This window comes from Ochotona curzoniae, unplaced genomic scaffold (genome assembly GCF_017591425.1).
Source record: "Ochotona curzoniae isolate NIBS_2020 unplaced genomic scaffold, NIBS_Ocur_1.0 scaffold_4505, whole genome shotgun sequence".
NCBI classification, from domain to species: Eukaryota; Metazoa; Chordata; class Mammalia; order Lagomorpha; family Ochotonidae; genus Ochotona; species Ochotona curzoniae.
The window spans coordinates 23,105,323-23,239,540 of record NW_024467118.1 but is presented as its reverse complement, the minus strand read 5'-3'; the positions used below and the strand labels follow the sequence as shown (position 1 = coordinate 23,239,540).

At 45.0% G+C, this 134,218-nt stretch overlaps 4 protein-coding genes and 1 long non-coding RNA gene across 14 annotated transcripts; 3 read left to right on the top strand and 2 right to left on the bottom strand.

Annotated features, from left to right (window-relative positions):
- Nucleotides 1-17,717: 17,717 nt before the first annotated feature.
- On the bottom strand, nt 17,718-74,490 carry FAM114A1 (family with sequence similarity 114 member A1). Of its 3 annotated transcripts, XM_040966470.1 has the most exons (14): nt 74,429-74,490; nt 66,214-66,569; nt 54,237-54,324; nt 47,913-48,026; nt 47,686-47,792; nt 44,215-44,349; nt 42,659-42,811; nt 38,446-38,569; nt 31,842-31,933; nt 26,847-27,005; nt 25,874-26,013; nt 23,690-23,762; nt 20,345-20,398; nt 17,718-18,384 (listed from the first exon to the last, which is right to left on the bottom strand). In XM_040966470.1, the coding sequence occupies exons 2-14, from the start codon at nt 66,559-66,561 to the stop codon at nt 18,289-18,291; spliced, it is 1,683 nt and encodes a 560-aa protein (XP_040822404.1). In that variant the 5' UTR covers nt 66,562-66,569; nt 74,429-74,490; the 3' UTR covers nt 17,718-18,288. The 3 variants fall into 3 exon arrangements, with proteins under 3 accessions (XP_040822404.1, XP_040822405.1, XP_040822406.1); XM_040966471.1 differs by lacking the exons at nt 20,345-20,398; nt 74,429-74,490 and having other exon boundaries at nt 66,214-66,637; XM_040966472.1 differs by lacking the exons at nt 47,913-48,026; nt 54,237-54,324; nt 66,214-66,569; nt 74,429-74,490 and adding an exon at nt 45,545-45,573 and having other exon boundaries at nt 44,215-44,343; nt 47,747-47,786.
- Nucleotides 74,491-79,582: 5,092 nt separating this feature from the next.
- On the top strand, nt 79,583-101,234 carry TLR6 (toll like receptor 6). 2 transcript variants are annotated; one of them, XR_005882245.1, is made up of 4 exons: nt 79,583-79,689; nt 89,025-91,723; nt 97,590-97,711; nt 100,120-101,234. XR_005882245.1 is itself a non-coding variant. In XM_040966272.1 (2 exons), the coding sequence occupies exon 2, from the start codon at nt 89,089-89,091 to the stop codon at nt 91,480-91,482; it is 2,394 nt and encodes a 797-aa protein (XP_040822206.1). In that variant the 5' UTR covers nt 79,583-79,689; nt 89,025-89,088; the 3' UTR covers nt 91,483-93,003. The 2 variants fall into 2 exon arrangements, 1 of the variants encoding a protein (XP_040822206.1); XM_040966272.1 differs by lacking the exons at nt 97,590-97,711; nt 100,120-101,234 and having other exon boundaries at nt 89,025-93,003.
- Nucleotides 79,612-115,447, top strand: TLR1 (toll like receptor 1). 6 transcript variants are annotated; one of them, XM_040966275.1, is made up of 2 exons: nt 79,612-79,689; nt 112,271-115,447. In XM_040966275.1, the coding sequence occupies exon 2, from the start codon at nt 112,332-112,334 to the stop codon at nt 114,705-114,707; it is 2,376 nt and encodes a 791-aa protein (XP_040822209.1). In that variant the 5' UTR covers nt 79,612-79,689; nt 112,271-112,331; the 3' UTR covers nt 114,708-115,447. The 6 variants fall into 6 exon arrangements, with proteins under 6 accessions (XP_040822209.1, XP_040822208.1, XP_040822211.1 ...); XM_040966274.1 differs by lacking the exon at nt 79,612-79,689 and adding an exon at nt 97,636-97,711; XM_040966277.1 differs by lacking the exon at nt 79,612-79,689 and adding an exon at nt 105,512-106,489.
- LOC121146711 lies at nt 79,684-85,167 on the bottom strand. 2 transcript variants are annotated; one of them, XR_005882247.1, is made up of 3 exons: nt 85,060-85,167; nt 84,676-84,922; nt 79,684-79,802 (listed from the first exon to the last, which is right to left on the bottom strand). It is a non-coding gene; the product is annotated as an uncharacterized LOC121146711 (long non-coding RNA). The 2 variants fall into 2 exon arrangements; XR_005882246.1 differs by lacking the exon at nt 79,684-79,802 and adding an exon at nt 81,426-81,451.
- Nucleotides 115,448-121,438: 5,991 nt separating the features above from the next.
- On the top strand, nt 121,439-129,797 carry TLR10 (toll like receptor 10). The gene is made up of 2 exons (XM_040966067.1): nt 121,439-121,715; nt 126,791-129,797. Exon 2 carries the CDS (start codon nt 126,840-126,842, stop codon nt 129,267-129,269), a length of 2,430 nt encoding a protein of 809 aa, XP_040822001.1. The 5' UTR covers nt 121,439-121,715; nt 126,791-126,839; the 3' UTR covers nt 129,270-129,797.
- Nucleotides 129,798-134,218: the final 4,421 nt, after the last annotated feature.

Genomic DNA, 134,218 nt, shown 5'->3' with positions numbered 1-134,218 from the left:
CTTGGGGACCCTGGGAAGAATCTGAGCAAGCAGGACTTGCTTGGTTTTCCCGTCTTTACCATGACAACATACCCTTCTTGCCTAATCGCATTTCTCCTTTCTTTCTCCCACCTGCCACAAACACCCAGGCTTGCTTGTTCAGGTCTCCATTTCCTTAGTGAGGCGTAGACTATGTAAATAAGGGAGTATGCAATTCTCTGGCAAATCTTGCTGTGGGGGCTTCAGCCATGAATTTAGAAGAGTTGCAGAGTGAGCAGGCATGCAGTGCCACCTGAAGATGTTGCCTGGGGCTCTCTCATCCACTCCTGGAGTGCCTGGTTTTGAGTCCTGGCTTTGCTTTCGATTTCTGCTTCCTGCTGCTACTCATCCTGGGAAGCAGCAGGTAATTAATGCTTCAGGTACGGGTCCTAGCCGCCCATGCGGGAGACCCAGGTTGAGTTCTGAGCTCCCAGATTTGGGGGGTGAAACAGTGCACGGAAGACCCTCTCTCTCTCTTTGTCAAATAAGATGAAAAGAAAGAAAGGAAGGAAGGAAGGAAGGAAGGAAGGAAGAAAGAAAGAAAAGAAGGAAAGACATTCTTCCTTCCCCACATGACAAAATTGATAGAAATGGAGGAACAAATGCTCCAGTACACAGGATTTTCTTTCTCCATTTTTTTTTCTTTCTGGATCAGAGACTGAAATTTTAATTGCAAAATGCAGGGGACTGAGGATTTGGCAAATAGAATTCTAACAGTGTCACTTTTTCTTATCTGGGTATCCCTAATGAATAGCTGAGTCAGGTTGAGGTCTTAGGATTTTAGCAGTTTAGGGTTTACACTCTATGAAGTATGGATATTATACAATCTCTGGGAAGCCAAATTATTGTTTTCCTACACATCACCTACTGTATTCTGACAAATGACTTGGAAACCAATGGGAACTTGACTTACAATAAGCATAAATTAAGCTGCAAGGTCTGGTAAGTTGTGACAGCTTTCAGGAAGCTAATTTCACTTATTTGTTGAAACAATAGAGTTTGACAGACACTGTGAAGCACATGAAGAGGTAAGATGGCCCCCTCTGCTCATACGGCAGGATATATGTTGCGCTTGCTAAAATACTGGATGCCATAGGCCAAGAGAAGTGTCATTCACAGGATGCGCACTTCCTGCTGAGAATCCCTAAACCAATGGAATCATTTCTAATTGGGGTGGGGGTGGGGACCAGGCAAGATTCTGGAGACAACAGCTTTTGGGCAGGGTCTTGATGGAAATTTCTTTGATCTCTCAGAATCATCAAACCTCTCACACATGTTTTCTCCACCTCATGGCCTTATCCCTGCGTGACTTCATGGTTGTTAATCAATGACTGGCTCCCATCTCTACCCTGGCACCTGCAGGAGAGTAGGAATGTGCCTTGCTGTGCTCTCCATGGTAACTTAATGTTTGGTTCACAGAAGGTTTTTTGTTTTTGTTTTTTTTTTTTAAGATTTTTGTTGGAAAGGCAGATTTGCAGAGAGAAGGAGATACAGACAGAAAGATCGCATTGCTGGTTCACTCCCCAAATGGCCACAATGGTCAAAGCTGACACGATCCAAAGCCGGGAGTCAGGAGTCTCCTCTAGGTCTCCCATGCAGGTGCAAGGTCCCAAGGCTTTGGGCTGTCCTCGACTGCTTTCCCAGGTCACAAGCAGGGAGCTGGATGGAAAGTAGAGCACCCGGGACATGAACCAGCGCCTATATGGGATCCTGGCACATGCAAGGCGAGGATTTTAGCCACTGAGCCATCATGCTGGGCCTCATAGCAGATTCTTCTTGAACGAAGAACTAGTTACTGAATCTGTACCTCACACCAGGCACTTGTCCCATGTGTTCTCCTCACAATAATTCTATGACACAGGTGTCACCCTCCATGGGAAATCAGAACCCAAGAGAAACTCATTAGGTTGCCTAAGACCTCAGGACTAACATAGCTCACTAAAAAAGGTTCATAGAAATATCTAATTAAAATGCAGGTTGGACCCAGCTTAATTGGCTAATCCTTCCCCTTAAAGTGTCAGCATCCAATATGGGTGCCAGTCCATGTCCTGAGAACAGGGCGCCCGATGGGCACGCCCAAGAGCATGGCACATGGAAGGCGTGCCCGAGAGCAGGGCACGTGGAGGACACACCCGAGAGCAGGGCACACCGAGGGCTCACAGAGGGCATGCCAGAGAGCAGGGTCACAGAGGGCACACCCGAGAACAGGGCACAAGGAGGGCACACCTGAGAGCAGGGCACATGGAGGGCACGCCCAAGAACAGGGCACACAAAGGGCACGCCCAAGAGCAGGGCACAAGAAGGGCACACCCAAGAACAGGGCACAGAGAGGGCACGCCTGAGAGCAGGGCACACAGAGGGCACACCCAAGAACAGGGCACATGGAGGGCACACCCGAGAGCAGGGCACAAGGAGGACATGCCTGAAAGCAGGGCACACGGAGGGCTCACAGAGGGCACGCCAGAGAGCAGGGTTCACAGAGGACACGCCCGAGAACAGGGCACAAGGAGGGCACACCCAAGAACAGGGCACAAGGAGGGCACGCCCAAGAGTAGGACACAAGGAGGGCATGCCAGAGAGCAGGGTCATGGAGGGCACGCCTGAGAGCAGGGACCATCAAGGCTCTGTTTGGGGAGTGTGAGGCAGCTGCGTGACTGATGACCTTATGTAGAGGTTGGAGGGGAATTGTTGAGGTGGCCGCAGGCTTTGCACTGCTCCTGTAACCAGGCAACCCCACCACTGTGTTTGCAGTGAAGAGATGTGCAGCATTGAAGTCCTTTCTTTCATGACCCCTTCTGTTGGCCTTTTAGGGAATGCTCCATTACCTGTTGAACAACATCTTGGTGGACTGTAAACTAACCTTTCTTGCCTACCACACAGGTGGCAGCAAGGTGAGAAGGGCTAGACCAGTTCTACTCTCCCTCCAACTCTGGTGCACGAAGGTGGAAGGAAGCCAAAGGGAGTTGATTCACTCTAGTAGTGGAGTGGATTTGATTCTGTTTATATCTTCTCTCCCACCCGGCTCTAGAAGCCCCCAGCCCTCCCCAAGCATCCGGGTCTGAGCCAGGTTCTCCAGCTTTTCCTTTGATTGTGTGACTCGCCCTTTCCTCCTCAGGGATCTTTCTGCAGAAAGTTCCTTTCTTACCTAGGTTTTTAGTAGTTTCTGCTGCCTGCTGATGCAGTACTTCTGTTTTATCTTTTGAAGCCATGTGATGTCTGAGCTGTAAGAACTCTTATGAACTATCCCGTTCAACTCAGAGGTCAAGGGTGGCATCCAGTAACATCCCAGGGTTCATGAGCCACAGAACTCAGAGGAAAGACAGGCTGTCACTCCCTGGGGTACTGCAGGCTGCTTTTCTTTCTTTCTTTTTTTTCTCTTTCAATCCTTTTTTAGTGTAAGAGCACAGCCTTTCATTTTCTGAAGGTGGAGCCACAATATTTACTAGAGGGAAGGGACTTAAAAATACTCATTTCTCATGACCCCAAAACCGACAATCTGCTTTGGTGTCACTGAAATATTTGCTGTCAGAGATAGACCTTCCGGGAACGGGGCCTCTGGCACAAGACGCCTCCATTCTTACCCTTATATGGAGCCTTGCTACTTTCCAGCTTTCTGTAAATATTTACTCTCTCCCACGAAATTCATGATGGCAAAGGAAGTGGTTTGTTTTAGGGAGACATCCGGGCTAGAGTTCTGATAGTGATTTCTTTTTTACAATGTCCAAGTGCGCCCTGCTAGGTGGGAGCTCCCAGGCCAGGCCCTGTCTCTATATACCACAGAAAGACAACTGTTGACTTGATGGTCCGTGTGCCCAGCTCTCTGAAGACTTCATTCATTCATTTCCTCTTCCCCAGCCTAAGAGGTCATTATTTGTAATCATGACCTCCTGTTAGAGAAATGAAGGCAATGACAGACTACAGGAACCGGCTGAGGGCCACGCAGCCTTGCAGGGCCTGAGCTGAGTCCAGCAGTGTGTTCACTCTGCTTATAGACAACGCCCTGTCACAAGCTGCCATGCACAACAAACGCTTTGGTCGCTGACTGTGTCACAAGCCATCCCAAAGAACTTCAATTAGGTGATCGGGAGAAGAACTACACAGAATAAGGCCTTTTGCTCTGCATGCTCATAAACAGGACCAAACAAGGGTTAACTTAGTTCGTAAAAAATTGTTTTAACACATCTCAAGATGTCCAGTGGTGAGAAACATAAATTACAATGCAAAGCCACAGAATGACGACAAGACTAGCTTACAGACAAGCCCCGTTTCCTCTCACTGAGTTCCAAACACATTTTTTTCTGCCTGAAATACGCCCAGAGAGGCAGGATGTCTATTTGTTTGCCCTCTCCTTTTTGCAAGCAGCAACACTAAGTTTTCTGAGTTAATTTCTTGTGAGGAAGCTGCCCTATAACAAAACAACACAACAGTGCTCAGCAATTGCATTCTATACCAGGATTGAGTTCCTCATCTCAGGGTGAGAAAGTCAGTAGGAAAGTGGCCATTACAAAAGGTTTACACTATTGCAGCTAACCCAATGCTGGACTCACACCAACACAGTTCTTCGTGGGGACTTTTTTTTACATGGACTGAGAGAGGAGATCTCTTTCAACACTACCTTTTAGAGCCTGAAAGTTTATCAGAGTTAGAAAACACAGACTGTATTCCAGAGACTCTCCTGCTGGGATGTAACAGAATGAGTGGTAAGAGAGGGTTACCCGGACCCGGCGGCATGGCCTAATGGCTAAAATCCTCACCTTGAATGCGCCGGGATCCCATATGGGCGCCGGTTCTAATCCCAGCAGCTCTACTTCCCATCCAGCTCCCTGCTTGTGGCCTGGAAAAGCAGTTGAGGAGGACAGCCCAAAGCTTTGGGACCCTGCACCCGCGTGGAGGACCTGGAAGAAGTTCTTGGATCCTGGCTTCAGATCGGCATAGCATCGGCCGTTGCGCTCACTTGGGGAGTGAATCATCGGACGGAAGATCTTCCTCTCTGTCTCTCCTGTTCTCTGTATATCTGACTTTTCAATAAATAAATCTTTAAAAAAAAAAAAAGAGAGAGAGAGAGGGTTACCCGTCCCTGGTTGACATCCCAACCAGGGGATGTGCCTGACGAGTGCCATGAGTTTTTCTTTCTGTCCTGATCTACGCTGACATGTTAGAGCAACTGTGTGGAGCACCCCCTCCCTCCCAGCACCCAGATGTAGTTCATTAGCAGTTTTTCCAGTGAAATGCAATTGAAGTTCATTACAGATGAATGTGATAGATGGGTTTGCTACTGATTGCTAGCATATTGCTGCTGTGCAGGTCTTTTATTGATTCATCCTTTGGCAGTATGACTCCCACCATATGCCAGGCTTGTTCTGATACCAGACAAAGCAACCCAGATGATCACAGTGTGGTCTGCAGAAGGGGTGGCCAGGGCTGAACTCATCAATGGACTAGCTGTGTCTATCTCTGAAACTCAACACTAAATTAGTCTCCTGACTTAGAAATTACCCAATTGTGTCCATCGAATGAATGGAGGGAACTCGGGGGAACCTAAAACAGGGCAGAAGATAGAGGTGAGGAAGACTTTCCAGAGGAGGAGACATAGTGTGAGAAGCATGAAATGTGATGTAAGTTGGTTAGAGTGAAAGGAATAGATGCAAAGGTGTTTGGGCAGTGATGACTAGAAAAGGGGGCCCTCAGTCAAGGTCTGCATGTTCTTCACACGTAGGCTTTCTGACAGAGCACAAGAATATATTCTTTGCAAATATAATAACTATGTTCTTCTCCATTCCAAAGTCACTGCAGTAATTAATGGTGAGGAGAATCAAGACAGCAGAATAGGGTAAGGACACGTTTAAACAAATGGAGAAATATTAGCCAGTGTGAAGCAGGGAGGGCACATTCCAGGAAACATGAGAGGACAGATGACAGCACAGGGGTACCTGGAGACTGATAGACATGGGAGAGCAGCAGACACAATGATATTGTGTTGCAGTGACCCATGCCCTAGGGCATTCAATAAGCAGCGATCTGAACTGCATTGGCAGCCTGGAATTCTACCAGCAACAAAGTGGGAAGGAGTGTTCACCAGCTCAGGAGGTGAACTCAGACAAAGAGCTGCCCATCCTGCTAGTCTATTTTATTTGAACAGGAACAGAGACGGAGTGGCAGATCCCAGATAGGGTGGTGTAGGAACATAGTGGATTTCACAACCCAGTCCACCTCTTAGAGCCAAATTAGGCACCATTTTGTTTAAGGAGGCAAGGGTTATGGACAGTACTGAGCTGGGAGTGAACTAATTTCTGGCTGCAACTATGTAGCATCCTATAGATTCCACCCAAGATAGGTCCAGGTAGTCCTCAGACCTGAGAGCTAGATTAAGAACTCTAGTAGTGGCACATCAGGTGCCATTTTATACAGTGTGGCACAAAGGCTTTAAAACTGCAGAGATAACAGTAAGTTGCACATGCCCTGAGCTTGGCGAGAATTCACTGAGCTCAGTGCATTGCACTAGTCCCACAGGGAAAATAATGCCAACTTTGGCATTGTACAGGTCAAAATAGGTCCATGGGGACTCAGACCTAATGGCCAACGGGTTCCAGCAAGATCAGTACCACCAACAACCTAGCTATAAAGGACACCAGGTGTCTCCCTAATCCTGGGACTTGCTCCAACTGGAAGTGGGAGAAAGGTTGTAGAAACAACAGTGCAGCCTCAGCATAGAATCATATGAGGTGGAGACTGGTGAGTTAGGAGCTGTAGCTTCAGAGACCATGGTGGAAGTCTAACATAAGAACCCAGACCTGGAACTCACTGGAGAGAGTGGCACAAGTGACTGCAAACAAAGAGCCACGTACCCACTGTAATAAGTAAAATCAAACTGTAGACCTGTGGGTGACAGAGCTTAGAAACCTGCCCCAAGGAGAATCTGCTAACCAGAAGTATAATGACCAAGAGCAAAACAGGAGACAAAGGCACAATGAATATTACTGAAGACTCCCCTGCAAAGGAGCAAAAGCCTTTGCCAACCTCAGAGTTAACTGAGGAAAACATCTAGAAAATGGGGGATACAGAATTCAAAACACTTGTTATAAAGCTTCTTTATATTTTTATCAACAATGAGACGCATATAATACCTCTCACAGGAAACTCTACAGGCCAGAAAAGAATGGAGTGACATATTCCAGATTCTAAAAGCAAAAAATTGTCGGCCCAGGATAATGTACCCAGCAAAGCTTTCCTTTGTCTTTGAAAATGAAATAAAATTCTTTTGCAGTAAAAATTAAAAGAATAAAAAGAATATGCCTCTTCTAAATCTGCCCTACAAATAATAAAGATGTTCTTTTGACAAAGAATAGCACCCACTAAAACCAAAGGCAAATATAAAAAACATCCCAGTAAAATAACGACAGAAGACTAAATCAATGAACAACCCATTGCTAAACAGGATCAAATTACCACTTTTTAATTTTAACCCTGAATGTACATGGCTTAAATCCACCAATCAAATGTCATAGATTAATAGACTGGATTAAAAAAACAAACCCATCTATTTGTTACCTACAGGAGGCATATCTCACCAACAAACACCAGCAGAAATTGTATCTCACGGACTTTGATTTTTTTTTTTCAAAATACTTTCTTTTCCATTAAATTCTTCACTGACTCTTAGATTATACAATAGCATCATTTTCTATTTATTTACGCATTTTTTTTAATTGGAAAGGCGGATATACAGAGAGGAGAGACAGAGAGGAAGATCTTCCGTCTGATGGTTCACTCCCTACGCAGCCACAACGGCTGGAGCTGAGCCAATCTGAAGCCAGGAGACTCCTCCGGGTTTCCCACGTGGGTGCAGGGTCCCAAAGTCTTGGGCTGTCCTTAACTGCATTCCCAGCCACAGGCAGGGAGCTGGATGGGAAGCAGAGCCGCTGGGATTAGAACTGGCACCCATATGGGATCCTGGTGTGTACAAAGCTAGGACCTTAACCACTACACTATTGTGCCGGGCCCTGACATCATTTTCTTAAAGAAGGCTCTTGATTTTCTTTTTCATTTCTTTAGCAGCACATTAGTCATTCAGTAACATGTTATTTAACTTCATGACATTTAAAATTTTTTTTCTTTCTTTTATTAATTTTTTTTGTGGCTTTTCATTTAAGGGATGTATAGTAGCTGTGTAATGAAGACTATCATATCCAGATGTGAGGATACAATGCAGTATGCATCTTTTTTTCCAGATCAAAGATAGACTCCCAATGAAACTGTTAACTATAACTGACAATAGGATGCTGGACTCTGCCATTATTCATGCCCACAATGATGGACATATGACTGTGTATGAAGAACTATATTATTGTAATAATATAGGGGAACTCAGTGAGCAGAGAGGAGACTTGGGGAGGGAGTAAGGGAAATCCCAGGGGCTATGAAACTATCATAAAATGATAATAATAATTTTAAAAAGAAGTAAAAAAAAAAGTAATTAATAGAGGGGTGAGACTTTGTTAAGATTTGAGTGTCAGAATTTGGCAGGGGAAAATGGACAACACTGTGCTCTTTTGCAATATATTCTATACAGCGTAATTTGAGCACGTGACTGCTTAACTAATAAAGATGAAGCAGGCAGGCCTTAACTGCTAATGCACAGCTGAAAGACAAATTAAGACACCACACTTGTGGAGAACACAGAAAAGCCATATTCAGTCTGAGAACACATGAGAAGCAGCTGTGAATCTGAGCTCCAGAATCAGAGATCCCAGGCTCAGCCTGGGCCCAAGCTCTCCCTGAAATCCACCTTCTTTAGAGCTCCTCCAGTGCATACTAGGAAGCTCAAGGGTTTTGAAAGTCCTTAGAGTTAAGGAAAAACAGGTTTGTTAATGGTTAAGCAAATATACCTTCCAGAAAATGCCTTCCTGTTTTCTTATTTTTCCTAAATACCCATTCTTCCATCATCAAGGTAAAACTATGGAGATGCTAGAGGGCATAGTGAATTGTATTTACTCTTCTGGGGTAGAGGATGATTTAAAGACTTCAGCCCAAGACAAATGCCAAGAAAGCACAATTTCATTTGTGCCAGTGATGCTATCACAATCTCAGGAACGTGCTTGTCTATGGCATCTATTCTGTTGACTCTTCCAATCCAATGGTCCCTCATGGGCTCTGATCAAACTGCCATCCCATGGCCTACGGAGGTGAGAGGGAACAAGTGCAACAGATAACCTGCAAGGGTTTCTGAGGGCTTTAGACTTAAGTCTTGTGGAAGAAATTGAGGTAGATGCCTGGAAAGGAAAGGCAGGAACCAGAGTCGAAGAGGCTTTGTTTGCTAGCACCTTCTCCTCCTAAATACTGGGGTGAGCCCAGAAGGGTTTTTGTTTTTATTTATTTGAAAGGCAGGTGGGGGAAAATGGCCACAGAGAGTATCTCTTAACTATTTGCTTACTCCTGAACGCCGGCAACTGCTGGGTTGTTCCAGGATGAAGTCAGGAAGCAGAACTTCATCTGTCTCCCTCACGTGGATAGCAGAGGCTGAAGTACTTGCACCATCCCCTGCTACCTCCCAGGATGTACATAAACAGGAAGCTGGATTGGAAGCGGAGGAGCCTGGACACTTTGCTAGGAGATGCAGGTAACCCACAACTTTGCCACATCTGCACACCAGGAAGGCTTTGGTAAAGGGAGTAACCAGAATTGCACTCTCAGAGAGCCTATGCTGACACTACCATCAGAGAAAGATTAAAGGGGAAATGACACCTGCTCCGAGACAAGGTGGGGGGTCAACAACTCTGGTTCGATGAAAGTAGTCAAAATGGAATAAGTACACAGGGAAGACATTCAAAACAGGAGGAATCGATACCCTTGGGGGAATGAGCAGGTGTTGCTGAGGTTGAAGGGAAGCACGCACTAGGCTAGGGGACAGCTGGATTTCTGAAGGCAGTGGGAACACTAAGCATCCATTAAGAACACAGGAGGAAGGGGAACAGTGATGAACTCAAACTGCACCTGTGTCAACTAAGTGAAGTGCAACACCAAATGCTGACACACAGAGAAGCTGGAAGTTGACACTAAAGCTGAATTCAGGAGTGACATCTGGGCTCCAAGCAGCAACCCGGATACTCGCAGCATATGGGTAAGTGAAGAAGTCAAAAAATATATCCAATAGTGGATGTATTCAGACTGATAGATGATTTTGGATGAAAAAAGTGGAAAGTGAATGTGGGCATGTGCACCATGGTTGTAATAAATGTCTGTGCATTGACTGGATGGATATATGGATGGAGAAGTGATTAAATGAATGATGAGCAGAGGTTCATGAAAATCAATAGATGTTCCCTCTTATTTTATCTTGTGGTTTGTGTCAGTTTCAGCTCCAGAATGGAGAAAAAAAATCTGATAGCTTTGGAAAAAACAAAAAGGCAACATTTGGATGCAACACACAGTGGACATTATGCCTGCTTTTAAAAATCAATGAGCCTTTCATGTTCCCAGACTCCTCATTTCAGACCCTTTGACGTAGAGTATTCCCATTTGGTATTGATGCCCCAGTAATGACTGGCCAACTGCTGCCTTAGCAGTGAACCCAGATGGAGAAGCCTGGCTGAGCAGCAGGCTGGCCATGGTTAAGCAAGCCAACTTGCTATTTTGCATATGACTTCTCTGCAGTAAGGCTGAGTCTTTACTCTGCGTTTATTGCCAGAAACCATGTGATTGTAAAAGTAAGACTGGCACATGGAATCCAGGCTTTGGCTTGTAACTCCTGTATCTTTCCTAAAAGGCCATATGGTGGTCCCAGGGGGCTGCCTAGTAAACCAAGCCCCCTGAGCCATCTATCACAGCTTTGACGAGGCAGTAAAACAGCCCAGGCTAGAAACATGTCTTGCTGTTATGGATGGATGCATTCACTCTGTTAGGGAAGGGCAGAGCTGATCCGTCACAAAATCATCAAAGAAAATGCCTTCAAAGGCACAGGGTGGCACCAAATGGCCAGAATGCTTGAACAACTCGCTACAGTCACCCAATGACTTGGGTCATGCCAAGTAAATTGCAAATCTATTCTGTAGTTTAGGAAGGTCATTAGGATTCAAGTTCATTATCTCTAGAGACTTCTCTCGGCGAAATGAAGCCGCAAGAGCAGAGCAGAGACCTTGATTCACTCAAGCCCGACCCTTTCTGTCTACAGTTTCACTGTAAATTTGGAGAGGGAGGGACAGGAATTGCAGATGCAGGCATTTAAATCCCCTCATGTGCTACATTTGTCAAGACGAGCAGATTGCAAACTGCCTCTTGCAAATATGATATGCATCTGGGCATCAAGTTAATAACTCCAAATCAAAGACCCATTCATTTGCATGGTGTTTCCTTCCAGAAATTTCTAAAATGGCTTCTGCAGTCACTGTGCAGCCTAGAGCTGTCCAGGTTTAGCAGGAAGACGAGATGATGAGAAAGACTACTGGGTGTGGGTTAATCTGAGAAGATGCAGGGAAGATCTGTAGAGTCCTCAACGTTCTCATGACAACTGGGAGGAATGTGGATGCCACATTCAAGCTATTTGGACATTCTCACTGGCACTTTAGATTCTTCTTAGGAGAAAGAATCTGTTTCTGTTTTTAGGAAGGGCCCTCTCTGACTTCCTTGATCAGGAACAATTTCTTTTGCTTTTTATTTTGATTTTTTACAAGTGGAAGTTATGTAGGTTATCCATGAACATTTTCACTATAAAAATTTGAAATACTGAGTCTGGTGCAATGGTCTAGTGGCTAAATCCTCATCTTGCATGCCCGGGATCCCATATGGGTGCTGGTTCCTCTCCCAACTGTTCCACTTTCCATCCAGCTCCCTGCTTGTGGCCTGGGAAAGCATTAGAGGATGGTCCAAAGCCTTGGGACCCTGTACCCACTGAGAAACCTGGAAGAAGCTTCTCACTCCTGGCTCCTGGCTTTGGTTTAGCTTAGCTCCAACCATTGTGGCCATTTGGGGAGTAAACCAGGAGATGGAAGATCTCTGTCTCTCCTCTCTGTCAATTTGGCTTTCCAATAAAAACAGGTAAGTCTGTTTTTAAAAAGGATTTATTCACTTTTATCGGAAAGCCAGATTGACAGAGAGGAGAGACAAATGAAGTCAGCCACTGATTTAATCCCCAAGTGGCTGCAACAAGAGCTGAGCTGATCCAAAGCAAGGAGCCAGGAGCTTCTTCTGGGTCTCCCACACAGGTGCAGGGTCCCAAGGCTTTGGGCTATCCTTGACTGCTTCCCCAGGCCACAAACAGAGAGCTGAAAGGGTAATGGAGCAGCTGGGTTACGAATTGACACCCACATGGGATCCTAATGCATGTAATGCAAACATTTTAGCCACTAGGTGCTGGGCCCAAAGTGGATATATTTTTAAAAATAAATAAATTCCGTTCATATGAATGGGGAAAAATGTGTTCACGTACTTCTAAGCCATCAAGTCACATGTATGAAACACCACCAAAACCCATAAAATAGGCCCAGATCCTTTCACAGCTACCACTTCATGCCTTGAGCAGACATTTCCCCAACACGGCTTACCCTGTAACATGGCTACTTCCAGTGTCTCACACTGCATTTACAAACTGTACACTTAAGACTTGGATGTGTTTCTTTCTTTGACTACCAGTCCTTGTGTGCCTCCCAGGTGCCAACCACTGCTCTGGGTGCTAACAATATGATAATAAACACAACCCAGAAATCCCTGTTGTCAAGAAACTCGCACCCCAGGGCAAGATGGTGATATACAAAGAATGATATGTCAGAGAAAGAGAGAGAGATAAAGGCAGGGAGAAAAACAGCTGACAAAGTAAGAAAGGAGCAGGAGGGAGGGAGGAGGGGGCAGGGGCATGTGAAGGCAAGCAGCCCTGACTGAGACCCTGTGGAACCAAGTGTTTTTTTGTCTGGCAGAGAAATGGGCCTGTGCACCCAGGAGGTTTCTTATGTGAGAGAGAACTAGGTGTGCAGGCTCCACAAACTCTCCGGCAGTCAAGGTGCAGGAAGCCCTTGGATAGGCAGATTCATGGAGCAAAGCCCCAGGGATTAGACAAAGAAAAGAATTCAGGTCCAGGTTAATGAGGCATCTTGTCCATCTAGCATTCTGTGGCACTGGGGTTGAGCTCCTGGTGCCTCTAAATAGGAGTTGTATAATCACTGGTCAATGTTTGCTCTTATTCCTCATCTGTACAACAGGTTCAATAACAAGAGTAAGATAGCTCACAAAGTTGGGATGGCAGATTAAAGGAGAGATAAGTGCTTGTACGAGGTGTTTGAGGCATACAAAATCAATCTGCATGTTGTCATTGTCACACCGCCATCATTGTTTCCTGGATGTTAACTGGGGTCAGCACCAAGTTCAGGGTCAACCAGCATGAGTCAGTGTGGCCTCTCTGGGAACTTGGGACTGCACCCTGGGTTTCGGGCCACCCAGACTGCTCTGCTGTCTTCCAGGCAGGGTGGGCAGAGGGAGCACAGGGCACAGGATCCTCAGCAACACTGGTGATTGGCAGATACGCCTTCTCGGCATGAGAGCCTGGAAGTTCAGAGGACATGGAGACGTTTTGGTGACAACAAAGATACTTGTGAGACAGGATGTGGTGCTGCTGATGGCGAGCTACTTGATGTAGATGTTTGTAAGATGCCAGAGGCCTGTGGTGAAAACAGCTGAGGGGCCAAAACACCTCGCCTGTCTCCTTGTGTGGCTCTTTGTTCCTGAGGTCTCGCTGCTAGGGAAGCAGCCCAAACTGATAACACGGCTCTCAGCCACAGATCAACCTGGCTGCTTCAAGAGAGCCACCTGTAGAAATGTGAGCACTCAGCTGCCGCTCAAAAGGCCATGTTGGGAGGCGCTGCATCAAAGTTCAAAAATGCTGGCAAGTGAAACTGGTCTGGGTTTGAATCTGGGCTGCTTCCTCACTGTGTCACTCTGGACCAGCTACCCCAAGTTCTCACCTGTGCAGGAGAGACTGTTTCTACCTCATCTGGTGGCTCTGGAGATTTAATGAGATAATGCTTATAAAACTCTCAGCCCCAGATCCAGCATGGGGTGAATGCATACCAAGGACTAGGAATGTAGGCTTTGGGGTGGATGGTTTTCTGATGGATAGGGAAAGGAGAGTACAGGCATACAGAAAGAGAGAGGAACAAGAGATATGGAAAAGAGGGTCAGGATGCTAAGAGCTGATTTTGGAAGACAGGCCCTTAGTGACTATCCAAAAACAAAAAAAAAAAAAAAAGAAAAAATCAAAGAACGAACAAGAATGGAGGGGGCAGGGACTGAAGGGCAGAAACTCGACTGTTTTCTGCCAAGGTTTCCTCCATCTGGCCTTGGCTTTGATCCTGGCTTTTGCTTCCAAATGGCAGCTTCCGAGCCCAGTGATGAAATCCAGGGTAGGCACACAGACCTCTCTGAATCACTCTACTTTAATGGAGCTGGGGAAGGTACTTAAAACATATCTATGTTATTCTTCTGCATGACAGAGTACCTCTGCAATGACTGGGCGAGACAGGTCAACCAGGTGAGTCCACAGTGGCCACAGGCTACCATAATCCTACTGCTTTTTGGCTGACAGCTCATGCAGAGTGGAAAAAATCCTGGCTGATTCAGATCAAGCTAAACATAGTTGAAACCTCACATAGAATCCTGGCCCTCCCTAATCAGCTTCTGCTCCCGGGCCAGGAGGGCCCAACACACTAGAATTGGCAGGCGCGTCAACACTAATCATTGCTAACGGTACAGTGTGCAGAGGTTAGAGTAACTCAGGTAAGTGTCAGGGTCTAACAAAAGAAAAAAAAAAAAAGAAAAGAAAAAAGCAATGGAATGTTGCCTTGCCAGAGCTTGGCTGGGGAGCAGACAGCCCTGTGGACGGGCTGGCAGAGGGAGAATACAGGAGATGCAGGAGCGTGAAGCTGCCCCAGGGATGCCAAGTGTAGAAAACAGAAGACCCTGGGTTAACCACATCATTGCTTTCCTTTATACCTTCAGAATGGCCGCCCTGAATCCACTCCTGGGGAATTACACATTTTAATCAACAAAAAAGCCACAGCAAAACTGCAGTTCTCAGAGGGATTTTCACAGGCTCTCTCCTCTGATGTGCCTTTCAAACACAGGGCTTTCTGACTCCAAGTGAAATCCTGTGCCTATCAGAATGTAGGACACACACAACAGCCAGATCAAAGGGCGCTTTTGACATGACAAAAGAAAATGGCTTGACCCCAAGAATAGCTGCTTTTATCTGAAGGCATGTGTTAGGATCAATTTCATGTGTTCAGTACACACACACACACATGCACACCCACACACACTCCTAAAGAAAGGAAAATCATGAAGCATTCCTTACAAATTTTGTTAAACTACTTCTCTGGGCCATTTCTAACATGGCCCTGAGGGGACTCTGTCTGCCTCTGTTAGTAAGAGCAGCACATTCAGCTTGCACAGGTGACGTGGCAGACATGGGAGCACCTCCAGACAGCACATCTCCACAAAGTTCAAGGGGCACTCTGGTTCTTGTGTGTCCAGCCCCACAGCACATTTAGCATACTCCTGCAGCCCGCCCAGGGTTGTTGCTGCCTCATCCCTGAGTCCAGCAGCCGATGTCCACAGTTTCTCAGCAGGTACTGCTGGGATGGCTGTGTGTCTTTGCTCTCTCCTGCAATGGACTCTAGACTCCTACCATTCATTTAACTCTGAGCTTGGTGTGCAGCCCAGTGTGAGATTGGGAGGAAATAGAGAATGCCCGTCCTCCGTGGGAGAGAATAGTTCAGCTTAGGCCTGCCTGTGCTTTAAGGTTTTGGACTTCATTTTGTCTTTTAGATCTGTATGTATCAACACCCAAAAGCAGTTTTTCTGGAATACAATCTGCTTTGAATTTGAAAGCTGCTTTTGATGCTTTTTATTTAATAAGGCACAGGCACAGGACTGCATTCATTACTCAGAGTTGAACTTATTTTGCACTTGATGTAAGGAAAAAGCTGGATTGCCTGTTCAAGGTAATTGCAGAAAGGGAAATGATCCCAATCTATGGAAAGGATTTACTGAAGGAATACAAAACTTCTGAGGTCAGCCTGCTAAACCACTCAGTCCCTGACTGACACTTGCCTAGATCTGCCACGTTCCAAAGCAAAGAAGCAATTATTTAAAAGTGGTGAAAATCCTACCAGCAGTCTAAACCCCTTCAGGGCAGGTATATTTTAAATTATTCTTCTCTCAGACAGAAAGTCACTCGCAGATGATGGAGGGCCCAAGCATCACCTTCTGCCCTGGGTCTCTTCCTGGCAACTTTTCATTCTCTCTCTCACTCAAAGGTTAATGCAGTTAGGAATATTGCCAACTACTTTTCTGGGGGACTATTTCTCTCATTTTGTTTCACAGTTTAAAAATCTGCCATATGCATGAGATGAATGCCGTTAGAATTAATGTGGAACACTGGGACCTATTCTCTTTGAAAATATTTGTTTCTCTTCTGTAAGTTTACTTTTAAATCCACTTGATATAAAAAAAAAGGATATGACTAAATCCAAAATGTACATTCTTTCTTTTTACTCTATGCAAAGTCTAAAATATGTGAATAAAATTTTTATAAAATTCTTATCAGCTAACTATTCTTCAGTCTTAACAACAGAAACATTTCAGACAATTAAAAATGGAGACCCACATAAATCTTTAATTGAATCCTCTGACCATCTTCTCTTTCCACATTATAAACTGTTCCAATGCTTCCTATTTGTTCCAGGAGACACTCACATGCTAACAAGAAAGTGCCTGGTATTAAAATATCCCTACTTATGCCTGAATGCAGCAAAGAGAGTTGGCTTTGCAGGAGAATAAAACCAATGTGAGTGAGAAATACAGACCCTTGCAAAACCACAGACATCATTTGCCCTTGAGATGGAACACCAGGCAAGCCTTCATGCCACAGTGTCTGTAGGCTTGTAACAGTGGGGCATCCACAGAAGCCTGCAAAGACTGTGGGAGCTGGGGAAGGGCACTCCTCAAAGTGGCTGGGATACCTGCACAGCCTCCTGCGACTCACTGTGCCAGCTGGTCAATCCACACAGCAGAGGTGACGAAGGCCTTTGCCATCAGCGACCACGAGTTGTGCAGATTTGTAAACACGTACCTGCAGTCCCCACGCTGAAGCACCCTGAGCGCTCTTGGTGAATCCTTCCAAGCTTCGTCACTGTGCCATCATGTGCTTATGACCACGAGAGATCAATCTGAAACTAAGTATTTCCAAGTCTCCCCATTCATGCATATCTTCGCCTCATATTTAAAATTTTGCATAAAAAGGTGGAAGGTGAGACTTTATATAAAGGATATTTAAAGGATAGGAAGGACCAATTGGTTTTGTAAAGCGTTCTTCAGAAATCTGTCTTTACTGGGGTGAAGCCATCTTTCTTTTTAATAAAAAGATGTATTTATTTGAGAGGTACAGGGAATGAGACAGAGAGAAAGATCTTCCATCTACTGGGTCATTCCCCAAATGGCCGCAACATCTGTGGCTGCATCTGACTGAAGCCAGGAGCCAGGCACTCCATCAGGGCGGCAGGGACTCAAGTATCATCTTCTGCTGCTTTCCAGGCAAATTAATAGGGAACTGGATAGGAAATAGAGTCTAGAGTCGCTAGGACTCAAATAAGCACTCTAATATGGGATGCAATTGTTTAAAGCAATTGCTTAGCCTGTTATGCCAAGACACCTGCCTCAAAATCATGTTTCTTTATTGTGAGCATACAGAAGGTACTCAATAAAGCTTGTTACAGCAAGAAATGACTATAGATATCTTGGCTCCTCTTTCGCTATAAGAGATAAAATCTGTAAGTAGTGTTATTTTTGCCCATGGCATTTGGGTAATAAGACAAAGTTCAGTATTAGACTTAATTTCACATACCGTAAGAATGGGACATGGAAATGCAGAAATTTAAAGAATTCTAGAAATTTCAAGTATGCCCATCAATTTCCAGATAGAGCATGCTTGACTAGGAAAATGGATAGGAATGTTTGTGAACGAATATCAGATTTAAAAAATGTCCATGTAAGCCACATAAGTTTAAATTAACATCAAGAAAATACAATTACTCATCAACAAGCATAGGCACTAAGAGACGATGATGCTCTTTATCCTGGTCCTCTCGCTCCCATCTGTGCAGAGCTGCTTGTAGTGTCCTCACTCGGCCTTCTGAGGCTGGGATGCAGAGCATCCCTTAGATGGCACACACAGGGAGGCAATGCGGCCTACCATTTCCTCTCCTCAGCTGGGCTCTGGCAAGGTCCCAGCTATGCCCGTGTACAGCTGGTCTGGAGGTGGGACACTTGCAGGACTGGCAGCAGCAACTGGAAGGCATCCTGGATGTACGTGGTGCTGTTGCAGCCCTGGGGACAGGGAGACAAGAAACCGCAGGGTTATTTTCCAAGTTCAGGCTTGCCAGGCTCTCCCACCTGACAATACTCCCTGGTAAATCCTGCAGTATTGGATCTACTGTGCTTGAAATGTTGGTATTTCAAGTGAATGCCAATCCAGCCTTTTGGATGGCATGTGGCCAAGTCTCCATCTATACTAACAGAGAAACACACTCCAAAGAGGCCAGCCATTCCCATGGAGTTGGAGGTAGATCCGTGTGTGCATATTTGTGACCCAGTATGTCAGTGTTACCTCCCCTTTCCCCAGATCAGCTCTACTGCACTGAACTGAAACAAAAAGCACAGCAGGAAGGCAGGCAGATCATCCTCACCTACAGACAAATGAACAAGGATAGCACACACAAAGCTAACTGGATTCTTGTGCAATGATTCATGGAAACTCCTTGAACACTGTCACCTCCCGCCCCCCTTGGCCTGTTAGTTTCTTGGTTTACATATTTGCTCCTAGTCAGATTCTGCAGTGAACTCACAAACACTATTGGGAACCTACTTAAATGTTAGGCAACCTGAGGCTGCTGTTGTAGATTAGCAAGCTAATCCTTCACCTGAGGCACCACCATTCTGTATGGATGCTGGTTTGTGCCCTGGCTGTTCTACTTCCAATTCAGTTCCCTGCTTATGCTGCGGGAAGGCAGTGAGGGATGGCCCAAAGCCAGGGGACCCTGTGCCCACATGGGAGACCCAGAAAAAAGCTTCTGGTTCTTGGCTTTAGATCTGCTCAGCTCTGGCCACTGTGGCCATTTGGGGAGTGAGCCAGTGGATGGAAGACCACTCTGCCTTTTCAACTAAAACAGAAAACCACTTCCCATGGGAAAAATAAAGAAACATATGCTTATCTTTGTTATGACTAACAAGGTAAATTCAGCTGCTTTTGCCTCCTGGGTGGTTGGGGACAAATTTCTCAGGTATAATCTAACCGCTGGGTCTGTCCCTGCAGAACCAGCTACTAGAGTTACTGTCTTCTGGTCAACTCCACACCAGTGTGGTTCCATCCTAAACAATCATCCTTGGTGTCACCACTTTGCTATTTTTGTAGCTTGGTAATTGTTCTTAACAGGAAGGCACAATTCCCAAAAACATCACTATAAATATATCAGTATCCAACCTGAGGTTTAGACTCTGTCCCTGACAGCCACTTCAAAAAGCAAGAAACTGCCATATTTACATTCTCATGGTCAACTTGGCTTATTGATGTCTTGTGGCAGGAGCTGGGTGCTTTAGGTGGGATGTCGATATGCCAATTTCTTAGTGTGATCCCTCATGGGAGATGCTAACTCCAGCTCAAACACCAGAGTGTGACAAATGAATGAGAAGCATATCTTCCCAAGCCTTGTTCTTCTGTCTTATATAGTTCTTTGTGGCACAGCTGCAGCTGTACTGAGGCAGTGTCCTACCTGTGCGAGGGATGCTGCCGCATCCTTGGTGAGTGGTCACAGGACCCTAGTCACTATCACTGAGCAAGCAAGCATGACACTTCCCACGTGCCCTGGCTGCTAGCCTGCAGCATAGGCCCAGCCAAACCAAGGGTTTCCTTACCCACTGTGCCACGCCCTGCTTTCCGAAAATCACGACTGAGCAGCAGCACTGCCTCATTATGGTGGACTCTCACAGTACTAAAGGTCAGACTTAGAGGTGGATATCTGCTTCCACAGAAAGGCAATGGCAACCCAACTAATGTGCAAGCTTCAGAATTCCTGAAAATTAGGCCCTGTTGCCTCACTGGTAGGTTTACAGCTGGTTGAGCTGCACAAATGTGCTTAAAAAGAAAACAGAATGTTGGCGATGGGCTTTAGAATGGAAATAACACAGAAAGCCTGTCAGAAAGGCAGAGAAAAAGTAGTGCGAACACCTGCTTTGATTCTAGGTGCCTTTACTCATTCTCTCTCTCTCTCTCTCTCTGGGAGCCACTTACCTCCAACAAGACACTATTGATCATGGGGTTCAGGACCTCCGCCTTCTTGTCACTCTGTGGGTCAATAGGAGGAAATCGACAGATTAGATGCACATTCGCCAAGGCATCCACTTTGGAGTAAATACATCGACCGAGGAGGTGTGGCAAGCTTACTGGAGACCAAGCATCCCACCTGGCGTGTCACCCACGTCATCTCACTAAGGCAGAGACTGTGACAACTCCAACTTGAAGATGAAAAAGCAGTGAAGAGGAACACCAAGTGACTTGCGAAAGGTCACACTGCTAGGAGCTCAGACTCAGACCTGATAGTGGAGGGAGGTGAGTGATGCTGAATTTTACCAAGTAAACACAGTTGGACTCTTAAATTCTTAAAATGTTAATATTTTATCATGATAGTTTCGCAATTTTATTTTTAAAAGTATTGTGTTAAAAACGTCACTAGCTTTCTGCTTTTTATTCTTCCTTTTTTTGGACCCTTTCAAATTTTGCAAGTGAGCTAAGCCCTTCACTCTCTCACCCTAGTCCCTACCCTGGTCCGGTATTAGTATTAGTTTTCTTTCCTTCTTCTTCTTTTAAATATACACTTGGGTTCTTGGTTACAGAGCATCCTCCAGATGAACAGCAACGTTAAAACATTCTTTCTTTGCCCGGTGCGGTAGTCTAGCAGCTGAAGTCCTTGCCTTGCAAGCGCCAGGATCCCATATGGGTGCTGGTTCTAATCCCGGCAGCCCCTCTTCCCATCCAGATCCCTGCTTGTGGCCTGGGAAGTCAGTCAAGGATGGCCCCAAGCCTGGGATCCTGAACCCATGTGGGAGACATGGAAAAAACTCTGGGCTCCTGGCTTCGGATCAGCTCAGCTCTGGCTGTTGCAGCTGTATGGCGAGTGAATCAGCGGACAGAAGATCTTTCCTCTTCTCTGTACATCTGACTTTCCAATAAAAATAAAACAAATCTTTTCTTAAAACAAAAAACTTCTTACTGTTTTGTTTTTCTACTCTAAGTTTGAGGTAGGATCCCATGATTTGTATATTTAAAAAATATATTTGTGGGCATGGCATGGGAGCACAGTGATTAAGATCCTCTCCTTGAACACACTGGGATCCCATATGGGCACTGGTTCTAATCCCGGCAGCCCCGCTTCCCATCCAGCTCCCTGCTTGTGGCCTGGGAAAGCAGTCAAGGACGGCCCAAAGCCTTGAGACCCTGCACTTGCGTGGGAGACCAGGAAGGCTCCTCGTTTCTGGCTTCGGATTGGCTCAGCTCCAGCTGTTGCAGCCACTTGGGGAATGAGCCATCGGATGGAAGATCTTCTTCTCTGTCTCTCCTCCTCTCTGTATATCCATCTTTCCAATAAAAATAAATAAATCTTTATTTGTGCAGCAGAAGAGGGAAGGGGAGAGAAAACACTCCCACTCCTATCTGCTGGCTTCTTTCCCAAATGCCTGCAACCTGGCCAGGGCCAGGCTGGGCTAAAGCTGGAACTGAATTAAGATTGCCCACGTGGGTGGCAGAAATCAAATTACCTCAGCCATCATCTGCTGCCTCCCAGGGTCTATTTTAGCAGGAAGCTGGAGCTAGAAACTAGAGCTGGGTATCAAATCCAGGTTCTTCATGCTGCGGACAGCTTAACCAGCATCCCAGTGGCGTGCTAGGCTCAATGCTCACCTCTGAAACATTCTTACATTTGCAAACTAGGCCTGTAGAGCCAGAGTCTGACGAAACAGGAAGCAAAGGGCCTGGCATAAAGCAGCTGGTCGAGAAGTGGGAGCTGGTATCAGCATCGTTATCCTTGTCTCTGCTATTGGGCTATCAATCAAACATCTCTCTACGTACAGTGTGGACCCTATTCTTGGACAATGACCCATTTAAGGGCCTGGGGACAAAAGGGTAATTTTAACAGATCAGTTCCCCTGTTATACCTAGAAGAGTCTGTGGTAAAAAAAAAAAAAAAAAAGAAAAAAGCATTTACATTAAACATATCATTCCAGAACAGCCCACTGTCATTGACATGACTCTGCTGGGGGTAGTGAGGGGAAAAGAAGAGGGGGTGGAGTGCTGTTGTACTGGTGAAACCATAATGGAGTCTTGGGGAAAAGCTCTTTTAAAAACACAGTCATTTTAATAAGTAACAGGAAAATCCACAATGGTATTTGCTTTCATGTTTATTTGATTATCAATAAACCCCTAGAATATAATCAAAATGCAGGCAATAAAATGATATTGGTTTTCAGAATCAATGAGATGTGTAGCAATTTAAATAGAGTCTGGAGAACGATACACACTCATTAACTTCAAGCTATGAGTAATGACTGTTTCTGAGAACAGAAAAGAGGCCTTGATGTCAATATTTTACCAGAGGACAAGATCAGCACAAGATCTCCTGTGTACCACTGCTGGCAGATGGCATTGCAGGCTTTGTCTTTTACCAGGTAATGTGTGTGTTCCTGATGTTCTGCATGCAAGAGGACTTCAACAAGTCCGTGCAGGGTAAATACTGGGTGTGGTGGTTACAGCTCGGTTTGAGATGCCGGCATCCCACACTAGGCGGGTGTAAGTCCGGTCTACACTGCTTCTAATCCAGCTTCTTGATACTGCAGGACTAGGGTCCTTGTCATCTGCACATGAAGAGACCTGAACTGAGTTCTGGGCTCTTGGCTCCTGGTGGCCCAGATGTGGCTTCTGTAGGCATTCTGGGGAGTGAACCAACAGAGGGAAGGTCTCTCTGTCTTTTAAACAAAACAAACAAAAAGGTTGATGGAGAAATGGAATTTCAAAAGGCATTTTTCTTTTGGTACAAAAATTATTTTGGAATCTACTCATGGCTTTTTTCTAGCATGCCTTTTTCCATGAGCCTTCTGAAGTCTCCCTGTCAAGTGCGCACCCAGTTGCTGAAGTCCCGCTGCATAAAAAGCGGACCTTGGATCAGGAGACTCACCCTTCTGCCACCTCCTGAGACTCCATCAGAACCACAGAGTCCCAATCTTCCTTCCAGCCCTAGCTGCCCCAATGGAGATGCTTGAGTCAGACACTTTGCTGACATTAAGTGATGAGAAGAACTTTGACTTGACAATTGCCTTTTTAACAACAAAGACAACAGAACTCACAGAGGTTCAAATACTCACATGCTATCCTGTATGTCTGAGATGGCAGACTCGAGCTGGGACCCATCAGAGGACAGCCCCACACTGCTGGTCATGAGAGAGAGGGCCCCTGGCCTGACCTTGGCACTCATCACGGTATTGGAGCTGTCAGGAATGGTGCTGCATCCTGTACTTTTCCATGCTACCCCCGCTGTCCCCACCTTCCTTAAACCAGGCGACACAGGGACCAAGATTGTAATCTTACCCCAACAGTGGTTAAGGAATTGGTAAACTTCTTTGATAAAGAGGCCACTTCTTTGCACATTGCAGTAGTTAACCTGAAATGAGATGGAAAAAAGAGGTTTGCAGTGATGTACAATGTTTTACTGTTTGCACTCAGTATTTCATGACAAAGAACAGGATGCAGTGAGCAGGTGTGCTACAGAAACGTGCACTCCCACTGCTCTCCTCAACAACATTCCAGGATTCAGCCAGTGCAATCTAAACCTGAGCCTCTCTCCAGCCTTTAGGAAAAGAGAGTCACCTGACTCACCTGACATCTCTTCAGAAGTACATGCAGAGGAATACGAGGCTTGAGCTCAGCGTTGACAGCGGGTGCAAAGCCTTGACAGGTGGCTGGTCCCTAGTCTTTTGGTCATTGTAAAATAATAATAAACATTTGCCAAGGCCCTACGTTATATACTTCTGTATGCTTATTTAATCCTCATAAAGACCTTACAAGTTCTATTACTGCACTCATTTTACATAAACAAAGAAACTTTAAGGAAGTTATTAACTAGCCTGCTTTGGACACGCAGTAATAAATTGTAGAGGTAGGATTAAACTCTGATATCTCTTAATATTTTGATCATATTTTTATTAGATGTCTCAAAGATCCTGGAGAATATTTTTTAAGATACCTCAAAATTCCAAGTTTACTTTAGTTAACCCATATCTAGGACTTTACTCCAAGAAAATATGCAACATGAACATGAATATTAAACCAAAACAATGTCATCCAAAATTACAATGATGACAGAAATGAAGAGCAAATCTAATTTCCTAACAATGTGAGTATTCTTTCTCATAATGTTAATTTTATGTGACTTCTATGAATAGTGACTAAAATGCTCTTATAAAACAACAACCCATTAGGAACATTATATGTTAAAAGATCTAGTGAGGTCAGCAGAGGTAGGTTTTACCAAACACATGCCCTATCTAACTCCTTTGTACAGATCTAAATTCACTCAACCACCCACAACTTGTCTGTGGAAAGGATTAACAGCCAGACCGGAGACAGCACGGAGTCACTCTGCACCTAGGGCAGGTGAGTGGAATAGAACTTACAATACAGAGACACAAGGGCTTGCTGCAGCTTGGTAATCCTGGCATCATCAGGGCTAGGAACCAGAGAGGAGCTAAAGGGAGGGTCCTGTCAGTCCTGGGGAACTTTTGAACTCGAGCCCTTCCCTTCCAAACCAGTACTGCAAAGATGAAATAGTACTGAAATGTTGTCCTCAAAATTTTGTTTTTCCTACTTTGTCCTTTTTTCCTCATTTTCTACACTGATGTAAATACATATTCCTTATAGGAATAGTGGGAAGTATGTATTTCTTATAACTTCTTCGATTTTTACATGTTTAGATAAAAATCTAGACAAGACGAAGTGTTACAAAATGAAGTAAATGTCCCCAGACAAACATATTGATACTGACCTTTTGGAAGATCTTTCAACTAAAAATCTGCTCCCCAGCCCACAATGCCAATGCAGAGGTAAGCAGACTGGTTAGCTGGTAAAGGGAACATTAGTACCAGGAAGCGCATATGTCCCCATATATTTTCAGGGTGCTTTTTTTGGTTCACACACAAACATTTTTATTTCATTAAACAAGCTAACAAAATAGCTACCATTCATTGAAGACATGATACGTAAGTTACACTAGCACACACACCATCCTCTGTGAACCGGCCTGCATTAGAGACCTTCTATCTACCCCTGAGGTCAGAGCATGTCTGCGTGGTCAAAGTCCTTAGGTACAGGGCAGTTTGCTGGGCCATGCTTGCCAAGCTAGCTGAGAAGTTACAGCCTAGCATTGAAATGATAATTATGCTCCAAGTTCTCTACTTCTAAGATTTCAATCTACTAAAATAAACATTTCTTAGCTCTAAATGATTCAGTGTCTCTTCCCTTAAATTTCTTCATAAATAATTCCTAGGATGTCTTCTTAACTGCTTTTTTGTTAACATAATGCATTTCTTAAGGGAGCCTGCATTGCTTAAGGTGACTAAAGAACAAATGAATGAGTTACCTGGAAACCTGAACTGCTATTTGTTGAGGGTATATATGCATGTGTAATAGCTGAGTGACACGCATACATACATACATATATATCTGTATATATCTGAATTGGAAAAATAGAAATTCAAATGATAAAGGAAGAGTTACTTTATCAGAACTTTGGCTTGCTCCTGAGCTGATTTTTCTTCTTCTTGTCCATGAAGAATTAATTCTGCTACTTTATGAAGCTGCTCAATGCAGCGTGCAGTAACTTCTGCCAGACTTTCAATGGATAACATGTATACTTCCTGGAATAAATAAGTACAAGTAAGAAATCATTTGCTGAACCAACGCTATTTTTTTTTTAAAGCTTTGTGACATACAAAAAATGATACAAGACTCCTAAACAACCATCAATCATGATAGGAAAAGGTTTCCCTGGAGGTGATTGGTGCACTTCAGATTTCCCTAAGTGGAATGCTGCCATGAAATGAAGTGCTCCTGGGTTCACAGGGGTAGAGCAAGACCACTTTCAAGTACTTAAGCCATCACTTCCAAGTACTTAAGCCATGCACCTGAATATGAGTGCATATTAGCAGGAAGCTGGAATTGAGAATGAAATCCAGAACTCAAACCCAGGAACTCCAACTTAGGACTTGGGTATCTAAGAGATATTTTAGAAAACTACTAGGCCAAAGACCTGCCCTTTACACTCCTTTTCTGAACATTGACAAGATTTAAATTATGCACATAGAAATTTATTGAACTATAAACTACTAGTACAGCAATGATTTTTTTTAAAAGAAAGTTTTCATCATTTACTCCATTAGCTATGAGACATAAAGACATTTTATATGAACACATTTACATATAACAGTTTTACTGAAAAGGTCAGTTGACCATGGTGTTAAAGATTTTTTCTTCTTGAAATTATAATGGTAAGACTATGGAGGAAAGCAAACAAACAAACAAAACAAAACAAAACAAAAAATCTATGCAAAGCCAGGACTGCTACTGGCACAGAGAAATTTTATGTTTATTTGATTCCTATGTATATTCTATAATGTTGCACAGGATACAAATGGAAAAGAAAACACTATCTTCTCACTTAGATAAACGGGACAATCTAGAACAGACTCACCTCTATGTTTTTGGTTCTCTTCTCTTCCTGTTTGTCCTGAGAGCTTCCAGGATTATCCTCCTTGTCTTCCTTCTTCATTTCCTGCTCTGACTCTTGGGCCACATCTACTGACACCATGGTCTGTTCCTCCTCCACCCAGTCATGAGCTTTCTTCATGGCCTACAGAGGTGCCCAATCAAAAATGTACTTACTATGCAAATAGGCAGCCCAATGGATTCCTACCCCACTAGACTTAAGCCGCTCTTTGTGTCTAGAGTGGGTCCTGTATGTTTAAAAAGGAATGGGGGTTAGTGTGGGGGTTCTGGCACAACACACGAAGCTGTTGTGTGGGACACCAACATACCTTACAAGAGTGCTGGCCCCAACTCTGTGCATCTCTGCTTCCAATCCAGCCTTCTGCTCACACGTCCTTGGATGGTAACCTAAGCACCTAAGCACTTGGGTTCTGCCACTCAATGGGAGACTGGGATGGAGTTCCAGCCTCCTGGCTTCTCTACCCTGGCCCAGCTCTGGCTGTTACAGGCATTTGGAGAGTGAAACAGTAAGTGGAAGATTTTCTTCTCTCTCTCCCTCTCATTCTGCCTTTCAAGTAGATGAAAATAAACATTTTTAAGAAGTGAAGGGGCCTTCCTTTATCTTCTTAAAAGATAGCCATATCATTGTTTTCTGGTAAACAAATAAAGTATGAAAGGGGACAGAAGAGAAAAAAATGTCTGGTGAGAACACAGCAGAGGCTGCAGATGCCAAAACATTATTGGCTAGTGGTGTGATGAAGTGGGAAAAACTTCCACTTGCAATGCTGATATCCCATATGGTGCCAGTTCATTTCCTGGCTATTCCACTTCCAATTCAGCTCCCTGCTCATGGCCTTGGAAAAACAACAAAAGGTGGCCCAAGCACTTGGTCACCTGAAACTCACATGGGAGACCCAGTGGATACTGGCTCCTGGCTTTGGCCTGGTCCAATGTCAGCGACTGTGGAGATCTGGGCAGTAAACTAGTGAATGGAAAACAAATCATACCCTCTGTCTGTTTCTCCCTCTCTCTGTGTAGCTCTTTCAACACAAATAAATAAATCTTTAACAATCTAATTTACTTGAGGGTCTGGTACAATGAATGGCCTAGTGGCTAAATCCTCACCTTGCATGTGTTGGGATCCCATATAGGTGCCAGTTCATGTCTTGGCTGTTCCACTTCCCATCCAGCTCCCTGCTTGAGACCTGGGAAAGCAGCAGAGAATGGTCCAAAGCCTTGAGACCCTGCACCCGTGTGGGAGACCCAGAAGAAGCTGCTTGGCTTTGGATCAGGTCAGCTCTAGCTGTTGTAGCCACCTGGGGAGAGAACTAGCGGATGGAAGATCTTTCTGTATCTCTTTCTCTCTGTAAATCTCTCTGTAAATCTTTCTTTTTTTTTTTAAAGATTTATTTTATTTTCATTACAAAGTCAGATATACAGAGAAAAGGAGAGACAGAAAGGAAGATCTTCTGTCCGATGATTCATTCCCCAAGTGACCACAACGGCCAGTGCCGTGCCAATCTGAAGCCAGGAGCCAGGAACCTCTTCCAGGTCTGCCACAAGGATGCAGGATCCCAAGGCATTGGGCCGTCCTCAACTGCTTCCCAGGCCACAAGTAGAGAGCTGGATGGGAAGTAGAGCTGCCGGGGTTAGAACCGGTGACCATATGGGAAACTGGCACGTTCAAGGCGAGGACTTCAGCCACTAGACCATGGCGCTGGGCCCAAATCTGCCTTTCAGTAAAAGTTAATAAATTAAAAAAAAAAACACACACACAATGCAACTCAAAAAACTGGTTTACTTATGCGGCAGAGAGACAGCCTCTTACAGCGCTCTCAGGTGCTACCTCATTCCCTGAAATGCTAACGACAGAGGGTTGGCAGGCTGACACTGGGAATTCAGGTCTCCCAGGTGGGCGCCAGGGGACCCAACTGCTTGAGTCATCACTGGCTTTCCCCCAGGGTACCCATTAGCAGGAAGCAGGAATTGGAAACTGAGCAAGGGCTTGAATCTAGGTCCTCTGCTATGCAACATGGGTATCCCAAGTGATGTCTCAATTGCTAAGCCAAATGCCTGCTCTAGCACTTCTAAAGAAGCACTTAAAAATGGTACTGGGATAACAAAAGCAATGGTCACACTGGAAGATCTGTAGTATATTTCTCACTTTTCATGATCCACTATCAAAGAATAACAACCCTTTTTTTCTACACAGGTTGGAAATTTAGCCAAGGCCATGGCTAAAGCAATTTCATCTGATGGGCCCCAGGAAGCTCATACTGTTTTATAAGCCTAATCACATAGTAAGCTGGGGAGATGAGATGGCTCTGCTCTTCTGGCCTCACAGAAGTCTTTTAACATCACAGAGGTGAGAGGAAAGCTCTGGAAAGACCTGCAGCTGCTCTGTGGTGGGGTTAAAACACTGATTTTATTAGCTTATGTATTTGAGAGGCAAAGGGACAGAGAAAGAGCACAGTCCCATTCACTGGTTTAGTCCCCAAACACCGGCAGTGGCCAGAGCTGGGTGCTCCAACCGGGTTTCCCTCATGGGTGGCAGGAACCCAATCACTTGTGCCATCACTGATGCCTCCCAGGGTCTGTGCTGGCAAGAAGGTGGCATCCTGGCATTTCCCACTGAGGGACAGGGCGAACTTAACCAACAGGCTGGTCACCTGCCCTGTGACTGAGTTTAACTCTACATGAGCGCTGTTTAAGCAATCCGTGGCCTTGCAAGTCATAGCTAAGTTAAAGCAGCAGAAACCATTATGCCTATCTGCTGCTATTTTTTTTCTAAATGTAGAAGAAGCAGGTTTGTCCAATTTTATCACAGCTGTTTAAGCTGTTGGCCCAAGTAATGGTATCTTCCGGGGTTACACTGCCATGCTTTCTCCCCTTAAAGTATGGGCATCAAACTTTAACACATCAGAGTATAGAATGCCAAGCTATTGCCAAACAGATTTGGGGAAGAGAAAAACCAACACAACAGTCCCTTTAGGAACTAACATTTATCCTGACCAGGTAAACAAGCCCATGCAACCTTGGGGTCCCACTGCCCACCCCCTCCATAAGCAGTGGTGGCAGGTGCTGCAGGGAGATGAATGAGATAATTTCCCACTGTGTTCAAGTCATTGACATGCCAGAATCAGTAATTACTTCCATTGGAAAGCGTGAATTGGGATGGGGGCAGTTCAAACTAGGCAGGGCTATACCACCTGTGGGCCTCATGGTGAGCTGACTGTTCCGACTGGTGCAAGTAAAAATTAGAGTGGGTTGAGGGGTGTTTAGGCTTAGCCACAGCATTAGCTGGCAGAGCTAATTCTGTCAAGTCAAATGCCAAAACCACCTGGAGACTGCATAATCTGGGAGTGGGTATGGCCTAGTTGGGAAATAGTGGGCACCTCCCTCAGGGTTACCACCCTCACTGGACAGCACGAAAACCAGGATAGGGGCAGGGGTGGCTACACAGAAAGGCACCTGCCAGTAGGTGTATGGGCTGGATAATAGGTTGGTTGGGTTGAACTAGACTTCAATGTCCGTTGATGTGTGCAAGAGCTAAATGGGATGTGGGACAGACTGGACAAGCCTGCGGTACATACTGGCAAGCATGGGAACCAGGGTAGGGGGCAGAACTGGTAGGGGTTTGGGGGAGTCGCCCCAACTAGGCTGCAACTCCAACTGGTTTGCGTGAGGACCAAGTATGAAGTGGGTAGAATCGAGCTGGACTACAATACTCGTTGGTTCACGAGGAAGATGGGGCTGGAAATCGAACGGACCCAGCAGTTGCAATGACCAGCATGTGCATAAACTGATTGGTGTGACAAATGGTGTTGGAGTCTGTACTAGCACACTCACGCAAGAATCAGATCTGAGATCATCTCAGATGATGTTTCTTTGGACATCTCTCCAACTGAACTGCTGATCTTGGAACCCCAACCATCAAGAGACTGTCAGCCAGTGGACTCTGAATAGGTTTCATTGTGGATGGGACGGTAAGATTGGCAGTAATCCAGAACTGCTGAACTATCAAAACTGTTTGAGTAGGACCCTTGGAGTGTGCCTTATGTCGGGGATCGGGGATGGGTGGGAGGTTGGGTGGGGCTTTTCCCTTTGTTACTCCCCTAACCCCAGATACAGGGCAAAATGATTATATTAGTGTGGAAACAATGATATTACCCACTTTCACCCTGTAGCCCTTGGCCCTTTGTACCCTAATCAACTAAGATTATTAAAATTAAAAAAAAATTAAATTAAAAAAAGAGATAAGGAAATTATTCATCCCACCACCTCACTGTCTCATTCTGCCTTTTCCTTGTCCATGTTGATAAGTGAGGGTCTAGGTGCACCAGTGTTCCAGAAAGGAACGAGGGCAAAGGGAGATGGGGGTGGGAGCGGGGAGGGAGGAATGGGAAAATGCCACAGGGTTTTCAGTAGTTAATGGTCGGTGGCTTCTCAAGTAATGAAACACTGCGTGTGATTAGCAGGGGCTAGTAGACCTGGGATGTTCTTAAGACACAGCAGAGGCACTGCAGGTGGCAGAGGTCATGGGGTCCAGCCAGCTAGCTGGTGGGCCTCATGTTGCCTGGCCCTGGAGCTACTCCTTAGTGGGGGAGCGGCTGCAACAGGAACACACATACCCTGCAGTGTTTCCCCATCCTCCTCTTTCCTGGTCTTGAAGCTGTTCACTGCTCTGCTGCCTGACCTGCAGTGGGTAAGAGGCTCAAGTACACCAGGTAATTAACTGCAAAGCAACACAAATGTGTGCCTCAGGTCCCGGGTGAGCATGTTCTCCCACCTCATGGCATCACAATGCCCCCTGAATGTTAATAACCAACCCCAAACTTCCTTCCCTTCACTGTGCACATGGGGTTCAGCTTTTCTATTTCAGGTGGCTCTGCGGGATTTTACAATGGGACCCTTGAACATGGCATGCAGGCACATGTGCACAAATGTGCACGCACACTCTCTCAGAACTGCATGTGCTCACCTTATTGAGTTTGTCAGGTGTGGCTGCCACGTGTAATTCAAAAAGGAGCTCTGTGAGCATTCTGGCAAATTCTTCTCCCTTTTCTTCTGCACCTAGAAATGGAGCATATGGGACATCAGAAGGGAGATCCATGTTCACTCTCCAGCCATGAGCAGACAAGGGATGCTCCTGTCCTTGACTGTGACCATGGCAGGGAGGCAGCAGGCCTGGCTGCTGGCTGCTTGCTGCTGGCTGCTGGCAGCTCAAATGGGTCAGTCCCAGAGAAGGTTACAGGTGAGGAGGGTAAAGGTTACAGGTACAAGAGGATGAGGGAAGGGCAGGAAATGCCTTTTTTGGACTGGTTCTAAGCAATAAGTGGTTGACAGTGATTTGTTAAGAGAACGGTTGAATGAACAAATGATTGAAGAAATACCTGGGGTGTACCAGATCCTTCAGGTGGGGAGCAGTTCAGCACAACTCCCAACGTTCTGGGGGAGCCCTAGTGTGAATGAGCAGGAGGCATCTCTGAGACATACATCCCCCTACCTTCTTCCCTTCACAATGGGAGCTGTCCCAGGGCACACCGGCTCTGCCGCTCCTGAACAGAACAGTAGGAATCTCATTCACTGCTATTAACAAGAATATTTGTGGGAAATCCACGAATGAATAAAGGACCCAACAAACTACAATGAATTTATTGTGTGAGAAATATTCTCCCAAACACAGTTTACCACAAAACAAAAATCAGTTTAGTGTTATTTGGTGGACATCTCTGATCATGTTTCTCTCATGTCTGTGAGGCAGTCCAATTTTTTTTTCCTGAGATTTATTCATCTTTTTAAAAGATTTATTTTTATTGGAAAGTCAGATATACAGAGAAGAAAAGAGACAGAGAGGAAGACCTTCTGTCTGCTGATTCACTTGCCAGAGCTCAGCTGATGTGAAGCCAGGAACCTGTAGCCTCCTCTTTCTGGTCTCCCACATGGGTACATTGTCTCAAGGCTTTGGGCCATCCTCGACTGCTTTCCTAGGCTACAAGCAGGGAGCTGGATGGGAAGCAGGGGCGCCAGGATTAGAATTGGCACCCATATGGGATACTAGCACATGCAAGGCGAGGATTTTAGCTGCCAGGCTACAGTGCCAGGCTGATTTATTCATTTATTTTTATTGGAAAGACATTTTTATAGAAAGAAGGAGAGTCAGAAAGAAAAGATCATCCATCCACTGGTTCACTCCCCAATGGCTACAATGCCTGGAGTGGAGCTGACCCAGATCTGAGGCAATCTGAAGCCAGCATCCAGGAGCTCCCTCCTGATCTCCTACGTGGGTACAGGGTCCCAATCCTTTGGGCCATCCTCTACTGTTTTCCCAGGTCACAAGCAGAGAGCTGGATGGGAAGTGGAGCAGCCAAGACACAAACTAGCACCTGTACCGAATCCTGAGGAAGGACTAGCCAATTGAGCCATCATGCCAGGCCCTGATACAGTCCCATTTTTAAGGTTTCACACAGGTAAATGCTAGAGAACAGAATCCACAATGGGCATACTGCCAGGTTTGGAGAGGGTGCAAGCATCTTGCATCTGCCCAATGACAAAGTCACAATAGCCTTCGCTTATGCCAGATGTGAGGGCAGCAGCTTCCTAGGGGACTAAGCTGAGTGAGGAATATACTGGCTCATTCATGCTGCTTTCACACAACAGACAAATGGTCAAGCAGCCATTCCCGCTGCTACAGCTGGGCCAGCCTGTTGGTCTCTGCTCAAAACATGTGGTTTAGATCAGTTGATTCCAGCTTGTGAGCCATGTATTCTTAGGAATGCAATCAATAATAATTTTTAAAAAGCAGATTTATAAAACATCTGTACCACATGATAAATTTCTTAGAGAAATATAAACCAAAGAGGAGAGATGAAGCACCTTGAATTTAGGAATCTTCACTTGAAGATGCTGTGTGCTGAAACCAAATTACGCCTTTGCCTGCAGTGTGGACATCCCATGTGAACACTGGCTAGAGACCTGGTGCCTCTACTTCTGACAGCTCTCTGCTCCTGCATCTGAGAGAGCAGGGTGGGTGTGTGGGCTGCTGCCATCTACACGTGAGATATGATTAGAGTTCTAGCTTCTGGTGTTAGCCTGGCCCAGACCTGTCTGTTGTGGTCATCTGTAATAAACCAGCTATAGAAGATCTCTGTCTCTCCATCTCTCTGTAGTTATGCCTTTCAATTAAATAAACAAATAAATACATACATACATAAAAACTTTAACCTCTAAGTGTCGGTAGGGATTTGGGGGGAGTAGGTCATGAGAGCGGATCCGTGTGTTTATCAAAAAGTGTGTCCACCCTGTGAGGACATAGCCACAGAGTCAAATTCATGAGTAAGAAAGCAACAATCTAGACAAGACACAGTATCTGCTGGAACTTTGATTTTGTACTTCTCAGCCTCCAGAGCTGTGAGGAATGAGTTTCTGCGGTTTGTAAGTCAGACAGTGTCTGGTAGTTCATTATGGCAGATGAATGGACTAGAATGCGAGGGAAGGTGAGAAGGAGACATGGGAGTGATGACCTGGGAGAGGACAGCAATGAGCCACAAGGCCACAGGAAGAGCCCATGGGTGGCAGCACAGTGAGAGCCAAGTGCAGCAGGCAGCATGGCTGGCCACAGCCAGGAAGCCAGTGAGGCTGCTGCAGAGCCCCACGAGCCGGGCTGTGCATCTCTCGGCAGTGATGAATTTGCAAGAAGCCGATCATTTTAATACAAAGAAGTTGAGGGGCTTCTCTGGTACCTAATTCAGTTCTCAACGGTGTGTCAGGAGGGCTTTCTGAAGGAGGTGATATCTGAATACAGCCTTCATGAAAAAGAATGCACTTGCCACTAGAGACAGTGTCTTGGATCCAACCACAGGGGTCTTGGGCCCAACCTTGCTAGGTGGGCAAGAGAGGCAGTGACACAGCTGAGCAGTACCTGTGGGCCTCATCCCCCAGCTCGCTGGCTCTTCTCACTCTGAGTGAGGCAGTGGTTTGGTCAGGAGTCTTGGAGCCACACTTGGGAGGTACGGGTTTTGTTCCAGCTCCTGCACCAAGGGCCCTGTGCAGGAGGGGGAGGGCATCTACACACCTAATTCTCCCACAGCTTCCACTTCCTCCTTTGCAAATGAAGACAAGAAGCCCTGCCCATGTCCTCTCCAAGAGTGGCTGGAAGGACCAAGGCCCTGCCTATGCATGGCCTAAGGAAGGCTTCAAACACAGAGGTGCCTTGGACACGAAGGATTCATGCTCACACCACCTTCAGACATGGACACTAGGCCCTTGGGAAACTCTGGCTTTGAAATATGCATGAATTCTACAAAGCACACTGCAGCCACTTTTAGGAAACAAAATCCCATGGAAAGTGGAAGTAGATAAAAAAAACCCCAGATGCCAGAAGGTTGCAACAAAGAACACCTGTGACTACCATGCCTGGTCTGTTCTCCCCCAAGACTATCACAAGAGGAAATGGCCTTTATAAAAAATCTCTTCGTCATCGTGATAAATCAAGTTAGAGATACTGGGCAGTGTGATAAAATTGCACTCTGCTGGCAAGACAAACATGCAAATCATTAGAAAACATGAAGGAGCTCAATATTAGACTTATCTAAAAATGGCAGTTGATTACATTTTCTGAGATTACCCAATAAATTATTTAGTTGCTTAAGAGCCTTTTGGGAATATAAGTGCTTATAAGAAAGAAGTTGGAAAAAAGTGTTGTGGTTTCTCCCAGAATTTTCTCCTGGCTTCTATTCTCCACTGGGAAGATTTGTCCTGCAGGCTGTTGGGAAATCCCCCGGCCTGCCTGGAGTGGTAACAACGCATCCTAATTGGATTGATCCAATGGCAATGCCTCTATTTTGTCCTCCCAGTTCTTCATTAGGTGTCCAATTGATATCTATTTATTAAATTAAGTTAATGAAAAATTAATAGTGCTTTGATGATCTAGAGATACTCTTTGGGAAAATGGATATATGATGGGAGATAACAAGATTTTGCCACTCAAGCAGAGATGAATTTATCATTTCTTCAAGCATGCTGTTCTGCACTTGCACTTCCGTGTAGCAGACTCCAAAACCTCAATTTACAGCAGGTCTACACTGAGGCTGGGCCACATCAAAGGAGTAACATTTTCTTGTTAACAGAATGGCAGCAAATTTCTTCTCCAAGGAACAGCACCACCTGAGGATACAACATTGTTGAAAGAAGCACTCACAGCAGTATGCTCCCTGATGCTAGGAACAATGAGGATGTTTGTTTATCCTTTCTGAGTGACACCTCCCGCCCCCCCCCCCCAGCAGGGCCAAGCGCCATCAGAGGCATCAGGAGCCCTGAGCACTGCAGTGCAACTGGGTTAAGTTGCCATCCCACACAAGTGCCTGTTCCAGTCACAGCTGCTCTGCTCTTAATTTGGTGCAGCTCCCTACTGATGCCTGCAAGGAAGCAGCAGAAGATGGCTCCTACCACCTATGTAGGAGACTCTGGATGGAGTTCCAGGCTCCTGGTTTCAGCACAGCATGGCCCTGGCCATGACAGCTATGTGGAGACCAAACCAGTGAACAGAGGATCTCTATCTATTCATCTCTTTCTCCCCACCACCCACATTTCAGATCCACATGCAAAACCGAGAGGAACAACCTGCTCCTCTGGGCTCTAAGTCTGGGAAAGGAGCCTCTGACAGTCCATCCTGGGCTGAGTCTACAAGGCCAAATGCCTCGTTGGCTGGCAGTCCAGTGCTGTTTCTTCATCAGAGATCAAGAGACAAGGCTGTCACCTGTGTGACTGTTGTAGAAACATACGAAATGTTAAAAACACTACTCCCACCCTTGGTGACTCTCTCTTGGACCTTGGCCTACACAGGCCCTGAGTGTTTAGATATGGCCTGAGTGTTTCTTAGGGCTTCATGCATTGGAACTGAATCCCTGTAAACAATAAAGAGTGTAGGAATCTAAGGAAATCACTTTGGATGGTGATTATATTTACATAACGTCAATAGTGGAATCCTAGTGGCTTGACTGAAGGAGGGTGAGACCAGATAGGTGAGAGCACATGTGTATGTGCACCCAGACACACACCATCTCTTGCCATATGATGCCCTGTGCTGCCCTGGGAAAAGTGTGCCATCTACCTTAATTCCAATGCTTCAGTGTAATCATTCTTGTATTTTGATGCAAATAACATGTCCTTAGGCTGACAACTGCTGAGTGTACTCACTGATTTTGCCCTGGGCGTGGTGTCAGAGCTTTGATAGAAGGGCAGCAATGCACTGTCACTCTACACTGACATGTAACAGCTGCAATTCTACTGCAACTTCACTGGCTTCCTGGCACTGAGTCAGCCCTTCAGCAGGCCAAGCAGGGCAATCCCTATTCTGTACAGAATCTAACTGACCTCACCACAGCCATCCCGGGGTTGATTGTTGGGGAAGATCCTTAGTTTCCGAAAGGCCATTCAGCATGAAAGTAGTCCCAGCGTTTGCAATGGGACCTCTCCCATGGCCCTGGCCTTGTATCTGGCTGCCCGGGCTGCAGTGTAAAGTCCACTAAACAACTGCCACGTGGTGCTTGGCTATAACATTGGTGAGAAACCACTCTCCCTGTGCACAGTGAGGGCTTCATTCTGCTTTGCGTCAAGTCTGGAAACTTGGCAAAATGAGGTTTACTGAGTTCACAGATTTGGAGGCTGCAAGTCCAAGCGTGCAGAGCTCCACTGAATTCAGTGCAGTCTCTGTGAGGGCCTCATAGCTGCATCACAGGAAAGAGAATGGGCCACCATCCACTCTCCTGAGCTGCAGCCACTCTGAGGGCCCCAGCTTTCATCCCTTCTGAGCAGGACTCCTGATGATCTAATTACTTGACATGAGGCCCCACCTTTTAAAGGAACCGCCATTTCAGTAACACCACTCTGGGAGGCCACAGCCACTCGTGAACAGAAGGAATCAGTGAGCGTATTCAACTATCAGGAAATTCCCCTGACCCTGCTAAGGATGCCTTCCTTTTCAGAAAATAGGTCCTGCAGTCTCTTTGGTTTTAAGACTACAGGGCTGGAGGATCAGGGGAAAGTGTACTTGGGTCATCTCAGTGATAACCACACTGGAAAGTCATGCTCTGGTGCCTGGATGGGAAAATGGGGATCATTTCAGTCAGTACTGTTTAGGTGGGTGTGGACGACTTTCCAAGATACTCTGACTCTGACTCTAGGAGAAAATTACGCCACTATATCCCTTGCAAGGCTTGCCTACCATCAATATCCATGACTCCAAACAACTCCATGTAGAGTAAGAACCGGAAGCTGCAGCACACTGTGGTCACAAGAGCACACTGTGTACAGCGTGCTTGTTCATCCAACCACACACATGGATTGCAAGTCTGAGATGTGCCTGGATGGCAGAGAAACAATAACAGTGCCTGCCCAGTGAGAGAGGGTCATAAATCAGCCTGAATTGCTGCCTGTCATACAGCAGGTACACAGGGGTTCTGCAGGCCTGGAGCACCTGAATTCAGTTAACTCCAGCCTGTCCAAAGAGCCATGTCTCCTGCTAGCAGTCCTCCCTGACGGGAGCTCCAGCAGATGCTTTTGGCCGACTTGTAATTGGCCTTTACCTGGTTCTTCTGGAGCCTCTTCGTTCTCTAAGTCTTTGGCTGCAAAAATGTCTTTAATGCAAATGAGGTCATTTTTCAGTACTTCCAGCTTCTCTCCATCCAGTGATGCTAAAAATGATTGAACCTGAAAAAAAAATAGGTCAACACAATTGTCATCTTTTCTTCCTGTGAATGACACTGACATACAGCTGTGCATGGTTTTCCCAGAACTGACTGAGGTGACCTATAGCTTGGGAGGGGATGCTGGGCTGGATGCTGGCTTTACTGCTTACCAACTGTTCAGCTTGGGGTGAGCTCCCAGAGCTCTGGGGTGTCAGAATACAGCCATAGGAAAACTGGGACAGTGGAGGCCTGTGGGACCCTGTTGAGAAGAGGCTCCAGGAAAGAGAAGGTGGAAGGCCTCTCACCCACAGTGTGCTCTTGTACCCAGTGAGTCCTTGGATGTGCTTCCGTGCTCTCCTTGACGATAGGTGGACATCTGTGCTCTGTCTAGTCAATCAAGGACGGACAATATTATCTATTCCCTGTTTCAATAACTCTGCCTAAGTCGCCTTGTTAGCTTCTTTGTTGTCTCTGTGTTCTTAGACATGATCTAATTCTGATTTATGTATGAACCATTGTTTCATGAAATGTATAAAAACTGAGACCCTGGAAATAAACTTTATCAGTTGCCAAAAGAGAGTACTGTGCCCCCATTTCTTCAGGTCGCATCTCCATTTTAGGAACCTGCAAGGTAAACTTGCACGGGGCCTCCGTCTTCTCATTCTTTTACAGCAAGACCCACATGTCCTTGCATTTCTTTGTATGGTAAACGAGATCATGAATATGGAGCCCACTGCACATAGTGGATGCTAAGGAAATGGCAGTGGCAGCTCTTCTGTCACGGCAGCTAAGACGCACTGGGCTCCTCACCTATTAATTATGTGACCTTGAGTAACACATTTAATATCTCTGCCTCAGCATCTTTATCTGTAAAGTGGAAACTAACTGTATCTATCTTACAGGGGCACTCGAAGAATTAAATGAAATAATGTGTTTAAAACACTTGTAGCAGTACTCAATAAATAATGCATGACATAATTAATATACATAACAGGTGTGTCCACAGGTAAGCAAACAGAAATACCTAATGTCATATCTGTTTCTTCTCTGAGATCTTACGGCTTCAGGAAGTGTCAGTCAGTAACGGCCATGACTGATGTGGGTGGAGGTTACAGACAGGGTACCAGGGAGGGGCTCTGCCGCCTGGAGGAGGCAAGAGGGTAAGCAGGGGAGACTTCACAGAGGCGGTGATGCTTGGATGATATCATCCCTGCTGTCTTCAGAACTCTACCTTGAAACTGTCCTGTGTCACAGCTGGGGGCTGGCATTTTGCCTAACGGTTATGATGCCCAAAAGTAACTCCAGCTCTTGACTCCAGCAAATTCACCCACTAGGAGGCAGCAGGGATAAAATCAAGTACTGCAGTCCCTATACCTACATGGGAAACCTGGATTAAGTTCTCAACTCCTGGCTTTGGCCTGGCTCACTTCTGGATATTGCAGGCATTTGCAGGAATAAATCAATGGAAGGGAGCTCTTTCTCTCTCAATATTCCCTCTCAAAAACTAAGTAACAGTTACAATGAAGTAGCTGTAGAGCTGTGTAGGCAGCCTCTGGAGATCAATTTGGATTTCTAGATGGCGCAGGGCACAGAGCACCATACCACATCAGAAAGAGAAGATGGCTGTGAAGTAGGAGGGTTTTATTTCCAGTGTACAGGTCTTAGGTCTGGAGGGGCAGTGGGCAGAGGAGTCCCAGGCATCTTGGGAATGTTTATATATTTATGATGGCAAGAGATGAGCATGCTGGGACAACTGAGAGAATTAGAGATGCCAGGACATCGTTTTTTAAATCGTTGTTAATGGACACCATTGCTGCATAATGTAATGGGTGCAGAGGCTCTGCAAGGAAGCTGGGCAGGAAATTGTCATCACAGAACCCATTAACCCACCCATTAGCTAGAGAGTTCAGCAGGTGGGAGCAAATGCACCCTGCCTGATGGCTGCTGGCCTCTCCTCCTCCTCGCCCTGGCCTTCTCAGAATCCTCATTTCAGCCTTCACTTATGTTTCTTCATCCTAGCTCACTTCACTGCCCCAAGGCTATGGGCACTGAATCATTACTTCAATGATAAACTACTACATGGTCCTCAAAAACCATTCATGGGATGTTAGATGCTACCTGGTTCTGTTTGGCACTGTGCTAAGCATTGGCCAGCAGCTGAGGGCAGACAGTCTGCCTTATAGGAACATGTGGTGTCATTTTGAAGTTTCTGTTTATTATTTGTAGCTGCAAATCATGGCAATGAAAATGGTGAGTTTTTCTTTAAAAGGGTCAATGGCTGGTGACATCTTAGAGTCAACCTAGGCCAATACCAATAACAATAATAATTCTATTTCCATCCCTGGACCTGAGCTTCAGCTGACAGAATGTCAGTAGGGATACTATGCATTATTTCTGGACAAGAGTGCTGAAAATGGGTGCATTCCCTCTATAATGTCTATCCTTATGCTAACATGGTTTGGAAGATGTAAGGCCCTGGAAGATGGCAAAATCCACTGGTGCCTTTAGTCTGGGACACAGGCAACACCACAGGGATCCCAGAGCAGTGCCCATCAGAGCACACTTGCCCTCTGACAAAACTTTTCAGGCCACTGAAGCTTCCCTTCCACAGCTGGCACAAATTGGAGTGTACTCCCTAGGGTGGGAACAAGCCACTTGTACCTGTATCCCCATGCCCAACAGGTGGCTACCAGGGGGGCTGTTTGCAGGGGGTGTGGGTACAACTTTACGGGTGCACCTTGAGGTGAAAGAGCTGGAGGTAAGAGGACAGCTTGGAGGCTGGTGTAGACATTGGATGTATAACTTCTGAGTGGATGTATAACTTCTGATCTGTGGGATTATGACAGTATGACTGTTCCTTGGTGTGGGGTTCCCCTGATAGACTCAGGGGAAGCTGCAAGTCATCTAAACCAAAAATGCATTGACTACATGCAGCCTAGCAGGCATCACAGAGCAGCAAGGGCAAACTGCAGGATGTGGGTTATTTCTGAAGCGAATGCCTGTGTGGGGTCGTTGGGAGTTATGGCTCCTTCTGCTGCCCAGCACGGGGACAGAAGGGTTGACCATGTGCCATATAGCTACCATCAAGTGGCATTTGATGCCAAACCCAACCCCGGTAAGGGAAAACATGTGTTTTGGTGGGAAGCTGCACTTTGTAGAGCTCACCCTTACTGGATTATCTTATTCTCAGTCTAGGGGAACAATTTCATATTTACAAAATTGCTCACTGTTGGTAGGTCATGCATTTTAATTAATTAAAAAGTTAATTAATTTAAGAGACTGAGAGTTCCCATCTACTCCATCACTTCCCAGATGTCCATAATCACAGGTTGGGTGAGGCCGAAGCTGGGAGCTGAGAATGTTCTCCAGGCCTCCACCGTGGGAGGCAGGAACCCCTCTCCTGGAGGCACTGTTGCCACCTGCAAGGGTCCCTGTTAACAGAACATGAAGGGGAGAAGCCAGAGTGCCCCGACTGCAGCCCAGGGATTCAGGTGTGGAATGTGGGCATCTTAATTGGTGTCTTTACCTTTAAGCTCACACCTGTTGTTGAATCATTTTTGTGTATAGATGCAGCCCACTTTTGTTCAGCTGAGGGGCACCCTTCCCTGCCATGGAGAAAGTGGGTCTGTGTGCTGCACGTGTAGTCAGCACTACTTTACTCCATGTACACTGCTGCTTCTCCGGCTTTTCTTCGTCACTGGTTCTAGCATCTGCCTGGCTCCCTCCCCAGTGAAGAAGTGAAATAAACTCTTTAAGAGGTGCTCATTTTGTAGCCGAAAGAGAGACATGATTTTGTTTCTTGTGAAAATTATCCTTGACCAGTTTGGACTATATGGATTTCACTGAGGACTCAAGAGCAATCATAAAGGAAATAAACACAAATAGGAACATACGATGTGATAACCTGGCAGGGCAGAGGGCTTCCACTATCTGGTTGGGCAGAGGCAATCTCTCCTGGATTAGAAAAGCATCACAAGTGGGACCAAAACACAGGAGGAGGGGGCCTGCAGCATGCTAACAACGAGATCTCTTCATGGCTTCCTGCAACTGCTTTCCTGTTTGACAGATGCATAATGCAACGTGCTTTTTCACATGATCACGGCAGACGCACCTTGCTTTCGCTCTCGTTGGACAGGATCTCCAGGGCTTCCAGGTGTGACAGACCTTGATACTCATCAAACAGCATCCCATAGTGGGCGGTCCTCTCAACCGTGAGCTGCTGTGCCAGTCTCTGCTTCTCCTTTTCCTTGGCCTCCCTCAGCATCTGTGGAAACAAACCATGTTTGTGCATGACACGCAAGGAGACCCATTTACTGCCCATGTCACGGGGCAGGTATCATGTTTGCTCACAACATGCAAGGAGCCCCACTTCCTGTCCAGGTCACCGGGCAGGCAGTAGGACTGAAGCTTGTCCTTCAGAAGGAGAGGCTTTAGTGATCTCAGAATTTCTAAGAAATGTTTCTCCAGTGGTGCTACTGATCATTTTAATGTAATCTTGGCATGTCACTACATACTATGCAGAAACAAAGTAAAAATGTCACACATGGGACTAAGTCTGTGAAGCAGTACACAACAAAAGCCTAACACTGGCTTCCAGCAAAATGTTTTCCATGTATGTGATTAACATTCCTGTTTTCTGCAATGTCCCCATGTTCTATAGACAGCAAGCTTCAAGGACACTGGAAAATTCAATTTCTTGTGATGGTCTTAACCACGAATTCTATACCTACTCAGAATTCAAAACAGAAGTAAGCTGGTCTGATATTACTTGTTACATTATTTTACTTGACAGAATTATAGAGAGACAGAGAGGAAGCAAGATCTTCCATTCACCAGTTCACTCTCCAGTGGCCAGCCACCATGACCAGAACTGAGTTGGTCTGAAGGTAGAAACCAGAAATTTCTTCTGGGTCTCCCAAGCGGTACTGGAGCCCAAGGACTTGCGGCATCCTCTGCTGCCTTCTCAGGCAATTAGCAGAGAGCTGGATCAGAAGTGGAGCTGCCAGGACGCCAACTGTCATCCATAGGGGATGCCAGAACCACAGGCAGAAGATTAACTTGCCATGCCACTGTGCTGGCCCCTATATGCAATCTTAACTTAAGCATTGTATATGTGTATACATAATCACATATGTATAGAGAACTTCAATAACTGCCCCCTCCCCAAAATCAATAAATACAAACTCAGAATATGTTCAGCACTAGCTCCTCAGAGTAATTAAGCTCACATTCTTGGTCTGGTCTTTGGGACTTTGGTTTAATCCTTCAGGTGCCTTGGGCCTGGATGCTTTCCCGGCTGCCGCCTTTCATTGCACAGCCCACATTTACTCCAGCAGGAAGTCTGGAACCCAAATAGACTTGGCCTCAGCCCTGCATCACTCTCCGCACAGGTCCTCCCTCCTCCTACCCCATACTGTTCTGAGCCACTGGGCTGGTGTGCTTGTCTGGGTTCAAGGTTACTGTCTCTTGGGATGGGGGAGTGAGCCTGCACATCTCCCTCCTATGCCTGGCACACGTAAGACCAGGGAGCCTAAAGCTGCTGGCCTTTGGCGGCATTCCTTCCTCAATGGTCACTCTCCACTCTGGTGCAGTGTGAATATAAATCCTGTGCTTTACAGGACCCTTTACCACACCCAAAGACAACCTTGCCAAGGCACATGACCCAACCTGTGACAAGGAAACGGTTCTCTCCATGAGGGTCTTGGTCCTCTTAAAGCCGGGGTCGCTCTCGGCAAGGACATGCATGGTCTTCTTCCCGATGAATTCTAAGGCATCAAGGCCACCAGTCAGGACGCTCTTACCCTGCCAGGGACACAATTGCAGGAGATGAGATTTTTGTCGTTTTTCTGTTTGGCAGCCAACAGCAACTCCTAAATAACTGGCATGCTCTTCAAATATTAAAATCAATATAAAGGCACAGGGTTTTTTTTTTTTCTTTTCCTCTCATCAGATTTATCATCCATTTAATCCTATTTTCTTTCCCTTGGAAAAGCATATGCTATGTAATGTATAGGGCATTACAATGTAATTAAAAAAAAAAACAAAAAGCAATGTCTAGGGAATAAAAGCCATGGCAAAAGGGAGTGCATTTCACTGGTTTCATTTCTATGTACTCAAGATGCTGAGTGAGCAGGTGACCCAGTTGCTGGTCTGGAAAAATTTAACTCACGTAACAGAGTTATTTAGAGCAACCTATTAGAATGTCAAATACTCTTGGCAATTTAGGGGATTCTTTAATCTCAGGCCCTTGGGAGTACAGAGCCCTGGGGCTGTTTGAGACGACTCCTGAATCCTTTCAGAAACCAGCAAAAACTGCCAATAATTAGTATATTCATGATTTCAGCCAGGGGGACTGCCATGTATTTCTGGCTTTAAACATTCCCCTGCTTTACAGTTATTCCCCTAAAAAAAATCCCTTTGTCAGAGGCAACAACAACAACAAAAAAACCCAAACTCAAAGCCACTGTGGCTTATATCAGCTGCTCTGGCAAACCAAACCATGTATAATTCTTTGCAACTTTTTTTGTACAAATCCCCTGACTACACAACTGTAATTATAATATGCACACCTTATGCTTTCCCTCTACTTTATAGAGGTAATATAAATTACAGTGCATCATACCTGCACTTTCCAATCTTCATAAATATCCCACTCACAGACTATTCAGTGTCATAGAATGTATTTGCTCCATCTGTCATTTCCATCCCGGCATGGCCTTTGTGTTTAGATTTGGGGGCTGATCAATAATCATAACACAGACTGCAAGATGCAACGCTCTGGGAGGAGGATGGGATCCCTGCAAGATGTGCTTTCACACGACTTGATCTGTTGCCATGGGTCACCCAGAAGAGGAAAAAAGGGAGAAGGAAGGACCTGGGGGTTTTGGGGAGGGGTGGTGGAGGTCCAGAAGGCCCAGAGTGGAATGCTGCAGGCAGACTCAGGGTATTCTGGAGGTCATCAACTGGCCTCCTGTGCCACAGGTGTTGCAAGAGAAACCTTCATCCCCAACGGCTGCTGGACAGGTACTGAGATGGGGCCCCAAAAGCCCATTTACTGCTCCTTGTCCACCCTGCCTAGGATAGAGATTCCTGAGTGACAAGGAGACAAGCACATTTTCTCTCTTCCTGGCATGCCCAGATGTGTAAGTCCATATAAAACAGCCTCCTCTGTCCACAACCCCTTTCCTTGCAGCACCAAGTGCTGAGCTGCCCCTGTCTGCCAGAGCCATGTGCCCCTTGCTTACCAGCCCATGCCAACCCCTCACACAGCTCCTGGGCCATAGTGGGAATTAACGTTTTTCTGTTAAATGAATGAAAGCATTGGTGAGGTGTGAGTCATACATAGGAAAGTGAATTACTTGCTGAGGTGTACCACAATTATGGAATCAGCAAAAATCTAGGCTATGAGATACACCCTAGATTGAATGGCTTAATTACCGAAAGCGATAAAAAAATCATGAAGGGTTGGATGGAAATCTGAACTAGCAAGTTCAGAAAGGGGCAAAGCAAAACCTTCAATGCCCTATAGATGCTTAGGTGAGGAGTTCAGAAAGCAATCACGCAAGGGGCAGGCATTTGGTGCGCTGGTTAGTTAAGCTTCTTCTTAGGATGTCCCGTTCCCCCATCAGAGCAGCCGGGTTGGAGTCCCTGCTCCGTTTCCAGGCCCAGCTTCCTGCTAATGTGCACGTTAGGAAGGGTCAAATTCTTGAGTCCCTGCCATGTGTGTGTGAGACCTGGGCTGAGTTATTGGCTCCTGGCCAATTTTGCAATGAAAAGGTAAACAAGACAGTTTTGAGCAACCAGCAGGATAGAAAATCCCCATTTCTACAGGATAGAAAATCCCCACTTTCTTGCTGGTCCCGAGGACAAGGTGGCTGCCTTCTGCCAACTGGGGTCTACACACTTCATCAACACCTTTGGTGTCTTGCTGCCAATGACCAGACTCCTTTAAGATGGAGGCAGGAGCCTGAAGGCATACATCTGGAGTTCTACAAGGAAAGGAGAAGAGGACAGTGGGAATTGTGAGGTGAGGATAAGGGAAGAACGCTATCTAGTCGTCATCATTTCTTTTTTTTTTTTTTTTTTTTTGGAAAGTCAGATATACAGAGAGGAGGAAAGACAGAAAACGATCTTCCATCCATTGATTCACTCCCCATGTGATTGCAATTGCCAGAGCTGAGTCAATCTGAAACCAGGAGCCAGGAGCTTCTTTCAGGTCTCCCATGCAGGTACAAGGTCCCAAGACTTTGGGCTATCTTTGACTGCTTTCCAAGGACACAAGCAGGGAGTTGGATGGGAAGTAGGGCTGCTGGGATTAGAACTGGCGCCCCCCCATATGTGATCCCGGGGCTTATAAGGTGAGGACATTAGCCACTAGGCTACTGCACTGAGCCCAATCTAGTTACCTTTATTATCTAGAACTACTTTTTATTTCTTTGCATTTTATTTGCAAGGCAGACACTGTTCAACTGCCCATTTTCTCCTCAAATGCCAGTGACAGCCAGGACTGAGCGAAGCTGAAGGAAGGAGTCTGGGGCTTCACCTGGATTTCCCATGTGCTTGGCAGTCCCCGGGCCATCACCTGCTGCCCCCCAGTGTACACCTTCACAGGAAGCAGAGGAGCTGGGACTTGAACCAGACACCCTGATCTGGGATGTGGGTGTCCCAAGAGGCACTTTAATTGCCTGCCCCAAGGCACACTCTAGAGATGTATCAGGGGCTGCTATTCCTGATTCTGTTTCTGCTCGTCTTTCATGTGAGTGGTATTGCAATTGTTCAGAGTGAGGGTTAGAGCAGCTAGAAAACACAGCTTTCCTAGTCGGACTCCAGAGTGTTTTCTCTCTCCCTGGCCAGAGGCTGTCACTACAGTGCTTGGGCAGGACATGGTTAAATCAGACTGGAAAATATTCCTTCTAAGCAGCTTCCTTCTCTTCCACATCACATGTAGCTCATGCTGCCCTTGTTATTCAGGCTCCAAGGTTACACCTGTTCTGCAGCAGAAAACACAACAAAAACCATAATCCAGTGCTACAAGCAAAGCCCTCTTCTCTCTGATGTATCTAGGTCACTGTAAATAGAAACATCAGAAGCAAGTGCTGGGGACTTGAGGGGGCGACAGAGGAAGCAGCTACGACTCACTGTGTTTTGCACCACATTGGTGAGGGTTGACAGCACGCCCCGTGACCCCGATGAAGGAGACGTGGGTGGGCTTCCTGTGGGGCCTGGATCTGCAGCCACATCGGCAGCTAAACAGAACACAATTGTTAGCTTTCCTGCTGCTGATACGAATGTGAAAGCAGGCTCTATGTGCACACGGCACCATCAAGCCCGAGGACAAGGACAAGCAAAGAAAAGGAATAACTCACTTTCGGGTACCCCGTTTTCGGGAGTGGACTGGGCCCCTTCAGAAGATCCAGGGTTGACAGGATGAATCCGGAGGGTGGCACCTGCTTTCTCTTTGACTGCTGTCAATCCATGACCTGTCAGAGAACAGAAAGAGGCTATAGACACATGCTGGAATCCCCACGCTCTGCAAAGTTCTCTGGCTCCTCTTGGAAAGCAGTCTGAAGTGGTAGGTGTGCACCCTGATGGACAGCCAGGGGTCCACAGCCAAGGTGCCAGAGTCCTTTAGATGTGGCCACCTACCACTGCCTGCTGAGTGACCTTGGAGAAGATACTTGTGACTCAGTTTCTTTACTGGTTGTGAAGCACAAACGAGATCAGTCAGTGTACATAAAGTGCTCCCAGATTTTTAAAAATCTATTTACAAGTGAGAGCATACAAGCAAGAATGTTCCCATCAGTTGCTTCATTACCCAAATGCATTCAATGGCCAGGTGTGGGCTGGGCCAGGTAAAAGCTGGGAGCTGGGAACTCCATCTAGGTCTCCTGTGTGGGTGGCAGACCCAGTGACTGGAGCCATCCTCTGCTGCCTCTCAGGATACAAATGAGTGGAAAGCTAGAATCAGGAGCAGAGCTAGGAGCTCAAACCCAGGCTCTCTGACACAGATGTGAACATCACAACTGCTATTCCAAACACCCGCCCTTCCCAGGTACTTCTCAGCCTTGTCTGGCTCCAAGCCTGGGATCCCACACGGAGAGCCTATCTCTGCACAGTGTACCTGTCTCCTCTTCATTCCTGCAGAGCTGGGCCCTTTGCGTTTTGCTTCCTGAATGGCCTCATACCTTGCAGTCACTCTTTCAGTATTTGCTGAATGGGAATCATCTGAGCTTCAACAGGACCCTTCCAAGTGTTAGTCAGTCCAAAGGGTCTGGAGCTAACGTCCCTAGATCAACAGGCAAGTCCAGGGAGAGAACCGGGCCATTGATAAGCTGGCTTCAGCAATCATGGTCCAAAGCAAGCCATGGGGCAGTGGTTTCTTTGCTCCACCCGCATAGGAACAGCAGCTACAGTCCCCAGAACCTGGCTCAGAGGGAGTTCAAAACCAGTTGCTGAATGCACTGCTGACCCATATGGAAAACTCTTGGCTTGACAGAGAAATAGCCTCCCCTACATTTTATTCTGCAGAGCTAGCCCCACCCACTTCCAGGTCCTCATGATGAACCCTAGCACTTCCAAGTTCCCAAATCCGATGAAGGAATCAATAGCCTACTGATTCCTGTCGTTACAGCAACCCCAAAGTCCATTATGTTCAGGGACCTGCGACACCTTGGCAGCTACAATGTGCATGAGTGGTAGGACCATCCTGAGTCCCAGCAGGGGGTGGGAGCTGCACGTGCTGCCTCCCTTAGAGGCACCGTTAGGATGACCAACGGCCCATCTCTTGAATCAGAGGAAGTCATGAATGAATCCCAGACCCAAAGAGCCCATCATTATCTGTTGGAACCTTGTTTATTAGAGCAAACAGGCACCAACATTACTAAATACAGGATTAATTATAATTCAACAGAAACTACCTGTCATTCACATTGTCTTAAAAACCCTGAAACTTAAGGAGACATGATTTACAATTCTAATTACACATAGAAATATGCGTTTATATTTCATGAACAGATCCTCAGACATCATTCAAACTCATGATTCAGTTTCTCCCCAAACAAGGATGTACTGTAATTGCTAAAACTAAGATTGAGCTAATTCTCTCTGGCTTCCAGTGAATTAAGGCATTTCAACGAGTACTTATTGAAGTTTCAGTGATGCATTTAAGCTGCTTGTTATAACCATCTAATTCTACACACCGAATCCCTCTTCCTGTCATCATGAAAACAAATTTATTATTCCAAAAGGAAATCTTGAACATCCAAATCTCAGCTTACATGGCTCATTTTGGCTGGGAGGCACCATCTGTTTCGTGTTCTTCGCTCAAGCCAGGCAAGAAAGATGACGACTCCACACCCCTCCCTCAGACCACGTCAGGGCTGAATAAACTTGGTCTTCACTATCTCTTTAACCTTGACCAGAATTGCAGGTCAAGGCCCTGCCTGGTTCTCTTTGCCTCTTGCCAAGTCAAAATACACACGACCATAAAGATAGATATACAAGTTGCCTGTAGACAAACCACTTTGTTTCTGGAGGAAAATACCATTTTCATGTACAGATAAGCAGTGTGTTTGCTTAATAGCCATGACAACAGTCTGCTACTCCAACACAATTTTCTAGATAACCATTTTTTTTTCTGAAATGTTTGCAAGCAAAAGTATGTCTTTATACTACATGCTACTAGGAATATAAAGTGAAGCTTCATATTTACATACAAGCTGTGATTTTTCATTGCTTGAGGTTTAGATATTGTGCCACACCCTACTTTGAAGAGTTAACTTCCAAAAATTTTACTTAGTGTGACATCTAGTGCCCAGAACAAGAAAATAATGCTATGAGACTGCTGTAACTTCTCAGTGGATTTACTTCTAGAGACACCAACTGGGTTAAAAAAAAAAAAAGTCTAAATAATACCATAGGGTATAGTTCATAGATTGGTGTATTTATACTTCAAGTGCCCTAAAAACCAGAAACCCCTCTAAATCCCATGACTCAAAAGATGGATTATCCTGTACTCCTTGACTTATTGCAACAAAAGAAGGTGAATAAAGATGATAGTGAATATTGCATAAACGCAATCTCACTACATAATTTTTAAAGATGTTAACTGATTGGCCAGCATTTCATTTATCACCTATACTCTAGCAGATAATACCCTAAGCTTAGGCATCAGGGGTCTTGTGGAGGAATTCTGGCTCCATTACCTATTAGCTGTGTAATGCTGGAGAGCTACTCTCTGCTGCTGCTGTATATTCTCTCAAAGGAGGAAGACCTGGTACACCTGTCCACCAGGGTGATCACCAAGGAGCCACATGTGAAACCTCTGCTTTGGCCAACATTTACTCAGGACTGACTACAGCCCAGGTACTGGATAAAATATTTTCAGTATAGAAAATCATCTCAATGGTTTCAATCACCATGGGTGAGGGATATTCTAAGATCCATTTCACAACCAAGAAAACTGAGATTCAGTGGGACAAAAATCACTTGGCCAAAGTCCCAAAGACAGTGACAGTGGTAGGATTCCAACAGTCCCTGTGTCTCTACAATCCACTGTGTCCTCCCTGCTACACTAAGGTGTTTTTGTTGTTGTTCCATTGTTTTTTGTGCCATTTGAAGTTGGTTAAGGGTCACTTTTCCCACTTGGTCTGCACAGGCAGGAATGGTGTGCACTGCTCAGAATCACACTGTTCATTTTTCCTGCTGCTGATATTGTCTCTTGAACACCTTCCTCTGAACTGCTTGTGGCAGAACAAAGGTGGCTCCTCCCAGATTGTATTACAGTGGCTGGTCAAGGCAGGAGCTTATGATCTGTACATTAATGGGGGGCATGTTAATGAGCCATCTGAAGCCCCAAAGCTCCCCCACAGGATAGGTTGGAACCTCTGCTGCAACCACACTGTGTATGAACTTGGGCTATGACCTGGGTTGACTTCCAATCCTCTGAGCTCTTGCAAGGCTTTACTTTAAGAAAATTCCACAGTGAAACTCCAGTACACAAACCTCTGCCCTCGTCTGTATCCTGAGTGTCAGAATAGGACTCTCCTCCACCTCACTCTTGTCTGTGGTTGCACAGCATCCTACTGAGTTGCCTGATCACATTTTCAGTTCTTTATTGACAGATAATTACTCTTCTGGAAGCTTCACCAATTTGCAGTCTTGTTTGGGTGCATTTTAGAGCAATCAGATAAAGATATTGAGCACATTTCAGATTCTTCTAGCAAGACACCATGCTGCATTGTATAGTGCTGGTTTAGAACAATAGATTGTTGATACTGTCAGACTCAACTAAAGCAAATGATGGTGCAGTGGGAAGAGGAGCCTGCCTCCTCCCTCCGTCAGGATGGCTGCTGTCCATTCTGTAATCAGATACTCACTTCCCATTAGGTTTAACATTGACAAGCGGTGTCCTTGGTCTAGCAGCCCAGCAGAAACTCACTAACCCATGCACCTGACTCAGAGACTAAAGGGCTGTTGACAAAACCCAAGCCTGAGCCTACTATCTTTTGTAGTAATATTCTTTGAGAATGATCACATCATAGCATGCGCCAGGATCCCATATGGGCACTGGTTCTAGTCCTGGCTGCTCCGCTTCCCATCCAGTTCCCTGCTTGTGGCATGAGAAAGCAGTACAGGACGGCCCAGGACCCTGCGCTTGTGAGAGAGATTCAGAACAAGCTCGTGGCTCCTGGCTTTGGATCAGCTCAGCTCTGGCTGTACTTACACATATTCTTGCTCTTTGTTATAGTCACAATGTATGGAATCTTCCTATTCTGGAAGTTGAAAGGGACCCCAGAGTTGCTTAAACTTCCCTACCCACATTTTTCCAAATGAAGAACCCAAGTCTCAGAAAACTCAAGTGCATGGTTCAGCTAGCAGGGGGCAGTCCCTTGTGACCCCAGGTAAAGGATTTGGGACCTGGTCCTAGGACTCAAGCTACAGTGCTCATTCCAAGAGAGTACCACCTTCCAGAAGTGTCTCATCACCAATCACTCACCTGCCAAATGCCAACAGTTTTCTCCCAGTTGCAGATGTAGTTTTCTCAACTGTGAGAAACACTCGTTCCTATTTCTACCAATCCACTGGCAACAGCTCAGCAGTTTGTTGGGGGCCACATGTTTTGCACTCCTGTCTGCAAACTGAATTACCTGGGGCAGGGGTAAGCGGGTTTCTGAGTGGAAATCGATTGCAACTGACCATGGAGCTATTTTCTTTCTTTAGTCTCCACAGGTAATTTATATACTTCCAAGCACTCATCTATTGCTGCGAGTGCTGCTTCCTACCACGGCTCCTTTCCTGATGATGACAGACTGTCACTGCAGCCGAGTCCCCAGGGTCGGTCACAGTGTCTGCACATAACTGAAGGCATGCCTGGCTTGCCTTGTAGTCCTGAAGAGATACCAGTAGCTCCCACAGAGACACAGGCCACAAAGGCACCATCACTCTGGACAAAGTTTAAGAGTTTTATCTGAAAGGAGAGCCAGTAAGTGAGAGAGCTAGAAAGCTTTTCCTTCTGCAGGCACATCCTTCTAATGTGTTCAATAGCTGGAACTGGCCCAGGCTGAAGCTGAACTGGAATTCATCTCAGGTCTCTCATGTGGGTGGCTATGATCCAAACACTCATGCCATCACCCACTGTAAGCCAGGGTACACAGTAGCCAGAAGTTGGAACTGGGAGCAGAGCTGGGACACAGATTTTGGCACTCCACCTTGGGAAGTCAGTGCCCCCAGCAGTGTCCTAACCTCGGCAACCCCCTGACCAGAGCAGGTTAAAGCTGCTGCCCAGTTCGGGCTGTGGGCTCAGCTCTGCCATCTCTCCAGGTTTGCAGTACCTGTGATCCCGATTCCAAGCTGGCAGCCTCTTATTTGACTCCACTCGTGCCGCATGATTGAGTACTGCATCAGGTTCATTGAAAGCTATCTCATTTCCAGTTATACATGTTTACAATTTCAGTCAGTATTATATAAGGCATGGCTTTTTTTTTGTTGTTTTGTTTTTTTTATGTACTAGAAAGGCAAAGTGAGAGAGAGGAGGAGAGACAGAGACCTCTTCCATCCACTGGTTCACTCCCCAAATGGCTGCAATGCCTGGAGCCAGGAACTCCATCTGAATCTCCTACATAGATGGTAGGAGCCCAAGCACTTAGATCATCCTCCATTGTTTTCCCAAGGCACAAGAGTAGGGAACTGGATATGAAGTGGAGCAGCTAGGACTTCTGAGTTCCCCTTTCAAATCCCCAACCTACAGCCAAAGCTGTGAAAATACTAAGCCTCTGGAATTGGTGGTGTGACAGATGGGGATTTCAGAAAGGAGAGGCAGGTGGTAGTGAGAGAGACCAAAGATTCCTGTCCCCAAGTGAAAAGTGTAAAGTCATGGGGACTTCACTCCTGTCACTAGGTTCTGTTGGCTGGCCAAGGTGACAGGGTCTCTCAGCTGACTCTGAGTTCACCAAATCCCAACTCTGACACTGCTGACTTGAACAAAGTCTCAGCCTCTGTGGTTTAGTTGCTTATGTGTCCCATGGAGAAAATAACAGATTTCCCTGAAGGATGATTTTGAAGACTGCATGTATTAGCATACATGAAGTGCTTAGAACAGCAAGCACCAAAATCAGTTTGCTTGTGGGCTGACATTAAACTCAGTGCATGGTGCAGTGGATGTCAGCTCCAGGGTAACATGTGCGGCTTACCTACTGTGGCGGAGGCGGATGAGAGCAGAGATTTTCCCCAGGAGCCCCAGCCTGCCCAGCCTCCTCCCTGTGGAGTGGAGTCCACGGCCTGTGGAGAAACATAAGGGCTACAGGTCAGCAATCCAGCTTCTCCCTGAAAGGGAAACCATCCCCTTCCCCCACGGGCTTGAAACAAAGAGAAGGTTAAAAAAGCAAAAGGAGTCACCAGTAAACACATCTCAAGGACTTGGGGTTTACAAGAGTCCCAGGTGTGTATCTTAACCCACACTGCAATGCACATTTGGAACCAAACTGATGTGTGGTGTTCTTGGCCTTTGAATAGATGGAACGGCTTGAGAAGGGGAGTTCAACACTACTGGAGCCTGAAGGCTCTCCATTTTCTGTATGTCAGGGATGGGAGCTGCGTGTACAGAGCTGGGTAAATTGGGAGATACAGACAACAGAGCACACAAGAGTAGTCTGAAAACATAGGAGACAACCTTGACCTGGGCAGCTTGCACAGTGCTAGACAAATGCAGCTTTCAAGACAGGATTAGCTGTCAAATTTGAACAATGGCAGGTGATGCTTCGGCATGGACGGTAGGCAAAGTAGGAGCAGTCAGGGAAAGCTTCACAGTGGGGATCACACTGATGTGAGGTGTCCATTCCACTAGCAATGACCCCCATAAACTATATCTCTCTCCCAAGTGGTAGGCTGTCCCTTGCCTTGGTAGATGGCAATCCTTGTGCTTAGGTATTTGACATCAGGATTGAGAAGCTGTGGCTTGGCAAGAACTGTCTGCTTGAATAGAAAAGTCAGGCTACATGAAGTAAAGATAGTCCAAGCACCCAATCCACTGAGCATTCAGCAGCCCAGAGTGAACAGAATGAAGCAGACATGACCACTAGAAGGGTTATATCCCAGAGAGCTTCCCAGACCCTGGTTTCCACCCCTCTCCCACAAGGGCCCTATAAGATTTCCATATAATCTGGCTCACTCTTTTCTTAAAAGGTGTTTTGTTTACTGATCCATCCCAGACCCTAGAAGAGTGCCTGGAATGCAAAAAGTGCTTAACCCCTGTTGCATAAAGTACAGATACTCATTCATTTTTCTCAGTTGCATGTACATTTGTTTCTGTTACTTGCAACCAATGAGGCCTGCTGGCTCAGTTAGTGGAACCACAGTACTGTCTGACTCTTCAGAATTAAAAACAAGGCAAGAACAGATACATATAGACTTCAACTCTGAAGAAGCATAGCATTTTCACTGAATAAAAACTGGAGGAGAAAGATGGAAGGGAAGACAGGAAGGAGGGGAGGCAAGTTAGAGAGGAAGTGAAAAATTCCTATACAGCTTGTAGATCCTATTATTTTTGACCCAAGGATGGCCCACAGTCACCCTTAACTTCCTTCCACTCCTGCAGATAAGGGTGCCCATGCAAGACTTTTTTGATCAATAAGATACACAAGAATGAACAGGAAAGTTAAATCACTTTCATGATAAATTAAGCAGCTATGGCTAGGGCCAATTCTTCCTTTTTTCTGACTTGAAAGTGGGTACGACACTTGAAACTGAAGAAATCATTTTGGCTGCCATTGGGCCAATGAATCAGTCACTTGTCCTGGCATTCCTGAACAATTAAACCAGTATGAGTGGTTGCCCCTCTCCATGCTTTTTATTAGGTGAGGGGGAAAAAAGCTACTCTGTAAACTACAATATATTGGATTTTAGTCACTTGCATCCAAATGCATTCCTGATTCACCAATTAAATAACAAATACCAAACATCAGTGCATAGTTAAGCGACAAAGTCTACAATTAAATGATCTGGGCTTGACTTTGTTTTGTCATTTCTAGCAACTAGTTACCCAAGTCTATTTTTTCATTATAAAATATGAGATATTGTAATGTAAGGATTTTAGAATGAATAACTTCACAGGGTTACTGTAAAGATTTAAAAAATCATTCACATGGAGTTGTGGTACAAAATACAAAATAAATACTGGTACAAAATAAGTGTTGGCTAATAAGAAGAAATTTCATTTTTGAGACTAAGAAATGAAACATGCTGGGAATTGTCATTTTTTTTCCCTCTCCATCTGGAAATGATGAGAAACTTGTTAACATGAATGGAAAGATTCATGACTCATGACTGTCTGCTTTCATTTTTGGTGTCTACATTGATTTTCTTCACTTCAGCAATGGAACCCAATGGCAATTTTATAACACCAGGAAGACAGATGGAAGTAAGTGATTAATATCACCCTTTCACAGGACAAATCACTATCTATGATTAGGAAGAGTTAATACACTTAGGAGTGACAGCTCCTGACTCAAATTTACAATATTTAATGGGTTCTGACAGCTGGTAATTGACTAGCAAATGGAAATAAATGTTAAATGAGTTTAGAGCCTTCTGATGTATAATAAATGACTCCTCCAATTGCTTTATTAATAAAATCATTTGACACTGAGTTGTGACTTTTTGATCAGCTACCAAGAATGTGTTATTGAAGGTAAACACTCAAATATCTTAAAGCACACATTTAATATAAAAGCATATTAACTAAAGGATAAATAAAAATGACAAACACATCTCAGTAGGCACATTATCTTCATTTAGAATGGCCTTAATGTCACATACTTAGGAGGCTCAAAAAAGGCAGCCTACATCAATCTAGATCACTCATTTTAAAATTTAGCTATCTTACAGCTCTTTTCTCACTTTCTCTCCATATATCCCCCATACCTCTTAACAGAATTCATATCCTAATTCACAGAAAAAGTCATCATATGAGAACTCTCTCAGCTTCCTGCACCTCTTCATAAACTCTCAGAAGAATGAGGCATATTGTGCGGCAAGTCAGACTTGGCTTGGTTAAGGCCAGGGGATCCACCCAACTTGAGATCATTTAAACATTTGGAACCACTGTGTTGTCCTAGGTATATGAAAGAATGCTTGATTGTATCAACTTCAATGTTCTTCAGGAAAAAACACATCCTTATCTAGTATCCCAGTCAAAGGCCATTATCATTAAATAGAGAATGTATTTCATTTTGGGACTATCAAGTTCAAAGGTATCATTAGATAGAAAAAATCTTACAGGTACAGGCCTTTGGCACAGCAATCGCTGTGTCACTGGAACACTTACAGTCCATATATGACTATCTGAGTTTGAGTTTTCTGATAATGTGTATTCTGGGACATGGTCACTGAAGAACTGGGTCTTCACCACTCCCAGGTGATACCCAGATCAAGTCCAGGACTCCTAGCATCAGCATGGTCTACCCCAGGTATTGTGGGTAACTGGGCAGTGAACCAATGGATGATTTTTGTCTGTTTTCTATTCCTCTCTTGCTCTACTTCTCAAATAAAGTTGTCCTTAAAAAGAGAGTTCTAAAAACAAAAATATTTGCAAATCTCAGAACTCTCTCAAATTTAAAAGGTCTTTTAACATATAGATAGAAAATTCATGTACCTCTCTTAAAGATCCAAGATCTCCTTGTGTAGTCGGAGAATCAGGCCCTGTGTATGAACTGCACTTAGGGATGTAGGTGACAGGAGCCATAAAACTAAGTCCTTGTTGTTTGACTCATGAAACGTGAGCACCTCTAAAATCAGATTCAGCATGACAGGAGGATGTCAACTGCTTTGGATGCCTACAGCTCTGTCAAAATATCTGGTTGAAAATAGCCTCAGTTATTATCAAGTAGTTTTCTTCCTTGGTAAGGATGCATCATGCAAGTCTGGGAAGTTCGAAAAATTTAATATAGAAAAGTTTAAAGTATCAAAGTCATTTTATTAATATTTTTATATATACTTGCATCTTTTCTGTCCTACTAGTTGTGAAGAGTGATTCGAACCTCCCATCTTGAACCTGGCGCAGCTTCCTGCTTCCCTTTCCCACTGCCTGTGAAAATCAAACCTTTGAGGTTATCCACCAATGAGGTGTAATCTCATGGCGTCTTACCTGAAAACCTCACACCCCATCTCTCCAGTCCCTCTCCCTGGTCCCCACCCACCTACCTGTGGCTCAGATAATCTCAATCACCAGGCCATTGGGGCCCGCCCACAGCCCCTCCTCCCAACCAATTCCCTAGGCTCCCCACAACTAGCAGGCTCACCTGGGTTGTATAAATGAGCCTCCGCATGTGCCCCTTGCCTTCTCCTTCCTCTTCCCTTTTTACCTGGCTCTCCCCCATCCTTCTTCTTGCCCCATCCCCTGCCCTGGCAGCTGCCCATCCTGCCACTAAGGCAGGAGACATGTCCCTCCCAGTTTTCTCCCTCTCCACCCCTGCTACCCTGCTGGAATAAAGAACCTCCTAGTACCTCATCGTGCCTGATACTTTGGCTCACAGCAAACTAATGGTAAAGAGAGGACTTGGCTGTAGGAAATTAGCTGTGTACAAGAAACTTTATCTGGATTTCAAACCTAACACTAATAGTGAAGGAGTTTGATCTCTGAGCATAATGATTTCTGAAAACCAATTCAAAATGATGAGTAACTGAACTATCAGAATACTAATTTCAAGCTGGAATCATTCTAAGTTATGCACACTATTTTAACATTTAAGAGGCTTTTTAAGACCACTCTATAAAGACAGTTAACCAGTTGTATAAAAATCATTAAGGAATCAGGAAGATTTTATAAAAGCAGATAAATCAGACACTTAAAAAGGAAATGGGATATATTACATGTTTAAAGGCAGTTTAAAATATTTGAGTATGCTTGAATTGATTCAAAGGATCAAACATCAGTCAAACATGTGACTGCTGAGTTCTGCTAAACTTTGAAATAAATTAAGACTTGTGAGTGGGATATAAAGTCCAGGAAAGAGCTGATTGTTAACTTGAGATCTTATTAAAATCAACATTAACTATTGAAACTAATTGTCTGAGCAGACCTTTCAGTACACAGCTTAAACACTGACCACCTCAAAAACCCATCTAATCACAAACCACACGACACTCCGACTCACAGTTACTCCCGCCTCTCTGCTGGGATGGCAATGAAGCCTTTCTCTCCATCACCACTGTCACCAACTGCATCCAGCTGCACGGGCAGGCTGGCTATCCCTCTTTCGGCTACATCCTGCACTTGACCATGCACACAACCTCTCCACCTTAAAACCAACAAATGAAGATCAAACCAAGGTGTGCCATGGCTTGGACAGAATTTAATGTATCCCTAGAAAGCTCATTGTTAGAGGCTTGGTGCCAGTGTGGCAATGTAAGGAGGTAAGGGACCTGTAAGAGGTCTTTGTGGGAGGCGTTGTCCCAGAAAGAACCCGACTTCACTTCCCAGGGCTCTGGCTGGTCTAGTCAGCAGGATGCTACAAACAAAAATGCAGCTCTTAGGCTTCCTGTCTGGCTGTGTGAGCACGTCCTCTCACACACACCATGATGAACCACAACTGGGGCACCCCTCACCAGAGCTTGCGCCATGCTGTCTGGGCTCTGGGCATCCCAACAATGAGCTCATTTAAATCTCTCTTAAAAAAAAAAGTTGCTGTCCATCCTTGGGTGTTTTGTCACAGCCATGGAAAACAGACCGAGTCAAGGACAAAACTTTTCCTTCCAACTTTTTTGGTTTCTGCTCCCTGCCTTTCTTCTCCACCTCCTGCACCCAGCCCCTCTCTGTACTCCTCTCCCACCACCACAAAACAAAACACCTGCGGCCACAGTTCCCTGACACCCTTCCCATCAAGGTCACGGTAGCTTCCTACCATGAAAGCCATAGGCTCACTCATTTTAGCCTTTGCTACTAGGCTTAACTACCTACACAACTGCAGAGTATTCTATGCCCACGGTGCCTGTGGCATTTGTGGAGATTGTTTCTTGGTGCACATGGTGCTATTATGAACGGTTGTTAGCTCCAGCCACAATCCAAGGGCTGCCAGCATTCCAATCAGGTGGGCAGGGTGGTCAGCTGGTCTCTAATCAGAAAAGCTGGACAAAGGTGGCAATTTTTATGTTAGTGATGCTATTATCAGTAGTTCTATGAACACTTAAGGCTTTCCTATAATTAGCATAGTGAATTACAGAAAGAGACTTTAACTATTCACTAGAACGCTCAATATCTGAGAGGGGTTGTAGATGGATAAATGCTCACAAAGTGATTTCAAAACAAGATTCATTTAATTTACTCAAAAACTTCAGAAGGCAGACATGTTAAGAGCATATTTTTAAAAATGTGCTGTTTTTATTAACCATCCTAATTATTACAAGCCTGAAATTGGATCCTAAAATCTACCAACAGCATATGGTTTTGAATCAACAGGAGCACTTATCTTAAAAATTAGGAGCCAAAGCTCCTTACAGTACAAAGACAGTTTGGAGGCAAAACAGATTTTCAAGGGGCCAGCATGATGGCTCAATTGGCTAATCCTCTGCTTTCAAGCACCAGCACCCCATTTGGGTGCCAGTTTGTGTCAAGGCTGTTCCACTTCCCATTCAACACCCTGTCTGTGGTCTGGGAAAGCAATAGAGGATGGCCCAAAGCCGTGGGACTCTGCATCCATTTCGAAGCCCTACTCTCTCTGTCTCTCTTCTCGACAGATCCATCTTTTCCAGCAAAAAAAAAAAAAAAAAAAAAAAAAAAAAAAAAAAAATTTTTGTTTTAAATCTTAAAAGTAGGTTCTGGAGCTGGGAAACCTTGGCTTAGAGTCCTAGTCTGCCACATCCCTATTTGAGGTGGATCACTTAATCACATAATGTCACCTTCCACCTCTAAGCCAATAGCATGACAAGGCCAGGCCTGAGGCTACTGCCTGAATACTTTAGGGTTGGTGTGGCAGTAGTTTCTTTTTCTTTCTTTTTTTAAATATATGTATGTAAATGTGCCATAGTGGCCACAGAACCAAGGAATTTGTTTTTCCAATAATTTAGAGTCAGATTTACAGAACAGAACGTAGGAGAGACAACGATCTTCTACCCGCTGGTTCAATCCCCAAGTAGCCACAATGGTTGGAACTGAACCAATCCAAAGCTGGGAGCCAGGAACTTCCTCCAGGTTTCCCACATGGGTGCAGGGTCCCAAGACTTTGGACCGTCCTCGACTGCTTCCCAGGCCACAAGCAGGGAGGTGGAAGGGAAGTGGAGCAGCCAGGATTAGAACTGGCCCCCATATGGGATCCCTAGAGTACAAGGCTAGGACTTTAGCCACCATGCTACCCTGCTGGGCCCTCTCCTTGGGGAACTTCTAAAGGCTGCTGATACTCAAGCCCTAAAGAGAATCCTTGGCATTGGGCCCTGGCAATCATGATTTTCAAAAGCTCCTTAGGAGGCAGAGCCAGGGCAAGATGATGACTGAATAAGATGCTCTAGTGATCTCTGCACACAACACATATTTGAATTGCTGCTTACGCATGAGCCGCCTTCATAGAAGCCAGAGTGAAACACCAAAGGAAAGACACAAAGATGGTGAGGGGAAAACAGCTGTCAGGGCATCCCATCATACACCAAAGATGGCAGGGATAGGGGACAAACAGCTGTCAAGCCATCCCGCCCTAAATCCAAGCAGTATCCTAGGTTGCCCACCTGGGTGAGGGAGAAGAAGTTAAGTCCAGACCTCAGTCTTAGAACCTAGCATAGGCCTGCCACTCTCCCCACCCCCGCCCCCAGGGCAGTGCCTGTAGACTGATCCTAGATCCTTCTTTGCCATTACGCTGCCCTGTTACCTCTGGCTAACAGGAGAGCAAGACTCCAGCTGCCAGGAAGTAGGGTGGGAGAGCCAGTACAGACATTTCCTATGGAGCCACAGTAAAATCAGCTCCAGATCCAGCCCAAAGGCCCAGACCAGTGCTCAAAGAGCAAACCTTTAGCAGTTCGCTCCAAATACACCAACTACAGATCTGGGACAGTTCCAGGCTGGGGCACTCTCTGGTGTTGGAATAGCCATGCCACAACAGCTGACTGTGGCACACCTTGACTTAGGGCCCCATCTAGTGCTTACGTAGTGGAAGTGTCCACAGGCTCAGAGAAAATTCAAACGGACTGCTTACAAAGGCAACAGTGTGAAGATATCAAATGCCAACAGTGACAAAAATTTCAGTGCAGTCTGACCTTAGCTAACAAACAAAATAAGGTGTAAGAAACTGATCAGCCAGCAACTAACACATGCAGATGCTCAGATGTCCTATTCAGACTCAACAGATAAATGAAAACCCAGACACAATTAATGACTCTGAGACACTCAGAATACAGAAGAAACTTAAAACAAATCAAAGTCTTGAACTGAAAAGCATACCAAGTGAAGTTAAAAATCTGACAGGCAGCAGGCATTGAACCTGGCAGTGGAGAGGCCTGTGTCCCACCCTGGAAGGTCAGGATGTGACTGCTAGTAGAGCTCCTGTCAGCACAGACCCGGGAGGCAGCAGCAATGACTCATGTGATTGCATTCATGTGTATCTGGGGATGGATCCAGTGGATCAGTGCTCACTCTGTCTCTCATCCCCTCCACTCCAACCTGGCTATCAAATTAAAAAAGTAACCGAAGGCATCAATAGCAGAATAGAACAAATGCAAACAATTAGTCAACTCAAAGATAGGTTATTTGAAAATACACAGAAAAGAAAGAAGATGGTGAAAGGTTATGGGAACTGTGGGACATTATCCAAGTTACTGGGGCTGAAGAGGTACTAGAGTGGAACAAGGAGGTGGCAAGCATGTTCAAAGAGATAAATAACAGAAAACATCCCAAATCTCAAGGAAGACACAATTATCCAGATACAAGAAAATCAGATGTCACCAGTTACATTCAGCTCAACTAAGTCTGCCCCAAGAATATTGACCTCTCCAAGGTTAAAGATAAAGAGAGGATTTGCAAAGATGCAAGAGAAATGAAACAAGTGGCACCTAAGGGTGTCCCAATTCATTTTCACTTGATTTCAGACTTATAGGCCAGGAGAGAGTGGGAGCAGACTTTCTAATACTGAAGGAAACAAAACGAAACAACAGAGAATACTGTACCCAGCAAAGCAATTCTGTAAACATGAGTGACAGATGGACAAATTCCCACACAGGTAGAGGTGGGAGCCTGTTGTCACTAGACTTGCTCTGCAGGCTATGCTAACAGGAGTGTCTTAAATTCACAGGTAGCCATGCTAACAAGCGCAAAGAAAGTACCAGAATACAGAGAATCTGCTGAAAAGAGAGCCTAAAATTTACCCACTTCTACAACTCGATCTTTCACAAAGATGGTGAGAATACACTTTGGAGAAAGCTGCAATGTTTTCAATAAGCATTGTTAGAAAATTAGATATTCCAATGCAGAAGAATGAAACTACAGCTCTATCACTATATACAAAAATCAACTCAGAATAAAGATCTAAACATGAGCCAGGAACTACAAAGCTATTAAAAGAACACTTAAGGACCTGGTGTGGTAGTCTAGTGGCTAGGGTCCTCACTTTGCATGCACCAGGATCCCAAATGGGTGCCAGTTCTAGCCCCAGTTATTCCACTTCCCATCCAACACCTTGCTTGTGGCCTGGTAGGCAGTTGGGCGTGGTTTAAAATCTTGGGACCCTATACCCATGTGGGAGACCTGGAAGAAGCTCCTGGATTCTGGCTTCGGACTGGTTCAGCTCTGGCTGTTGCAGCCACTTGGGGAGTGAACTAGTGATTGGAAGACCTGTCTTTCCTTCCAATAAAAATAAATAAATAAAAGAACACTTAGAGAGAAATGCTTCAGGAAACTGGAATGGGCAATGATTTTATGCACCAGGACTCAGAGGCACAGGAAACAGACAGGCTTTCATCAAGTGACAATGCTCTTGCACACACACACACACAAAATAAAAACAAAGATCAAAAGAAAAGAATGAAGAGAGGAAATGTTTGAAAATGACATTATCTTTCAAGGTGTTAAGTAACTGAATAGATAGGTAGGAATTGAACAGCAAGAAACAAATCTGCTAAGGATAATACGGATGACAAATTTAAATAGACATGTGTCCAAGGCATGCACAGAAAGGGCCAACAGGGACACAACAAAATGCTTACCATCAACAGTAATCAGGGAAATGCAAGTGAAAACAACAGTATCTATTTTACCTTCACTAGAATGGCTACTTTAAAAAAGAAAAAAGATTAAAAAAAAAAAAAAGGCTGGTGAGGATGTGGAGAAAAGAAAAGGGAACCTTTAGGTACTACGGGTGAGGATGTAAATGTAAATTAGCATAACCGTTGTGAAAAAACAGCAGGGAGATTTCTTAAAAAATTAACAAAATGGATCTGCCATATGATCCAAGATTTCCATTACTGAACATCTAGCCAAAGGAAATGAAATACATCTCTCAGAGACATTATCAACTGCCATGCTTACTGCAGCACCATTCACACTGGCCGAGCACGGAGTCACCTTCGTATCCATCCATCCATGAGCAGATGGTACATGTACATGGTGTAGCACTACATGGCCCTAAGGAGGGACGAAATCTTGTCATTCACAGAAACATGGAAGTTGTGATGGTAAGTGAAATGATCCAGACGCAGAAGGACAAGTCCTGCACCTGAACAGAGCAGGGGGAAGGAGAGAGGGAGGAGAGGTCGATGAAGAGCTCCAGAGTTACAGGTAGATGGAAGAAAGAATTCTGGTGTCCCAGCGCATGGTAGGATGATTTAGGTAACAATAACATGCTGAATCTACCTTTTTTTTAAGAGAGAATTTTCAATGCAATAACAAGGAATGATCAGGGTTTGAGGAGATATTTATGCTTACCCTGAGCTGAGCATTGTACAACATACACATCTGGAGACACCACCCTGGTGGCTTCTGTCAAGAGCTCTAGGAACTCATAGGCAAAATCCTGTGGCTGTGTGCCCACCTGATCCAAGTGACCAGCCGCAGCCCAGATGTCCTCCATCGAACCCCCTGAATGACTGTCCTGCCCCTGCCACAGCAGCTCCAGTGAAGGGAACATCCCATATCTCAAGAGACCCTGTCACCCTGGAATAGACCCCTGCAGGAAGGGAAGGGGAACATGATCGTGAAGAACAGAGCGCCAGGCAGGAGGACACGGTGCAGTGGACAATATGAAGGCAGAGTTTGCTCACAAACCAGCAGCACTAATGACAGGCTGGAGGATGAGCACCCTGGACTGGCTTCCCTGATTCCTGTCCCTCGTGCTGGGTGTGGCAGAGTCACCTTGGGGGCCACAACATGTGGCAGCCGTTGTAGGGTCAACAATGCAGGGCCTGGCTGAGGGCAGACCTGCTTCCTCCTCTGCATCATCATTCTGGAGGGCAGACAGTCCAACCCAGACAGGATGGGAGGGACAGCAGTCCCCTCCTTCCATGTTGTTCCTGCCCTCTGTATCTACCTAATGGAGAAGAGAGGGGCCAGGAGCATCCCACCGGATGGCTCCCCAGGGGCTAGTGGGGAGACACTGCACTATGTCCAGACAGACAGGTGCAGGCAGCGAGGGAGCAGCAGTGAGTGTGCCCTGGGGGGCGAGTGCCTGCTGCCATGCTAAGATGCTGCTCACCTGTAACAGAGTTCCCAAACCCAGTCCCAGCTCTGATTCTGATCCTGCTAAGACACACCTGGAGAAACAGTGATGCTGGTTCAAGTACATGGGTTCCTCCACCTGTGTGGAGGACCTCGCTTGAGTTTCAGGCTTTTAGCTTTGTCCAGCCCAGCGTTGACCTATCGTGGGCATTTGGGGGGTGAACAAGCAGTAGGAAGATCTCTCTTTTTGTTTCTTTCCCCCTTCCTTATCTCTCCTTCTCTCTATGCAATGCTGCCTTTCAATATAAATAAATCTTGTAAAGAAATAAAAACAAAAGCAGGGCTTTCCCTGTCTCTCACCAAATGATGTCCCAGGCTGCCCTAGGACTCTGCAGCAGGAAGAGGCAGCCCCACTCAGCCCGTGGGACAGGACCAGAACTCTGAGCTCAGATAAAACTAACACTTGCATTATGTGCCACAGAAAACGGAAACAGCAAATACTAGTAAGAGTTTAGGATGAGAGGAGTCACATGACCTGCTCCTACCGAGTCACTCTGTTCTTTCAGGGGTATTTCAGATCCAGGGTCGGCCTCCAGGCTGACGGAATCGATGCACTCAGCAAGTGTGTTATTGGTCACATCTTCTTGGATGGGGGGATCCTTGGTCCTGGTGTCCACATGTTGCTCCAGGGGCCCAGCGGTCATGGTCTCTGTACCCTGCATGGCTGTATTCTCACACATGGCCCCTCCAGGGTCAGCTGGCATTGGCTCATGCAAAACTGTAGCTGAATCACAGGGCACTTTGCCATCCTCAGGAAAAGAATCGCCACTAGGCAGCTCAGGAATTTCTCTTGGATCTCCAGCAGCTCCGCTGTCACTGACCATGTCAGCCATCTTAGTATCTGCCAATACAATCACACACACACACTTCAGGCTTTCATCTGAATTGTTCACGTTTCATTCAGAGACATGAACAATTCAATTACATCTGGCAGGAGGGGAGTAGGGGCAAATCTGTTCTGCTAGTAAGATGGAACCCTGGGCTGTGGGTGGCAGAGGCAGGCCCTTGAAAGAGAGTGGCGGCCTATTTGCCAGCACCTGTGAACACTGCCTGACATGGCAAAGGAACTCTGCAGGTGTGACTGAGTTAAGGGCTATGGGATAAGGCAGTCATTTAGCCTCTCCAGGTAAACCCTAAATGTCATCACAGAGGGTGGCCACAGAGAGGAAAAGGTGTGAAGATGGGCAGAAGCAGAGATTGGAGTGATGCACCCCCAGGAGGAAGAAGGGATTTGACAGGTGACTGGACACTGAGAAAGGCAAGGCAACTACTCCCCTTGGAGACTCCAGAGGGACCCAGCACAGCCAACACCTTGACTTTTAACGCCCAGAAAGGAACCATGACCTCACAGCCTCTGGGACTTTGAGTGAATGACCATGACGGAGCCACTGCAAATGTCGTGGCTCAGCAGCGTGCTTGAACTGAGCCGGGTCTCTTTGGCGGAAGGGATACACACGTGGGAACTAAAACTACTGTCTGCATTTATTAAAGTATTTACTTCATCTGCCTGTGGCTATTGAGCATTTGATTCTGGCTAGTGCAACTGAAGTAAATTTTTAGTCCTATTTAAATGTTCATAGGCACCTGGGGCTTTACTAGGTAGCACAGAATTGAGAAGACTGGCTCCACATGACAGCCCACGTAGAATCACTGCAGACTCCATGTCCTCACCACACAGGGAACAGGGTCTCAGGCACGTTGGTGGGCATGTCTACTGAGCTCAGTGTGTACCAGCTGGCCAGCTCTCAGGCTGTGACAGGGCAGGTAACTTACAGCCATACAGTGGGGCAGGCATTCATGATCAAGGTTGTTCGGCCATCTGCTCTTTCTTGGAGAGTCTCACTCCTATCTCAGTTGTCACCCACCACTTCAGGGGCTTTCAAACATCTGCCTCCATTCAGTGACAGAAAGCAGTGTGTGCAGGGGCTGCAGGCAGGGACCTGGGGGATGACTGCTGATGGGTCTGAGGTTTCTTTTGGAGTTGATGGGAATGTTCTAAGATATGATGAATGTGATGGCTGTACTGGTCTGGAAATACACCCAAATCCACTGTGACCTACACACTTGAGGAGAGTGAGTGTTTAGTAGGTGAACCTCATGGCACTTGAAGGACTCCTCAGTAACACTTGGAATGAAGTAGCTTTTCCCTTCAGTAGTTCCAATGGCAAGCTGGACACCGAGTCCTGTCTTGAAGGAAACCTGTTGTCCTAATCTCAACACCAGATCCTTTCTTGATTTCTGCATTTCTTTTAATGGCGCCTCAATTTCCTAACAATCCAGGTTTACAACTTCAGATCTGTTACTGACCAAACTTTAGCCTGTCAACAGTTAGATGAGAGGTATTAATTCTAATATTCTATAGCACATGTAGGTATTTGTAGTCTACAACAATATCTTATATATTTAAGATTAACTAGAGGAATCTGAAGGTTTCAAAGACGTACAGTTGAAAAACAAGAGGAGCCAGGAATGCCAATAATTGCCCTGAACATTACATGTTGTCTACAAGCATCAAGTAGTCATATTGCATCCCATGACTATGTGCAAATATTATGTGTAAATTAAAAATAAAAATCAGGGATGCATATTTGGTACAGTGGAAAATTGCTGCATGGGATGTCTGTATTCTCCATCAGAGCACTTGGGCTGCAGGTCCAGCTCTGCCCATTTCAGCTTCCTGCTGGTGTGTACCTGAGAAGGCAGCAGGTGACAGTCCAGATATGTGTGTCCTTCTAACTCACGTGGAAGGCCTGGACTGAGTTCTCTGCTCCTGGATCTGGCCTGCCCTAGTTTGGCTGTTGCAGGCATTTGGGGAAGTGAAACAATAGATGGAGAGCTCTTTCTCCACTCCTTTCAAATAAATAAAAACATTTAAAATGTCCTAAATTTATCACATCCCAAGAGTTTGAGATGCTGAGTTCCACTTTATAGACAAGGGAGGGTCAAAGGTCATACTTTAATCAACAGAAGATCTGATATTTGAACCCGTGTCTGACTTTGAGATCAAACAACATGAAAGCCCTGTCTATAGTGCCACCTGGCTCTTTTCACATTGTCAACTGCCACATCCTAGTGGCTTTATATTTGGAATCCATGTCCTTTCCTTGACTTCCATCCTCACTGCCAGGTCCTCAGTAAGGCTCAGTGTCCAGCTCCCCACCATAGCTCTTGCCCTTGTCCTATCCTTCATTCAGTCGGTCTCACTGCACTGTTCTCCTGGTCATGACTGCTGAGGCGGTATCATGTGCCTTGGTGACCTCTGAGCTCTTATCCACCAGGCTTATTTCCCACTATCCCCTCTGAAGATCTGAAATGCTAATAAGTGCGGAGCTTATACACATTCCTGCTAATAAGTCTACAAGGGGAAAGGCCAAGAATGTATACTTCTCTCTGGCAGATGAATTCAGTCTTACGACATTCATGGTTGGCCACGGGCTGTCAAAGCCTGGTAGACACAGTCAAGAATGACCCAAGATGCCTGGCACAATGGCTCAATGACTAAATCCTCACCTTGCAAGTGCTGGGATCCCATATGGGTGCTGACTCATGTCCTGGCTGCTCCGCTTCCCTTCCAGCTCCCTGCTTGTGGCCTGGGAAAGCAGTAGAGGATAGCCCAAAACTTTGGGATCCTAAACATATGCATGGGAGACCCAGAAGAAGTTCCTGGCTCCTGGCTTTGGATCAGCTCAGCTCTGGCCATTGTAGCCACTTGGGGAGTGAACCAATGGATGGAAGATCTTTGTCTCTCCTCTCTGTAAATCTGCCCTGCCTTTCCTATAAAAATAAATAAACCTTAAAAAAAAATAAAAGACCCTAGGTCTTATATACCAAAAGGGTTTGCTGTGCTTTATAGGAGGAAAGTGGAATAAACAGGGAAGGGAGTCCCTGAACAGCCTGGAGTGTATGAAGTCTTGGTAAAAATCTGAGCTAAGACAGCGGGTAGCAAACTAGTCTGTTGGCCAAATCTTATTTCCTGTTTTACAAAACAAGCTTTGCTTGGAAAACACACATCGTTGTGGTTTCTCCAGCACTACGACAGCAAAGGGGAATAGTGCTACAGAAAGTATATAGCCCGTGAGATCACAAAAGCTACAACATATTCTCTGTGTCCTGTTACAGAATATGCCTGCTGACTACTGGCTTAGAACATTGTGTGTGTGAATGTCCCTGCCTGAGGAGATCTCAGTGTTAGCTGACCCTATCCTGGGGCAGCTGCTGAGCCTAGTGGTTTGGATGCCCATGTTCCATATTGGGGTGCTTGGGTTAGATGCCAGCTTCCTGCACTTTCACACCCTGGGAGGCAGCGGTGACGATTCAAGAACTTAGGTTCCTGCCTTGTACCTGGGTGGACTGGATTGTGTTCCTGGTTTTGGCCCTGGCCCAAGCTCTGCCACCAGCCTACAGGCAGGCATTTGGGAAGTGAATCAGGGCATGGCTCTCCATCCGCCTCTCAAAATAGGAAGATTTATATATTCTATCTTTATCCTCTCTCACATCCTAGGAACATGACAAAAGGGAGAATAACCCCATAAATAAATGATTTTTGGCATCATCTTCATTCTCATTTAGTTTTCATTGGTAGCTAATCACAGACATAGTTGAAGCTCTTACATCTTTGTAAGGGCATCAGAAAATCCTTACTTGGATTATTAAGAGGATTCAAATGATTCACTTTTCTATCAGCAAGAGTGTGGGAATAAACCTGGATATAATAAGCACTTATGGGCGAATAAAAATCATCATGGACACTCTGATGCTAGTATTTCTGTCCTAAATGTGCTGTTACAGTTCATAATGTGACATACATTGCATGACTACATACTAGTTTCAAGTTACATCTATCAGCAGCGGTTAATTAACATCTGAAGTATCCTATTAGGGAAAAAATATGCTCCAGGAATCTTTCCTGCTTTTCCAGGAACTTCTACCTATTCAGAGGGCTTGATGACTGTCCTTTCTGTCCAGGCATGCTAACTAGCATAAGGCACACGAGAAGTCATTTTTCACCGGCAAAATGGGAAATAACCCACAGGCACCAGATGCCCTTCTATGACCTGGGCAGAACATGACATTGAGCCGTGCTGCCATATCTTTAACCAAGTGTAGAACCCAAAGCCCAAAACTCAGAGGAGGGATGCTGAGTCCTGACTTCAGAAGAGAGAAGCGAGAGGTAGCAAGGGAGGAACTTGCATCCTGCTTGCAATTACAGGCTATCTAATTAAACCTCAACCTGGTTGCAGACATGCATGTGGGCACATGGCAACATTCCATCAGCTTCATGGGCACGACCCACCTCAGGAGGTTGTTGGGGAAACCTTCAGGGCTCCCTAACTCTGACTGCCAGGCTGTTTTCTCAGACTTCACCTCCAGGGTCAACATGTGGGGGCACCAGAAATTCTCTACAGTGGTTCTGCCTTCTATGGGCACAGGAACCACCGCTTCTGGAACATACCTAAATCGGCTGTCACGTGGCCTGATGTTCCTAAAACAATACATTTACAGATCGTTTGCACATTTCAGAGAGGCCAGATTTTAGCATCTGTTTAGATGGCAGCATTGTGCAGTGGGTTGGGTTACCACCAGCCACTCTGGCATTCCTTATGAGTGCTGGTGTCCTGGCTGCTCCACTTCTAATCCTGCTCCAAGCTAACAGCTTTGGAAAGAATGGTGGAGATGGTCCAAGTGTTTGGGTCTCTTGCCACTCGTGTGGTAGACCTGGATGAAGCTCCTGGCTCCTGTCTTCAACCTAGCACTTTGTGATTATCCGAGGAATGAACCAGCAGATGGATGACCCCTCTCTTTAACTCAACTTTCAAAATAAGTAAATGTATCTTAAAAAATAATAAAAATGTCACAAGATCAGACCTATTTAAACTTCTAGTTGTCTCTCTAATCTGTATTTGGAATATTTAATTGAATTACCTACTAAAAATGCATTTAATTATCCAATTGGGTAGACTGGCAAAGGTTTATTCTTCTCTAAATCAAAGTGAAAAAAACACATACAAACAAAAAAACGAAACAAGACTCCTCTTTGCTGTTCTTATGAACACATGTCGACTCTGGATGCTGTTACAGGTGGGGCGGTTGTGACGGTGTAAAGCCTGTGTGGGCTTTGGTCTGAAACCATCAGGAACTGCGTGTGGTCAGTGCCCAGCTGTTTCTCAGCATGGGCTTGTGAAACTCAAGTGGATTCCTGGGCAGCCCCCATCTCTGCCTGGGTGTTCTCCAGCAGCCAGAAACAGCACAGCCTCACCAATGGAATGCTGGGCACTGCTGTCACATGCTGGGGTTATGACGGTGAGAAGCCTACACTGACAGGGAACTCAGACGAGAGAAAGGGCAGCACAAAAGGCAGCCTTTGTGGGCTAGGGATAAGTTAGTTTTTCATGAGTGAATTCATTTACCACCTAAAATGCATGCAATGCTATGTAACATATTGAAGCAGCGACATCAACTGGCTCCTATGACAGGTGGAAAATGGAAGACAGAAGCACTATCGTGGAGAAGGGAACCATCTGAGGAATCATACAAAGCAGTTACAAAGGGATGAAAAATAGGACATTCAAAATGGACACGGGAGTGGAACAGGACTGGCCTCAGGCCAGGGGACTGGTGTAGGTGGCTTTGCCACAGCTACGCAGGTGTGATGGGAAAAGGGCAGGTGCCAAACACCCAGCATCAGGACTGCAGCCTGGGTCTTCAGGATGACGTGTCTGTGGCTGGGACAAGAGGCTACAAGAAGCAGCGATGAGGTGAGCCTGGAAAGGCAGCCTGATGTGGGAAGGCCTTGGTCCAACGGTGCCCCCCTGAGGGGCCAACACCTCACTCATTCTCACCTCCTCCTCCATTAGGGAAGGGCGAACACGGGGATCCCACCCTTGTTCACATGCCCCGATGGCAGGCCTGGGACCCATCCTTTAAGGACAGAGAAGCACCAGAACAAGGTCGCAAGTTTTCCATAAATCTGAATCGACTCAACAGATGGCACTGCCTTCATCTCCCAAGTGCAGCCTTCCAGCTTTTCTCAGGATGAAAACATCTTTCATTGTATAAAAACTGTGGTGAGAGTGGGTTTTTTAAAATGGCCTCACTTGGCAAAATAAAAACTTGGTAACAGGATATGCTGTGTGAGTCCAGCTAGCTTTCAGTTTGAAAAACGTGCTGGCCAAATGGAGGATCTGGGATCAGCCCTCCAGGGAGAGGTTTTTTCGGTCAGTGCTGGAGCTGAGCTCCGCCTCCCCACACACCCCCGCCTCGGGCTCTGCCAGGCACCTTAGGAAACACTCCTGCTGGCTCTTTTGTTTAAACACCTCTAGGCACAAACACCTTGACTTACACGTGGATCCTTCATCTCTGCCACCGTTCTCAGCATCCCTGCTCTCACAACACAGAAAGTTCCACAACTCCCACACCCCATGGTCCTCCGACTTCTATGCCTTCCCTGAACCATGCACTTCCGACTCTGTAATTTTCCTTCACCTGCCCCTAGGTCTTCCCAAGCATTAACTGCTCCTGTTGGTCTTGCACTACTGCCTTGAGAAGTTAGTGCTTCTTTGACACGTCTCCTGTGGGCCTGCAACCCCCAGTAACCTCCCACAAGCTCCCAACTCAGTCTCTCACCTCCGAGTCTTGCCTGGACCGAGAGAGACTGACTGTATTTGCTGTACGGATGAGACAGAAACAACGGGTGCTATATGCTCTGGTCTGATAAATCAGTGTCTACTTATATGGTCTGAATCCCCAAGATGCACGAAGGCCCCCTCCCATCCTCACATTCCTGTCGCACTGGCTCACTTTTGCCTCAAAATTCCGCCCCTCGGGTTCCCTCACAACTTAACAACGCACGAAGCGCATCAGTTCCGTGGCTCGGCCGAGGGTGGGGGCAAGGGAGAGGGTGCGGGAGGAAAATGGGGCCCCTGGGAGGAAGGAGGGGGCATGCGGGTCTCTGAGGTGAGTCAGTTCCCTCTGCCTGGCTGAGGTCTTCCCACTTCCCAGGAAAGCGGGACCGGGGGTCTCTGCGAAAGGCAGTCTTACGGGACGGCTAGACATACTCACCAAATTCCAGGCGAGAAGACCAGAGGATTGGGATGGAGGGGGCTGGGGCGGGGCGAGGGACCCGCATGGGGCAGCCAGGGATAGAGGGGGTGCCAGTCTGGGAGGAGGCGAGGTCAAGGCCTGAGCTGGGCTTCTCGCTGGGGAGGCCCCCTGTTAGAATGGGGTGCCTCGCCGCTGGGAGCCCACAGCCCACCTCGGACCTGGCCCCGGGACACGGGGGTGGAGGAGGGCTAAGGAGCGGGGGAGCCGGCTGAAACTTCCAAAGACTTGCCTGCTGCCTGGTCTGGATGCTTTGCGGGGGTCCCCGGCGACCGAGGGAGGCAGCCCCGGCGTGCGGGCGTGTGGGTGTGTGCATGAGCGTGGACCCGGAGCGACACACACTCACACACACACACTCACACGCCCGCACCCTCGCAGGCCCTCGGCCGCGCCGCCCCGGACCTTCGCCCCGACGACGCCGACTCCTCCCGGGCGCGCGCCGCCTGAGGAGAGCTGCCGGCTCCGGGCAGGGAGCGGGACTCCGGAGGGGTGTGTGTTGGGGAAGGCAGCGGCCCGGGACCCGGGGCCGCCGAGGGGTCTCCCCACCACCCCGCTGCGGCAGCGCCCGCCCGCGGGAAGGGGAGAGGGAAGCCCGGCTCTTACCGCTCCGCCGCCGGCCGAGTGCGCGCGGGAGCGGCCGGTGGGTCCCGCCCCGCCACGTCGGCAGGGCCGGCGGGGACGCGGCCCGAGGGCGGCCGGGGAGGGGCGGGGCCGAGGGCGGCTGGGGCGGGGCCGAGGGTGGGCGGGGCCGAGGGCGGCTGGGGCGGGGCCGAGGGTGGGCGGGGCCGCGCCGCCAAGCCCCCTGGCCGGAGCCGGACGTGTCCTGGGCCATTACTGTGCTGATTCCCGGCTCCGGGCCAGCGGGGCCAGCCAGGTCCCCGGCAGGATTCGAGGTTCGTCGATGCCTTTCCTTCCTCTCCAAGAACCAGGACAGTCTACAGAGCGTCTGATCCTCAGCCGGTCGGTGGGCTTGTGAAGGGGATGCCAAAAAGCAGCAGCGATGGGACAATTCGTGGAGGGGCTGGCTGGGGATGGTGGCTCACAACTCGGATGCATTAGCCTTGGCTAGGAACGCCACGTCTGCCGCGGGAGCCTGAGGCCACAGTCAGCGGGGCCAGTGTGTGTGGACCAGGCTGTTTACCGTGGTTGGTGCCCGGGACAGCCGGAAGCAGCCGGAGTTGTCCAGCAGGCAGGGCTGGTGGAGTGCACAGTGGACCCTGCAGTGCCGCTGACGGTGTCTGTTGGCCCGGAAGGAAGCTGCGTCTTTCCCTCAACATAGGACTAAATATGAAGCTGGAAAGGGGAAGCTTGAAGTGGCTGTCTGAGGTGTGTTATTCCTGTAAGTGTGTGTGTGTGTGTGTGTGTAAAACAGTCATGGAAAATACGATTTAAAAACTGTGATTCTAAACCAAATTTCCGAGGTCGGCTGTCTCCTCTTTCACACACTCTTCTTTTAGACACTATAAATTAAAACAATTTAAACACAGGGTAGCTTTGTTTTCTGCCCCTCAGTCTCACTACCATTTTAAAAATAGTATGTGAATCCTATTGTAGTTTTCCTAACTTAGATTAGCACATACATACCTAAACAGTGTTAGAACTTTTTACATACTTGACAAGATAATGACATATTTTGTCCATTTTCTCCTATTCTTTGTAATCCATCTTGGTGACCATGTTTCAATCCAAGTCACACTTCTAAGATTTGCATTATGTGTGTGTATTTATTTATTTGAAAGGCAGAGTTAGGAGAGGACGGGAGGGGGAGGGGACGGGAGGGGAGGGAAGGAGAGGAGAGGAGAGGAGGGGAGGGGAGGAAAGGAAGAAAGAAATATTCCACCTGCTAGTTCACCCCAAATGGCCAGGAGCTGGGAACTCCATCTGTGTCTCCCTCATGGGTGGTTGGCTCATATCCCACTGCCTTCCCAGGAGTATTTGCAGAGAGCTGGATTGGAAGTGGAACAACTGGAACTCCAACTGGAGCACCCATAGGGGATGCTGGTATCACAGTTGTCAGTGAAACCTTGTACCACAGCTGCATTATATTCTGTGGGAACTCAGTATCAGACTTTCTTAAGCATTTTCCTTCTGATGGACAAACAGGTCATTTCCATTCCCCCCCCCCATCTTTTCCATATTAAATATAAAAACAATTAAGTAAACCAATATTTGTTCTTTTTATACAGATAGAAAGTCTGGGGGGAAAAAGTCACTTAATGCGAGGGAGAGTGGAAAGGGCTGTCCCTGGCCATTGACCTTGTCGAATCATGCCAAGATTTGAGAATCCTAACATTCGGATTTTTTTTCACCCCTAAAAAAGAGAGGTGTGTGTACCAGGCCCTCTGGTTGTGTGAGTGCTATCGGATGGTAGTCCGGGTGTAACAGGTGCATTTTGCTGTGCCATCAGCAGAGGCAGCCCTGCTGGGGACTTCTGCACCTGCCTACAGACACACAGCAAGCACTGCCGCTACACCTGCTTCCCTGGCCTGGAAGGTGGCAGCAGCCCAGTCAGGTAGTCCCCCTTTGAATGAATTGTTCTCCCTTTTCCTTTGACCCAAATCACGCCTAGCCAATAACAACATCAACCAAGCAATCCTAACAAGGTTCTTTTGCTTTGTTTTGTTTATCAACTACAAATCATGTCCTATGAAATAAATGTAACTGCTTCCAGGCAGGCCTAGCATTCTTCACCTTTATACATTTTTATGTAACTTAAGTTTTTAAAGATCTATTTAAATAATTCTGGAGTGTTTAAATAGAAAAAGCGGAGGATAAAAAATAATAAGCCTTTACTTATTCTTAGGAAAAAAAATGTAGTGACACCTAGGTTTAACTAGGGGGCACTGTGCGCAGGAGGGGGTACAGGTCCTAAACCTCCGTGGGCTGGGATGGAATCCTTTGAAGAACTTTGCAGAGTACTCCCACTTGACCCCTCGCAGGCCAGGTAAAGCTGAATCCATGCACGTGTGTTTGAACTCCTATTTCTTCACTTCCTGATCCTCAGCCAGTACTACCAGAAGTTTCCATTTTTGTCCATCTCACATTCCTCCAGGGTTATGTGTGTTCCAAAAACCTGCTCCCAGTCAGTGTCCTGTCTTTATTACTATTATTAAATTCATGTGGAAGAATGTTTTAGTGTTCATGTCAGTGTTTAATATGAAATTTGTGTCCTAAAACCTCTGTTTCCTCTCCAGTTCCCTACTAACAGTACAGGGAAGTCATTGGGAGATGCTCGAATGCTTGGGCACCTGCCACCCAGGAGGGAGGTCAAGACAGAATTCCTGGCTCCTGGTTTCAGCCTGGCGCAGCCCTGGCTGATATGGCTATTTGGGGAAATGAGCCAGTGGATGCAAGATTCTCTCTGCTTCTCTCTCTGTCACTTTGCCTTTCAGAGAGATGAAAATATACATTCATAAATTTTTTATGGTATTATTAACTTTTGTACAACTCATTTCAAAGTTGCCGGCAGGCACTAATGTTTGCTTATTTTTAGGGGGAGAAAGTAAAGGCAGTTTTAAGAGTGAAAATCAACCAAAAAGTTTTGTTGGTGTCTATATTGGAGCAGCATATTTGCTATGCTGTTTTTACCTATGCATTTGTGGCAGTATTTTAAAAAACTAAGGTTACACATGTGCCTGGTACAAAAGGAAGACAGAATAAAAAGGAGTAAAATGCAGACCAAAAACTTCTATCTCAATTCTGTTCACAGGTAAGTTTGTTAAGGGTTTGTCTTACTTACTTGTTTTCCTTTGAAAGGCAAAGTTACACAGAGAGGAGAGACACACAGAGAGATCTTTCATCTACCGATTCACTCCCCAAATGGTCACAATGGCTGGAACTTGGCCAGACCAGTCAGGACTCTAGGTCTCCTACGCAGGTGCAGGGGTCCAAGAATTTGGGTCCTTCTCTGCTTCTTTTCCAGACCATAAGCAGGAAACTAGCTTGGAAGCAGGGCAGCTGGGACATGAAAAAGTGCCCATATGGGATGCTGACACCACAGGCGGAGGCTTAGCATACTGTGCCACAGCGCTGGCCCCTCTTCAGGATCTTTTGAGAAGAAATGTTCTTTGTATGTGTGAAGGAAACCAGTAGCACAGCTCTGGAGGCTGAAAGTACAACGCACGGTGTAAACAAAACTGCTGTCTCTGGCTCCTGGTGGTCGCAGTGACCACCAAACCTCAATGCCCACCTGTTTTCAAAGGGCTGCTTCTCTCTGTGTGTCTCATAAAGCAATGTTGTGTCAGGTTTGCACACACAGACACTACAGCCAGACTGCCTGGGTTCCAGTCCCAGCCCCACCTCTGCCCAGCAGGGTAGTTAACTAACAGCTCCTGTCCAGGGATATACACAGACAAGGATAGTACTCATCTTGCAGCACCTGCCAGGGGGTTTACCTGAGTTAAAACTTGCCAAGTACTCAGAACAATGCCTAATAAGAAATAACCCCCGTGAAGAAGTGGCAGATGTTATGCAAATGATGGCACACTATCCGTTCTGCTCTGCATCTTGCCATCTTTCTTATATATATATGTAAATATAAATAAATAAATATATATAAATATAAAATAAACTTATATAAATTCATTTTCATTTATTTGAAAGGCAGAGAAAAAGAGAAAAATATATGTTACCCATTAGCCAGTACACTCCCCAAATGACTGCACCATCCAGGACTGGGCAAGGCGGAAGCCAGGAGCCCAGAGTCCAATCCGGAATTCCAGGTAGATGGCAGGGACTCCAGTTCCTGAGCCATCCACCTGCTGCCTCTTAGGATGTACATTAGCAGGAGCTGGAATTGGAAGTGGAGCTGGGACTTCAACCCGATTAATCTGATCTGGAATGCAGACATTCCAAGCAGCGCCTAGTGGTCAAGTCAAATACTTGCTCCTTCACCTTGCTCTTCTCTACTTAGTAGAATTGCTTGAAATCTTTGTACTTCAATATACAGAAATACATAGCTTGCCTAGAATTCTCACCTCCTCATTATTCGGACTTCTGTGTCACTCCCTGTCTCAGCTATGTTTTATTCATGAGCTTCCCTAAAAATTACAAGTATTCTCAATTTATGGATGGGGAAATGGAGTCTCAGGGAGGTTTAACAGCTTACCCAAAATCACATAGTTACTGAGTATCCACAAGAGGAGTTCAACCCAGTATTGTTTTCTTTTTCTTATTATTATTTGTATTGGGAAAGCAGATCTACAGAGAGGAGAAACAGAGAGAAAAGTCTTCCATTCACTGGTTCACTCCCCAAATGCCTACAACAGCTGGAGCTGAGCCAATCCAAAGCCAGAAGCCAGGAGTTTCTCCCAGGCGTCCCACATGAGTGTAGTGTCCCAAGGCTTTGGACCATCCTCTTTTGTGCAAGCAGGGAGCTGGATGGGAAGTGGAGCATCTGGGACATGAACCTGCACCCATAGGGGATCCTGGCACTTACAGGGGAGGGATTGGCTAATTGAGTCATTGTGCCCCCCCTCCCTCCCTCCCTCCCCCACTGAGTACTGTTTTGTTTCACTGCCATGGTTCTTCTCATATGATCTGATGTCTGTGGTTTTTGTCTTCCTCTTAAGGTCGTCTCTCAGACATGTGGGAGCCTCAGAAATGGACTCCTTGGTTGCACAATACCCTAAGAGGATTCTGCAGTACTCTAATGAAACACAGGCCACGTGACCATATCTTCAGTGATGCAAGTGTGCGTGTGCATATCCTCCGCGGACTTTAGCCCAGTGCTGCTTGAGGTCCCCGCGGAGCCCCTTTGTCTTCTGCCTGATCCTCACAGCCGGGTTCCCAGAGGCAGGACACCTGCTCTCCACCTGTCTCTTCTTGTGTCCACGTGCTCCCGCGACGACTTCCGCATGGGTTTGGTGAGTAAGGATGAGGAGGATGAAAGCTGACCTTCCCACTCTTGAAAGCAGAAGTGGTTCTTACGTGGATGCTTCTTTCTCATTTGCCAACTTACAGGGTTCTCACTTATTTCCTGTAAAGATGCGGCAGAGGGAGACAGTGGGTGTGGGAATGATTGCATAGTTCGTGTTGCAATGCTTCGTTAGAACCACAGTTAAGCGACAAGCCTGGGGAACAGGGTCTTCTGGTTACAGAACTATCTTGGTTAACCTGACATCTTTTTACGTCAACCCCTGTCAATATCTTTCTAAACGGTTCGAAATGGTCTTTGGGAAGATCGCTTTTGAATTAGTCTTGCAGGATCTCAATGTTGTTTAGTGTTTTAGAATTAAAAATTAAAATATCTGATAATACTAAATATTGATCAGATTGTGGGGAAACAGGGTACAGTGGATAAGTAGGTATCAACTGCTGAACTTTCCTTGAAAAGTGGATTTAGAAACAAAATCAGCAGCACCACCAACAACAAAACAATTGTATTGAGGTGGGCTTCTGGTCTGCCTGCTCGCACACTGGTTCAGATGGCTGTGTGCCACATCAGGCACTCTGCATTTGCTTCCCAGCTCTGGTTCCTGTCTCTAGCTTCCTCCTAATGTAGTGATGATGGCTCAGGGAGTTGGAATCCACTTAGTAGATCTAGATAAAATTCTTAGCTCCTGGCTTCTGCCTGGCCCAATCCCAGCTGTTGTGAGCATTGGGGAATAAAACAGTGAATGGGATCCTGCTCTCATGCTCTCATACTCTCTGTCTCTCTCTAAAAGAAAAAAAAAGTGGACTTGAGTTTGTTTTCAAAGTATCTCATCCAGCTAAAAGAATGTTTAACAATTACTTGATGGTGGTGGTAGCTGCAGTTATTTTGGAGATATTAAATATGGTGATGTTGGGCCAGCACATTGGCCCAACTGCCTAATCCTCCACCTCCAAGTGGTGGCATCCCATATGGGCGCTGGTTCATGTCCCAGCTGCTCCACTTCCCATACAGCTTCCTGCTTATGCCCTGGGAGAGCAGTAATAGATGGCCTTTGGACTCTGTACCTGCATGGGAGACCTGGATAGGGCTCCTGGTTCCAGATTGGCTCAGCTCCAGCTGTTGTAGCCATTTGGGGAGTGAACCAGCAGATGGAAGATCTTTCTCTTTGTCTTGCCTTCTCTCTGTAAATCTTTCTTTTCAATAAAATAAATAAATCTTTCGAAAAAAAACATGCTGATAACAGAAAAAGGACTTGAGAGTTGAATAAATATTGCCTTAGAACAACGTTTTCCTTAATACTGAAACTTTCATGAGCTATTTGCTCACAGGTATGGACATATTTGATTCCTGGTTTCGTTTCTAACCCGGAAAAATCTGCTGACCCTCCTGCTTTGTTTATGTGGTGCAAAAGAGAAATTTCTATGCTGGAGTAAGTGCAGGAAGGGCCAGCAGATGGCGCCAGACTGTCTTTGAGGCATTTCCATACCAGGGACTTGTTTTGGTTAAGCACCCATTTTTCGTGCTTGAAGACCTTATTTTCTTTTCTTAAAAAATCTTTGTGAGTAAAGCGCTTCTTTAAAGGATGGCAAGGAAATACTAACCATTACATAAGAATTAGGTAATGTTTCTTTGAAATTTTTGCAAAATGATTTTGCAAGCTTATTTCATCTGCCCTTGTTTCTCCTCCTTTACGTAGAATGAAACTCTCCTTGGGTTCACTCGCCAAATGTCCACACTGGCCAGGACTGCACCTGCAGGAAAAAGAGCCAGGAACTCAGTCTGTGTCTACCCGTGGGTGGTTGGACTCAGCTACTTGAGCCACAACCACTGCCTCCCCCGGGTTTTATTAGCAGGAAACTGGAGTTGAGCTGGAGCTGGAAATGGAGTTCAGGTACACATTGGAACAAAGGCATCTTGGCTACCAGGATAAATGCCTGCTCCTCTAAACCTATCTTCTAATCCCATGTCCCAGGAAGTCCTTTTGGATGGAATGGCATTCCAAATAACTCACCAATGTGCTTAATTTTTGTGTTGTGTTAAAAATACCATTTTGAGGGCCCAGTGTAATAGGCTAGTGGCTAAAGTCCTCACCTTGCATGTGCCAGGATCCCATGTGGGCACCAGTTTGTATCCTGGCTGCTTCACTTCTATTCCAGTTCCCTGTTTGTGGCCTGGGAAAGCAGTTGAGATGGCCCAAAGCCTTGGGACCCTGCACCTCTGAGGGAAACCTGGAAGAAGCTCCTGGTGGTTCCTGGCTTCAGACTGACTCAGCTCTGGCCCACTGTGGCCACTTGGGGAGTAAACCAGCAGATGGAAGATTTTTCTCTCATTCTCTGCTTCTCTCTGTCAATCTGACTTTACAATAAAAAAATAAATAAATAAAAATAAATCTTTTTAAAAAAGGACAGAAAAATTAGGGGCTAATCCTCTGTATGTTGTGTCAGGATTCCATATGGGTGTCCCAGCTGCTTCACTTCCCATCCAGCTCCCTGCTAATGGCCTGGAAAGGCAGCAGAGAAAGGCCCAAAGCTTTGGACCCCTGGACCCATGTGGGAGACCTGGAAGAAGCTCCTGGCTCCCAGCTTTGGATCAGCCTACCTCTGGGCATAGCAGCCATTTAGGGAGTGAACCAGCAAATAGAAGATCTCTCTGTCTTTCCCTCCCTCTCTTTGTAATTCTGACTTTCAAGTAAAATAATAAATCTTTTTTAAATGCGTAAAAATATTAGTTATAGAATAATTCATTTGTCATTATATTGCAGTTTTTTCAAGGTGAAATATTTGAAATCACATGTTATTTTATGTTATGGGTACAATGCAACTTCTTTAACCACAGTCAATACTAGATATTGTTTTTCAGTTTTTCATCATGTCAAGAGTTTCCTCATAGTGATTGTGTGTGTGTGTGTGTGCGTGTGTGCGTGTGTGCGTGTGTGTGTGTGTATGTGCGTGTAAACCTCTGATACTCCTTTAGGACATTCCCAGGAGTAGAATGCCAGAGTAAAGGGAGGCATATTTTAAATAAACTTACATAAATCATCAAATTTTCCGTTAGACAGGTTGTGCTAATTTTTAATTCCCGCCTAGGAAGTAAATGAGCTTTTGTTTTAATTCCCATCTACCAACACTGCAAATTATGTTCTTAAATTTCTTGAACAGAAGTAAAAAAAAAAAAAACACACCCTAAAAAAATCCTTTAAGAAATGAAACATCTTGTTTGACTATTTTGCTTCAATTAGTTTTAGCTTCTCTGACTTTCTATCCTTAAATGTTGTACCTCGTATCCCTCCGAAAGAACACGTTCCTGTATAACCAACTAAAACTAGTAGAGAACTTCCATTTGTTTCTCAGACAGTACCTGCTGTCTGATCCACGTTAGGATCGTGAGTATCCTCTCTTTCCTTATTCAGATCACCTTCAGACACTATGCGTAAACGGAATTCCAGTCTAGGATAATGAGTGTCATCCAGATGTTGTGTACTATTTTTTTAAAATGCACATGTTTATTTTTATGACTGGACGTTGTTTCTAGTATCAGCTCCTGATATTTTTATGAATTATCTGAGCAAATATTTGTTCCACTTAGTTTTGAATGTTGACACTTTGGAAAACATAGATAAAAGAACTAAGAGCAAAACAGTATCTTCTCCCACCACCCCCCCCCCCCGGCTGATAATATTACCATGCAAAGGTTTTGCTGTTAATAATTTGGATTATATCTTGGCAATTTTCCACATGTATGACGACATATTTACTTTGATAGTTTTAAAATAAGCTGCTTTCTGGGCCCGGCCTGGTGGCCTAGTGGCTAAAGTCTTCACCTTGAACGCGCTGAGATCCCATATGGGCACCAGTTCTAATCCTGGCAGCTCCACTTCCCATCAAGCTCCCTGCTTGTGGCCTAGGAAAGCAGTTGGGGACTGTCCAAAGTCTTGGGACCCTGCACCCATGTGGGAGACCTGGAGGAAGTTCCTGGCTCCTGGCTCCTGGCCCCTGGCTCCAGGTAGGCACAGCACTGGCTGTTGCACTCACTTGGGCAATGAATCATCGGACGGAAGATCTTCCTCTTTGTCTCTCTTTCTCTCTGTATATCTGACTTTGTAAAATAAATAAATTAATTAATTAAAAAATAAGCTGCTTTCTGTCATATACACATGAATAGTGAACATGTTTTCATGGAAATAGATTTGCATTGTTTTTCAAGGTCATTTAAAACGTTAGTTACATGAACATACTATTGTTTATGTGACAATCTCTTCTTTTTTGATAATTAGAATTCTTTGTAAGAGGATAGCTTGTTTTGTACTGGTCTCTTTTTACACTTTTTTCTTGGTACTATAAGTTTTCAATGGCTTCTCTAAAGTTTTCCACATTAATAATCAACATAAAAATAATGAAAAACTTATTTCTCCTTCCCAATATTTCTTCCTTCCATTTTTGTCCTAACTACCGTGGCAAGAGCTTCTACAAAGAACAGTGCTAAGTATCTGGGCATCCTTGGTGGTGACTGTCATGGAAAGACACCAGGGTGAGATATTGGTTGAAGTTAGATATTTGAAATTTTCTTATCAAGTTTTCAACATACTTATATCTTTTAAATGTCCAGTTTAATTTCAGTTGTACTTTAATAAAATAGGTGCTGTGTTTTGCCAAATAAATTTTTAACAACTATGGAGATGCTCAATTTTTTTTGTTATGACATCTTGATGTATTCTATTGTCATGGATTGCCTATCGATAGGCTAGCTTGAGAATCCTAACAACATCCCGCTATTCAGTGCTCGTTAAGTATCATTAGGTATATTTCATATTTCTGGTCTCTTGTGCTGAGTTTGAGAAAATCCTTCATCCTGGTTGCCTGTCTTAATCTTCTCATCAGCACTGACATTTTGCAACACTACTCATCCAATGAGTCTTCCATTTCAATAAGTAAAGATCTTAATTTTCATGACTCCTCCTGCCTTCTCGGAATCTTACCTCTTTGTGAGGTGATCTGTTACGCATGTCTGGGCTGCTCTTCCATGACTGTTGCCTCGGATGCAAAGTTCTCTTCCATCTGCAGTTCGTTTCCTTTCTGTCTCTGTGTTCTGTAGTGTCATGCTTCTTGATTGTGCAATCCCAACTGAGTTAAAGACTCCTCATAAAAATGCTTGTTGATTTGCTTTCACAACCTCCTTTGCTGGGAGGGTCGATCAAACCGCTCAGTGTTAACTTTCTACTGCTGCTGTAACAAATGGCTTAGTCACTTAAACAGAATTCATTTTGAATCTTGCAGTTCGGCAGGGTAGTAATCTAATACAGATGTGGGTGGGCTAAAATCAAGGGGTTAGTAAGGCGTCAGGGGAGGCCCCATTGACTTACCTTGAGCTTCAAAAGGCTGCCCACATTCCTGGGCTCATGGCTCCATCTTTGATCATGAAGCCAGGAATGGTGGGATCAAGTTGTTCTCGTATTACATTACTCTGAGCTCCTCTTCTGCTTCCCTCTTTTCATGATGACACTGGACACACTGAAGTAGTCCATGATAATCTTCCTATTCATAAGGTCAGCGGATCAGCAACTCTAATTCTATGCATGAAGTTCATTCCCCATTCTACCTCACGTGACATATTCACAAGCTCTGGGGATGAGGAAGTGACCAACTGAATGATTTGTATTCTGTCACAGTCGGATCTTCTAGGCTTCAGTGATTCTTGCTGGTTTTAGTTTCTTAAGGACTTCTTGCTTTTAAGAGCATTGTGTGTGTGCGCGTGCATGCACACGTGCACCTACATACAAGGTACTTCCAAAAGTTCATGAAAAACTGGAAAAAGAGGTCAGTTTTTTGGTGCAAAATGTTTTGAAATCCAGGCCCGGTATGGTAGCCTGGTGGCTGGGGTCCTCTCCTTGCACGCACTGGAATCCCATGTGGGCACTGGTTCTAATCCTGGTGGCCCCACTTTCCATCCAGCTCCCTGCTTGTGGCCTGGGAAAGCAGTCGAGGATGGCCCAAAGCCTTGGGACCCTGCACCCACATGGAGGGTGCAAGGCTTCGAGTCAGCTCAGCTCCGGTCATTGTGCCACTTGGAGAGTAGACCAACAGACCGAGGATCGTCCCTCTGTCTCTCCTCCTCTCTGTGTATCTGATTTTCCAATAAAAACAAATAAATCTTTAACAATTTTTTTGAAATCAATGCGTAGTGTTTTCGTAATGCATATTTTCCATGAGCTTGTTGAAGAACTCCTCTCTTCCATGTGTTTGTGTATATAAACCTTTAGTGTTTCATTTTAATATTTTTGGTCATCTTATCTCAGGGATTTAGAGCAGAACAAATAGGCTTGAGCATATCACCTCACCCTTCTTGGTTCTCACAATTTTTTTTGTTCTTATAATTTTTAATGTTCATATTTGATAATACAATGTTCTTGACCCAGAAGTCATTTAGAACATTTCAAAAAGGTGGTTTAGAAAGTTGCTTTTGCAACTAGGAATACGACTTTTACAATTTATGTTTTGGAATATTTATTTGAAAATGTATCTAACTTAATGACCAAATTAAGTAAATGCTTCATGAATCCTGGGGACTGGTTGTGGGGAGAAAGAAGAAGAGAGAGAGAAATACCTTTTATCTGCTGGTTCATTCCTCAATGACCACAACAGCTGCGGCTGGGCTAAGCTGAAGCCAGGAACCCGTAATTCACCCCGAGTCTCCCAAGTTTTACTGAACTACTTGAATCATCGTCTTCTACCTCTCTGCGTATGAATTAGCAGGAAACTGTAACCAGGAGAGTTACATACATGTAGACTAGAGTCCATGTATTCTTCCCTTCTACCCTATGACCAGGTCACCTTCCAGGGACCCTACTGCCTAGAATAACATCACATTTGTGATTAGACTTCCACACACAAACTGGGGTTCCACATTCTTTCAGACCATGGCAATGGCACATATACTTGGCAGTTTTTAATCTAAGTCTTACCTACTAGGCCAAATGTTCCTCCTTGTACAGATTTAAATGACCAATTCGGCTGGTCTAACAGGAGGGTCATTTGAGAGGCAGGATAGAAGAATTGTCTCTTGAAAAGAGAACTGATAATGTTTTTAGTAGTACAATTAAAAGAGACCATGGTCATATAGTTAACTTTTAAGACAGTTGATCTAAAGTCTTGGTTCAGTAAGTTAAATGTCTGTGCTTTTGCTGAGACCATGTTGATAATTTTTTTTCCAAGAATTAGTGGAATTTTTTTCAGAGTACATTCAAGTTTCTGGAAAAATTGAGCAAATGGTCTAGACAGTTTGCATACATGCTGTTCTATCATGCGTAGTTCTATTATAACATCTGGCATTGTTGTTTTTGTTGTAGTTGTTGAACCACATTGATGTAAGACTTTTATTAACTAAGGCCATGCTTTATGTTAGGGTTTTGGGGTAGGATCTATACATTTGGCCAAGTGTGTAATGGCACATCTCCACCATCAAATTGTTATACTGAACTTCCATTGCCCACAAAAATAGCCCGTCCTCCTTACACTCAACATTCTCCCCATCCTTCCACTGGCAACCACTCATCATTTTACTGGCTCTTAAGCTTTGTCTTTTCCAGACTGGCCTATAATTGCATTTGCACAAAAGGTTGTATTTTCAGATTGTTTACTTGGAAATACGCATCAACATTTCTTCCATATCTCTTCATAGCTTGAAAGCTCATTTCTTTTTATTGTTGCATATTTAATTGTGTAAATGTGTTCAAGGATATCCTGTTGGTTCTAGTTTGGGGGCAGTAATGAATGAAGTTGCTGTATATATCCACATGCAGGTTTTTAGGTGGCAGTAAGTGCTAAGTTCATTTGGGTAAATACCTAAGAGTATGAATTGCCTTTGTTCCTTTGTCAAAACTTGGTTGACCATATTTACACCAATCTGTTTTTGAGCTCTCTATTCTAGTTCATTGACCTGTTCATTCTTTTGCCAAAATCCCATTTCTCTAATAACAGTAGCTTTAAGTTTTAATGTTGGGGAGTGTCAGTTCTCTGACTTTATTAAATTTCTTATACTTCCAGTAAATACATTGTTTCATTGCATATTTAATAGCTTTTTAAAAATCCATTCTGAGTATTATACTGAGGTAACTGTAAACATCAGATTTTGCTCCTCCCCAGAGTGTATTGTGGGTTGTAGTTTGGTGACTTTCTGAAGTATTTTTTTAAAAGACTGTGCTCTTTGGACCTGGCGGTGTGGCCTGGCAGCTGGGGTCCTCGCCTTGAATGCACCAGGATCCCATCTGGGCACCGGTTCTGATCCCGGCAGCCCCACTTCCCATCCAGCTCACTGCTTGTGGCCTAGGGGGGCAGTCGAGGGTGGCCCAATGCTTTGGGATCCTGTATCCGTGTGGGAGACCTGGAGGAGGTTCCTGGCTACTGGCTCCATATCAGCACAGCACCGGCCATTGCAGTCACTTGGGGAGTGAATCATGGATGGAAGATTTTCCTCTCTGTCTCTCCTCCTCTCTGTATGTCTGACTTTGTAATAAAAATAAATAAATCTTTAAAAAATAAATAAATTAAAATTCAAAAGACTGTGCTCTTTCATATGGGGTCACTGAGTTCTCTGTTTATATAGTAATCAGCAAGTGATATGAGGTTTCATGTACACCTGGAGCAAATGCAAAACCAAATACAACATTCAAAAGACGACAACATCTGCAATCTTTGCAGGTTGGCCCTGTGTTGGAGCATTTCTTCATTGCTTGTCTAGACTGTTCACTTTCTGCTTGTATGGAGCCTCACTGTCAGCCAGAGAGGAAAGGTTAGGATTTTTTTTTTTCAGGTTTTCTCTGAGCATGTTCTCCCACTCTGGGCATGGGAGCGGATACCTCCATTCTCTGGTATACCTGGAACTTTCCAAAAGCCCATTTTCTCCTATGTACCTCCTTTCTTTGCCTCTTCCTTCCCTGGCTTTTTGGTTTGTCTTCTGGTCGACATATCTCTTAATTCATGCCCTAAATGGCTGCAGCTAGCACTTTTGCATTTCCATGTTTTTCACAAACCCCAGGAGGCTGGCTGCTCCATCCCTGAGAAAGAGCAGAGATGTGTGAAACAAAGCAAGTCTAGAGGGGATCCTCACAGCCTGGCAAGCAGAACACTCAACCCCAAGTCTTTCAGAGCAGGATCTAGATGGCCTTTCCTGGCAGCAGCAGGATTCCTCATTGTGGAAAGAAACAATCTATCAGTTTACAACTATAATAGTGAATGAAGAAACCATTGGTATTTATGTGTGGTAAATGGAGGTTTGAGAAAGTAATCATACAATTCTTATTCTTCTCAAGACTGTGCATTATATTTCCAGAATTTGGACTCCCATGAAGATCCTCTAAGGAACAGCAGCAGCCCTTCGTGATAGCCACTACATCATGACCCCAGACAACGAACCTGTTGGAAACTTCCATTTTGTTTACATCATAACCTTAATAGTTGGAAGCACAATTCAGTTCTCTGATGAAAGTGACTTTGCAGTAGACATGTCCAAAAAGGGTCTGACTCATGTTCCCAAAGACCTGCCACTAAAAACAAGAGTCTTAGATGTATCTCAAAACAACATCTCTGAACTCCAGGTCTCGGACATCCGCTTTCTGTCAGCACTGAGGATGTTGACCCTCTCCCATAACCGGCTCCAGCAAGTGGATTTCAGTGTCTTCAAGTTCAACAAGGACTTGGAATATCTGGATTTATCTCACAATCAGTTACGCAATCTGACGTGTCATCCTGTTGTGAATTTCAAGCATCTGGACCTCTCTTTCAATGACTTCGATGTCCCACCCATCTGTCAAGAATTTGGCAACTTGACACAACTGCATTTCTTGGGATTCAGTGCTGTGAAGCTACCACAATTAGATCTGCTGCCAATTGCTCACTTGTACCTAAACCACATCCTTCTGGATTTGAGACGCTATTATGGGAAAGCAAACAAGACAGACAGCCTTCCAATTCTGAATACAAAAAAGCTCCATCTGGTTTTTCGCCCAGATAGTTCATTCTCTGTCCAAATGAAAATATCAGTTAATACTTTAGAGTGCTTACAACTCACTAATATTAAATTGAATGATAAGAACTGTCAAATTTTGATTATGTTTTTATCACAACTCACCAGAGGTCCAGCCTTAATGAATTTTACCCTGAACCACATGGAAACAACCTGGAAATGCTTGGTTAGAGTTTTCCAATTCCTTTGGCCCAAACCTGTGGAATATCTCAATATTTATAACTTGACGATAGTTGAAAGAATTGGCAAAGAACACTTTACTTATTCTGAGACGACATTGAAAGCTTTGAAAATAGAACATGTTACCAACCAAGTTTTCATTTTTTCACAGACAGCATTATTTACGGTATTTTCAGAGATGAATATCAGGATGTTAACCATATCGGATACACCCTTTGTACACATGCTTTGTCCTCAGGCACCAAGCACTTTTCAGTTTTTGAACTTTACCCAGAATGTTTTTACAGATAGCATTTTCCAGAAATGTTCCACTTTAGTTAGATTGCAGACACTCATCTTACAAAAGAATGGACTGAAAGATCTTTCCAAAGTAGGCCTCATGACCAAGGATATGCCATCCCTGGAGACACTGGATGTTAGCAGAAATTCTTTGGGTTCTTACAGACATGAGGGCAACTGCACTTGGGTTGGGAGTATACAGGTGTTAAATTTGTCTTCAAATGCACTTACTGACTCTGTTTTCAGATGTTTGCCCCTCAAGGTCAAGGTACTTGATCTGCACAATAACAAGATAAAGAGCATTCCTGCACACATCATGAAGCTAGAAGCTTTGCAAGAGCTCAACGTGGCTTTCAACTCCTTGGTGGATCTTCCTGGATGTGGCACCTTCAGCAGTCTCTCTGTGCTGATCATCGAACATAATTCAGTGTCCCACCCATCCGCTCAGTTCTTCCAGAGCTGCCAGCAGATTACATCCATCAAAGCAGGAAGCAATCCATTCCTCTGTACATGCGAGCTCAGAGACTTCATCAAAAGCCTAGGCCAGCTGTCGAGTGAGGTGGTAGAGGGCTGGCCTGATTCATACAAGTGTGCCTACCCAGAAGATTATAAAGGAACCCCACTCAAGGACTTTCACTTGTCTGAATTATCCTGCAGCCCAGCTCTTCTGATGGCAACCATTGGGGCCACCTTGCTAGTGTTGGCTGTTTCCTTGACCTTCTTCTGCATTCACTTGGATGTGCCCTGGTATCTGAGGATGGTGTGTCAATGGACCCAGGCCAGGTACAGAGCAAGGCACATCCCGTTAGAGGAGCTCCAAAGAACTCTCGAGTTCCATGCTTTTATTTCATACAGTGAACATGATTCTGCCTGGGTGAAGAGTGAGTTAGTACCCAACCTAGAAAAGGCAGGTCTCCAACTTTGTCTTCATGAGAGAAACTTTGTTCCCGGCAAGAGCATTGTGGAGAACATCATAGACTGCATTGAGAAGAGTTACAAGTCCATCTTTGTTTTGTCTCCCCACTTTGTCCAGAGTGAGTGGTGCCATTACGAACTCTACTTTGCCCACCACAATCTCTTCCATGAAGGAGCCAATAACTTAATTCTGATCTTGCTGGAACCCATCCCACAGAATAGCCTTCCCAGCAAGTTTCATAAGCTGAGGGCCCTCATGACCCAGCGGACCTATTTGGAGTGGCCTGAAGAGAAGAGCAAGCATGGACTTTTTTGGGCTAACATTCGAGCTGCTTTCAATCCAAAATTAACATCGGTCACTGTCACCCAAAGCAGTGATGTGAGAACTTAAAAAACAAAGCCAGGAAGTTTGACTTTGGAAACTCTCATTCATTTGGGACTCTGATGGCCACTGTGGTGTTGCTGCTGCCTGGAGTTCTCTTCCACTATCCCCATGCCTCCAGCACATCTTTAGTGAAAGTCTTGATCAGTTGAGCTGGAGTGAGGGTGGCACCGAGAAACCAGTCTCATTGATTATTACAGTTCACATTGGTTATTGGGATCCTCTCTGGGGGGTTCTTCTTAGTCTCAGGGTAACCTTTGTCATTTTGTTCATTACTAGGGTTTGTGAAATAAGTTATACCAGTTACTAAATATAAAAAAGTATTTTAAAAACATATGTAAGGTAGTTTATTTAATATTTGACTTGCCACACAAATACATAATTAACCAGTGAGGACTCGTGCTATAATGATGTATGTAGAGTTATTCCCTAGATACTCGTGATGAACTTGTCCAAGACCCCCAAAATACCAAGTTCTGGAAAGGTTCAAGTCCTTTATGTAAAATGGCATAATATTTGCATGTAACCTATACATATCACCCAGTAAACTTTCAATCATCTCTAAATTTACTTATCATACCCTAATAGCCCTACAATAAATGCTACATACATAATTGTTATGCTGTATTGCTCAGGGAATAATGACGAGAGAAAAACCTATACATAAGCAATACAGACACAATTTTCTCCCCAAATATTTCCACTCTGTAGCTGGGTTAAATCCATGAATGTAGAAACTACAGACATGGAGGGCCAACCAGATATAAAGAAAGGGATAGCCTTAATTGATGATAAGGTGAAAGATATAGATGTGTCTGCTTGCCAAGGAAACCCAGAGCCACATATATATGGCATATTGAATGTGACTCTTGTGTCTTAGAATTTTAGTTAAAGTCTCAAAGCTGACAAAAAAGCAGTAAACGCTGTCAACATTTCAGAGATACTGGGCAAGCCAGACTGGACTCAGTGAAAGAGAAGAAAGAGACCAGTCACTATCAGTCATATTACTCAACTCTGGAAAACTATGTCCTCAGGGTAGCTTAGAGATGCAGTGAGTGGAGCGTCACTGAATGAAGTGGAGGTTGCTTTGGATTCCTTCTAGTGCCCCACTCCCAGACTGGAAGCTGAGTAGTAATAGGAGTGCCCAGGTTGGGTGCAGCAGATGGGAGGTGGGTGGTGGTGATGTGAGAGTTCTTGGAACACTTTGATGAATGTCCCCTGAAGTTGGGGGGCCATTGTGGGCGTAAGCACCAGTAAACACTGCTTGGCAAATATAGGTGCTTCATAAGTGTCTGTTGAATGAACAGACAGTTTTTCCTACCTGGAAAGTTCAAAGGGGAGAGATTGGTTGGACAGCTGCCCACAATGGCTGAATGAGAAAGTGGAAGCTGTGGCTGCAAGCTGCCTTTCCATTCATGGCATGACAAAAGTACCTGAATTTCCTGCATCAGTGTTGGCCATAGGAACGGTAACTAGGTTTGAGCTGACATGGTTGTCAGGACGCTAGGCTCAGGGGAGTGGTTCAAGGAAGCTTATTGGAAGGATATTGCTACTGGAGATAATGTGCCATTTGCATCAAGGAACTGTGTGATGGCGGGGTGGGTAGCCGGGAGAGAAGGAGGCTCACTCAAGGCCCCCTAGTCACCCACAAATGCATACTATGGAAGAGCCAGGATTTGGGTTCTGCCTTTACAGGGCACAAAGGCATGAGGGCCTGACTGTCTTCCCTAAATGTCAACCACAGGGAGATTTGCTTCCTTTACTTCGCGGAGGCCTGACCTCACCCAGCAAATACAGAAGACAGAGGAAGTGAAGAAATGGAGCCTGTTCCCTCCCTGCTCTTTCCTGCAGGAAAGGCCTGAGCTGGGTAGAGCAAGCTGGAATTTTGAATAGGGTGTGAAACTCTTCTTAAATTTTCATTCTGATACAGTCGTACAATAGCTAAAATGAGATATACATGGATATCTGTGGGTGCTACCTAAGACTTGGGGTGAGGAAGGAGATGAAATGGAACTTGGCTGGAAGGCAGTGATGAGAGGAGCAAAATAAAGGTCTTTCTTGCTGGACTTAGTTTATTCAATAGGGCAGTTTTGTAATTGCTAATTGTACGGGAACACGCCTGAATTTTCACAGTCAGTCACTTCTGGCTATGATAGCCCTTCCTTCTTCTCTATGAGAGTGAGCACCTGTGTTTTCCTAGGCCCTCTCCTAAACAGTAAATTGTTCTACAGCCTCTGTTGAATGGTTTCTTAAACTAAAACAATAACTATCCCAAAAAATAAACACCCAAAAAATAGTGACACGAATTTAAATTGATCACATAACTTTCAAACAGTATGGTAATATTGCCTACAGAATCTTGCACAAATTGAAAAGATAGAACTTTAATATTCTTTTTTTTAAAGATTTATTTTTATTATTTTTTAATTGGAAAGGCGGATATACAGAGAGGAGAGACAGAGAGGAAGATCTTCCATCCGATGATTCACTCCCCAAGTGGCCGCAACGGCCGATGCTATGCCAATCCGAAGCCAGGAGCCTCTTCCGGGTCTCCCACGCGGGTGTAGGGTCCCAAAGCCTTGGGCTGTCCTCGACTGCTCTCCCGGGCCACCGGCAGGGAGCTGGAAGGGAAGCGGTGCTGCCGGGATAGAACCGGCGCCCATATGGGATCCCGGGCATGCAAGGCGAGGACCTTAATCACTTGCGCCACCGCGCCGGGCCGAAACTTTAATATTCTTAAAAGAGAATTAAACAAAGCCTACAATTGGGTCACATGCAAGAACACATTTCAGAGAGATCCAAGTTGGGTCATAAGAGATTCCACTGTTGTTTTAGCTAAAGGCATTGGTTCTCCAGGGATTCTCTTTGTGGTCAAGTTCTTCTGGTTGTGAGCAGCGAATACCAGCTGGAGTGTGGGGACTTTTTATTCACAGGATACACGGATCTCTCTTGCACGGTCTTAAAGCAGGGATCCAGCTGATCTCCAAGAAAGTTTGAAAGCATCAATGATAAACAGCTCAGATGTTCTCTCCCTCTCTGATCTCTCCAGCCTGGACCAACCCACTGGTATGAGAGTAAGCCCAATAGAGTGAGCTTGCTTGCTCATGACTAGCATTGAGATAGGTGATATATGGCCCTGGTCCACCAGGTTTGCCATAGCATAATACCACACACTGGACAGGTTCAACATGAGAGATTTATTCCCTCATGATCCTGTGGGCTGCAAGTCCATGCTCAAGGCCTCAAGGTGTTTTCCCCTTGGCTTGCTGGTGGCCACCTTTTACACATGGTTCACACTGTGTCCCCTCATGGCCTTTCTTCTGGGCACACACATCCCTGATCCCAGTTACATGGGATTAGGACCCCATCACTATGACAATCTAACTGTATGGCATTAGAGTACCTCTCTCCAACTATGGTCACATTCTGGAATTCTAGGGCTTAGGGCTTTAACATGTGAATCTGAAGGGATCACAACTGAGTCCACACAGATGACTATGCAGATAAATTGAGAAGTGTTGTGACAGGGGTTATTAGCTGTTGTCAATACCCATTCTTCCCTTACTTACCAGTAGGAGGCTTGAATTTTATCAGGGCACCTGATAACTCAGCTAAAGACCGTGTGTCCTAGCCATTTGTACAGCTCCATGTGGAAGTGTAACTAACTCTTGGCCATATGGGATGATGAGGCATGAAGGCCCCTGCCAGATGAAGGGCCCCTTGAACTCTGGGACTGCAAAAAAAAAAAATGAAGCTAGTTGTCTATAAATTACCCAGTCTGTGGCATTATTTCATACACTGACAGTCTCCTGTGTGTCCCATCTGTACCGCTGAGGGAACCTTCCACCTGATCTCTATCTTTCACTCATGGCTGATGCAATCTCCAAAAGGCAGAGTGGCTTTCAATTGTAAATTGTATTAGACAACGGCCCTGCTTCAAACTCCATGATGGCCTCGCTTTACAGTTGGAACTAATCAGGCTCCTTGTGTCTCCTGAACTCACCACTCTCCAGCTGTAATTGCCTTCTGGTAGTGCCCCTGAACAGTCCACAGCAATCTCACTTCTGCACCAGGCACAGGCTACTCCCTCCACTGAGCTGCATCTTTCTGATATACATGCATAGATTGTTCTGACCTTTCACCTCCCTACTCCAGCATCACCTCTCCAGAGGGCTTCCCTCTGTCACTCATCTAAAGCAGTCTTCCCCCAATCACTGGCACAGTGGTGAGAATGCAAATTAGATTCTTTAATAAGATGACAGGTTAGAAGGAATAGGACATGGCAAAGAGGAGATTTTTAAAAAGCTTACATTTTGTCATATTTATTTGAAAGGCAGAGAAAATTAGTGTGTGTGTGTGTGTGTGTGTGTGTGAGAGAGAGAGAGAGAGAGAGAGGGAGGGAGAGAGAGATCCTATCTTCTGGTTCATGTCCCAACATGAGCAGCACCAGCTGGTGGTGCAAAGCTAAGAGTCAGAAATTAAGCCCTGGTTGACACAGACTCAAGTACCTGGCTCATCACCTGCTGCCTCCCAGGGAACATGGTAACAGGAAGCTGGAATTAGGAGCTGAGCTGAACAGCGATACAACATGACACACGGGTGTCCCACGTGGCATCTCTGCTGCTCTGCCAAATGCCTGTCCTCAAAGATGAGCTTTGATGAAGAACAGGTGTCAACTTGTTTGGGTTCTCTAAAGAAGTGATGTGAATCGAGTGTCTTACCATCAAGAGAAATGTATAACTCTTCTGGAAATTCAAGATCAAAGAGCAGCGAGGACACAGGAAGTCTATCCATGTAGGATGTCCTGACATAGAAGGGACGGAGGGAGGTTTCTGGAGACTCTTTTTAAAGGACACTGATTCTATTCATAAACATGCTCATGACCTAATCAAGTTCTTACACTATCACCCTAGGGGTTAGGAATTCAGCACGTGAGGAGTGGGTCATGTACGCATTGAGACTCAATGAAAGAGGTGCGAGACTTGGGTGGGTCACAGGGCACGATGCTAGGACCAGCCCTGGTGAAAAGTCTTTGGCCAGTCTCAGGCAGCATGAAAGTTCTGGGCATGTGGCTGGGAAGAGCCTGCAAAGGAGAGGGCACAGTGTGGACCAGGTTAGGAGTAAACTTCTTACCATGAGCAAAAAGTAGCATCAGACTGGCACCTTGGCTGGAATGATTGATTAGATTTTTAGGGCTGTTACAACAAATCACCATTGTCTGAGTGGCTTCCAGCAACAGAAATGGATTTGTTACTGTTCAAGAGCCTAGACCGAGGGCCCAGTGCAACAGCATAGTGGTTAAGGTCCTTACCTTGCTCGCCCGGGATCCCATATGGGCACCAGTTCTAATCACTATTCCCATCCAGCTCCCTGCCTGTGGCCTGGGAAAGCAGTCAAGGACGGTCCAAAGTCTTGGGACCCTGTACCTGCATGGGAAACCTGGAAGAGCTCTTGGCTCCTGGCTTCAGGTTGGCACAGCTCCAGCCATTGTAGTCACTTGGGGAGTGAACCACTGGATGGAAGATCTTCCTCTCTGTCTCTCCTCCTCTCTGTATATCTGCCTTTCAATAAAAATACATAAAACTTAAAAAAAAAAAAAGAGCCTAGACCTCAAAAATCAAGCTGTCTGCAGAGTTTGTTCCTTCCAGAAGCTCTAAGGATCTGCGCATGCCTCTATCCTGTCTCAGGCGGGTGCTGGCCATCATCGGCTTCACTTGCCTTATAGATGTCTCGTTTATACTTCCACGCTCACATTCTGTTCTGTTTCTCTGTGTTTTCTCTTGTTTTTTTCTCTTAATTTATTCTTATTGGAAAGTCAGTGGCTGCAACAGCTGGAGCTAGTCTGATCTGAAGCCAGGCTCTTCCACACAGGTGCAGGAACCCAAAGTTTTAGGCCATCCTCTATTGCTTTTCCAAGCTACAAGCAGAGATGAGAGGTGGAGCAGCTGGGACACAAACTGCATCCATATGGGATTCTGGTGCATGCAAGGTTAGGATTTAGCCACTGAGCCATTATGCTGGGCTCCTTTTTTGTCTTTTCTAAGGATATCCTTACTGGATTCAGGTGCCTTCTTAATCAGCAGATCTCTTCCTGGCATGTCTTCTTATTCTATTAGCAGGAGACTCCATTCTCAAAAATGTCAAGTGGAAGTGGATTTTGGAGGAGTGGGTAGAAGATCCTATTGACACCACTGCCTGAATGGATGTGACACCTCTGATGGCCTGGACACTCAACTGGGTGAGGCAGCCAAATAAAGCTCTCTTAAGGGAGAGGGAAGAGTTGGAAATAAGCTGGGGTACACTGATAAAGAGGTGAAGAGAATAGAGCAGGTGGCTGTGAGAGAACAGGAAAGAGACGGGGTGGGGGCAGGGATGAAGGCCTGGGATACCAATAGAGGGTGTGTATATCATAAAGAGAATTAGTAACCCACAGAAACAGCACTGGGAAAGGAGGAAGTATTTCTGCACTTGATTTGTTTAGAAAAGAAGAAGAATGAGCTACAGGGAGCCAGAGGGGTTGGGGGATTTCTAAAATCACAGGGACTTTCTGAGGCCTTCTGGTGACAGTTGGTTCATGAAGAATTGCAACATAGCCAAGTTAATGGGAAGTTATTTGTCTTTAGCGCTTCAGTCAACTAGGGTATGAAATTCTCTCCTCATCCCTTGGTGATTTCTTGAGCAGATTGCCTACCTCTCCAGGCCTTTGGAGATATTAAGACTGCAAAGTATTTCAAATGTTCAATCTTGGGGCTGGCATTGTGGTATACCAAATTAAGTCACTATCTACAGTGCCAGCATCCTCTATGATCACAGGTTCAAGTCCCAACTGCTCCATTTCTGATCCAGCTTCCTGCCAATGGTCTGGGAAAGCAGTGTGTGTGTGTGTCCAGGGGTGGGGGGTGGGGGTGGGGTATTGCCTTAGTCTTTAGGTTCCTCTGGCCCTTGTGGGATACCTAGAAGAAGTTCCTGGATTCTGGCTTCAACTTGGCCCAACCCTAGCCACTGAGGCCACTTGGGGAGTGATTGAGGGGGTGGACTCCCTTCTTCTGTGTCTTCATCTCTCTCTCTAATTTTGCCTTTCAAACAAATAAAATAAATCTTAGGAAAAAATTTCAGTCTCTACCACCATCTAAGGCTGGTTCCTCTCTCCACATCACAGTGAAGGCTCAGAGATCAACTGAGATGTGGGTCCCAGAGACTCTCTGTCCCGGATGTATCTGGCTTTTCCAATGTGGAGAGCCTGGATAAAGACATTACAGGCTAAGCTTCAGACAAGGAATCCTCAATGGCTTGATCTACATAGAAATTTGTTTCTTATTCAAATGAATTAAATATAGCTAGGAAGTCCAGGATAACAGGTATCTCAACACAATCATTGATGCTTGCAGGTCGGTGGGCTGGTCTGTTTCCCACAGCTCTGGATCGTCTTTGATCTCCATTCTCCTTTATGTGGGATCATGGAAATGGATGTAATGCTTTTTGTGTCTTCTCTGAGTGTTGGTGAAGGGAAGTTGGCATGGAGAGGCAGCGCTTCCCGAGGTACATGAGCCAGTGGGCTCTATCGCACCACTGGCAGGGTTTACTCCAACAAGTATCTCCAGCTGAATAGACACCAGTCCCTCCAGACCTCCTGGGTACCTGTGTGGTGTTCTCTGAGAGAGTTCAGAGAGAGACTCCAGTCGGAGGGTTAGCCTACACATTTGTGCATCAGAGCAGCATCCTGCTCTGGTTGAGACAACAGATTCATCTCCTGTTCCCAACTCTGAGATGATTCTGCAGGTGTCCCCTTCACTTGCCTTGGGAATGACAGCTGTCAGCTCTCCCATGGGAACCAGAGGGTGCAGGCTTACATCAGACTTGGCCCTCCTCAGCATATATAGTGTCACTGGAAAATACAGAGTAGGGTGATGGTAAGAATGGCTCTGCCTGGGTTTGGCTGCTGCTGAGAATGCCCTGGAGGAAGTGCTTGCCTTGACTGTTGGCAGCTTTCAGCAGAATGTGGGTATAGTACTTTCTTGTTCCTTTTCATAGACTCAAGTCATAGGAAAAGTTCCAACTAGCATAGGACTACATAATCATCGAGACCAACAGATGACAAGGGAAAACAAAATTATCAGTGGTCTACTAAATTCCACCATAGATGAGCAATCTAAAACGATCTCTTTTAGATTTGAATTAAATAATCAAAGAAAAAGACACAGTATTTGTAGTAAAAGGAGAAAAGATAGAGAAAGTGGTGCAGATTTGTCTATGGGTTCAGAATGTCTACTTCGTGGAATATAGCCTAGGAAAACAACTATTCACAACATGCCAAAAATATTGCTTATTGCAGAGTGGTTACTGATAGTGACAATTTGAAATAATTTAAATGCCCGACAAAAGAAAATTGGTTGAATATATTGTAAATTTTAATATTTAAAAGATACATTCCAATTGAAGTGGAACATTATTCTGCCAATAATAACCAAGTTGTAGAGGGATATTTACAGACATGTAAATTATACTTATCATATACAGTGAATTAAGAGAAACAAATTAAGAGAAGGCATTGTACAAGTGCTGATGCTGTGGCTCAGCAGCTGCCTGCAGTGCCAACATCCCCTAGGGGCATCCATTGGAGTCTGATTGCTATACTTCTAATCCAAGCGTCTTCGAATGCTGCTGAGAAGGAAGCAGAATAAGGCTCAACTGTTTGGACCCCTGACATCCGTGTGGAAGACCCGGATGAAGTGCCTGGCTCCTTACCTGCCCTGAACTAGCCCCTGCCATGACAGCCATTGGAGAGTCAACTAGCAGATGGAAGATCTCTTTCTCTCCATCTCCCTTTCTTCCAAAATCTGCTTTTCAAATAAACAATTTTTTTAAAGATCATGTAAGGAAAAGGTGATCAATGGGGGAAGGCATTTGCAAAAAGTTTAATAGAGTTCACATCAGAGCACAAAAGAGAATGTGCAGTTAAATGGTGGGGCCAGTATTGTAGCGCAGAGTTAAGCAGCCACTTGCAATGCCAGCAACCCATACTGGAATACTGCTTCAAGGCCCAGGTGCTCTCCTTTCAATCTAGCTCCCTGCTAGTGAACCTGGGACAGCAGCAGATAAAGCGCCAAGTATTTGGATCCCTGATATCTAAATGGGAGATCTAGGTAGGATTCATGGCTCTGGCTTCTACCTGGTCTCAAACCTGGCTGTTGGAAAGTGTATCAGATGAAACTCTTTCTCTCTTCCCATCTCTCATTTTTTGAATGAATAAATCTTTTAAAGAATGGTGGAAATGTAATCCAAATATAAAAATAGGCAAACCACATGAATAGATAACTTACTACTGAGATAAAGATTTTAGATAACCATAAAAAAATTCAACAATGTTGATAATAAAAGAAAATAAAGATAGCAATGATAACGGGGTTTCTACCACACAATCAGATCTGTTGGCACAGCATCTTGCTGAGCATGTGCGAAACACACACAGCACACCCTGGGAGAGCAAGTAAATAAAAGCAAACCCATGAGAAGCACGATGGGCAAATGCATCAAGAACATCAAAATGCCCGCGTTCTTTCCAGGAATTTATCCTAAGGCAATACCAGAAAATTCAGACCCAGTTTAGGAACAAAAATGATTGCGGACTTGATTATGAAACTGAAGGAGCAACATCTCCTCAGGCAGATGACTATAGACACCTGCTCTTAGCCAGCCCAGGGCTTACTCAGGTACTGACCCATCATCAGTAGTAACTTCAGAAACTTGGCTGGAAAACTCGAGGTTGGTAAGGCAGGATTCACCAAGAGGCCAATGTGTAAGTGACATCTGTTCTCATTCCTGACAAGCTCTCCAGGGCTCCAGGTGGAGCTGTCAGATCAAGCAGATGGGAGGATTTGGCGATTTGGGACTGGTGTAGGAAAGTAGGGAAAGGAGTTACTGCGCATACCTCAGCACTGTGCTCACCACATTTATTTTTTCCCTTGGTAATTAAGAAACGATACTCTCTACTTTCACGTTAAAAACACCCAGCAAACCAGCATAGGAAAGGACCTTCTCTTAGCTGATAGCCCCGTGTGCAACTCAGGGTTAATATCGTCCTCCATGACTAATCAACCCAAGCCTTCCCCTTGATAGTAAGAACCAGACAAGAATGTCTGCTCTCATCACTTCCAGACAATGTTTTGTTGAGAGTGCTAGTCAGGGCAATGATGCAGTTAGGAATGTCCTGGGAAAAGAAGAGCTAAAAGCACTGCTGTGCGAAGGTGAGATGATCTTATTTGGATGAAATACATAGCAATTCTCCGGTCTTAGTCACCCAGCTCTCCATAACTGAGTCCTGTAGACCAGGTGGCTTTAGAAGACAGAAAGTTGTTTCTCACAGCTCCGGAGGATGGTGATTAGAGATCAGGGTGCCAGTGAGTTTGCTTCTTCTTTGCACTGTAGCCTCCCTCATACAGCAGAAAGGAGCCTAGTGAGATAGCTCTCTGGGGTTGCCTTTAGAAACATACTAATCCTATTTGCAAGGGCTCCAACCTCAAGGCTAAATCACTTCACCAAAGCACCACCTATCCCAGTGCACGCTATAATCTCAACATAGGAGGGCAGGCATTACGGCACACACAGCTACTGGATGGAATGCCCACATCTCACGGGCGAGTGTCCAGGTTCAAGCCCCAGCTATGCTCTCTGTTCTGGCTTCCTGCTAATATGCAACTTGGGAGGCAGCAGGTTATGGAACAGATGTGTGGATCTCTGCCACCCACAGGGGAGACCCAGGTAAAGTTCTTGACTGCTGGCTTTGGTCTGGCTCAGCCTTTGGCTATTGTAACTCTTTGGGGAGTGGACCAGCGGATGGACAATCCTTCTTCTCTATCATCCTATCACTAATTAAATACGCCTTTTACAAAGATGTTAACAAATAAATTATAGGCGGAACCTATAAATTAAGCCCATAATACCACTTTAAAAACCTGTGGAACAGGTTGAGCTTATTCTAAAACTCCTATGAAAAGGCAGGGTCCAGAAGAGTCATCACAATCTTGAAAAAGAAGAACAAAGTTAGAAGGCTCATAGTTCCTGATGTCAAAAATTACTATAAAGCTACAGGAATCAAGACGATGGACTCTGGTTTATGATTGACAAGGCAATCAATGGAGGAGAACCGAGTCCACAGATCAATTCAGACAACAGTGGTCAATGATAACGGAGTTGACTCTTTGTGGGGAAAAGAGTTGTCTTTTCAATAAATGGGGCTGGGATCATTGGGTACCTACAGGCAAAAAAAAAAAAAAAAAAACCCAAAAAAAAACCTCTTTGACCCTTACCACATACTGTATGCAAAAATAAATTCAAAATATCCCAACAACCTATATGTAAGAGTTAGAAGTATGAAACTTCCAGAAGAAAAAAAAATTGGTGTAAATCTTTATATTTTTGGATTTTTAAAATAGTTTCTTAGTTATGAGACCAAATTTACCAACAAAAAGGAGATAAATTGCATATCTTCAAAAATGTACTTCAAAAGCTTCTATCAAGAATGGAAAAATGGGCCAGGGCAATGGCTCAATGAGCTAATCCTCCTCCTTCAAGCACTGGGATCCCATCTGCCCACTGGTTTGTGTCCTGGCTGCTTCACTTCCAATCCAGCTCCCTGCCTGTGGCCTGGATAAAGCAGTAGAGGATACCCCAAGGCCTTGGGACCCTGCACCCATATGGGAGATCTGGAAGAAACTCCTGGCTCCTGGCTTCAGATTGGCTCAGTTCCTGCTGTTGTAGCCACTGGGAGTGGAGTGAAGCAGTGGATAGAAGATCTTTCTCTCTGTATCTCCTTCTCACTGTATATCTGCCTTTCTAATAAAAAATAATAATAAAATAAAATAAATCTAACCTACAGAATGGATCCTCAGCTGCCTGTGGTTGGGGCACATAAAGGCATGGAGGGTATGGATATGGAACCCAGTGCTTTTTTAAAAGTGTGAAGATGATCTGATTTGACTGTGGTGTTAGCTGCACAACACTGTGAATATGCCTAAAATAATTGGATTGTATACTTTCAATGATGAAATTTTAAGTATGTGAGTTATATTTCAATAAAGCTTTTATTTAAAAAAAAAGAAACAAACCAATTAACTACAGATCATATGTAATTGAGAGCACATTTGTGCTGCCTTGGGTCCTGGGAAGAATGCCTAGATACAGGATAAGGAGCTATTGTGGAGAGAAGTATGGGGTTTCCTAGAGTGTGAGATATGAAATCTTCCCGTCTGATAAGCTCTTTGGGCCTCTGTTAATGGACTTGAGTTTGTACTTGTGTACTTCTTTTGTATGGCTGTGATGACTCCATGTAGACCTGCTTTGTGCTACAGGTGACCACTGGGCAGCTACACTATGGGTATCCTCGAGGAATTGGGCTGTCAATACAAAATATACATTGCATTTTGAAAATTCAGAATGAAAAATATACACACTATCTCAATAACAATTTCATATAAATTTTTGTATTAATACACTATTGAAACAATATTTTAGACATATTTGGTTAGGTAAAATATTAAAGCTTTTTTTTTAAAGAAGTGATACATGGTAGACTAAGCATCTACTTGTGATGCTGGTATCCTGTATGGATGCAGTTCATGTCCCAGCTGCTCCGTTTCCCATCCAGCTCCATGCTTATCGCCTGGAAGGGCAGCAGAGAATGAATCAGGCTCTTAGTCCCTGCACACATGTGGGAGGCCTGGGAGAAGCTCCTGACTCCTGGCTTCAGATTGGCTCAGCTTCGATTAATGCAACCATTTGGGGAGTGAACCAAGAGATGAAAGATCTCTCTGTCTCGCCTTCTCTCTATAACTTTGCCTTTCAAATAAAAATGAAACAAATATATTCTTTAAAGGAGAAAAAGCAGCCACTGCCACAGTATCTGAAAACTGAAGTTTTTTCTTAGGGCATATGGATGTAGCCTGCACGGGTGCTGCGGTTTTCCGTTATGTGCTGTGTTTAACAGGATCTCTGAGAGGGTTGGATCCTGTGTAGAGAAGTGGTTGACTTCGATTCAGAGGCTGAACATCTAAGAATGGGCAGCCCCATCAGTGAAGCCTCTGATGCAGGCCTTTTGGTTCTCACAAGATGGTGCAAAAATAGAGAAGGAAAAAGCTGCACACAGAGGGAGCCCACTGTATGAGGTGGCCTTGCTTCAACATCAACTCCCTCTTATGAGAGCCAACCTCCTGAGGGTTGTACCCCAGTGCCCTAATCACCTTCTGCTAGGCCTCACCTTTCTGAAGGTGCCTTCACCTCAACACTGTCACACTGGGGATGAAGCTTCTAGGATGCTACCCTTAGGAGACAGATCACAGATCACATTCAAGCCATAGCAGGCATACACGATGACAAGTGTGTGCTTTGTTTGGTGGCTTTTCACTGGGTGAGGGGGAGAAAGAAAACAGCAGGTGGGCAACTGTGAGCGGTGGAGTGAGCTTGAGGGAAGCCAGCAGGATTCAGAGCTTGAGCCACCTCGCTTACTGCTCCCCTCCCTGGGCCTCACGCTCGGGACCTGAGATCATCCAGCTTGATGTTCAGACCCAGATCTCCCTCCTATCCAGAGGTGAGTTTGAGGGCAGACATGGCAGGTGGTATTTCCCTTACAGTTTCAGGAAATGATTGAAAGATGTAGTTCCCCCTTTTAACAAACTCTGAGGTTGAGGAGACAGAGGGAATACCATGTTTGAAAGAATCCCAGGGTTCTTAAGGTAGTAAAGTTGGGCTCTTCTGCTGTGTGGCAGAGATGCTGATTATAGGAGGAAATAATGGAAGGAGAGAGTTGAGTCTGGACGTTGGGTTTTCGATCGGATGCCATGGGAATGCTGGGGATGGTTGAGAGGCAGAGTGTTGGCATTTCTTAGCTTTATTTGCCAATTATATGCTGTTCATTTAGAATTTTAAGATTTATGTTTATTTGAAAGGCAGGCAGATACACAGATAGATGAGATAAAGACCTACCCACTTACTGACTCACTCTCCAAAATCTGCAATAATCATGGCTGGGCCTGGCTAAAACCGGAAGCCTCCATGTCTCCCATGTGGATGGCAGAGACCCAAGTACTTGAACCAGTACTTGCTGCCTCCCAGGATATCAACGAACAGGAAACTAGAACCAGAAGCAGAAGCTGGATTCCAGACACTCTGATATAGGGTCTGGGTATCTCAAGGGATGTCTTCACCGCTATGCCAAATGTCCAGCCCACCCGTGTGCTACCTGCTCTTTTGTTTATTATTCTTTATTGTTATTGTTCTATAGATTAATGCAGAATCATCAGAACAACTTCCTTGAACCTGCAGCAACCACCAATCCAGAAGTAACTTAGACCTTAGCTAGCAAAGAAACATTCTGTAGTGTTTTCCACACTGTTTTCAAAAATCATGATTTTGAAGAAAGTTTCAAAATATCAGTGGGAAAGAAATTCAAATTTTTCTTCTGCAAAGCAATATGTCAAAAAAGGCATGGCTGACATTCACTCTCCAGCACACGTGATGCCTGCCTTCCCTGTGAAGGTATTTAGCAAAACTTGGGTCTTGACCCCTCCCTCTGTCTGCTGTCAGTCATTGGTCACTTGTAATAGTAGACCAACCAAAAGGTGAGGGAGAGAACAAAGCAGCCAAACATACCCAAACCCACACTCCTGGTCTTGCCAGTACAACTATGAGTAGTGTTCTGAATTTAGTCAGTGATGCTCTACAGATAATTAACACCACTTGCTTCATCCCGCAGGTGTAGACAGTGGTCCTGAAGTACAGCATGAAAACACACTTGCACTTCAGTGCACACCTATCAGGGAGCCCGCTGATCCTATTTTATGTATGACTAGGAAGAAAAACATTTAAACTCTGTAATGTCATTCCAGTAACATTCAGTAGATGGCAGAAAAGAGCCTTTTTTCCCCCCTCCAGTACTGACTAGGATTACCAATTTAAAAAATGTTCAAGGAAGTGCCTGAATTTTCTACAGACTAGCAAACAGAAGCCACGGCGGGTTGTCCTGGTAAGCAAAGTTTTATTTTACTCTGGAAAAGAAAATAATGGTCAGTTCTTCAGGAGCGGGATCCCAAGTCTCTGTGACTAAGTGTTTAGGCATGTTCCTAAGCAGGCGGTGTCTCTCATATGCAGTTACTTTTGAGCTAGCACTTGTCCATTCGATCCTAGTCCCAAGTCAGAGAAAGTTCATTTTTTTGAATGATATTCACTCATGAATTTGCTTTCAAGGGATGTTTTCAAGTTGAGAGATGAGTATTTGGGTCTCAGGTATATCCTGGTGTGTTTTGTTGTTTTATTTTTTATAGAACTGCTGGTTGTTCGTTTCAGAGACCATTGCACTTCACCCTGCCTCCCCATCCCATCCATGTTCCCATCACAATGAGAAGGTTAAGGAAGGCACAATGTGCTATCATTTGGATTTGAGTTTCCCCCAAGGGTTTGCATGTTCACATTTAATTCCCATTGTGGGCTACTGAGTAGGTGGAAACTTAATTCGATAATGGTGACCAGAGGAGGAGCCTTTAGGTGATGTGATTGCGATCAGATGGGGTCGTTGGTGTGGGACACTGTGACTGAACACAGTGGGCTTTGTAAGAAGAGAGACACACACACACATACCTTTTGTCACTTTGAACTCATCCAGCAAGGTCACAGCTAGACACAGCCTCTTGATGATCTTGGGCCAGAACGGTAAGCCAAAACAAACCCTATTTCTTTATCAAGTAGTTACTTCAAGTATCCTTATAGTAAGAAAATTGGTATAATGTAGGATGTTAGTCAATTTCTCCCTCAAATGGTACCATGTCTGTTTTATAGGCAAGTAGAGTGTTCCTGCTAATCTTGTCTGTGTTCTCAGACCACTGACAGTGTCCTGGGAGCTAGAAGTCAGGCGGAATTGTGGGTTTGAAAATGTTTCCTAGGCAACACCCCATTTGATCAAAAGATTTGAAAGTGAATGTTTCTTTACAACAAAAGGCTCAAGTTTACAAAACCACAAAGGGAACCATGCAAAAAAAAAAAAAAAAAAGCTCTTGAACTAGCTCCAATCCTTTCAACCTGTGGCTAATGGCTAATAGCTAGCTGTAGCTGGACTGGCACATGGAAAAATGAAGTATTTGCAGAACAGAACTTAATGTGTTAGATTGGCTGTGTAGTATTCCTTGGGACCCAAGTCCTGATTTGATATTCCTAAACTTTCAGAGACAATTGAAATATATTGATTCATTGTATCCAATAATGTAAATCTAAACTTACCATGATCATAAAAATTGACAAACACCCCCTGGGTATGATAGACTGTCAAATTAAAGCACCCTTTACTGATTAATTTAGCAAATAATGATCTGTTTGGCAATAAATTCGTTTTGAGGTTTCCAATACAGATGAGACTCGGTGATGGTGACTGAGATAAAAAAATCTTTTGTTTCAATGTGGCTTTGTGGCACAGAGGGTAAGCTGCCACTTGAGATACTGCTGTCCTTTATCAGAGCACCTGGTTCGAGTCCCAGCTACTTCACTTCTAAACCTGCTTCCTGCAGAGGCCAGCTCAAGCACCTGAGTCCTTGCCCCCCATGTGGGTGAGCTAGGTTGAGTTCAGGATCCCCAGCTTTGAAGACCAGCCCAACCTTTGCTCTTGCAGGCATTTGGTGAGTGAGCTAGTGGATGAAAGATCTTTCTTTTTGTCTTGACCTCCAAATACAATAAAAGTAAATCTAAAAGTTAAATTTTGAAAAACAACAGCAAAAATCTTGTTTGTCTTGAGGAATCTTGACCCTGGCTTCCATTGATCTAGCATGTTTGGTATATACAATTTAAAAACTATATAAATACCTTGAAATCACTGATGTTGCAATGCTTTGATTGCTTGATTACAGAAATAAAACAGCTTCATAAACTGAGTACTTTAGTGACTAAATGAAGTGGCAAAATGGCAGTTGGATATTTGAGTCAATTAATTTAGCTAGCAATAAAGATATGTAAGTCAATTCATTTAGCTCCATATAAAACCAAAGCTGTGCTTTCATTCAATGCATGGAAACAGGAAATGTTGTCAGTTTAAATCTTCCATGGTGGTTTCTGATTAACTGTTAAAGGAATAAGGAAATGTTCCTTTTGCTTGTGGTGGGTATTCTGAGTGCTGAGTAGTCACGACCTTGCACAGAGGGCCCTGTCCAGTCGTTGTTTCTTGGTCCATCTACACACCAGGCCTGAGAATACTGACCACTGTTGCCTTCAGCTGTGGAGTTGGCCAGAGGTGAGAAGTGCTCCTGACTCAGATTCAAGTGGACAAGTTAGTAAGGAGCTCTGTTTGAGCCTTAAGCCCGAACCACTTTTACTAGGACCCAGCTTGTGAGAGTTCTGGTTTGAGACATTTGGCAACTGGCCCAGGCAGTAACCAGACATTATTTTCACTCAACTGTTTTAATCAGTTAGGGGTGCATGACACAGCATCACAGGCAGACAGACATCGTCTTTCCACAGTTCCAGAGGCCAAAAGGCTGAGCTCGGCAGGGATGGAGAGTAAAGGGAGGAAGGGAGGTTGAGAAGGGCAGGGAGGGACTGGCACAGTTGGGTTTTTGTGTTTAGATTGGCGCCTTCTCATTGGATCCTCACATGACAGAAAGAAGGTTAGCGTGTGCACTGAGGTCCTTTTTATAACTCCATTCTTTTTTTTATTAATTTATTTTTTTTAAATTATTCATTACATTGTATTATGAGACACAGTTCCATAGGTACTGGACTCCTCCACCTTGTTGTGAGACCACAGTTCAAGTTCAGTTGAGACACCTTCATTGTAAGCATATACCAAGCATAGAGTCCAGCATCTTATTATCCAGATAGGTTCATCTGCTTCTTGGGGAGACCTTCTCTGGTCTGAAGGTAGGGCCAAGAGAGCAAGATCCCGATCAATTAAAACCCCAGCAGTAACAATATATATCGTTATGGAATTAATTGACATAGTGTTGAGTAAACAATATGTTAAAATTACATGTAAGTTCTTAACAACCTCCTGCGACTATTTCAATGACATTTTAACAATTGAGGGGTATGCAGAGAAATCTTTCATACCTTGGTGAGGAGTACTTGTTCTTTGTGTTCTACCTAGTAGGGTATGTGTGAGTCCATGCTGACCAATCTTTCTTTGTTGTTCTCTGCTTATCTATTCTGATTTGTGTGTGTATGTGTATGTGAGTGTGTGTGTGTGAGTGTGAGTGTGTGTGTGTGTTATAACTCCATTCTTAAGGGTTCTAAACTTATGCTTTTCTCACCAAACTGAGGCCCCACTTCCTAAGACTATCACATTGGGAATTAGGGTTTCAATATCTGACATTTTTCAGAAGTCAGTTAATTTACTTATTTGAAAGAGGGGAGAGAGAGAGAGAGATCGATCAACCACTGATTTGCTCTTCAAATCCCCATGATAGCCAGATCTGGGACAGACCAAGTCCAGGAGCCAAGAACTCAATCTGGATCTCCTACATGGACAGCCAGAACCCAAGTACTTGAACCTGAACCTGCTGCCTCCCAGGGTGCACATTAGCAGGAAGCTGGACTCAGGAGTGGAGGGAGAATTAGAAGCCAGGCTTTGATATGGGATGGGGCATCCCAAGCAGCGTCCTAGCCACCATGCCAACACCCACCTCAACTGCCTATGAATTTCAGTTGGGACACAAGCCTTCAATCTTTTAGTAAGGTCCTTGTATGAGTATATCTTTCAGGAAACAAGAGAAAAAGAATTGGGAAATTTCTGGATCTTTTAGTTAAGCTTCATAAATGTCATAAGGAAGCCACCTGTACTTTTCATATCAACTTTCAGCTCTGTGTCATTTTGCTTGCTCAGCTCTTTATGAATGCCAATGAAAAGCTACAAGATCTCTTCTCCAATAGAAGAAATAAGAAGACAGGACAGCTAAGGCATGGTGGGACACCTCTACTATGGGGTAAGTTCCAGGAAAGCTCTGGAAACCAGATTGATTTGTCTATCTGGCCAGGGAAATTTCTGCAACTCAGGGTTGTTCCTGGGTGCAAAATGGTTTCAGTTCTCTGAGCCCATTGAGATGCAGCAGGGGTGAGGAGCGAGGAGAGGGGCCCCAGGCTCTGCTGCTGCTGGCTTGCCAGTGGCAGTTCCAAGGGTGCTGAGTAAGTTCCTTCAAAGAGCTGGGTAGCTGGGAAAGGCTTGAGGTTCTTTTTTTTTTTTAACTTTTTCCATTTTTTTAATTATATTTTTGGCAATCTACATAGTTAATTATGGTAAAAAAAAAAGGTTCAAGGGCTACAGGAAGGTGGTTAAGACTATTATTTCCATATTGTTTCCTTTATGTATCTGAGGTAAAGGGGTTTTAAGGGAGAAGCCCAACCCAATTTCCCACCCACCTCAGGTCCCAAATGTGGGCCATGCTCCAAAGGTCTTGCTCAAGTGGTTTTGATAGTTCAACAGTTAAGAATTGCTGCCAATCTCACCATTCCAAGCATGAAGAAATCGCTGCAGAATCCACTGGTTGACATAGTCCATCTTAGAGTCTCTGTTTGCCCTGTTTTTCATTGCCCACATATGGCGATGTGGTTGATTGATTTGTTCTGTTCTCTGTCTTTTCATGGTTAGAGTTCTGAGTCCGACAGTTCGACTGGGGAGATCCCAAAAGTAACTTTGTCTGAGGTGTTCCCAGACCAGATTAACCTGATGAGCTGCAGCACCAGCCCCAAGCCCAGGTACTAAATGATCTTGGGAGAGCTGGGCCCAGAGGAGTTTCCATGAACCCTCTGTATTGGTTTCCTGTGGCTGCTGTCACAAATCTCAATAAAATAGCTAAAATCACAGAAATTCATTTGTCACTGTTCTGAGGACCAGAAGTAGCAAAGCAAGATGTTGCGGGGGAGGGGAGCTCAGTATCCTTGGGTCTGCAGTCTCCCCAGGGCTTCCTCCAGCTTCTGCCACTCCTGGTATTGCTGGCCTCAGGGCTCTTTCTGCAACCTCTGCATCACTTCCATGGCCTTCTCCTTTGTGATTCTGTTAAACATCCCCCTGCCTTCTTCTCACGGGCCCACCTGTCATTAGATTCAGGGGCCATCTTCCTTCTGATCTTGGATCTTATGATCCTTAACCTTGGGGTGGGTGTTTGGCGAAGCAATCAAGATGGCCCTTGGGATGGGAGCCTGGATTTGAGTCCTGGCTCCACTTTCAATTTCAGCTTCCTGCTGATGCACATCCCGGGAGGCAGCAGGTCATGGCTTGAATATTTGGGTTCCTGCCACTAGTCACCTCCAGATGGGAGACTTGAATTGAGTTCCAAGCCCCTAACTTAAAACCATCCCAGATTTAGCTGTTGTAGGCATTTGAAAGAGTAAACCAATAAATGGAAGACCAATCTCCCTAACTCTGTTTGTTTCTCTTTCAAATAAAGGAAAATAAATACATAAAAATAAATAACACTGAACTTCTTCCAAATAGCAATTAATAATCATTAACTTTATCCTTGAAAAGATCCTTTCTCTAAATATAATAATATTCACATTTTCTGGAGATTGAGTCATAGGTAGGAGACAGATATATCTTTTGGGGGACTGCTATCCAACTCATTACATCATCAATATTAAGCTATTTGACAAAATTCACATAATTTATCTATCTATCTATATCTATCTATCTATCTATCTATCTATCTATCTATCTATCTATCTATCCATTTACTGTTCCCCTGACTTTAGGTTTTATAACCCCAAGACTGTAGCCTTTCAGCCATGCCAAAGTTAATGTCATCATTTAACGTGTATTCCCTTTTCCTTCCAGAACCTGCATCAAGATACTCTGAAGAACAGCAACCACCTTTAGGAATGTCTAATGTTACAAAATGACTGAAAATATTTCAAGCATCTTCCATTTTGCCATCATTATCATACTAATTGTGGTCAGAATTCAGTTATCTGATGGAAATGAATTTTTTGTTAACAGGTCAAAAACAGGCCTGTTCCATTTCCCCAAAGACCTATCCCTGAAAACCACAGTCATAGATATATCGCAAAACTCTCTATCTGAGCTTCAGATATCGGATGTCCTGTCACTTACAAAGCTGAGGATTTTGATCATCTCTCATAACAGAATCCAGTATCTTGATTTTAGTGTTTTCAAATACAACCAGGAGCTGGAACACTTGGATATATCCCACAATGAGCTGTGGAAGATTTCTTGCTACCCAACTGTGAACTTCCAGTACTTAGACCTCTCATTTAATGCATTTCATGCTCTGCCCATATGCAAAGAATTTGGCAACATGTCTCAGCTAAAATTTCTGGGCTTGAGTGCAACACGGTTACAAAAATCTAGTGTGCAGCCAATTGCTAATTTGAACATCAGTAAGGTTTTGCTGGTCTTGGGAGACCTATATGAGGAAGAAGAGCCCGAGGTGCTTCGAGATCTTCACACAGAGAGTCTGCATATTGTTTTTCCCCCCGGAATGGAATTTTGCTTTGCTTTGGATGTGTCAGTCAGCACGGCAGTGAGTTTAGAACTGTCTAACATCAACTGTGGGCCAGATGACAATAGATATTCCAATTTCCCAAACGTTTTGTCAAAACTTCAAAAGAATCCAAGATTATCAAATTTCACCTTAAACAACATTGAAATGACTTGGACATCTTTCATAAGGATCCTGCAGTTGGTTTGGCCTTCAAACATACAATACTTCTCCATTTCAAATGTGAAACTATGGAGTAAACCGAGTTGTGAAGAATTTAACTATTCCAACACTTCCATAAAGACCTTGTCCATACACCAACTTGTTAGTTATGTGTTCAGTCTTCGACAAGATTGCATCTACAAAATACTGTCAAATATGAATATCCAAAATCTCTCAGTGTCTGGTACACATATGATCCACATGCTCTGTCCACTCCAAATGAGCCCATTTTTGCACTTGGATTTTTCCAACAATCTCTTGACAGACACGATTTTTGAAGACTGTGGAAGCTTAACTGAATTAAAGACATTTAACTTACAGAAGAATCAATTAAAAGAATTTGCAAGTTTAATTCATATGACCAAAAAGATGAATTCTCTACAACAATTGGATGTTAGCCAAAATTTACTAACAAATAATGAACATGAAGGAGATTGCTCTTGGACTGAAAGTTTATTAACTTTAAATATGTCTTCTAATGCACTTACTGACTCTGTTTTCAGATGTTTGCCCCTCAAGGTCAAGGTACTTGATCTGCACAATAACCGATTAACAACCATTCCCAAAGACATCACCCACCTGGAAGCTTTGCAAGAGCTCAACGTGGCTTTCAACTCCTTGGTGGATCTTCCTGGATGTGGCACCTTCAGCAGTCTCTCTGTGCTGATCATCGAACATAATTCAGTGTCCCACCCATCCGCTCAGTTCTTCCAGAGCTGCCAGCAGATTACATCCATCAAAGCAGGAAGCAATCCATTCCTCTGTACATGCGAGCTCAGAGACTTCATCAAAAGCCTAGGCCAGCTGTCGAGTGAGGTGGTAGAGGGCTGGCCTGATTCATACAAGTGTGCCTACCCGGAAAGTTATAAAGGAATCCTACTCAGGGACTTCCAACTGCCTCAATTATCCTGCAACCTGGCGCTGCTTTTGGCAACCATTGGGGCCACCTTACTATTGGTGGTTGCTTCTGTAACTTTCTTCTGCATTCGTTTGGATGTGCCCTGGTATCTGAGGATGGTGTGTCAATGGACCCAGGCCAGGTACAGAGCAAGGCACATCCCGTTAGAGGAGCTCCAAAGAACTCTCGAGTTCCATGCTTTTATTTCATACAGTGGGCATGATTCTGCCTGGGTGAAGAGTGAGTTAGTACCCAACCTAGAAAAGGCAGGTCTCCAACTTTGTCTTCATGAGAGAAACTTTGTTCCCGGCAAGAGCATTGTGGAGAACATCATAGACTGCATTGAGAAGAGTTACAAGTCCATCTTTGTTTTGTCTCCCCACTTTGTCCAGAGTGAGTGGTGCCATTACGAACTCTACTTTGCCCACCACAATCTCTTCCATGAAGGAGCCAATAACTTAATTCTGATCTTGCTGGAACCCATCCCACAGTACTCCATACCTAACAGCTATCACAAGCTCAAAAGTCTCATGGCACGAAGGACCTACTTGGAATGGCCAAAGGAGAAGACGAAACATGTTCTTTTCTGGGCAAACCTGAGAGCAGTTATAAATGTTAAGTTGACTGAGCAAACAAAAGAAACAGATCAATAGACTCACACACAAAATTAAGAATAATTACTCTTATCGGCATTGCTGCTTCTGAGATTTCCACCCATGCCTTCGTTTTGTATCAAGGCATAGGCCAGCACGATTTGGAGTTTACAATGCAGATAAGAACATGGTGATAAAAGTTCATGACATGATATCATTGCGACCTAAATAGTTCATTGCCAACTTAGGGAACATCCACCTGTTTCTTTGCTATCACAAAGTTCATTTGACTTACCATGAAATCAAGAATTTCCTGTGTCTGTCTTCAGTGATGTAACCCTGGATGCTGGGGTCCATCTTAGAAACTCCATGATTTTCGTGCTGGTAGCTGATCTGTTGCATATTTCTAATGCAGTTGGTGCTATCTTGTTACACTTGGTCTTTGCCTCTACACACTGAAGGCTGATCATTGCTACCACTAGAGAGATTCAATGTCCAAAGCGTTTTCTTGCTGACCATGGGGGCCAGAAAATGACAGCTGTCCTTGGGAATGATCTTCAAAGCTGTATCAGAAAGAGAACTGAATTAACACCCCAATGTTGTCACCCACTTTTAAGATTAATCTGGAGTATACTTTTTCATTGCTACTGAGTTCCCTAATAGGACATAATTTTGGTTGTCTACAGTAGAAATGCCTTGATAAATTACTATTTCTTTTCTGCTTTCCTATTTTTTTTCTCCTTCACTCATTCTTCCTCAGGTATTTCTAGGATCTTCTTAAAAATAAAATAGTTGCACTTGATAACTTGTCTACGGTCTGCCTGTGGAGAATTCTGACCAGGTGTGTGTTCCACCTGAGTTCAAGGGGAAATTCTGAGTTCAGTTTTCCGTAGCTGGAGAGCTTGCTGACACCCCAGGTGTATGACTGGACATGACAAGAATCTTTGCTCTTTCACATCACGTTTTTCCCCCCACAATTCAGTTCCCTTCTTGCTGGGATGTTCTATAGTAAAAGTCAATATTAATAAAATGAAAAGTTGAGAATATGAAATTACATGTATGATATGGGTTCAGCTATGTGCATGTGTGTGTTTATATGTATATATGTATACATGTGTGTACACACACACACATATATACATACACTCACACATATATATGAAAAGTAAGCAAAAGAAAGCGTTACGACTGCTTGCCTGAGGGTGCTGCTTGCTTTGGTTTTTATTCTCCTGTGTACTTGAAAAATTTACAACCAACATATTGAAGGTGGATCAGTGGAGAAGAAAGGTGATAAAGCAGGGCTTTGGGATTCAACCCTAACTACATTTCTCTGTAGCTCAGGGCCCTGGGATGAATGCCTGAATATTTCTCAGCCTTCTTTTCCTGACCTGTCAAATGGGCATCACAGTGGCACTTCTCTCATAAGATGTAAGCAACTTGGGTATAATGGGCATAGTGGGTTTAGCTCAGGAGTAACCCACAGCCATGGTGCCTCTCAGCCTGGATTCTGCCTCTTCCTCCTCGTCTTGACCTTTGTAGCTCCATACTTCCCTGCTTTATTATTCAGGATGTCAAGGCAGAATAATAACACCGACCTCATCCTGTGCTAACAGAATTGGGTGAGGTCATACATGCAATATGCATAGAACTGAGCTGGCACAAAATGTTATTGATTGATTGATTGATTTTTAAGATTTAGTTTTTGTTTGAAAGGTAGAGTGTCACATGAGAGGAGCAATAAAGAGAGGTCTTCCATCTCCTAGAACATTCTCCAAATACCTACAGCCGCAGGACCTAGTCAGGCCAAAACCAGGAGCCAGGAACTCCACCTGGGTCTCTTTGGTGAGTGGTAGGAATCTAAGCACTTGAACCATCATCTGCTGCTTTCCAGATGGACTGGCACGAAGATGGATCAGCAGCAGAGTGGCTGGGACTTGACTGACACACTCCTGTGCAATGTGAGCATTCCAAGCCATGGCTTCACCTGCTCCTACCCTGATCATCTTACACCAACAGGTGTGGAACTGCAGCTGAGTCATTGACCATGTCCACTCTAGACTGGTCTGAGCTTTTTAAGAAGGTCTTTTTTTTTTCCTTAGGATAGAGGCAAAATTTAGCTACATAAAATTTTGTGAAAACAAACAAGCAAAGGAACAAACAAATAGAACAACTAAAAATGGCAAACCAGTGGGAGCTGCAACCTAGTCGGAGCAACCTGCAATAACCCCCACCAATCCTGCTCCCTGCAGATTTCTGTGCTTGCCCGTATGTATAGTAGACTGGTCCGGTTTGCCCCACATCCCATCTAGCTTTCATACATGTCAATAGGCATTGAAGCCTAGTTCAATCCAACCAGCCCCACTATCCAGCCCACACACATGTTGGTGGGTGCTACTCTGTGTCTAGCCATGCCTGCCCCAGTCCTGGTTCTCATATTCATCAGTGGGAATGGTAACTCAAGAGGGAAGTATCTACTATTTCTCTACTGGGTCCACTCACACTCCTGGATCTTTTATTCTCCAGGTGGTTCTACAGTTTAACTTGACAGAATTAGCCCCCAGTGCCAGCATCTGCCAGCTGATGCTGGGGCAAAGCCCAACTAACTCACACCTACTCTGGCTTACACATGCAACAGTAGGAACAGTCAATCCAACCTGACTTTTCCCTGATCCAGCCCATATGAAGCCAACATGTGTTGTAGCCATGCCCACTCTTGTCTGCCCCTGTTCCAATTTACACTCTCCAGGGGGAGTGGTAGTCCAGCATGGGAGCCCCACATAGTTTCCCTATTGGATTTGCCCCCTCCCCCTCTGGGTCCCACATGTACTGGTTGGGTGATATGGCTTGGCATGGCCTGCCTCACCTCAGCATCTGTCAGTGGGTGCTGTCGCCTGGCTGGGCCCAGCCCACTCTGAATTCCAGCTCATTCCAGCTCATGGGACTACAGCCTACCCCAGCACAGCTGGCCCCCAGTCCTGGCCCTCACGTGAACTGGCATGTGTTGAGACTGAACCTGGCCCAACACACTCCATTCTGGTGCTCGGAATCACCAGCTGGTGATGTGAACTGGCCCAGCCTGGTTTGCCCCCAACCTGCACAAAATGTATGCCAGTGGGTACCATTTCCTGGCCATAGTCTGAGCTCCTCCCTATCATGGTTCTTGTACTTACTTGCAGGGACTGTGTCCTGACAGAGGAGTTTCCCAAGCTCCTCCATCAGAATCTCTCCCAATACCAGATTTCATGCCCATCAGTGGGTCCATGGGCCAACCCTACATAGTCCACCTCCTGTCCTAGTAGAAACAGAAATCCTTACATGATCGGCCTTCAACCCATTTTGTTTTTTATTGTTGGGTGTTACAGCCCAACCAAGCCTGGTCCACACCTAGACACAGTTCACAACTGGCTCAGCAGGGGCAAAGACCTAGCTTATCCTGTCCTACACCTACCATGGTTCTCATGAGCACCAGTGAGTGCTGGAGTCTAGCCCAGTTCAGTACACCCAGACCCAGTCCACACTTATGCCAACGGAGACCGCAGCCATATCCAGACCAGAACACAGCCCCCACTCTGGCCTTTGCACTCACCAGTGGAAACCACAACCCAGCCAGGGTGTCCTCTTAGCTCCCCAACCAAGACTCTACCCAGACAGATCTTGTGCATCCAGTGGCTGCTCTGACCCAGCTTGGCATAGTCCCTCACTTGTCATGACCTTTGCCTTTGGATGCTATAGCCTGGCCTGACCCAGCCCCCAATTCTGTTGGCTGGCGCTGCAACCTGGCCCTGCTCAGTTTGCTCCCATCCCTGGTTTGTGCAAACCAGTCTAGCCTGGCATGACCTCCACTCCAGCCTGGTTTCTGCACTTTCTTGCTGGTGAGCTAAGGTTTGCTCAACCTTGCCCAGTCTGCCCCCTTCCAAAACCAATCCGCACATTAGCCAATGGTTAGAGTTACCTTGTCCAGCTTACCCTACACCCAGGCCTGGACAATATGCTCACCAGCAGTAGGGAAGTTTCCCATGTTCTCCCACTAGGACTACTCCCAAGCCCAGATCTGATGCATGCCAGTGGGTGTCAGGCCCTTGCCTGGCATAGCCTGCCCCTCCATCTTGGCCTTGTATGAGCTGGTGAATATTATGGCCTGGCCTACCCCACACCCTGTTTTAGAATGCACATGTGGGTGCTGCAGCCTGGATCTGCCAAGACTATTCTCAATGATAGCAGGTTCCCTGGTCACACCTATCTCAGCCCATCACCACCCCAACTCGAGCTAACCAGTGGGATTTGCATTTCCATAGGGTTGTGCCCACATATCCTCCACAGAAACTCCCCCCTGGACCTAGTTCTTTCATGTGCTGGTTAGGGTTATGACCTTGCCTAATGTGACCTGTCTCTATTCCGACATTCAGTCAGGTACTGGGATCTAGCCGTACTAGACAGGTTCCCAACCCTAGCTTTTGCATGGACCACCTGGCGTGTGGTGATTGGCAATGTTCCATGCTAACAAGCCCTATTCAGGACTCCAATGTGGGCTGTAGTATCAGTCTGACCCATACAGATCTTCCAGATCTCTCCCCTCCAAACCACCAGGTCAGTGCCCACACTTACCTGCAAGTATAGTGGCCCTGTAGTTGGCAGTCTTTCAAGATTAATTCTTCACCTACATGCGCAGTGGCGTTATCCATGGTTGTCCCTAGGTAATAATTCCTTACCCGCAAAATTCCAGAGCTCGCCTCCAGGCAGCCAGTGGGCAGAGCCTGACACTGATTGGTACTCTGGCTGCCGGCAGGCCCAGATGGCAGTGGTGGGCAGAGCTAGGGACCAACCCAAGCTCCCAAGAGATCCCTTCACAGTGTACTTACCATGAAGAAAGAAAAAACTCTTGGGCCTAGGCAAGCCCTGGACTCACTCACTGCTTGATAGCGGTGGCTGGGGTTAGGGCCCCAAGCATTGAGTCCTACCTGGCTCAGGTACACCCAGCCGCCACCATGCTGCAGGGAGCTCCCTCCACCCAAGCCCCAAGGTCGAACTCCACAACAACAAAATCTTAAAACAAAAATCACAAACTGACACTTTGCATTTGTCTAGAATACTACCAAACTATATCAGTTTAGAGTGTTTGCAAGTGTCATGGTGTAAATACTTCCACCACAGTAAATTTCTGGGTACAAATGTGATGTCTCAGCAGGTAAAATTGGAATCAGAAGTGCAGTAATAGTCTATATATGTTTCCATCACAGCTATAACAGACATCAATAACCCCAAGAGCTTCATAGTAGTAAGTAGTAAAATAATTAGAAAGTGATGAGTTCTGAGTACCCAAAATCTTTATTTTAAATATATATGTGTATATATATATACACACACACATAAATGTATTTGATTTTTAATACTGATTGCTTTTGAACAACAGGCTAGTAAAAATTCTTATCAATTGTCCAGTAAGCTGGCTTTGGCAAGATATGATATATTGAAAAACGTCTTGGCATGCATCACTCAGGGTACCAATTTTTAACAATTATTCAGAACAAGGAGGTGTGGCATGGATGTAAACAAGGGAATCTGGAGGAATTTCTCCTGCTGAGTTGTCTTGTGGGATGTTTTTTGAGGTCCAAGCTCTATAAGCTCCCAAGATCACTGCTAAATCACTTTTTGACGAGATTTGTACCTGTCAGTAATATCTACCTGAAACTCTGTTACTACCTTTTGTGTTTGATATTCTTCATTTTTCTTCCTGTTATTTGCCCTCCAGCCTCATCTTCTCCAGTTGGTTGTTCTCACTCTTTCTTTTTTATTTCTCGTGACTAAGAGTGAAAGCAGCCTCAGGGACCTCCCTCCTCCCACTGTCAATTTTCTGCCTGCCTAACTGCCTGCCTGAGAACCATCCACCCTCTCCAAGGCAAGCCAAGGAATAGGGGCAGGCTTACGGGCTGTCCCATGTCCCATTGGGAGGTGGAGATCTATTCAGTTTCCTCTCTTGAGGCAAGTATTGTTGGGACGTGCTGCTTCGGCCTTGACCAGAAGCCACAACGCAGAGTCAGGGATGCCAGACCAAACAGAAACAGGAACAACAAGAGAGAGAGGCTGAGTACAGAAAAAGAAGCAGATTGAGGAAGAATTGGAGAGGAGTCAAGTCACAGCCAGAGTGGCAAGCGGCCCTGCCCACATTGGAGGGCACAGCAAGATGGCCTGGCCAAAAGGGCAACTGCTGGGCAGCCAGAGGGACCACTGCCCAAGGGGACTGTGAAGCTGGCAGGAGTACCAATGGCTCCCTAACTTCCTGTAAGGCATGAAACAGTCCGGACCGCAAGTAGTGAGCAGCTGTGACTCTGAACACTCCATCCTTGGCGTCTGACTAAGGAGGTGTCCGTAAGGGTTTAGGGTCTCCCAAGCAAAGGTGGAAGGAAGATGCAAAAACCTTTTGACACCAGGACTAGAGAAGACAACTGTGGCCTTGAGGCCAGGCAACCTGAGTTTTGGAGTTTGACTTTATCTCCTGCTGAATGGAGATCTGGGGAAAGTTTGTTGCTCTCGCTTATCTATTAAATGGGAATGAATGTATGTTCTACATGGATGGTGTTGAGGTCCAGCCAACAGCTCGTGGGCCCTTGTGTGCAACACTGCTGCACGTGGGAAACAACACAGGCTTGCATGACACTCATCAGTGACACAGAGCCCAGCTCATTTCCTTCATTCAACTTACTTTTGGCAAATCAATTTAAAAAAAATAAAGAAAACACTGTCATTTACCTACATTATAAAGAATGTACATGTGCTGGTCTCCAGGCAAGGAGAGCTTATGTTTGTGGTCACTAAGCCCCCCTCCCCACGTGGACTCAGATAACGACATTGAACTTTAATGCTGAGTGTTATGTTCTGTGTGCCACCGTTGTAAATGAGGTGCTCTAAAATGTCACTTTATGTTACATGCAATGCCACTAGCATGCAGTAGAGGGGGAAGAGACTTAAGCGTCACCGAAAACTTGATTCCATCCACTCCTGCAGCCACTTCTGACCCTGCCAACGAATCCTCCACACACCTGCAGCTCTGCTGAAATCGGCAAGGCCTGGGTAAGACGAGTTGACTTTGCTTGCTGTCATGCTCAAGGAAGATCTGAGGGTGGCTTGGGTCTTTTCTGAAGAGGAGAGAACTTGGGCTAATATAGATGGAAGAAACATAAAGATTCAGATCTGCAACGTTCATTATTTTGCCTGCACATGAATAACTGGCAACCTTGGGATGATCTATCTGAGGAATTGTTTCACAGGTGCCCAAGGGTTTGGCTTTCCTTTGACTGGGTGCAGATTAAACCTGGCCAGTGCCCCCATCCAAAGAGGGTAGCCCCAGGCACAGTGAATTTTCTCTGGCTTTTGTTTGCCTATTATATCTATTAACAATATGAGCATAAAAGATAGTTGCCCATGACATATGAATATAAAAATGTTTGTGCATAATTAATACATAAATAACAGATTAATGTCAACTGTTGGGTGAGATGTTGGCTGTCTGAAGGGTGCTTGATGGCTGTTTTACCGAGTTCGAAGTTCAGCTTTGCTCTGTGTAGCTAAGATCAGAGACAGCCCTGATGGATCCTGTGCAATACAATTGTGGCTCAGTTTTCTGCTCAGAAGTCCAGAGTGGTCAAAACCAGCCAAATAGTTGGCATGTAGAGATTGGTTCTTGGCGTCCAGATACTGGATTCCTACAAGCACTTGCTCACGGACCCACACTGAACTGTTGACTTGGGTTGTGCGCACTTTGAGTTAGTTTCAATTCCCATGACCTCATAATAATTCTTGTCATATTATGTTTACACATTAGCAACATCTCTCTTAGCTCTGTGGCACCTTGCAGAATGCCCTGTAGCAGGTGCACAACACTTTGGAGACAGAAACATGGGAGGGAAGAGAGAGAGGCCCCGGGGCAGCTGGCCAGGCCAACGGACTCAACATGGCCATCACACATCACACTGCATGTCAGGCCTGGACATGGCCTCAGTAGATTTAGCGATCAGCCGTAAGGCAGCAGACAGCACACAGATCTGGGCCTAAAACTTACTTAATCTCTGGGCTTTAGGTCCCCCGATTGTAAAATAAGAATAATTAAAGCAATCATTTTGTTGGATTTCGGGGAGAATTGAATAAGACAATGAACAGAATGCACTTAGTTCCAAATTGGACTTGTGGGAAACACTCAAAAATGTCACTCTTACTCTGATGTTGCAAAGATCACTCACCATTCAGGGAGATGTTGACTTTTTTTGTGTCAGAGGGAAAAGAGCACTTGGATGATGAAGTATGTATTCTTTGGCAAATCACCAGTTGCCATTTGATGGTGTTTTGACTTAGATTTTTCAATCATGAGCTATTCAGGAAAGCCATTCTCTGGGTTTTATCTGCTTTGAGTGGTTGTAATAGAAGTAAAAATGTAAATACTATACACTATTTAATGACTATATCATTCATCAACAATTGATGTCCTGTTTAAAATGTTTTAATGAAATGCTGTAAAGCATATCCCTCACCTGAAATATAGGACTTTTAAAAACTTATTAAGAGAAGTTCAAAAAGAGTTAGTTCCTCTCTCACTGGTTTCAGTTAAGGTTGTGGTATTGGGTAGGTGGGTAAGAGATGGAAATTCTGACGTCTCAACCCAGGGGACTGCCCTCAGATGCTGTGGCACTTTCAAGCATAAAGTGGCTGTAAATCAAAGTGCTCTGTGGCTGGTTAACAGCCTTGTCAACCTAATGACTGTAAGCACGAGAGTCCTGCTAAGCCATAGTGAAGTCTGAGGCAAGAAAAAAAATCAGTAATGCCAATCTCATCTATAATATCTTGGTTCAAGACAGATTTTGCAATAATTCTGATTTTTGGAAAATGTCTCATTGACAAATTATTTATTTTGATGACTGAGTTCCTTGGTGTCCCCTTAAAATTCGTGTTGTCATTGCCTCCTACTGGCCTAAACCCTAAGACTGCTCCTTTATTAAGTCTGACGTCTTAGACGTGGCACTGTGTGTTTGATGCCCATGTTCTATAGTATGGTTCTACACAGGCAATTTTTACAGATGAGGAAAAGGGGATTTTTAGAGATGGGATAAATTACTCAAGTTGCATAGCCCATGAGTGGTTAACACTGGACTTGAACTTAAGTCTACTGATCACCAACACCAAACTCATCTTTTTAAGTATCATACCCTGTACCATATTATATATTCACTCACATCAGTCACTCAGCACATTTTTGGAGAGCATATTAAGTGTATCTTGTTCTAGAGTCCAAAATGTTGACATCATTCATTCATTCCCATATACACTCAACAGGAATATACTTTCTTATGTCAGCCACTAGTCCACTGGCAGAGGATATGGATAGGAACAAGACAGATGGCTTTCATGGCATGAGGTGTGGAGGAGATGGTAAGCCCATAAACAGAAGATCAACTATGAATAAGTCATTCAGAAGAAGTAGTAAACTCATGAGAAGTTACTTTCCATATCTAATAGAACGAATGTTGAGATTTCCTAAAACTGAATGTGTAGCTTTAAGGAAATGGGAAGAAAATATTTACAGTTACATATTAGCTGATATGACACAATAACAGGAGCAATAAATATTCCTCAAAGCAACAGCTGTAAACCGGTTTTTTTTTAACTAGGAATATTTAGAAGTAAGTGTCAAAAGCCATTCATCAATATATAACAATTTGGAAATCCATGGGGAACTAAAGTAAGTAGAACATTCAGTTGTTGTTTTATAGTGTTTTACATTTACCAAATATTTTTAGTCTATTCATCACTCCAAGAAGTCACTAAAATTAGGGCCAGAAATACATTACTGAAAGTATCTGAAATTGTTGGAAGTCCTGTTTTTCAAACTTGATTTCTTTTTAGGAAATCACGTAATTGTGCAAACTTCACTAAAATTAATTTTCTCTTTTTTCTAAGATGTCTGGACTTATCAGAATATTGGTTTATGGAAGATAAGGATTATATCATCCTTTAATATTTAACACTTACTATTTTTTAAAATAGGGATTCTCCGGTATACAGTGTAAGGGAATTCACACAACACCCTATCAGGACATTTGTTTGCACGCATGATTGGTATTAATAGCAACATAAAAACTTAGGCACCCTCTCTGGGTCTGTCTCCTTCCCTCACCTCTCTCAGCCTCACCCTTCCTGTCACAATACAAGAAGGCTACTGTCTGCAAATCCAGACATGAGCCCTCACCAGAACTGAGTCAGCTCCCCAAGGCTGGACTTGCTAGCACCCAGTGCTGGGAAAAGTACATGCTTGTGGTCTAACTCAGTCCATGGTGGGTTGTTAAGCAAAGTGAACTGAGACAAGGTATTTGGGGGAAATGGCCAAGTGTTTTCTCAAATTTCTTCACTTCAAGAAAAAAAAAAAAAGAATCAAACACATTTGATAGGTTCTAGAGAAAAGGAACCCAGGTGCAAGTGAGGAAGGTACTCTACTTGGCCTTGTTTTAAGTCTGCCAGTTTGGCTAACCCTGGTACCTGCATGCCTGTCTCTCTCTCTCTCTCTCTCACACACACACACACACACACACACACACACTCTGTCTCTCAGAACTCTGCGCTGCCCAGTGTGTCTTAGGCTGTCCCTATGTGTCCATGGCAGAGACTCTAAGGGGATCAAGAGCCTGTGTATTGCCACAGACAAACAAAAAAACTCAAGCACTAATTTAGCACTCATCTTTCTTTGGTGCTATCAAAGTTTCTGGTGTGGGAAGAGAGCTGAAGAGTTTACTCATTTGATGTCAGATCTACCCACTACCTCGTGGATGCCACTACCTCCTGACAACCTTCTTCCTTGCTGCTGTTACCCTAGCGTCTCTGTTGGTCTTGTGCCCTTCTAGTCATTTCCTCCCAAGAAACTGAGGTGTCTATAAAATATGCCCTAGAACTTAATTCTCCTGTGTGCTAGATCAGCCACTGCTTTCTTCCTGTTACTCACAGGAAATTCACGAAGTTCTTCCAAAGTCTGACTTTGCCTGTGATCACTCTCCCGTAGTCCAAGCATAGGCTCTTTGAACTTGTAATTGCTGTTCTCTCCCCCAAAAGATGCTTCCATTCAGCAAGCACTTTGCTCCCAGGTTCCCTGTAGCAGCTCTCCTCATGCAGGTCATGGCATCACAGAGGTCTTTCTCAATCATCCTATACACACTAACCAATCACTCTCCACGATCTCTCTGCTCCTCTTTCTCCAGTTATCTCGAGTTCTTAATCATCACTTGGCCTCTAACTTTTATAACTCTGTTCATGGCCCTTGTTCTTACCCTTGCCTCTAAAAGTTGAGCTGTGCAAGAATAAAAATTCTCTCCTGATAACTACTGTGTCTCCAGCACCTAGCTTTGTGCTGTATCAAAAGGAGATGTTAGAGAAAATGCTGAATCTGATCAGAAAGCATAGTTTCTAAACTGGTTTTGGAGTGAGGCACTTCTCCCATCCATTTCAAGAAGTTACTTTAAGAACTTTGTGAAAATGGGGCCCAGCACGATGGCGCAGTGGTTAAGGTCCTTGCCTTGCACGCCCAGGATCCCATATGGGTGCCGGTTCTAATCCCGGCGGCCCCACTTCCCATCCAGCTCCCTGCCTGTGGCCCAGGAAAGCAGTCGAGGACGGCCCAAAGCTTTGGGACCCTGCACCCGTGTGGGAGACCAGGAAGAGGCTCCTGGCTTCGGATTGGCATAGCATCAGCAGTTGCGCTCACTTGGGGAGTGAATCATGGGATGGAAGATCTTCCTCTCTGTCTCTCCTCTCTGTATATCCACCCTTCCAATAAAAATAAAACAAATCTTAAAAAAAAAAAAAGAAGTTTGAGAAAATGAAAGATTTATTCTGATTCAAGATATTTTGCAATCCATGAATAATTTCTTCATAATACTTTTGTCATGGCCCCTGATCCTGTCTGTGCAAATGCTGACTTGCCTCAGCAATGGGAACAGGGCTCTGTCCTCTTGGACTAAGTCAAAGATCTGACATAGGTTGGGACTGCTTTCCAATGTCTTGGTTAATCCTCACTTAGTCAGAGGTTGGAATGGAAAAAAAATTTAAATCCTACAGGATTTAATTTAACAAATGAAAAATGTAACATTATGTGCTTTTTCCCCCCTAAAGATTTGAATTCATCTTCATCATTCATTTGAGAAAACCATTGGAAATACAATGAGACTTCTCAGAAGCATTTGCCTGCTTTGTATTAATGTGATGGCAGTAGAGGGCTGGGCTCCAACCCTGCCAGAAGGAAGGGAATTGACAACCAACTTGTCCAACATGTCTCTAAGAAGGGTTCCCGCAAACCTAACCCCCACCTCTACCATACTGGATTTATCCTACAACCTACTGTTTGAACTCCAGAATTCAGACTTTCATACTGTCTCCAAACTCAGAGATTTGATTCTGTGCCATAACAGCATCCAGCGGCTGGATCTCAAGATCTTTGATTTCAACAAAGAGTTAAGATATTTAGATGTGTCTTACAACAGACTGAAGGTCGTAACTTGGTACTCACTGGCCAGTCTCAGACATTTAGATCTCTCCTTCAATGACTTCGACACCATGCCCGTCTGTGAAGTGACTGGTAATATGTCACACTTGGAAACCCTAGGCCTGAGCGGAGCCAAAATACAAAAATCAGATTTTCAGAAAATTTCTCACTTGCATCTCAATACTGTCTTCTTAGGATTGAAAGCTCTTTCTCATTATGAAGAAGGCAGCCTGCCTATCTTAAACACAACAAAACTTCATATTTTTCTGCCAACGAACGTAAATTTTTGGGTGCTCTTGTATGATGGACTTAAGACTTCAAAAATACTGGAAATGACAAATATAGATGGCCTAAGTCAATTTTTAAATGATAAGCCTCAACACAGTTTCATTTTGGAGAAGTCTAAGACATCTATTCTGTTGTTTAATAAAGTTAGTTTGCTCTGGAATGACCTCTTCCATATCTTGCATTTTATTTGGCATACCCTGGTGGAATACTTCCAGATCAAAAATGTGACATTTGGAGGTAAATTTAATTTTGACTATAATTACTCCAACTATTCAAATACTACCATGAAAGTTATAAAACTGGAGCATGTTCATTTCAGAATTTTTCAGATCCCACAGGAGAGAATCTACTTGTTTTTCACCAAAATGGGTATAGAAAACCTCACAATATCAGACGCCCAAATGCCTCACATTCTTTTTCCTGATTATCCTACCCAATTCCAGTATTTAAATTTTGCCAATAACATCCTAACAGATGACCTGTTTCAAAAACCTACCCAACTGCCTTCCTTGAAAACTCTCATTCTGAAGGGGAACAGACTGGAGACACTTTCCTTAGTGAGTCACTTCGTTAACCTCACACCAGTGATGCACTTGGATCTGAGTCAAAATCTACTACAACATCAAAACAATGCTAACTGCTCATGGCCAGACACCTTGCTTACCATGAACCTGTCATTCAACAAGTTTGCTGACTCTGTTTTCAGATGTCTGCCCAGAACTATTCAAGTCCTGGATCTGAATAATAACAAAATTCAGACTATCCCTAAAGTGATGACCCATTTGCAATCCTTGCGAGAGCTAAACATTGCTTTTAATTTCCTCACAGAGCTCCCTGGGTGCAGCCATTTCAGAAAGCTCTCAATTCTGAACATTGAAATGAACTTACTTTTCAGCCCTTCTCTGAATTTTTTGCAGAGCTGCCAGGAAGTGAAGACTCTAAATGTGGGGAAAAATCCATTCTGGTGTACTTGCGACTTAAGAGATTTCATTCAGTTTGGGAAATATTCGGAGGGCATGGTGGTTGGATGGTCAGATTTGTACATCTGTGAATACCCTTTGAATCTAAAGGGGACTCAGTTAAAGGATGTTTACCTTCCCGAATTCTCTTGCAACACGGCTCTGTTCATTGTCACCTTGGTGATTATTGTGCTACTGCTGGGCATAGCTGTGGCCTTTAGCTGCCTCCGCTTAGACCTGCCCTGGTATCTCAGGACGCTGGGCCAATGGGTGCGAATACGTCTCAGGGCTGCAGAAGCAGCTCAAGAGCCCAAGAGGACTGTCCAGTTTCACGCATTCATTGCGTTTAGTGAACATGATTCTCTCTGGGTAAAGAATGCATTGATTCCAAGTCTAGAGAAAGAAGATGGTTCTGTCTTGATTTGCACTTATGAGAGAAACTTTGACCCTATCAAGAGCAGAACTGAAAATATCCTGAACTGCATTGAGAAAAGCTATAAGTCCATCTTTGTCTTGTCTCCCAACTTTGTCCAACATGAATGGTGCCATTACGAGGAGATCGCCCATCACGAGTTCTTCCACGAAAACTCTGATCATCTCATTTTTATCTTACTGGAAGTTGTCCCATTGTATTGCATTCCCACCAGGTACCATAAGCTGAGAGCTTACATGGAAAAGAAAGCACTCCTGGAGTGGCCCAAGAGCAGGCACAAATGCAGGCTTATTTTGGCAAACCTTCAAGCTATTATTAACGTGAATTTATCGTATACCGGAAAAACGCATGAACTACAGACATTCACAGGGTTGAACCAACAGTCTCGGGGCTCTGCCATATCTCTGATAAGAACAGATTGCCTGTAAAGACCTCACCCTCCAGGGGAAATTGAGGACCATATGCTCACTCACTGCTGAGATGGAAATTGTTCTGACCTTGTAATGGCCACCTGGCAATATGTTAAAATAAAAAACAATTATTGCTTTGATGTCAGTTCCTGGAAGGATTTCTGAAAAGGTACGCTACACAAACACTTGCACAGGTTCGCAAATGATTGTGCCAAAAGATGTTCATCTTGGTTTTGATTATAATCATGAAAAACCAAGACCATTCCAAATATCCATAAAACAGACAATGCAATAAGTTACAGTATACTGGTACAATAGAATATTGCACGCCACTAAAAAGAATGGGGTAGCTGGTGTGGAGAAACTGCTGTTTGTAAAATAATCGACACCAGTACAGTGGTAGAGTTAAGAATGGTTGAAGTCTGGGGCGTTTACATGGAACATGTAATCTGTAGAGTATATATGTTTTCACAATGTGAGAACTGTGTAGAATTAATCTGTGTTTCTTATGTAAGTACAAAATACAATAAAGATTTTTAAATCCTACGGATCCTACTCATTTTGCTTCACTGTTCCCTTCTTGTCTCAGGAGTCATGGGAAGAAAAATAGTACTTCTACATTATATTTCTAAAACAAATGTCATGTCACTTTCCTGGTTAGGGATGAAAGGCTGTGGTTTACCCATAGGATAAAGGAACAAAATGCTACGTCCCTGCAGTTCTAACACCCATCTCTTCAGGACTCTTTGCAGCCTGTCACTGAGTGTGATCAAGCTCTTGGTTCTTTCCAGAATGTTCATTCTTCTTTCAGACCCCTGGACCTTACACCTGGCATTGTGCCCGCCTGCAATACCTTTCCCTCCTTGGTTTGTTCATGGTCCAGATGTCAATTCTTACTGGAAATAATCTTCCTCTAAGTTTGGTGCTCTTCAGTTCTCCCAGACAGGTTGCAGATATTTCTGTCTCCAGATCAATGTACATTTTTGAAATTTCCTCCTAGACGAGAAAACCGTCAAGGCTGAGGACACACTGCCCTGGTACCAGCAATTCCTTCCTCTGTGTGCATGAATGCTTCTGGTATGATGTTCATTTAGCTAAAGGAACTTAGTAGGGACTCAATGGCTCTCAGCATGGAAGATGGAATTTGTATGAAATCTGTACATCTTTTGGTAAAAATAAATACATTTTTAAAAAGTAACAAATTAATTCTGCAAAGCAGGACAGCTTGACAGAGAAGGGAGATGGCCTAACATCTGACCAGAAGGCTGCGTTCCCAGCAGCTGCAGCTGAAGGTGAGGCACGAGGGCTATGGAGCTTGAAGCTGAGCACACCTCCTCCCCTCCCTGCTGAGCCTGTGCTCTGTGTGGCAGAAAGCGAAACCCAAGGAGATTGTAGTGGTGAGGCCCTTTCCTGGGCTGGACCACCATATGTGGGGTGAGCTGGAGTGAGCCATATGCTGTGTGGGGGGCTGTAAATCATGAGTGAGCATCCTCAGCTTGAACACACCTGCCCACCTGGCGTGCAGTGCTACTGGCCCCTTGGCCCTGTACAGCACTCCTTGAGCAGCACGTCAAGGGGGAGGGCCTGCAAGTGCATCCTGGAACACGCAGTGAGCACCTGACTATGCTTCACCAAGCGTTCTCTGCTTGTGCATGGAGATCAACAGCCAGCTGCTGGGACACGCCCTGGGATGCACTCACAGACAAGGGGCCATGAAGCTGCTGGGAGTACCCTGCCTACCAGGGGTCTAGAGAGAAGCACAGCCGAAGGTGGCACTGCTCGGCGTCAGGGTTAATAAGGCAGAGTGGGGGCTCCCAGGCAGTGCCATGCCACACGTCGGTCTCATGTGTGCCTGTGTACAACAGGAAACAATGTCTCCAGCTTATGTCATGGCAGCAATGTCCAAGCTGCTTAAGTAAATAACAGAGCATACACATTCCGATGATTCGAGTGTCTGAAAAGTGTCTAAACCCATTGCCATCGTCCCCAGGACACTGCCATCTTCCCATTGCCTTCTGCATCTTTGCTCTGACATCATTTGCTGAGGGAACATGGTGGCACTCCTTACCACTTTCCTGGCTTTTCATTTGCCGTTAACGTTGGCTGTCTCATGAATTCTATCACACTTCTGTTCCCCTTCTTTATTCTCTTCTTGACCCCTCTGATAAGGACACAAGTACTTCCAGAACTTTGGCCCGTTCAGCTCATACAGGTGTCTTCATCTCTGCCTGTAGCGATGACTAGCACACGGACATTCCCCACATATTCTCGGAACCAAAGAGTTGGCTGGCTGTGTCAGTGCCATTTCCTGTTGCTACAACTCCAGGGTATAGATTCTACTTCTCAGAAGACAATCTTCACCTTCCTTTTGCTGACACTTTCTGGACCCTGCCATCATTGCCCTGTTGTCCCCTACCTCCCATCCCTACACACACACACACACACACACACACACACACACACACACACACACACACAGAATCACTGCCTCTTGTTTTATTGGGAGTTTCCTCAACCTCCTTTGGGCAGCCCTCCACCTCTCTCAGAGTCTGCGGATCACATGACCCCCTCACAGATGAGGCATATGGCTTCCCCACCCTTACCCAACCCATATTCTCATTGTACCAGACTTCCTACAAGAGAAGGGCAATACAGAGTCAACAAAGCCTTGGTCATGGGCCAACACTCATCATTTTGGATGCCCCCACCCCCCAACAACGCTGGAACTCTCTGAGTCCTTCTTAGGACCTGAAACCAGAATACTGGTCCAGACCCAGATTCATCCAGGCCCCTATCTTCAGTTCTGTCCTTCAAGGTGCTTTCTGATCTTTGACCATGGACCTGACCTCAACAAGATAGCTCCCTAAGGAGCTATGGAGTTCACACCTTCGGAGTCCTTTCTGACACTGGTGGTAGGGTCCCCCTTTGATGCAGGTAGCTGTTTGGCAAGCAGACCACCCCTGCTGACCCAAGCTCACCCCAGACTGAGCATCAGAACCATATGGATGTGTCAATTTGAGGATTACTCTCACATTTAACACAAGAGTTCCGGCTGCTCCACTTCGCATCCAGCTCTCTGTGACCTGGGAAAAGAGCCGAGCACAGCCCAAAATCTTGGGAGCCTGAACCCAACCTGGGAGACCCAGAAGACGTTCCTGGCTCCTGACTTCAGATTGGCTCAGCTCTGGCCATTGTGGCCACTGAGGAGTGAACCAAGAGAAGGAAGATATCTTTCTGTCTAAAATGAAAGGTATCTTTCAAGTAAAAATAAATAAATCTTTTTTTAAAAAACTCAAGTACTTTACATAGACATTGTAAAAAAAGCTGATTGCTACACACTCTAGGGGCAGTCTTGAGAAGGAGAATGGGGGGGGCCCGAATAGTTTACGGCAGGCACACATCATCTTTTCATCCCGCTCTTCTGCAAACGTACGGACCCCCTCCCTTACTGCCTTCTTGAGCCAGCACATGTGATGCTTCCTCCTTCTCGGCCGCACATGGCTTGTTCCAGTTTCGGAGTGAGTCACTGGAGGTAGGTCAGTTTCTCTCTCCAGTGCTAATGGGTGATGTGATGAATTCACTGCTGAGATGCACCGTGTGGGATTTGGCAAGTTCTAATGCCAGAAGGTCAAGGGTATTGGAAATTTCTCCTACAGTTTTTATTAAAAATTGAAATGAGATGAGGGGTTATTATTATTATTATTTCAACGATTGTTAGTGGTTAAGCTGCCCCTTGGGATGCTGTCACCTCATACTAGAGTGTCTGGTTTAACTCCCGGCTCCTCTGCTTCTAATGCAGCCTCCCATTAATGCTCACCCCGAGAGGCAGCAATGATGGCTCAGGTATCAGGGTCCCTAACACCCATGGGAGAGAGCCAGATGAGGTCCAGGCTCCTAGGGTCAGCCCGGCCCAGCCCCAGCTGTTACAGGCATTCTGGAAGTGAGCCAGCTGATGAAAAATCTCTTATACTACCTTTCAAATAAAATGAAATTAACTACCCATTTTAAAAACAAAGCATGACATGATTAGGATCTGTTCATCCCATGGAAGAAGTTGAATCCTTAGTGGTACCTGTGGATTTTCTAAGTTTAAGAACTTGAAATGTCTCTCAGGGCAAAGAGCACCATTGGTCTTAGCGGGAAATGAAGCTTCAGAATGACGATGAGAGAACCCAAAAAGGTCAGATTCACTCTAGGAGTCCAACCTTCACTTGCTTCCCGGACTCACCCCTCCAGGGAAATTCTGTGATCCACCAGGTCCTCACCTCCTCCATTTTTGACTCTTTGCTCTCTGGGCAAGAGCTGACCCAATTCCCATGATGCCTCTACTGCTGTCCTGGCCTGGGGCATAACAAGGGCAGGTTCCCAGGTCCCTTGGATGTTACATGTTCCAAAGCCATGCCGAATTGTACCTGCTAAATATCACAGACCTTTAACTGGGTCATTATTCTCATTGAACAGATAGGATATTCAACTATAAAGTTAAGGTTTCCTGCCTGAGAGACAGAGATCTGAGGCATCTGATTACACAATGACTTTGTGGCTGCTCCGTCATGCCGCCTCCCAAATGCCTGAGAACTTCACTCCTGGTTTCTTTCATGTGAGGGATCTTCAGAATGTTTACAGATAATACTTATTAAGAGAAAAACTATGTAGATTTGCCAGTTTCTTTTGCATCAGGACTCAGTGTAATGACAGGTTAAGCCACCACTGCCCCTCTGGCATCCAATCTGGATGCTGGTTGGAGTCCCAGCTGCTCTACTTCCCATCCAGCTACCTGCTAAGGTGCCTGGAAAAGCAGTAGAAGATGGCCCAAGTACACGGGCACCTGCCACCCATGAAAGAGACCTAGATGGAATTCCAGGATCTTGGCTTTGGCTTTCTCAGCCTGGGCTGCTGTGGCCATTTGGGGAAGTGAACCAGCAGATGAAAGTGCATGCACATACTCTCTCAAAGTCTGCCTTTCA

Coding starts and splice junctions, on each gene's coding strand:
- FAM114A1 (XM_040966470.1), bottom strand. CDS start 66,561: ATGGCTGACATGGTCAGTGACAGCGGAGCTGCTGGAGATCCAAGAGAA. Junction 31,934..38,445: donor AGAGGCTCCAGAAGAACCAG/GTAAAGGCCAAT, acceptor CTCCATTTCTAG/GTGCAGAAGAAAAGGGAGAA. Junction 27,006..31,841: donor CACCTGACAAACTCAATAAG/GTGAGCACATGC, acceptor GCACCTCTGTAG/GCCATGAAGAAAGCTCATGA.
- TLR6 (XM_040966272.1), top strand. CDS start 89,089: ATGACCCCAGACAACGAACCTGTTGGAAACTTCCATTTTGTTTACATC.
- TLR1 (XM_040966275.1), top strand. CDS start 112,332: ATGACTGAAAATATTTCAAGCATCTTCCATTTTGCCATCATTATCATA.
- TLR10 (XM_040966067.1), top strand. CDS start 126,840: ATGAGACTTCTCAGAAGCATTTGCCTGCTTTGTATTAATGTGATGGCA.